Source organism: Eretmochelys imbricata, chromosome 4 (genome assembly GCF_965152235.1).
Source record: "Eretmochelys imbricata isolate rEreImb1 chromosome 4, rEreImb1.hap1, whole genome shotgun sequence".
Classification (NCBI taxonomy): Eukaryota; Metazoa; Chordata; order Testudines; family Cheloniidae; genus Eretmochelys; species Eretmochelys imbricata.
The window spans coordinates 137,000,565-137,144,743 of NC_135575.1; the positions used below are offsets into that span (position 1 = coordinate 137,000,565).

The 144,179-nt window shown below is 46.5% G+C and overlaps 1 protein-coding gene across 1 annotated transcript; it reads left to right on the forward strand.

Moving 5' to 3' along the window:
* The first annotated feature begins 44,097 nt into the window (after positions 1–44,097).
* Positions 44,098–115,793, forward strand: ADRA1D (adrenoceptor alpha 1D). The gene is made up of 2 exons (XM_077814695.1): positions 44,098–45,061; positions 115,225–115,793. The coding sequence occupies exons 1-2, from the start codon at positions 44,098–44,100 to the stop codon at positions 115,791–115,793; spliced, it is 1,533 nt and encodes a 510-aa protein (XP_077670821.1).
* Positions 115,794–144,179: the final 28,386 nt, after the last annotated feature.

A 144,179-nucleotide genomic window follows, 5' to 3' on the forward strand; every position in this document is an offset into this window, starting at 1 on the left:
AGGTGGATTTTCTTCTCCGGGGGGTTGGGTTCTGTAGTTTCCACATCGGAGTGTTGCTCTTTTAAGACTTCTGAAAGAATGCTCCAAAACTCCGCCCTCTAAGATTTTGGAAGGCACATCAGATTCTTAAACTTTGGGTGGAATGCTGTAGCTATCTTTAGAAATCTCACATTGGTACCTTCTTTGGATTTTGTCAAATCTGCAGTGAAGTGTTCTTAAAACGAACATGTGCTGGGTCATCATCCGAGACTGCTACAATATGAAATGTATCGCAGAATGCAGATAAAACAGAGCAGGGGGCATACAATTCTCCCCCAAGGAGTACAGTCACAAATTTAATTAACACATTATTTTTTAACGAGCGTCGTCAGCATTGAAATATGTCTTCTGGAATGGTAGCCGAAGCATGAAGGGGCGTATGAATGTTTTGCATATCTGGCACATAAATACCTTGCAATGCCAGCTACAAAAGTGCCATGCAAATGCCTATTCTCATTTTCAGGTGACATTGTAATCAAGAAACAGGCATAATATAATATCCCATAAATGTAAACAAACTTGTTTCTCTAAGCAATTGCCTGAACAACAAGTAGGACTGAGTGGACTTTGGAGGCTCTAAAGTTTTACATTGTTGTGTTTTTGAGTGCAGTTATGTAACAAAAAAAATCTACATTTTAAGTTGCACTTTCATGATTAAGAGATTGCGCTACAAGTGGATTGAAATGAGGTGAATTGAAAAATACTATTTCTTTTGTTTATAATTTTTACAGTGCAAATTTTTGTAATCAAAAATAATAATATAAAGTGAGCACTGTACACTTTGTATTCTGTCTTGTAATTGAAATCAATATATTTGAAAATGTAGAAAAACTTCCAAAAATATTTAATACATTTCAATTGATATTCTATTTTTAACTGTGTGATTAAAACTGCAATTAATTGCAATTAATTTTTTTAATTGCAATTACATTTTTTGAGTTAATCACATGAATTAAATGTGATTTATCAGCAGCCCTAGTTTATTTATAAAAAGAAAGAAAGGTGAGAGTCAAAATTGGTTAAAGGAATCAAAAACATACAACAATTGCAAAGTTCTTGGTTAAGGCTTGTAGCAGTGATGGAATAAGCTGCTGGCTTAATTCAAGTCTCTGGTTGCTTCCAAATCATTGGAAGGTCCTCAGTCCCTTGCTTAGAATGCTCCCATTAGTACATGTTCATAGTCCAGATGTTTGAGCAGGATAGAGGCAAAATGGAGGGGTTTCCAGGGCCTTTTATGGCTTCTGCCATGTGGAGGGAAACCCACTGTTTCAAACAAAGCCCTCAGCACAGCTAGTGGAAAATCACAGGTGACAAGATAGTGTTTGGAACCACAAGGGCAAATCACATGTCCACGCATGATTCTGCTTAGACACAGTAGAAGCCATTACCTAAACCTCAAACAGCACTTTGACAGGAAAGTCCATTCAGGGTAGATGGGCTTAACTTCCATTCTGAATTAAATGCTCCTTGATGAGCCAATTAATTTGAATAGTCCCTTCAAGATGTGCAGGCTAACTACCTAGTGGGCATTGCCTCAGGAGCAAACATTTGAAATCCAGGTATAGAGCCAATACTCATAGCTTCACATACAAAAATGATACCTGCATACAGATAGCATAATCATAACAAGCAAATCATTCCCTTTCCACAGACACCTTACCTGACAACCTTTGTACAAGATTGGTTGCAAATATATAATAGTGGTTGCAACAATGACCTATATGGACATATTGATTGTGTCAACACTTGGAAACATGACTCTGAACTTTGAAAATCTAATGTATAATGTAGAAAAACAGAATATACAGATTGAAAAGAGCTACCATATTAACTTCTTTAATCCATTCCCCTGCTGCTGCAAAATTGCTCTCAGTAGTCCATTTTCCAGGATCCGTTCCTGTGTCAGCAGAAGAAAAACCTCATCCCTTTAGTCCTCCCAGTGAAGGAAAGAGAGACACTGAGAGAAGAAATTGCATCCTATTTCACAGGCAAAAAGGCTTACTGATTAACACAACCTGAAATATCATTACAAGGACAGCCAGTCCCTGAAGTTGTCTTCTTTTGAACATGCATCTGCAATAAGATACGTATGAAATCCATAACATTTGAGACTGTTTGCATCCATTGCCTCTATTTAGGATTTAGATAGTGCCAGAGGTGTGCACAGCACATAACAAACACATATGGTCCTGGCCCTTATTAGGAGTTTACAGTCTGAGACACCATCCTATTATTAAGATCCCCTGGCACAAACCCCCATTAGTGGATCCCAATGCAGCATATGGGGCCAGGCAACCCATCTTGCAGTGCTTACCCACAAGAGTAATCTTTATCCACAGGTGTAGTCCTGTTGCTTTCAGCCCATGCAAGGGTCTACCAGGGGCTGGCCCTGATGAGTATTCAGGAGTTACAGCTTCAAGCGTCCTTTGATAACAATGAAAATGCCTTTCATGTGAAGCAAACCGACACCCACACATTACACTAGTGTTCTGTGCCCTGCCTGCCCTGCAGTTTGCCGCTGAGTGCCGCACGCAGTGCTAACTGCTCTCTGTGAAGTCCGAGCTTCTAGAAGCCGGACTCAGGAGGGCTGATTCTCCAGCCCCATGGGCTGTCATCTATACCTGTGCAAAGCGAGTGAAGGTGAAATGCTATTAAATTACCCTGGGCCAGGTTCCGATCTCAGTTACTCTGCTGTAAGTCTAGCGTAATTCCATCAAAGTCACTGGTATTACCCTGTCTTTGCGCCAGTGTAAATGAGATCAGAATCTGGCCCACTTTGCCCACGTGCAGGTGACTACACAAGGTGCCAGGCCATGAAAAATCAGCCCCACAGGAAGCAGGATCAGGCACTTACATGGGCATCCACCCTCTTTCCCCAACATATCACCTATTACTTTGGACCACTGCAGCCAAGGGAGTCTGAATTAATGTAACTCTAAAGAGAGGAGCGTAGCAGAGAAAGCAGCTAGCTGATTATTCTAAGGAGATATAAGTCCTTTGCAGTGGTGTAAACAATCATATAAGGTGCAAGGCAATAGAGAATTCAGCCTCATCAGTCTAAGGGAGTCTGTCAGTCGGTCTTACCAATCAAAAACGAGAGCAAGAGGTGACTTTATCGTGGTGTATAAGTATCTTAATGGGGAGTAGATGCCAGGAATAAAGAGGTTCTTCAGCCAAGCAGAGAAAGGTAGAACCAATGGCTGGACATTAAATCCAGCAAATTCAAATTAGAAATAAGGCACAATTTTTAACAGTAAGATTAACCATTGCACGGACTACCAAGAAGTGTTGGATACACCATCTTGTGAAGTCTTGAAATCAAGACTGGTTCCTTTCTGTGTGTGTGTGTGTGTGTGAAAGAGAGAGAGAGAGAAATTAGATTACATTAGATTAGTTGCCAAAATGTTATTCATTTATATAGCTGGAATTCCCATTCCCTCCCCGCTCCCATGCAGAATGCAGGAGAGATTATAAGGTTGTTAGAGTGGCATAAATGTTTTATTGACATGTTTATGGGACTGACTGCTCAGTGTTCATCACAAATAAGTGCCAGTAAGATCTTACTAGCACACTGAACTATCTTGTAGCCTGTCCCATGTTTGACAGAGCAATTGCAGAGTGATTTAAAACGTTTGCTAGTGTTTTCTTGGAGGCAGTGTAGTTTAGTGGATTGCCCTGAGATTTGGGAAAGCTGGGTTCTATTCCTGGCTCTGCCCATGAAGTGCTGGGTGCCCTTAGGGGAAATCACTTCACTGCTTTGTTCCTCAACTTCCCCACTTCTAAAATGAGGATAACCACAAGTGTAGGACTGGCAGGGACATCCAGAGGTCATCTGGTTCATACCCCTGTGCTAAAGCAGAATCAAGTATACCTTGACCATCCCTGACAGGTGTTTGTCTAACATGTTCTTAAAAACCTCCAGTGATGGGGATTCCATTACCTCTGTTGGTAACTTATTCCAGAATTTAGCTACCCTTACAGTTAGTTTCCTAATATCTAACCTAACTCTCTCTTACTGCATATTAAGCCCATTACTACCTGTCCTACCTTCAGTAGATGTGGAGAATAACTCATCACTGTTCTCTTTAAAAAAGTCCTGAACACATTTGAAGTTTATCAGCTCCCCACACCCCGTTGTCTTTTCCCAAGCATAAACATACCCAGTTTTTTAAAAATCTTTCTTCTAGGTCAGGTTTCTAAACCTCTTATCACTTTGTTGCTCTCCTCTGGACTTTCTCCAGTTTGTCCACCTCTTTTCTAAAGTTCAACCCTGAAACTGGACAGAATACTCCAACTGAGGATGTGACACTGGCAAACCGGTTCATGCTAGAGTGTATTCAGGTCAATTCACTTGTATGTTAATATAGATCAAAGTGATTGTGGAATGTAGAAGTATGTATTTGGTGTTTAAACTTCATGAACACTAATGGGACGTTACTTGCATTGTTTTCACTTGTATTTATCCTGTTATAATGTAATAGCTGTTACGAATTACACCTTGTAGGACACGCACACAAGTGCTACGAATTACACCTTGTAGGACACGCACACAAGTGCTACGAATTACACCTGGTAGGACACGCACACAAGTGCTGCGAATTACACCTGATAGGACACGCACACAAGTGCTACGAATTACACCTGGTAGGACACGCACACCAGTGCTGCGAATTACACCTGATAGGACACGCACAGTTCAAATCTAGGCTGAGGCACAGAAACAAAGTCCACTACTGCAGAGTTCCCAAAAGACACTAAGTTTATTACGCTCGAGCGTGGTGCCCCCCTGCTAGCCAGGAGGGGACCCTGAATGCAGATTATACAAAGGTTATATACCTTTTAGCAAAGCATGTTGCCCTCGTGCATCGGAAACCTTAGCCAATAAACAAACCCTTGTCTTATCTACCACCTATCCCTGCTTGGTGCATTCCTCCTGCTATACCAGTATGTTAATTACACAGCATGGTCCTAAAGCCATGCATCAGTAACTTTTATTATCAGGATGGGAGGCCTCACATCAAGGCCAAGAGACAGGGAGTTAGAGACTGACAAAAACCAGATACTGGGAGTCAAGGCAGGCTGGAGACAAGGAGGAGGATTTTCACAGGGATTCAATGTCTAAGGATTACTCCTCCTGGTGTATGATGTGCTGGCATTTAAACAATGGTGGGCCCCAAACCAACATGGAGTCACATGTGCTAACTTTTCCTTAACAGTCCTCCCTTTTTTTTTTTTGTATGTCAGTAAGCTATATCGGGGCTGAGTAACCGCGCTGCAGGGTTAGCAACTGCCGACAGCACATACTGCAGCATTGTAGGCATACAAAAAATAACGCAAAAACAATAACAGTCAAAAAAAGTAAATACAAAATACGCCGTCCCCAAGTCCCCACATCCGGTAGCCATGAGGTGAGCCAGTCCCAGACCTCCTGGAATCCGGCGCTGGTAGTGTCGAGGCTGATGTGGTGGAATAGGGCTGCCTGTTGCTTGAGGATGTGGATGTCAGTTTCCACCCTATGATGCTGATTTACAAATACGCAACAGCTTGAGTTGACCAGAGCACAAACCCCGCCCTGATTTGCAAGGAGATAATCCAGGGCTAGGCGGTTTTGCAATGTAGTTTGGGATAGCTGGGTGACTTCAATTTGAAGGGCAGATAGAGCATCTGCAGTAGCATTTGCCATTAGTTCCAAAGCAGCTGAAATGTTAACTATAGCTTTTTCCAGCTCGCTTACTCCCAACCATGGCAGAAACCAACGCACAAAGGAGTGAAAGCCTTTGGGCCGATAAGAAAGGGGGTTTAAAGGAATACTTCGTCGGTCCCTCCATACTAGATTGCGGATCTCTCCCCGGGTCAGGTTCTGGTGTACTGTCACGGCGGGTACTATAGCCCCTAAGGTACATGTACCACACCATCCTGCTGGGAGAACCTTATAGGCTGTGTGATTGCATAGCCAATACCAGCCAGACCCCTCGGGGACTGGCCACGGGGTTCTGGAGTAGGTAGAGGGGCCTCCCGCACCAGAGCTGATTTGGGTGGTGTCCTTGCACCCTACAAAATTCCCTACAAAAACTGTATTTTCTATGCCCTTACGTCGTGACACACATAAAGCATAATTACCCTGGGCCACCATATCAATAGACCATATTTGGATTGTAACATTCACGTTAAATGTAGTGTTTGCCCATAGCTTGGTTTGGAGCGTTCGATTAAGGGGGATAGGTACCCCTACCAACGGGACGCCCTGACCTAAATATGTGGGGGTATGAATACAAATCCAACACTGCGTTCGATTTACACCCTGTTTGATAGCACGGGTTAAATTTAAAAAGCTATTGCCCTCCCATCCTTGTACTGGACTTGGGAATAGGGAGAGGATCCCCCAGGCAAACCATACCAATGTCGACATCCTCCCCTGTACCATACAAAAAACACTACCCCCAATGTAAGTCCAATAAACAGGAACACAAAAAGTCCTGGTGGGCTGTGAAGGTCCCAGTAGCTGGAAAGCTTAGTCCATGGGTTGGTCGTGGTGTTCATTTGTGAAGTGGCTCATCCAATGGCTTGTCAGGGTCAGGTGGGGGTCCCAGCGCCAACTTAACGTAGCTATGATGGATCCAGGAACCTTTACCTGCAAAGGAGTGGTGGCAAATGGTGGGAGTAATGTTCGTGGCTGTAAGGCGTTTTTGGTATTCATACTTGCCTACAAGCACAGTTCCAGCCTCTGGAATAAACCCACCCCACCACTTTACCTCACATTCCCAAGAATACATTCCGCAACTTTCTCCCTGCCAATGTACAATGCTCCGTCTTTGCCATCAAGGCCAATTCTCAGTGTCTTTTGCAGTCAGGAATTTTTGGATTTTGGTGGTTTTAGCAGAGCAGGCGTTCCTTCTCTCTGGGAACAGTCATGGTTTTGCATTATACAGGGGAGAGGTTACTAGCACGTCACCCTGTAGTGCTTTAGTTTCTTTAGCAAATACTGAATGCAGGTTAGCTTTGTCAGTGGACAAGGGAGAGGTTACTAGCACTTCACCTTGTTGTTTTTTTTTGTTTGTTTTTTTTTTTTTTGCTGTTCAAAAGGAGGAAAGAAAAAAAAAAAAACCCAGAAGGAGGGACAGGCTGATCAGTAGTCGAAGTGAAGTCACCTCGAGGTGGAGGGGTCTTTTTGCAGTAAGAAGCATGGGTCTAGGCAGTCAGTCCTTGGCACTTCACAGCGGTGTTGGTAGTTAGCAGGACTTAATAAGGGCCTTTTCAGCATGGGGCCAGAGTAGTATTTTGTCGAGGGACCTTTATGTAGACCCAGTCACCTGGTTTTAACAAATGGCAGGTTTGCTCAGGATTCTTGAAGCAGGACTTCTTTTACCTGTAAATACAGAGACCTAACACATTTCATTAATGTCTGGCAGTGTGTTGCAGATCTCACAGCTGTTTGGGCACATTTAAGCCCCCCTCTTTCTTGGCTGTTAGCCAAATCCTAGCTGTGAGTAGTGTCCTTGGGCAGGCCAGTGTCTTATCTTTGGACCGAGCCTGCCAAGCCTGCCAGCTACAGCGTTGAATTAGCTCATCCTCTGTTTTATTTTTTTTTTTTCCCTTCTTGGCTTTTATTAACCTGCAAAGGAAACTTTCACTTTTTACTTATACATTTTTGCTTAAAAAGGAACACATGTACATTGCCCATTATACAGCACTTTAGTCTTATTGTATAATGTATGCCACATATACCCTTCTAGGAAAATGACTTTATTACAGAGCTTTGGAGCAACAAGCCAGGACAAGCACACCCACTTTTGAGGAGTCCACTTGGTACAACTTCTGGTGCCCAATAGCTTTTTTTCCCTCCCCAGCCCTCTGGCTAGAAATGTGAGGTAGCCAGAAGGATCTCATGTATAATATGGGGAGTGGGTTAACCTTTGATGTCCTTGCTTCCAAAGACTGTTGGTGTGCAAATTTTAACAATTTTTTAATTAAAAGATCTGGCCAATGAATTTTTTTTTTTTTTTTACTTAAGCAAATGTATTAAACTTTAGTATATCACATTTTTTTGATATTATCCAAACACTTTGTATTGCAAGTTGAATAAAATAAGTATCTGCATTTTGATTTAACCCTTCTATTTAGTTTTAAACTAAACTGTCCTATGAAAAATTAAACACAGCAATTCTGGCCACAAGACACACACCACAAGACAGGACATAGAACACAGAACAGAATTTCTATTGTGCCAGTAAATTCATGAGATGTTGAATTGCTTTTTAGCTGGCATCAGTTTTCTCTGATTTTCTGAAAGACAAAAATAAAACACAGATCTACCCCTTTTGGGCAGTCAGTCATTGCTTAAAATATTTCCTTTTTATACAAATACCCTTGTTAATTGCAGGCAAAACAGAGGAACTACCCATATTTTCTTGTATTTGTTTTATAGGCAGCCCAGGTTTCAGTGGCCTCTACCTTATTAGTTAGGTAATTTACATTAAAATAAATGCTTTCCGGCTTGCTTTTGGATCCACAGGTTAAAGATTCTTACTTTAAAAAGGGCACAATAAACTTTACCAGACTTTTGATTGCCTTTTACTTTTAACTCCTGCTGTCAAACACACAGCGACCTGAAAAGGAAGACACCACCTATTGTAGCCTCTTGGAACCTAATACGATATTAATTAAGTAGCACTGTATAATTGCATTTCTTTGGAAAAGGGCCCATTTTTTTTCCAAAATGGCTGCAAAGAAACCAAGCATTTTTTTTTCTTTCCAGTATTTTACAAAGTTTAACTGTTTAATTCTTTCCAGCAACTAAAGAGTTAACTTTTTACTTTTTTTTTTTTTTTTTTAATTACTTGCTTATTTTTCAAAACGACACCCAATTACTTAGATTTTACCATTTTAAGTATTATTCCGGGATTTACGTTTTTCATTCCTGTAATTATTTACTCTTCTTTTTCACTATGACCTTTAAGTTTTCAACCTGTTTTCCAATCTCTATCTGTTGCCTGCCCGCTTGGGCCCGATCCTGTTTTTTTTCTCTGAACTGTCCCTTCCATGAGCACCAGCTTTGTTTCACTACCAAATTAACAAGGAGGGTGGGCTTCTTAACTAGCCCCCAGCCCTCCTGGTCTCTTTTTTAAAATATTTTTACTTACAAGGGCTACCCGAGTCCTCCCCACATGAGGCTTGTCACCTGGACAGAAAGCACGGCTAATTGGCAAGCAAGGAGGTGACGGGCATAAGTCAGAAAGCCGAGGGTAAGCCAGAGGAGGGGCAGAAGCAGGCATAGCACAGAGCGGGGCTGGAGACCTCTGAGATGAATAAGAAAAGGAGGAGGAAAGAGGATGTCCTTTTGCATGCGCATAAGCCCAGTTGTCCCATACATACCAATAATCCATCTGGGCTGGAGCTTTGTCCTCCAGCCTCCTTTTAAGCACTGTTAATGTATCCCCAGCAAAGGACCCATCCGGTGGCCATTCAACAGATGTTTGAGTTGTTAGCGCTGGCCACTCAACCTTACATAAAATAACAGCTTTCTTCCTGCCTAACCCATGGGTGCCAGAAATATTCCCCCAATTCTTGAGAATTTCAGCCAAAGGGGTCCCCTTACTTACACTCTGCCCAGAACCCATAATGGGCTACCAAAAGAACACAAAATGTGCCACCTTATCGCCTAAGCGACGGCTCACACCCCCCCCCTCCTCGGAGTTCTCAAAGGTGAACTCACCCTGTGCCGGCTGGAGCTGTCCGAGAGGAGGAGTGTAGTCTCGCTTGTTGGGGCGAGCCTAGAGTCCCTTCGTGGTCGCCAAAACTGTTACGAATTACACCTTGTAGGACACGCACACAAGTGCTACGAATTACACCTTGTAGGACACGCACACAAGTGCTACGAATTACACCTGGTAGGACACGCACACCAGTGCTGCGAATTACACCTGATAGGACACGCACAGTTCGAATCTAGGCTGAGGCACAGAAACAAAGTCCACTACTGCAGAGTTCCCAAAAGACACTAAGTTTATTACGCTCGAGCGTGGTGCCCCCCTGCTAGCCAGGAGGGGACCCTGAATGCAGATTATACAAAGGTTATATACCTTTTAGCAAAGCATGTTGCCCTCGTGCATCGGAAACCTTAGCCAATAAACAAACCCTTGTCTTACCTACCACCTATCCCTGCTTGGTGCATTCCTCGTGCTATACCAGTATGTTAATTACACAGCATGGTCCTAAAGCCATGCATCAGTAACTTTTATTATCAGGATGGGAGGCCTCACATCAAGGCCAAGAGACAGGGAGTTAGAGACTGACAAAAACCAGATACTGGGAGTCAAGGCAGGCTGGAGACAAGGAGGAGGATTTTCACAGGGATTCAATATCTAAGGATTACTCCTCCTGGTGTATGATGTGCTGGCATTTAAACAATGGTGGGCCCCAAACCAACATGGAGTCACATGTGCTAACTTTTCCTTAACATAGCAAACATTTTACTTTGGGTTATACCCTGTAATTAACCTATCAAAGCAGCCTTGTGAAATGCTAATTTCAAAGCAAGTGGCCATTAATGGTGACCATCGGAGGTCAATGACTCAAAGAGCCTTCCTCACTCCCCACCATCTTTGAAAGAAAAACCCACCTGGGTAGAGATACTGTCAGCTTGTTTTCTGTCAGAAGCTATAAAGATCCTTTATTTCTGCACTGTTTGGTCACTTACAAGGAAGGGCATAGGGACTGACTCTGTGGCTGCTCCAGAGCTGGAGTACCAATGGTGGGGAAAAAACAGTGGGCGCTCTGCACCCACTGGAATCCCCATAGGTCAGCACCTCCCCCTCCTTACCAGCACCTCCCACCCACCATGGATCAGCTGTTCCTCAGTATGCAGGGGCCACTGGGAGGGTGAGAGCGGGGCAGGAAGAGGCGGGGCTAGGGCTTGGAGGAAGGGATGGAGCACGGGGCAGAATGGGGAGTCGAGCACCCCTGGCAATTTGGTAAGTCGGCACCTATGGGGAAGGATACCAGATGCAAAGCTGAGACCCCCAGAGACAATCTGGGTACCCTGAAAAGCTTTTGGAAAAGTGGCAGTTTATTACATCACTGCCACTGTGACGGGTTCAGCCACAGCGACCCCCTTGGGACTGTCACCTGATGTGCTGAAACTACCTCTGAGCCCGTTTTCTCTGCCAGTTTGGGATTCCAGAACCCTGCCTTGTCGAGCCAGACATGCTAACCATGTCTGCCCTCTATAACACTGATAGAGAGAGATGCACAGCTGTTTGCTCCCCCAGGTATTAACCTCTTACTCTGGGTTAATTAATAAACAAAAGTGATTTTATTAAGTATAAAAAGGAGGATTTAAGTGGTTTCAAGTAATAACAGACAGAACAAAGAAAGTTACCAGGCAAAATAAAACAAAACACGCAAGTCTAAGCCTAATACATTAATAAACTGAATACAGGTAAATCTCACCCTCAGAGATGTTCCAAAAAGCTTCTTTCACAGACTAGACTCCTTCCTAGTCAGGGCCAAATCCTTTCCCCTGGTACAGTCCTTGTTAGTTCCAGCTCAGGTGGTAACTAGGGGATTTCTCATGAGTGGCAGCCCCCTTTTGTTCTGTTCCACCCCCTTTTATAGCTTTGGCACAAGGCAGGAATTTTTTGTCTCTCTGGGTCCCCACCCCTCCTTCTAAATGGAAAAGCACCAGGTTTAAGATGGATTCCAGTACCAGGTAACATGGTCACATGTCCTGTGAGACCCCAAGCCTCCATTCTTCCCAGCCTGACTCACAGGAATGCAGGAAGGCTTGCAAGTAAGCAGAGCCATTTACAACCAATTGTCCTAGTTAATGGGAGCCATCAAGATTCTAAACCACCATTAATGGCCCACACTTTGCATAATTACAACAGGACTTCGGAGTTATACTTCATATTTCTAGTTTTAGATACAAGAATGATACATACTTACGAATAGGTTGAACACACACAGTAGATTATAAGCTTTGTAATGATACCTTACAAGAGACCTTTTGAATGAAGCATATTCCAGTTACATTATATTCATACTCATTAGCATATTTCCATAAAACATATGGAGTGCAACGTCACAGCCGCCATTTGGACTTACAAACCGTGACTCACCTGGTAATGTATTTTACCTGCTTTAACCTCTCAATAACTCATCTCCTTTTCTTAGCTACTAAACCTATAGTTAGTTTTCTATAGAATTGTCTTCCAGTGTTGTCTTTGGTGTGAGATCTGATCTGGGATAAGTGACTGGTCTCTTGGGATTGGGAGCAACCTGATGTGGTGTGATTTTTTGGGGGGTTTGAATAACCTTTTATTACAGTTCAGTTTGTCTGGGTGGTAAAACAGACTGGAGACGGCGAGTATAAGAAGACTGTCTGTGATTCTGTGGTAAGACTGGTATAGTGATCCAGGAGTTCACATTTGTTACTGGCTTGGTGAAATCTAATTATAGAACACCCCACCAGCTGGGGTGACTGCCCTGCTTTTCTAACAGTCAGCCCTGAGGTAGGCACTCACAGTTGTGAGCCACTCCAGACAGCTTGACACAGGGCACACCAGAGCCACGTAGAGTCAGATAACTACCACCTTACATACAATACTCTCTTGTTAATACACCACAGAATATTAGCCTTTTTCACAACTGCATCCCACTGTTGGCTTGTGTTTGATTTGTGATCCACTATCAGCCTCCGCTCCTTTTCGGTGGTACTACCATCAATCCAGTTATGGCCCATTTTGTAGTTGTGCATTTGGTTTCTTCCATCCTAAGTGTAGTATTGTGCACTTGTCTTCACTGAATGTCATTTTCTTGCTTTCAGACCAGTTCTCCAATGCATCAAAGTTGTTTTGAATTCTAATCCTGTCTTCCAAAGTGATTGCAACCCCTCCCAGTTTGGTATCATCCTAAACCTTTATAAGCATATTCTTGACTCCATTATCCAGTCACTAATGAAAATATTGAATAGAACTGGACCCAGAACAGACCCCTGCACGTCACCACTAGACACACCCTCCTAGATTGACAGTGAACCATTGATAACTACTCTCTGAGTACAGTTTTTTAACCAGTTGTGGACCCAGCTTATAGAAATTTCAACAAGACCACATTTCTCTAGTTTGCTTAAGGGAATTTCATGTGTGACTCTGTCAAAAGCCTTGCTAAAAATCAAGATATCATGTCTACTGCTTCACCCTATCCACTAAGCAAGTAAGTCTGTCAGAGAATGAAATTAGGTTATTTTGGCATGATTTCTTCTTGACAAATCCATTCTGGCTATTACTTATCACTCTATTATCATCTAGGTGCTTTCAAATTGATTGTTTAATAATTTGTTCTAGTTCATTCCAGGAATTGAAGTTAGGCTTATTGGTCTATAATTCCACAGGGCCAATTTGTTTTCCTTTTTAAAGATAGTAAGTTTGCCACTCTCCAGGACCTCACTTGTCCTCCATGAGTTCTCAGAGATAATCGCTAATGGTTCCAAGACTGGGTCAGCTACTTCCTTAAGTACCCTGTGGTAAATTTCATTAGGCCTTGCCAACTTGAATACATCTAATTTATCTAAAAATCTTTAACCTGTTCTATCCTTAATCTGGCTTGTGTTCTTTCCCACCGCCTTCCCCCTCCTTGTTAATATTAATTGTGTTAAGTATCTGGTCAAAATTAACTTTTTTTTTTTACACTGAAGCAAAATAGGAACTAAACACTTCACCCTTCTTGGTGTCATCCTTTATTAGCCCTCCTTCCCCACCAAGTAATGGGCCTACACTTCCCTTCATTTTCTCTTGCTCCTAATGTATTTAAATAACCTCTCATTGCTTTTTATGTCCCTTCATATGCCTTAGCCTGATTTTGTCCCTTCATGCTTGCACTATTTTTTTAATTCATCCTTGGCAATATGTCCATGTTTATATGGATAGCAATGACTCTTTCTCTTCCAATCTAGGCTGAAATAAACCCAGAGTCCTTGATGTCACAGACTTGTGAAGGTGGTATGCAGTCTCAGGATCCTTCCAGACTCCATTTTGCCCCTGGATACCCTAAAGATATCAGCAGCTAGCTGGCTAGGAAGATGTGCCACTTCTTTTCAGATGAGGACTTGGCCACAGTGGTCCAGGTGCTCATCACTTCCATGCTCAACTACTGCAACACACTGCACCCAAGGTGGGAAGTAGTCATGGAAAAAGCTACAGTTGCATCAAAAATGGCAGCCCATCTACAGTGTAAAACAGGGTGCTAAGAACACACCAGTCCAAGGCTTTGCACAGTAGATTGGATCCCTATCCACAACAAGATTCAATTTGTCTCTGATCCAGATCTTCAAGGGACTAGGCCCTAGCTACTCAGACCATCTCCATGACTCTGACCTAAGATGATCACTCTCATTGGCTGGCCCACAGTTGTGGAGCTTCCTCCCACTAGGCATAAAAGGACCATGGATCCCACAATGTGCTGGCTAACATGTACAGCTCCTCTCTCTTTGCACAAGATTTCTCTCAACAAGCCAGCAAAAGTCCTTTCTTCCAAGGAGAATTCGAAGGAGCAACTACTCTCTCCCAGGTAAGTAGCACCACATTGGCTCTGAGAGACTTATAACCTGAAAGTACAAGGGGGTAACTGGAGACAGGAGCCCTGAGGATCAAAGGCTTTTTGACTCATTTATGTTATGTTTATGGACTTTTCCTTTTCTGTTGATCTGATCTGAGCCACTGCTGCCAGGATCCAGGACTGACCTAGGGCACTTGAATTGGGACTTTGCACAAGGCAGTCTGTGTCACTGCTGACAGGTTCTGATGACATGTTTTGGTTGTACAAAAACTTATTAAATTTTCTGTGTGTGGTGTTTTTGCAAAAATGCAGGGTTTTTTTAAATGAATATTTTTTGTTTTCCACTGTGTAGCTTTTGACTGGGTACGGGTGTTGTTGTGATTTCCTGACTCTTTGATGGGATGAGTGTACATAAATACTTGATACACCCACTCCAGTTCAGTCCCACATCGGGGTCCCTGTTTTTAAAAGAGGACACTTACCTCTTGAGTGCATCCTTGCAGCTGGGTGTGGTATTGTGGATCTTTTTCCACTCCTGGCACCTCTGTAGGTTGCCAGCCAACCTTTGTAGATCTTCAGTGGTTTGGCCCTCCAGCCAAGTCACAAAGTCTGAATGTACCCCTTTCAAGATATTAGAGACCATAAAATAAACAGTCTTTGCCCTCATTAGGGTCTTCCTTGCTCTGGGCCCTTTAAATTCAGCCCTTTGTTCAGGCTCTCAAATAAACCCAGGCCCCTTCTTGGGATTTATACCACTTTACCTGTGGTGTGGGGGGCACCAAGCCTACCCACTGCTCTGGATTCCAGCCCAGGGATCCTATACACAGTAGCCACATAGTGCTCAGCTTCAATCCTTTGCTGCTATTTCCCTGGTCCTCTTACTACAGGGTCCTTTTACATCCACCCCGTCTCAGAGTCAGTGTCATCAGGTTCTTCTTTCTCTGCAATCCTAGCTATGTAAGTTCAGTCAGCCATAAATTCTGTCTGATTGTTGAGCTCCTTTGGCCAGAGAGAAGATCTTTCTTCACTCCTCTGGTCCCAGTCAGAAGCTGAACAGTTAAGGTCAGCCAGCTCTTTTTATCTTGGCCAACAGGGCCCAGCTAGCCCCCTTGGAGGATCAGGTCTCTTACAAAATGGCTGCTCTGGAGAGTTCTCTCTACACAATCTTGGAGGACCTACCTTTGTTGCTATTTCCCCCCTAGCTGGTTGTTTTCTGAGGTGGAGTGTAATAGGACCCAGGGGCCTCCTGTAGGGAGCCACCTGGTCATACTGTGGTTTGGAAAATTTTAGGTAACCATGGAAAAAATGTAAAATAAAAATATATACATTTCAAAAACTTCAGAATAGAAACATTTTTGAAATTTTTCACAAATGAAAAGGAAAAATGTCAGCCAACTCTAGTTGTACCTCTCTCCATAAGTCTAGATTATTTATTTAACTGTATGCAGTTTTCTCTTCAGGCTCCACATCAATACATATGATGTGTGTATATAAAGTAAGCTGGTTTAATTGAGAATTTAAGAGGGCAAGAAAATTGCATTTCTCTGTAATTTGCCTTGCCAAAAAATCATTCTTTAAATGCCTCCAAATGGGAAATCATGTGTATCCTTTTTGGGACTTGCCATTATTAACCATAGGCTCTGAAAATAACAGCTTTTGCTATAGATATCTGCTCATGTGACATCTATAATTTATAGTACTTGTAAATATAAACAAACCTAATGCCAGGTTTAGGTTGCCAAAGGGCCTGGGAATGGAATATGCTTTAAAAATTATCATTGACCAAGAATCACAGACTAATCTGTTTAAAGGATAAGCCTGCTGCTTGAGCCTGCAAACACTTACCCACATGAGTAGCTGTGTTGGACTCGGTGAGTTTACATGCACAAGTAAGCGTTGGCAGAATCACACCCTTGGTTCCTTCCATTTTTTTTTTTGGTTGTTTAATTTTGCACAGAGCTGTCTAGATGCATGTGAGAAGCTGTAACTGATTCTGATTTTCTTATTTTGTTCATGCCAGTCAAAATAATACAGGACTTGGGACATTAGCACGTCTGTTCTCTTATTTTCCAAACATACTGTAATCGTTACAGAATAGAAAAGAGATCAGATGTCCCAAAATTAACCTTTTTCTGTGCTGGGTTCTTTGCTGATGCTAAAATCTTTGGCGCTCTTATTTAACTCTGCAACTCACTGTGGCCTGTTGGCATTTCATGAGTGTATCTTACATTACCATGATAGTAGTAAGACTGAAACTGCTCTCTGTCATTCCACCTGCTTTAAGATGGTCCTGCTAAATTACGCTGGTTTAAGTGAGAGAAGGGAGTCCTAATAGCTTGCTCAGTTTTTACTCATTTATATAGTGCCATAAGTTTTACGGGCATAGAGCAAGCTATAGTCCTTACCTGAAATAGCTTTCAGTTTAAGATACATAAATGTGACATTGGGTTTAGGACCTGTTGCACCCATACAGGATAGTTTTGCAGGAAATAAGAGTGCCCCAACAACAAACAAGACAAGACCGGAAATCTCCAGGAAGGGTGGCAGCCTAATTTAATATAGGAACGTAGTACTGGAAGAGAACTCCTGGGTCATCCAGTCTAGTCTCCAGCTATCTGCAGGCAATCTCATGGTATCATCCTCTTCATAAACTTATCAAGCTAAACTAATTAGGTTGTTTGTCCCCAACTATTCTTATTGGAAGGCTGTTCCAGAACCTCACTCCTCTGATGGTTAGAAACCTTCTACTTTCCAGCCTAAATAGATTCACAGACAGTTTATATCCATTTGTTCTTGTGCCAACATTGCCCATTAGCTTAAATAGATCTTATCTCTCCATTGTGTTTACCCCCAATATATTTCTAGAGGGCAATCATATCTCCTCTCAGACTTCATTTTTCTAGGCTAAACAAGCCAAGCTCTTCCAGTCTCCTAAACAAAAACTACTAGTGTATCGGTTATTGGCTGAATAATGTAAAAGCCTCTTCTCTAACAGTGAGCAGAATTAAAGACCAACTTTCTCTTGAGCAGTTTTGTGCCCCTTCATTATTCACTATTCATCTACATTCCTAATACTGAAGTGATGTTTTTACAAATGATCATGGCCAGTATGCTTTGGAACAGAAGTATTACCATGTAGCTCAGATAATCAGTTGCGAAGGTCAGCTAGTGAATTTTAGATATCAAGCAAACAACTAACTGATCAGGGAAAACATTTTGCAAACAATAGCTGGAATATATGTTGAACAATTTTTAAATAATTTGCAGACTAATCACCATCAGGAAAAGGGGCCAAATTAATTGAATAAATTGTTTCCAACAAACAGTTCAACTAGCTCTTCATCAGTAACTGGAGCTTTTGCTGATGGTCTCAGAGAAAAGGCCAAGGACTTAATAGGCATGCCAGCTGAACCTTTCACCCTGAATACTAGAAAATGGTAGAGGCACATAACCAAGCAGGAAGCAGTTGGGAAGGAGGGAACTGTTGCTACTCAAATAAAACCACCTGGTGCAAAGGGCAAAAATGGCAAAGTAACAAATTTCTGGTCTGTCACTGGAGAGTTTGGTGGGATAGTTCACATCCTAGCCTAGTGGAAAAACAGAGCTTGTTTCACTTCAGCTCCTCAGCTGTGATACATCAACCTAAAAGTTCTGAAGGAGAGACATCTGTATAACTACACAGTGATCAAGGAGTATGAAAAGCAGCTTTTCCCCCACTTTATTGGCTGGGTTGTTTATAGTTTTCATGGTGTTTGTTTTAACTTTGCCTAGTTGGTGCCTGAGTCACTCTGCATAATATTTCCTCTAGCTGCTGATTATGGGTGTTTTTAATATCCTCTGGGCAACTTGTTCAATAGATAAAGAAACCCATAAAGTTATATTCCTGTTATTGTTTAATATGTGAACATTATTTCTTGCATTTGGCTTCTTTTTTCTATTCTATCCTATATAGGTTCCTACAGTGCTGTTATAACCATAGCCTAAATTCCTCCTTACCTGTAAGGGGTTAAGAAGCTCAAGTAACCTGGTTGGCACCTGACCAAAGGAACCAATGGGGACAAAAGATACTTTCAAATCTGGTGGGGGGGAGAGGTTTTGTTTTGGGTTCTTTGTTTCCTGTGGCCGTTTGCTCTTGGGACTAAGAGGGACCGGAAGTCAATCCATGTTCTCCAAATATTTCTGAACAAGTCTCTCTTATTTCAGACTTGTAAGTAACAGCCAGGCAAGGCGTATTAGTTTATCTTTGTTTTCTCAACTTGTGAATTTTTTTGCTTTGCTAGAGGGAGGTTTAATCCCTGTTTTGTTGTAACTTTGGAACTAAGGCTAGAGGGGGTTTCTCTGTGCTCTTTGAATTTTCTGCTACCCTGTAAGGTTAACTACCAGCCTAAGTACAGAGGTGATTCTTTTACCTTTTTCTCTTTAAATAAAATCCTTCTTTTTAAGAACCTGACTGATTTTTCCATTGTTCTAAGACCCAGGGGTTTGGGTCTGTAGTCCCTTTGTAACCAATTGGTGAGGATATATGCTCAAGTCTTCCCAAGGAAAGGGGGTGTAGGTTTGGGGGAATAGGACCCCAAGTGGTCCTTTCCCTGATTGTTTGTTAAATCACTTGGTGGTGGCAGCAATCCCAAGGCAAGAAAGGATCCTGTGGGAAGTTTTAACCTAAACTGGTAAAAATAAGCTTAGTGGGTCTTTCATGTGGGTCCCCACATCTGTACCCCAAAGTTCTCATCAAGTGCTCATCACAGTAGTATCTGAGAGCCTGCCACCAGCTCATTAAGCAACATAACAAACATCTCTGTGTAGTTCTCTTGTTACCTGCCAAGGGAGAGAAGCATGTGCAGTAGAACACTAATAATATTTATTATAATAATTATTAAATATACCTGTTGCTCTGTGTTTCTTAGAGAAGGCAAGATTACAGGAATTCACCTTGCACTTGGAGCAGAAGGTGGTAAGGTCTGTGATGGTCCTAAGTTCCTGGAGGAGTTCAATCAACAGGCTTAAACGGGCCCCCAAGAAAGTTCTATGCCCCCGACAGACAAGCTTTATCCTTACTGTAGAGCATTCCATTATGCCAGAGGAGTGGGGTCTGTCAACCATGATGTTAATCATAGAATCATAGAAGCTTAGGGTTGGAAGAGACCTCAGGAGGTCATCTAGTCCAACCCCCTGCTCAAAGCAGGACCAACCCCAACTAAATCATCCCAGCCAGGGCTTTGTCAAGCCAGGCCTTAAAAACCTCTAAAGATGGAGATTCCAGCACCACTCTTGGTAACCCATTCCAGTGCTTCACCACCCTCCTGGTGAAATAGTTTTTTCCTAATATCCAACCTAGAACTCCCCCACTGCAACTTCAGACCATTTCTCCTTGTTCTGTCATCTGCCACCACTGAGAACAGCCTAGCTCCATCCTCTTTGGAACCCCGCTTCAGGTAGTTGAAGGCTGCTATCAAATGCCCCCTCACTCTTCTCTTCTGCAGACTAAATAAGACCAATTCCCTCAGCCTCCCCTCATAATTCATATGCCCCAACCCCCTAATCATTTACTTTTCCCTCCGCTGGACTCTCTCCAATTTGTCCACATCCTTTCTGTAGTGGGGGGCCCAAAACTGGACACACTACTTCAGATGTGGCCTCACCAGTGCCAAATAGAGGGGAATAATCACTTCCCTCAATCTGCTGGTAATGCTCCTACTAATGCAGCCCAATATGCCATTAGCCTTCTTGGCAACAAGGGACTCATATCCAGCTTCTCATCCACTGTAATCCCTAGGTCCTTTTCTGCAGAATTGCCATTTAGCCAGTTGGTCCCCAGCCTGTAACCATGCACAAGATTTTTCCATCCTAAATGCAGAACTCTTTACTTGTCCTTGTTGAACCTCAGCAAATATTTTTTGGCCCAATCCTCCAATTTGTCTCGGTCTCTTTGGAACCTATCCCTACCCTCCAGCGTATCTACCTCTCCCCCCAGCTTAGTGTCATCCGCGAACCTGCCTGAAAGGTGCATTCCATCCCATCTTCCAGATTAATGAAGATGTTAAACAAAACCGGCCCCAGAAGCAACCCCTAGGGCTGCCCACTAGACACTGAGCCGTTGATCACTACCCGTTGAGCCCAGCGATCTAGCTAGCTTTCTATCCACCTTATAGTCCATTCATCCAATCCATACTTCTTTAACGTGCTGGCAAGAATACTGTGGGAGACCATATCAAAAGCTTTGCCATAAAGTCAAGGTATGTCACATCCACCACTTTCCCCATATCCACAGAGCCAGTTATCTCATGATAGAAGGCAATCAGGTTGGTCAGGCATTACTTGCCCTCGATGAATCCATGTTGACTGTTCCTGATTACTGTCCTCTCCTCCAAGTGCTTCAAAATGAATTCCCAAAACCTGCTCCATGATTTTTCCGGGGACTGAAGTGAGGCTGACCAGTCTATAGTTCCCAGGATTCTCCTTCTTTCATTTTTTAAAGATGGGCACTGTTTGCCTTTTTTTCCAGTTGTCTGGGACCTCCCCTGAACGCCATGAGTTTTCAAAGATAATGGCCAATGGCGCTGCAGTCACATCAGCCAATTCCCTCAGCACCCTTGTATGCATTGCATCCAGCCCCATGGACTTGTGCATGTCCATCTTTTCTAAATAGTCCTTAACCTGTTCTTTCACCACTCAGGGCTGCTCACCTCCTCTCCATACTGTGCTGCCCAGTGCAGCACTCTGGGAGCTGACCTTGTCTGTGAAGACTGAGGCAAAAAAAGCATTGAGTACTTCAGCTTTTTCCACATCATCTGTCACTACGTTGCCTCCCCCATTCAATAAGGGTCCCACACTTTCCCTGACCATCTTCTTGTTGCTAACATACCTGTAGAAACCCTTCTTGTTACTCTTAACATCCCTTGCTAGCTGCAACTCCAATTGTGCTTTGGCCTTCCAGATTACACCCCTGCATGCTCAAGCAATATTTTTATACTCCTCCCTAGTCATCTGTCCAAGTTTCCACTTCTTCTAAGATTCCTTTTTCTGTTCAAGCTCACCGAAGATTTCTCTGTTAAGCCAAGCTGGTCACCTGCCATATTTGCTATTCTTTCTGCACATCAGGATGGTTTGTTCCTGCACCCTCAATAAGGCTTCTTTAAAATACAGCCAGCTCTCCTGGACTCCTTTCCCCCTCATATTAGCCTCCCAGGGGATCCTGCCCATCAGTTCCCTGAGGGAGTCAAAGTCTGCTTTTCTCAAGCCCAGATCTGTATTCTGCTGCTCTCCTTTCTTCCTTTTGTCATGATCCTGAACCCGACTATCTCATGGTCACTGCTGCCCAGGTTGCTACCCACTGCTACTTCCCCTACCAATTCTTCCCTGTTTGTGAGCAGCAGGTCAAGCAGAGTATGGCCCCTAGTTGGTTCCTCCAGCACTTGCACAAGGAAGTTGTGCACAACACTCTCCAAAAACTTCCTGGACTGTCTGTACACTACTGTATTACTCTCCCAGCAGATGTCAGAGTTATTGAAGTCCCCCATGAGAACCAGGGCCTGTGATCTGGAAACTTCTGTTAGTTGTCCAAAGAAAGCCTCGTCTACCTCATCCTCCTGGTCTGGTGGTCTATAGCAGATGCCCACCACAACATCACCCTTGTTGCTCTTGCCTCTAAAATGAACCCAAATACTCTCAACAGGCTTTTCTCCAGTTTCATACTGGAGCTCTGAACAATCATACCGCTCTCGTACATACAGTGCAACTCCTCCACCTTTTCTCCCCAGCCTGTCCTTCCTGAACAGTTTATACCCATCCATGACAGTGCTTCAGTCATGTGAGTTACCCCACCTAGTCTCTGCTAATCCAATCACATCATAGTTCCTTGACTGTGCCAGGACTTCCAATTCTTCCTGCTTGTTTCCCAGGCTTCTTGTGTTCATGTAAAGGCACCTAAGTGCTCTTTCAGAAGTGCTGCCCCAGCTACTGGATCTGGATCTCTCCCCTTACGCCTCCTCTTGAGCCAATTTTCCCTCTTCAGCTTGCATATGAACATCTCTTTCATTTAGACCGGACTGTCTCTGAGACGCATGTTGTAACTCAGGCTAGAGGAAGGAAGAACATTATAACATATATATATATATAACTCGACAACAGTAAGGCAGCTGAGACCACAGCCCATTAAGCTGGCTCATATTGTCTCATTGTTTACCCCGATCTGTCTTCGGGACAAGCACGGACTTTTTTGTTTTGTGTTTGTTCACCACCTAGAGCAGTGGGGTCTTGATCAATGAGCAGGACTCCTGCTTGCTACCACAAGATGCATACCATAACCTAATACAAATCAATATAGACATCAAAGATGAGCAAGCCAGGAAGGACTGGCAGATACAGGATCGTCTGGATAAACATCTCAGTATTTGTCACACTTGGTGAAGCACCCTCAGCACCAGCCAAATGTGCCCCAGGAAGCAAAACTTTGGCTCATGCTGTCCTGACCAAGCAGCCAGCAATGCCATTCGCTATCATTAGGTTTCACTGGTTCCTGGGGAGATGTTCCCACTGAGTGAATTTCCCAACTGAGTGTATTCTAGTTAACCAAAGCCTGCTGTATTGACAACATAACTTGGAAGGACATGAGCCTTGTTTAGTAAATGGTTCAGCAAGGGGAATCCTCCCTCCGAGCCTGTGTGATTCATTAAACTTTTGGTAAAATGAGTGAATCATGCGAGCACTAAATCACTCCTTGTCCAACCTTCCCTCTTGGCCAGCTGCCTGTAGATCAGTATCTCTTAGTATTTTATTTCCTGAGAATTTTACTAACATCAGAGCTGATTTTAAACCCCTTCACACTTGTTTCTACTGGTGAATTCACTCTGTCTTATCACTCCAGCTAGGATACTGTGACAAAGTTCCTGCTCTACCTTGGTGGGTCTTGTGCTTATTCGCAGATTTGCTTGCCTTGGAGCTTCACGGCAGCCTTCAGCTTGGCCTTTTTTTCTGAACCCACAGTCCAGGTTGACTCCTCCTGTGTCTGACCAGGAGTTGGGAGGATTTGGGGGGGAACCCGGGCCCGCCCTCTACTCCGGGTTCCAGCCCAGGGCCCTGTGGAATGCAGCTGTCTAGAGTGCCTCCTGGAACAGCTGTGTGACAGCTACAACTCCCTGGGCTACTTCCCCATGGCCTCCTCCCAACGCCTTCTTTATCCTCCCTCCTGGTGTCTGATAATGCTTGTACACCTGAGTCCTCCAACAGGACGCATTCTCACTCTCAGCTCCTAGTGCCTCTTGCTCCCAGCTCCTCACACGCACACCACAAACTGAAGTGAGCTCCTTTTTAAAACCCAGGTGCCCTGATTAGTCTGTCTTAATTGATTCTAGCAGCTTCTTGATTGGGTTCTAATCAGCCTGTCTTAATTGTCTCCAGAAGGTTCCTGATTGTTCTGGAACCTTCCCTGTTACCTTACCAAGGGAAAAGGGACCTACTTAGCCTGCTCTCCTGCTGCTGCCCTCCGGCCTGGGCTTTCCTTGCTTTTTGCCCCTGCTTTTTGCTTCCCGCTCCCCCCCCCCCCGAACGGGCCAGACGCTCTCCCCCCTTTCTTTTCTTTTTGTTGTTTTTTTTCTTTCTCTGCTGTTGCTAGAGTGCTGGCTGGCTGCCGGCCAGCTGTTAGCCCCCCCCTCCCCGTCCTCAGACGCTGCTGCCGCTCCAGCTGAACCGCCCCCCAAGAGAGGGGAGGCCTGCCTGCCCACTTCCCCAGAGGGGGGGAGTGGAAGGACCCAGCCCCCAGACCCAGCCGCTTGCTGTTTGTCTGCGGACCCGTCCCCAGTCGAGAGGACTCTTATCACTTGCTCCAGCATTTCTGGAATGCAAAAAAGAGAGCCCAGAACAGACAGAGAAAAAGCAGTCCACCGGAGGAACACCGCCCGGGGAATCTACAAATCTCCATGGAGGGGGCCTAAAACTGAGTAACTTTCGAACTGTGCTCTCGTGTGGGGGGAGGCCTTGACTGTATCTCAACTGTGTTTGTAGGGACCCAGGGGGTATGGCACGGAACTGCCCCCCGATCCATCTGTGTCGTCCCAACCCCCACACTACGATCTTCACCCCCCCCCCCACTCTACCATCTTTGCTGGCTATCTAACATCTGCCTCTGGACTCAGCTGCTCGCCCTGATTCCACCGCGTGGGCCAGAAGCACCAGCCAACCAAACAGGACTCTCTGGACAAGCGTACGGTGGTTCATGTGCCCCTCCCCCCCAAATTGTCCACCCCACAGCTTGTCCCTTTCTACCTGACCCCAACTCCTGTTAATCACCTGCCACCGCCCCCGCAGGGGCATCGGCAATGGAGGGCACTGGGGTGACCTCCGCCGCTGCCATGCCCATTGCCTCCCCAGACTCTAGGGAAGCCCCACCCCAGCCAGCGGGAAAGGCCAGGGCAAGAAGAAGGGGAAGGGCCCCGTTAAAACCACCGGGCCCTCCATGGCAGGGGCCACTCCCACTGCTGCAGCCCCACCACTGACCACGGCGTCCTCCCCCACTGTCCTCTCCACCAGCTCTACAGATGTCCCTCCCTCAGCCCCCAGGATATATGCCCGGGTGGCGGCAGCCCCCTTGCCTGCCGCCTCATCATCTCTCCCTCCCACCGCCTCCACCACCGTCAATAGCGGCCGGGGCCCCTTTCCCACCGCGACAAGGAAGCATGGTGTCCAATGCCTCCTGGTGCCCACCTCGCCCCACATGAAGACCTACGTGCGGGCGTTGGCGAGGGTGGTGGGGCCCTCGGCCATTGTGACAGCCTCCAAAATGTACGGGAAGGTCGTTTTCTTCTTAGCATCGGAGGCTGCTGCCCAGGAAGCAGTGGAGAGGGGCCTGGCGGTGGGGGGGGTGTTTTTCCCCCTAGAGCTGCTAGAGGACCTGGGCATCCACCTGGTCCTGACCTCTGTCCCTCCTTTTCTCCCCAATGCTGCCCTGCTACCTGCCCGTTCCACCCTGGGGAAACCTGTTTCTGTTATCAGCCCTCTCCCATTGGGTTGCAAGGACCCCACCCTCCGTCACATTTTTTCCTTCCACTAGCAAGTGCAACTTTTACTGCCGTCAGCGGCGCGTGACGGAGTGGTGCTCAAAGGGTCCTTCCTAGTCCCCCACCAGGGGGCCCATTACCGGGTGTACTTTTCCACGGGGGAAGCCCGGTGCTACCTCTGCCGGGCGTCGGGGCATGTCCGGAGGGACTGCCCCTTAGCCCGGCAAGGAGGGGCACCTGGGATCCCCGAGACCCGGCAGGACATCGGCCCCGTCATTTCCGATGCCCCTGGCCGCCCGGTACCTGAACCCACTCCCCCCTCTTCGGACCACCAGCTCTCCTGCTCAGGCCCAAGGGGCACCTCCCCTACAACGCCCAGACGAGCTGGAGAGCCCCACCCTCGCTGCTGACAATCTAGCGGGGCCTATGGAGGAGAGTGTGGCAGAAATACTCACTCTGGCCGAGTTCTTGGAAGCCCTCCATCGTGTGTCCACTAATAAGTCTCCAGGCATGGATGGGCTGACCGTGGAGTTCTACCGCGTGTTTTGGGACGTCCTCGGCCCAGACCTAGTCACCGTCTGGGCCGAGTCTCTTCAGAGCGGGGTCCTCCCTCTTTCGTGCAGGTGAGCTGTGCTCACCTTACTGCCGAAGAAGGGGGACCTCTGCGATTTACGAAATTGGTGTCCCGTCTCACTCCTCAGCACGGACTACAAAATCGTAGCGAAAGCAATCTTGCTGCAGCTAGGGTCTGTGCTGGCGGATGTGATCCACCCAGACCAGACCTACACCATCCTGGACCGCAGTATCTTTGATAACCTATTTCTGGTTCGGGACCTTTTGGAACTCGGGCGTAGAGACAGTCTGTCGTTCGCCCTCCTGTCCCTAGATCAGGAGAAGGCGTTCGATAGGGTGGACTATCATAGAATCATAGAATATCAGGGTTGGAAGGGACCTCAGGGGGTCATCTAGTACAACCCCCTGCTCAAAGCAGGACCAATCCCCAATTAAATCAACCCAGCCAGGGCTTTGTCAAGCCTGACCTTAAAAACTTCTAAGGAAGGAGATTCTACCACCTCCCTAGGTAACACATTCCAGTGTTTCACCACCCTCTTAGTGAAAAGGTTTTTCCTAATATCCAACCTAAACCTCCCCCACTGCAACTTGAGACCATTACTCCTTGTCCTGTCCTCTTCTACTACTGAGAATAGTCTAGAACCATCCTCTCTGGAACCACCTCTGAGGTAGTTGAAAGCAGCTATCAAATCCCCCCTCATTCTTCTCTTCTGCAGACTAAACAATCCCAGTTCCCTCAGCCTCTCCTCATAAGTCATGTGTTCCAGACCCCTAATCATTTTTGTTGCCCTTCGCTGGACTCTCTCCAATTTATCCACATCCTTCTTGTAGTGTGGGGCCCAAAATTGGACACAGTACTCCAGATGAGGCCTCACCAATGTCGAATAGAGGGGAACGATCACGTCCCTCGATCTGCTCGCTATGCCCCTACTTATACATCCCAAAATGCCATTGGCCTTCTTGGCAACAAGGGCATACTGCTGACTCATATCCAGCTTCTCGTCCATTGTCACCCCTAGGTCCTTTTCCGCAGAACTGCTGCCTAGCCATTCGGTCCCTAGTCTGTAGCTGTGCATTGGGTTCTTCCATCCTAAGTGCAGGACCCTGCACTTATCCTTATTGAACCTCATCAGATTTCTTTTGTCCCAATCCTCCAATTTGTCGAGGTCCCTCTGTATCCTATCCCTGCCCTCCAGTGTATCTACCACTCCTCCTAGTTAGTATCATCCGCAAATTTGCTGAGAGTGCAATCCACACCATCCTCCAGATCATTTATGAAGATATTGAACAAAACCGGCCCCAGGACCGACCCCTGGGGCACTCCACTTGACACCGGCTGCCAACTAGACATGGAGCCATTGATCACTACCCGCTGAGCCTGACAATCTAGCCAACTTTCTACCCACCTTATAGTGCATTCATCCAGCCCATACTTCTTTAATTTGCTGACAAGAATACTTTTGTTTGACTATGGGTACCTCCTGAACACTCTGCAAGTGTTTGGCTTCGGACCCCAGTTTGTGGGTTTTCTCCGGGTGCTGTACGCCTCCGCAGAGTGTCTGGTTAAACTCAACTGGACCCTAACCGAACTGCTCAGCTTCGGGCGAGGAGTACGGCAGGGGTGCCCCCTCTCGGGCCAGCTGTACACTCTGGCGATTGAGGCCTTCCTCTGCCTCCTCCGCAGGAGGTTGACAGGGTTGGTGCTGCGGGAGCCGGAGCTGCGGCTGGTCTTGTCGGCGTACGCTCATGAAGTGCTTCACGTGGTCCAGGACTCAGGTGACTTCGCGCGGGTGGAGGCTTGCTAGGCCATCTATTCGGCAGCCTCCTCTGCCCGGGTCAACTGGGTCAAGAGCTCTAGCTTGGCGGTAGGAGACTGGCGACAGATGAGCTCCCTCCCACCCACGCTTCAGACCATCCGGTGGAGCGTGGGTCCGCTGCTCTACCTCGGCGTTTACCATTTTTGGTCAGGAATGCACTGGGCCCCTGTAGGGGTTCTTCATCTACCCCTGAAGGAAGGAGGACAGGGCCTGAACTGCTCGAGGGCATGCCCTGCCCACCCTCTACCCTAGGCCCGCCGGACCTTTTAATTGGACCCCTGCCCCGTAGACCCAATCGACCCCCTTACCCCTTTACGGCGAGCCGGCTGCATGAACTGCAGCCGGTATGCTTCCAAACCGCGCCAAGGAAACATCTATACACGCTCGTGCTCCACACCCTTCACGCCCTCACCGTAGTGTCCCACGCCGACATAAAGTGGCGAGACCTTCTGCCACATTTGGAGGGTGAGCAGCCCCGGTGGCCAGCCTATATTCCACCTTCGTTCCGAGGCCCGTCGGGGACATCAGTTGGCGGCTCCTTCACGGAGCTGTGAGCACGGGCATGTACTTGGCGCAGTTCAACCCCATCCCAGATACTTGTCCCTTTTGCAGTGTGAGGGAAACCCTGGTGCACGTATATTTGGAGTGCGCCAGGCTGCAGCCCCTGTTCCGGCTCCTCACAAATCTTTTATTACATTTTGGTTGCATTTTTCCCCTCACCTTTTTATTTATGCGCTCCCCATCTGTGGCCTCACAAAGTCGCGGGATCTCCTAGTTAACCTCCTCCTGGCCCTGGCTAAAAGGCCATCTATAAAACCAGAGAGAGGAGGTTGGCCAATGGAGTTTCCTATGACTGTGGGGCCGTTTTCCGATCCTCGGTCCGTTCATGTATCCGGGCGGAGTTCCTCTGGGCGGCATCCACCAACTCCCTTGATGCTTTTGAGGAGCGGTGGGTGCTGTCCGAGGCTCTCTGCTCGGTGTCCCCGTCCGGCTCCCTTTGTTTTGACCCTTTGATTGGGGGAGAGAGTAAGGGACCCCAGCCCCAGCCATTGCTGCTGCTGACACCACCACCTTAGAGGGGTCCTTTCACACGTGGGTGCACGTGCCCCCCACGGGTTGTCCACCCCACAGGCTGCCCCTTTTGTTGGATGCTTTCAGAGGAGGGAATTGTTGGTGACATTCGGGCGTGGCACCAGGTAACTCGAGAGGGTGGCAAACCTTGAGAGTCGATGAAGCCCACTCGCTCTGGACCACCAGGTAACTTGGAAGGGTGGAAGACTGTGAGAGTCGAGGAAGTCCCCCGCTCTGGGCCCAGGCAAGCTTGAACACTTCCCTCCCCTGAAGCTAATGAGAAAACAATTGTGATTGGTTGCTGTGTTACACATTGCATATGCTGCTGTTTTTACTTTGTAAGTGTGTTATGCAAATTAAAACATCTTTTGCTTCAAAAAAAAAATTACTCTCCTATAGCCATCTGGCCCGACCCTGTCACAATACTTAAAGTAGGATTTGAGCAAGGTATACCATGACATTCAAACCACATCAGCCTCACTTTTCCAGACAAGGATAAAGATAAGGTATAAAGACAGATATATGGCTTAATCCAATTCCCACTGAAGTCTTTCAGCTGATGTTAATGGCAGTTCGTTTGGCCCTCTAAAGCAGTGGTTCTCAACCGGGGTACACATATCCCTGGGGGTACACAGAGGTCTTCCAGGGGGTACATCAACTCACCTAGATATTAGCCTAGTTTTACAACAGGCTACATAAAATGCACAAGTGAAGTCAGTATAAACTAAAATTTCATAGAGACAGTGACTTATTTATACTGCTCTATATACTGTACACTGAAATGTACGTACCATGCTTATATTCCAATTGATTTATTTTATAATTGTATGGTAAAAATGAGAAAGTCAGCAATTTTTCAATACTAGCGTGCTGTGACACTTTTGTGTTTTTATGTCTGTTGTTGTAAGGAAGAAATTTTTAAGTGAGGTGAAACTTGAGGGGTACGCAAGACAAATCAGACCCCTGAAAGGGATACAGTAGTCTAGAAAGGGTGAGAACCACTGTTCTAAAGAAAGAGTCAATACACACACAGTAACACAACCACGAAGATGTGACCCAGGAATTTCATTGAGGGTTGATTTATTGTAACCTTTGTCCATCCCACCCCCCCCTTTTTTTGTTTATTACTGTAACTTGTAAACGAGGTGAGGTGATGTAGTAGAGTAGGCATTTGATTGGGGGTCCGGAGACCTGAGTGTTAATCCTAGTTCTGTCACTGACCTGCCGTGGGACCTTGGGCAAGTCACTTTACCTCTGTTTCCCTTCACACCATTTGTCTTGTCTGTTTAGATTGTTAGCTCTTTGAGGACTCTATCTCACTATGATGCAATGCCTACCTCAACGGGGTCTTAATTTCTGTTGCAGCTTCTCTTTGCACTCTAATAATAATGTAAGCCCGATGGTCCAAAGCCCTGGAAAGAAGACTCACTATTGACATCTATTGGTGAATAAGGAGAAGAGTAGCCCAGAGCTACTTGAGAACTCCAGATCGACCAGGGATCAGTCGGAGAGGGAGCTTTCTGTTGGCACCTGGTGGTGAGCAAAAAGAAATGACTGAATGGACCTGGCCTCATTTGCATTTCAGTTATGTGACAGTCTGGGACGCAGGTTAAAATACAGTTAAATTTTGAGTTTGGGGGCAATAACATTTTATTGTCTCTGTTGAGAAAATGAAAGGGTTAAAAACTGCACCGGATATGTTTGGAGTGAAGGGGTCACCCTGTCTGAAACTGCAGTCAGGCACAATTGGGTAGGGGAGCCTGGACAAGGCTAGAGAAAAGGAGGAAGAGGTTCTTATCTTTTGGGGGGAGGAAACATTGCCTTAAGTCATCCTACATGCTACCAATTTCTCCAGACACTTGGTACAGAGGCAGCATCAAGGCAGCAGACTGAGCTGAGATAGCTTGTGCTGAAGCCACAGAGAGTGAGAACCAACCTGAGGGACTCTGGTGTGGGCTTCCTTATGCAGCAATCAAAGCTGAAATCACTTCGGCTGAGTTAAGTGGTAGAGCCCACACACCAATTCCCTTAGTGGCTGCAGACTGATCTGCCTGAATCTTGGACTCCACCAGCCCCTGAACAACAAAGTGTGGGTGGAGAGCTGGGGAGGACTATAACAAGGTTCAAAAAAGAACTAGATACATTCAGGGAGGATAGGTCCATTAATGGCTATTAGCAAGGATGGGCAGGGATGGTGTCCTAGCCTCTGTTTGCCAGAAGCTGGGAGAGGGTGACGGGATGGATCACTTGATGATTACCTGTTCTGTTCATTCCCTCTGAAGCACCTGGCATTGGCCACTGTCAGCAAACAGTGGGCTAGATGGACCTTTGATCTGACCCAGTAGGGCCATTCTTATGAGGAGGGAAGTGGGTAGTAGGCATCAGCCACTCACAACTCTAAGATGATGTCTGAGGTTAGGACTATTTTTGAGACACCTATGGGGGCGATAGCCTTACCTAATAAATATTAATTTATTGTTAGCCCATCAAAGCTGCCCAGGATGCTACGTACAGTTTCCCAGGCTTCTAGGTGGGAGCTCCGCCAGTGTTTAAGTTTTCAGAAGGAACCCCCTCAAAAATTGAACCCAGCCCTTTTTGCTGCCAACAATACCTGGCTGAGAGGTTACAAAAATAAGTAAGCTGTCAGGGCAGGGACTTTGTTCTACAGAGCGGCAAGCACCTTGCATGCTTGGTGTTGTAAATAAAAATAAATAATAAAGTCCTTAGCTTGCAGTCTGAATAGGCACACACTCATCTCCAGAGGCCTCAATACTTTTAGCTGTACTTACAGGGGGTTCATAGGACTTTTGGAAGAGGAGGAAACAATTGAAAGAAGAGAGCATTGAGGCCTGGTGGACTAGATCAGGGAGGAGTTCCAGGCCCAGGGGATTCCCTGTCTGCCCTCTGTTTTCCTATATTTCCTTACAATTTCTGGTCATTATTTATTAAACTAGCAAAGTTTTGTGCCAAAATTGACTTTTATAAACAAACACTCCATGGTCAACCTCCTCTTTGTTTGAGCTGTCGACAATTTGATCTCTGAACTTGAGCCATTTGTTCTCTCCTCTCTGTTCAAGAAGGGCCTGATCCAAAGCCCACTGAAGTCAATGGGATCAGGTCCTAAACCATCTTCTTAAGAATATAAGAATTGCTGCACTTGGGCAGACTAGTGATCCATTTAGCCCGGTATCCTTTTTTCCAACAGTGGCTGTTACCAGATGCTTCAGAAGGTATGAACAGAACAGGGCAATTATCAAGTAATCCATCCCCGGTCATCCAATCACAGCTTCTGGCTATCAGAGGCTTAGGGACACCCAAAAGATGGGGTTGCATCCCTGATCATCTTGGCTCACAGCCATTGAGAGACCTATCCTCCATGAATTTCTCTAATTCTTTTTGGAACCCAGTTATACTTTTGGCCTTCACAATACCCCTGGCAATGAGTTCCACAGGTTGACCTTGCGATGTGTGAAGAAATATTTCATTTTGTTTGTTGTAAACCTACTGCCTATTAACTGCATAGGATGACCGTTAGTTCTTGTGATATATGAAAGGGTACATAACACTTCCCTATTCATTTTCTCCACACCGCTCATGATTTTATAAACCTTTATCCTATCCCCTCTTAGGATATGTCTACACTGCGAAGTTGTCGACAAAACTTTTGTCTTTCATGGGTACTTAAAAAAGCCCCCGGCACGAAAGACAGAAGTTTTGCCGACGCAGTGTGAACATGGCTTTGTCAGCCGCAGCGCTCTCCTGCCAACAAAGCTAACGCTGTGTTGACACAGCCTTGTCGCTAAAAGCTGCGTGGTGTAGACAAGCCCTTAGTCATCTCATTTCTAACCTGAACAGTCCCAGTCTTTTTAATTTCTCCTTATATGGAAGGTGACCCATAGCCCTTGACTAATAGTTCTGCAAGTATTTACTATCATACATCCCAGCTTTGTTAGCGTTCATCCCACTCTCCTGCCTTTCTTTCTTGTGCTTAGGTTCTCCCATTGAGCTTTCTCAGCCAGTTGAATTGTCTGGATTTACAAGGCTAACTGTGCCCTGGATTGAGAACCTAGATTTATTTATCTTGTGCCTCTATGGAGACAACAACTACCATACAAAGTTGTGTCAGTGCCTAGGTGCTCTTTGGGGTTCCTTGTTTCCCCACCACTTTGATAATTATATGCTGAGAAATGAGTGTATTCCCAATAAGACAAAACAGCATTTATTTCTCTCATCTTTCTCCGCCATTCCCATCCAATCAAAAGAATCTTTGAACTTTAACTGATTTTTTAAATTACATTATTGATGTTTGTGAAATCCACGTTTTCATTCCGCAGCAAAGCAGCAGTAGAAAGTACTAATCTCTAACCACAATAATTTCCAGGACACTGAAAAGCTGTTGTCAAAATGTGGGATTCACTGGCTGCTAAAACACCTGTCCTGGATTATGGTAATTCTTGGATTGCTACGCCAATACAAACTGTGATCAACACAACACTAAACTAGGAGTTGGGTAGTATGCAGATGCCAACTTCAGAAGATCCCATAGCTTCTCAGTCTAGAAGGCCTCCTACAAACTTCCTATCCAGAACTCAAGATTTTATTAATGCATCCTCTTCCAAACCCTGCACAACATAGAGTAAATCCAAGTTCTTCCTGGGGATAAGGACTATCTAGTCACCCCACCACTGGCCTAGGACTTGGGAAGTCAGATCAGTTCTTACCTCTGTCATAAACTCTGTCATCTTCGGCAAATCCTCACTTTCTAATCCTCTTCAGGCTGTAGCTCTTTCTCCCGCTGTCTGTTTACACTGTAAGCTCTTCTGGGCAGGGCATGCATATCTTAACTATGTGTGCGTGTGTGGGAGTGTGTACGGTGCCTATCACATTAGGGCTTCTTGATGCCACTAAACATAATAGTCATAAATAACTGAGCTCTACTTGGTCCAAACCAGCTGTTTTTCCTGCCAATGCAGGGATGATATTAATTGTCTTCTCAGAAATGGTTTCCATGAGTCATTTGGAAGGAGAGCTTGTGTCTGATTGACTCATTAGCTTTTGAGAGCCTCATTAGCCAAAATGAGAAAGATAGAGTCAGATAATGCCTTTCAGGGCATGTCAGCTCTGATTTTCTCTGGACAGATAGTCGTGCACAGGGACCCTCTAGAGTTCAGCCCAGCTGCCTCCATTCTCAGAGCAGGTGTGCTGATGCTCTTATTGCTACAATTGGTACCTGTTTGGCATTTTGACAAGCAGCCCCATTTTCGCCAATTTTTAGTGCCGCTGTTGTACAGACCGTCTGATCCCAAACGTCTTTAAAGGAAAAGGTGTATTAGAAAAGGGACAGAATATCCATCTGATGAGGTGAGAGCCCCAGAAAAACCAGCTTATTAAAAAGTTAGCCATTTACACAGTGAAATTGTTAGACTTTTAACAGGATATAGGTAAACACCGACTTATACACTTAGTACCTATTCTCTTATTCTTATCAATACGAAGTGAATGAGTTGGGGATTGCCAGCCTAATTAACATGTCTTTGATACCCATGCATAAGTGGATTGTCTTGATTACAATTGTAATGCCTCTTGTTAAGTTGTTATGGGTCATACACAGGTTGGCTGATCTGCCAGTGTCACAAGTATCTCCATGGAGAACAAATATTTGATAATGGGCTCTTCTATCAAGCTGAGAAAAGCAGATTCAATGGATGGAAGTTGAAGCCAGGGAAATTCAGATTGGAAGTAAGGTGTAAAATTTTAACAGTGAGGGTAATTAACCATTGGAAATGTCATCTTTCTGCCGTGTGGAGTCGGCAGCAACAACGGCCAAGTTCAATATCTGGGGGCTCCTCTTAACACTACAAAACAGAACCAGCTCGAGCCCCCATCCAGTAATCTGGGAAAATTAAACACAACCATTGGGTGCCTCTAAGAGGCAACACATCTCTTCTCAAAAACACTGCCTGTGAATAAGGGAAAAGGGAAAAGGAACAAAAAGGGAAAAGGAACCTGGTATTAATTTGGGAAAACACCACAACCCCAATTCAAAAGCATATCACCACGAGCAAAAACCCAGCGTACATTTAGCAGTGACTTTGCAGTGTGAAAGTCTGACCACCAGATGTTCCTTTAACACGCCACTCCCCCCTCCCTCCACTGCACCCCACTCACAGTTGCTGTCCTTGGCCAGTGAAGACCGGGAGTTCACAAGTGCGTTCACATGAGATCACCTCCCACCCTGGGGGCAGAGGGGTGGTGGGGGCAGAAGACATCAAGCAATGCCTCCATGCTGTGGCCACTGCTGCACTGGCTCACAGTTGCTGCCTTTCATTCTGCGTCGCTGCCGGCTGACACTGCCCCCACTCTCTGCTACGGCTCTCTCGGCTGCGACGTCACGCTCTGAGGTCCCACCACTAACCCAGCTCTCGGGGATTTCAGCAGACAGTGGGGAACCTCGCTGCTAGTGCAGGCTGTGCAGTCTCTTTCGCCGCAAGACTGTCCCACAGCGGGTATAAGGGTCAGCACCTGGTTATCAGTGATTTCAGCCCTAGCGATCACTGAACAAAACTAGGACTCTCAAATGAGTCTTATCAGCCCAGTCTCTAAATAATGGATAGGGAAGGGTCAAATGATGTCTAGGGATTCTTAGGCAGAGGCCACACCACCGTGCAGGAACACCCATCCCCCACCCCTTTTTCCCTTCCCTGGGATTTGGCAGGCCTACTCGCTGCTTAGCAAATGAGGTACAGTGTAGGGTGACCCCCTCAACCAGGGTAGGCTACATACAGTTCTGCTGCCCTTTACTTATTCAGTAAGGATAACAACATTTCATTAACTCTGCACTCAATACTAAACTATTTGTAACTCAGCACCAGCTAAAATTCATTACTTTGGCAAAGGAGTTCCATCATGCTGCGTGCCTAGGCTGAGTAGGTGTGTTTACGCAAATATGGTCTGTTCCTGAAATCTTTTTCCCCCGCCCAGTGCATTCCTAGATGTCAAGGGAGAGCTCACTCAGACCCTGCTTACAGAACAATTTACTGAGGGTTCTGGGGAATTCTCCATCACTGGCAATTTTTAAATGAGGATAGGATGTTTTTCTAAAAGCTCTGCTCTAGGGATTATCTTGGGGAAGCTCTCTGGCCTGTGTTATACAGGAGGTCAGACTAGATGATCACAATGGTCCCTCTGGCCTTGGAATCTGTGAATCTATAACACGGTCTGCTAAATTAATTACCGGTGTAACTTCAGTAGGATTACCCCAGGGATATCTGGCCCCGTATGTTTGTATATGACTCAGTTCTTCTTTTTATAACTGCTTTTTTACGCTTTTTTTTTTTTTTTGGCTTTAGAAAAGTGAGGATAATTAGTTAACCTGCAGTCACACTGAAAGGCAAAAGCTCATCGAGATTTTAGTGGAAACACCAGGAGCAGTGTTGGGAGACGTACGTGCTAACATCAGCCACTGGACACATCACTCTGTTAACCACAGGGAGAACTGACAGGTTAAATTAAGCGAGCAGAGGACTCCTAGAGAGGAAAATAGAAACACATTGTCTATTTGAAAGGGAAAAAAAGTTCCTGTCTTGGCTAAGACATTGAAGAGGGAATGAAGAGATGTGAGTATAATTCTCACTTCTACCAAATGTCTTCTGCGGCCTCAATATCACCATTCAGTGCCTCAGTGTTCCCATCAGTAAAAATGGACAATAATGGGTACCACTCATGCCTCCCAACACACTTGTGAGGGAGGTTTTTCATTAATATCTGAAAAGCCCTTTGAGATTTTGAACCAGAAGGCCTGACGTGCCCAAGCCTGTATTCACTGACTTCAATAGAGCAAGAGCCACAGAAATGCAAAACATTGCCATTGTTCTGAAATATCCGTAGCATGGATTAGAAGCAGCTTGGTGAACCAGGAATGAAGACTGGCTTGTGTTTATGGGTTGTCATTAGTGGTAAGAATAACTGATAAACTTAGGGCTCTTTTAGATTTGTAAAAGACAAACGCTGTTAGTGCAGCAACCTGCATGGAACTTGGAGAGTGGAGCACAGGTTGCAGGAGGGAAGAATTTCTAGGAGGTGCTGGGAAGTCAGCCTGTGGGCACATGGCTAGAATGCTACTTACAGTTGCAGCATCTCTGTAAACAGTTCTCTTAATAAAGAGCCAGTTTAATTTTACAAGCACGGAATCCTTTATATCACTTCCCAGCATGTGGTACAAGAAACAGATCCTAAGCAGGTCTAAATTAACATAGCTCCACTGATTTCAATAGGAGTAAGGGTAGCTAAATCTGATCCCAAGAGAGGCCAGTAGAAACCGTCTGAAGGATTCAAGTGGAGGCTACTGGGATTTTCATTGAGGATAGCCACTTATTGTTGGTATTATTAGCAGCAAGAGTAATATAGGATGCTTTATCATGGCATTGCTTTTCAGACACCACTAGAGATCCAGGTAACTCCACTGTAACTTGCACCAGGGCAATATTTGACCCACATCATTTTTAATGGGTATGACGTTAAATGGAAATGACAGAGATGAAGTGGGAAGATAGTAACAAAAGTGGTGAATAGTGCTATTAATGCAAGACAGTTCTCACTTTGGGTCAGATCCCTATTCACAGGGCATACTGCCTTACTCCATGAGTGTCCCATTGAAATCAGTGCAGCTACTTTCCAAAAAAGAGTGAGAGGGACACCATCTGGCCCTTTGTGACCAAAGAAAGCAGGCTTTGCCCCTAGTCAGCATGGCTGTGGCCAAGGCAATGGGTTCACTTCAGGCAGGGGCGTTAATGCTGCTCGGGGGGGCTGTTTTGGGGAGGAGGTTGTGGTTAACAACACAACAGGGGCTGTCTTTTCTGATCACATCAGGTGCCACTTTCAAATGACACTATAGCTCAATGAATTCACGATCTGGCTCACAATAGGGAAGATCAGCTCATAGGACAGATTAAATGATCAAAGCACTTTTCTTTGCAGCTTGAGGAATGTACAGACGTTGCTAATACGGCAATTCTGATGGTGTATGTGCGCTTTGAACATGAGGCTGATTTGAAGGAAGAGTTTTTGTTTTCTGCTTCACTACCAACAAAAACAACTAGTTCTAAAGTGCTCAAGACTGTGAGCGACTACACCGCTAACAAAGGGGGGTTGGATTTCACGTTTTGCGTAGGCGTATGCTCTCATGGTGCTGCCGCAATGACAGGACGGCATTCTGGAGTGGTTACCCAGATTAAGGCGCTTGCACCCAAATGCACGTCGACGCACCGCATCCTTCACCGAGAAAGTCTTGCAACAGAAAAAATGTCAACGGAACTAAACAGCGTGCTCAGCGAGGTCGTAAAAATTGTAAACCATGTAAAGGCGAATGCTTTAAATTCGAGACTATTCACTGCCTTATGTGATGATATGGGAGCTGATCATAAACAGCTCCTATTGCATACCAATGTACGTCAGTTATCGAGGGAAAAGTCCTGTCAAGAGTATTTGAGCTCCGAAACAAGCTTGCTGAGTTTCTTCAGGACAAAAAATCAAATTGGTCACAATTGTTCTGAGATGTGGATTGGATAGCCAAGCTGGCTTATTTGGCTGATATCTTTGCCATCTTTAATGATCTCAACACCTCCATGCAGGGAAGGATAGCTTCGTGTCTTACAATGGCAGACAAGATCGACGGACAGAAACAAAAGCTAAAAGCATGGAAGAGTCGAGTGTCAAGAGATTGTGATGACATGTTTCACAACTTAGCGACTATCATCGCCGATGCAGGTGAAGACCTTGATGTTACACCTCTACAAAATGTCATCAGTGAACATTTGACAAATTTGGCAGAACATTTTGAGTTTTACTTTCCAGTAGAAGGAGATCCACAAAAAGGGACTGGATGGATCCGGAATCCATTTATTCCATTGAAAGATGACTTAACTGTCACTATGGAGGCTAAACTGTTGAAGCTGGCTGCTGACGAAAGATTGAAGATGAGTTTTGAAACTACAACATCACTTGCTTCCTTTTGGATAAAAGTGAAAGCAGAATATCCTGAGCTTACTGAAATTGCTCTGAAAACTCTTCTCCCATTTCCTTCAACATACCTCTGCAAGTCTGGCTTCTTAACCATGAGTGTCATTAAGACAAAGGTCAGGAATAGTATGGCTAGTCATTCTCCATTACGTGTGGCACTGTCCTCAATCGAACCACGACTGGATAAACTGACAAAGAAGAAACAGGCTCACCTTTCACATTAGTAAAGGTTAAGGTTTTAACATGCCTATTATTGTGTTAATAAATTCTTTTATAATATCTTTGTTAGGAGACTTTGCTGGTTTGATTTTTTAATATTTTTTTTATTTTTATTGTAATATTGTATGATTTGTTTACAAAATAAACATAAAATAAAAAATGTCTGCCAACTTTTATTTTATTCATTATATTGTTTCTGATATAAATTAATATTACTACAAATGTTCAAATAATATTTTCTTAGATCGTAAACGAATAATAGTCATTTCATGCTATCCACACAGATGCACAGCCTTTCAGTCAGTCTTCGATGTATTTAAATGGGAACATCTCTGCATGTACGACACACTCCCATTCCAATTAATACAGTGAAGAGTGTTAGTTTTTCTGATCTGATATGCTATGTGCCTATGTGAAAACAATAATATGGCACACATATGGTACCAGTCCCTGGCAAATATGGTCCTGGTCCCTGGCAGATATGGTCCCAGTCCCTGGCACATTGGGGAAAAAAATTGCCAGTCCGCCACATCAGATAGTTTGAGAAGCACTGATCTAGACCATTCCTGACAGGTGTCTGGTAATTGATTGGCTCTCAAAAATCTCCAGTCATGGAGAGTCCACAACCTCCCTAGGCAATTTGTTCCAGTGCTTAACCACCCTGACAGTTAGGAAGTTTTTCCTAATGTCCAACCTAAACTGCCCTTGCTGCAATTTAAGCCCATTGCTTCTTGTCCTATCCTCAGAGATTAAGAAAAACAATTTTTCTCCTTCCTCCTTATAACAACCTTCTATGTACTTGAAAACTGTTATTATGTCCCCTCTCAGTCTTCTCTTCTCTGGACTAAACAAACCCAATTTTTTTCAATCTTCCCTCATAGATCATGTTTTCTAAACCTTTAATCATTTTTGTTGCTCTTCTCTTGACTTTCTCCAATTTGTCCACATCTTTCCTGAAATGTGGTGCCCAGAACTGGATACAATACAATACATGTTCAGCCCTGGTATTGTACATAGAAAAAATTGTATTCCCTTTTTAAAATATGTGTCTGCTTTGTTCCCTCTTGTGGTGTAACTACAATACTAATGTTAATAGCAAATAATACCAATCACTTGGTGGTTTTAAATTTCTTAATTTTAAAAGTGACCCTGTGCTCAAGAGTGCATTTAGCACTATATCTGCATAAAATTCCAAATGTTATCAACAAAGTCAATAGAAAGCTAGAGGAGGCTGAGGAAATGTGAGACAACAGCCTTAAATGTCAAAGGGGGAAGCATTTGTCATTAGAACTGGTCAAAACTCAGAATTTCTGTTTCACCGGCTATTCTAACATTTCAGAATTTGTTTTCATTAATTTCATCCATCTGCAATCAAAATGAAAACATAGTTTGTGTTATAACGAAACAATTTGACACTTCCAGGAAGCACTCAATGTATTAATTAGCTAAGCTGCTGTTTTCAAGGTCCTTGTGTTAGCCTGGAATCATTTTTTTTTCCTAAGCTAATAAAAACAGCTGCTCCTCTAGAATGTAACACATATATTACTTACATTTCAAAATATTTTGGTGCGGGACATTTTATCATATCTGTATGATGATGCAGAAAAAAATCATTTTCATTGATACAGCATTTCCTGACAGACAACTGTTTCAACAAAAAGTTTCCAACCAGCTGTAGTTGCAACTCCTTTGAATTCTTAAACTGAGCAGATTGACTTGCAATCTTATCTACACACAAAGTGGCACCTCTTTGGCTAAACCAATTGAGTTTAACCAGTGCAAAACCCAGTGTGGACACTCTTTTCCCTGTCAAAGAGTGGTTTATTTGCTTTCAGCTCAAACCTGTTTGCTAATCAATTTAAATGTAACCAAATAATCCTGGTTGAAATTGAAATAAGTGGCCACACAGCCATTTGCCCCAGTTTAACTAAATTAGTTTTAAACCAAGCATTCAGTTCAACCATTGCAACTCTGTATGACAACAAGGCCTAGAGCCACAAAGGTATTTAGGTTCCTAACATCCATACCTTTGTAGATCAGGGCCCCAAAATCCAGAAAATTAAATACTTTTAGGCTAAAGATTTAGTGTAATTTTGATTGTGAGTAACATTCTATTCTGTTCTATGTAGGTTTTTATACCACATCCACTACCATAATAACAGAGTGCTGTCCAGTAGTGCATTAAGCAATCTGTCTACACATTAAAAAGGAAATGTAAATACTGCTTTACATAAAAAGTCAACTCATCCTTAACTCTGGGGAAATGTAGGTTTCCCTCTCTCTGTGTGCACATAGATTAGATGAGATATACTTATCTAGAGCAATAGACAGTGAGATCTATCTAAAGCTGTACGGATATAGCTACAAAATTTGCTGGGCTAAGAGGATGGCAAGATGAACTTGGCTTCCCAGGAAGAAACAAAAATAAACAGGGCAGGTTGAAATGTTTTCATCAAAGCATTTTCTTTTAATGAAAATGGCTTTTTGACGAGAAGAGAAAATTGTCATTTTGATTTCAATGTTTTGTTCTTGCCAAATAAATAAATAAAGATCCGTTTGGGCATGTTTGAGGGTTTGTGTGTGTGTGTTTGCCCTTGCCCCCTTCTTTTCCATTGGGGGAAAAAAGCTGGAATGTAGAGGAAGGAGGATGAAAATCTCCATTTCAAACATAAAACTTACACGCACAAGCAAAATTCAAATGGAAGGGATTTTTTTTTCATTTCCTTCAGAGAAACACACAATTTTTTTGAGCAGTTGCTGCTCAAAACATGAATCAGCAGCCACTGCTCAGGCTGCAGTTAATTCACTTTGCTGCAAATGTTTGGGGTGGGGGGGAGAATAGTTGTTAAAATGCAAGATAAACATAATGGAAAGCAAATATTTCCTGTGTACAGTAGGAACTAGCTTCGGAACCATTCCAGGTCACTGCCCTACCATAACGTATGGAGGCAGGAGGGGAAGGCTCATTAGAAACAAATCACTCATTAGAAACAAATTAGGGGGGATAGCTCTGTGGTTTGAGCATTGGCCTGCTAAACCCAGGATTGTGAGTTCAATCCTTGAGGGGGCCATTTGGGATCTGGGGCAAAAATTGGGGATGGGTCCTGCTTTGAGCAAGGGGTTGGACTAGATGACCTCTTGAGGTCCCTTCCAACCCTGGTATTCTATGACTGGAAACGAGACTTGGGTTTATCAGTGGGGGAAGAGACTGTATAAACAAGCCCCCAAGCGATGCGGCGACATTTTAACCACAAACTGCTGTTTCTAAGTCTTGCAAAAAAGCTTATAGCACAGGGGGTGATTTCCTAGTCCCGCAGTAGCCCTGCCCAAGTGCCTTTCTCCTGCCTTATACTTTTGGGGGGCTGGATCTTGGAAGGCAGTGCTGCCTACCTAGGCTTGAGCTCCAGCACCTGGCTGCAGAGGGAGGGGGGGGGCTGGCTAAAAAGGAAGGCAGGACGATAACTGGGGGTACAGGGAGAAGGGGAGGGGTGGATGGGAGGCAGCGGGGCTGGGAGCTCCCGGCAGAACGGGGAGGAGCTGAGAGAAGCAGGGGGCTGTTTGGGGAGGTGGCCATGCTGGCAGTGCCAGGTAGGGGGGTTAGGGAGGAAAGGGGGCTGCCGGGCGCAGGGGGCTAAGGGGGGGGAGGGAGGGGGCTCCTGGGTGCAGGCTAATGGGCAGGGGCCGCTAGTGGGAGCCTGGCAAGCCCAGGGTCCGTCTCCCAGCCTGTCATCAGCCCCCTTCTCCCCCCTCCCCCGGGGGGGGGGCTGTTCCCCCAGAGGGGCTCGGGACCGCTCTGCCTAAGGAGGCTGGGTCAGGCCCCGGGGGGCAACCCGCGGCAGGAGCCTGGCGCTGGGCTCGATCCTGCGACTCCCTCCCCTGGAGTCTGAGCCCGGTGGCTCTGGCGGGAGAGGATTCTAGCCATTTGCTGCCCCCTAGCGTCGGGCAGGGGTCTGTGTGCCGCCTCGCGGAGCGCCGGCTCGGAGCGGCTGCCGCAGGGGGTAGCGGGCTATATCTAGCGGTGCGGTTGCCTCTTTCTTTAAAAGTGCCCCGGCGTGGCTCCTTGCCCCAGCGCTTGCCCGGCAGAGAAGGCGCTGTTTGCATCCTCCTGGCGTGGCGCTGGAACGGATCCTCTTGATGCCAAGCTCCGGGATCCTTTTTCTTTCCAAAGTAACAACTCCCTCCTCTTCCTCCTGCTCCTTCAGCATCCCGCCCCCGCCCCGATCAGCAAGGGGACGCAACAGGAGCGTCAGGAGGGGTTTGGAGAACTGAGCTGCTTCTTGCCACCACCCCCGGGAAGCGAGGCGCAGTCCCCGCTCCCTCGCTCTCGCTCTCTCTCTCGCTCAGCCCTGCCACCCTTTGAATGCAAAGTTTGAGCATCCGAGGAGCTGGTACTTTCCGCCCCTCCCTCCCGCTTAGATCTGGATTTTCCTTCCTGCCTCCTGGACTGGGAAGGGAGGGGAGGATGGGCGTGAAATTTACAAGCGGGCTCTTGTTGCATCCGTCCGGCCAACTCCTGCATCCTCAAGCGATGCATCTTCTTGGATGAAGGCGAGCACAGGGGTCCCCCACGCTCTTCGTTTCCTTTTGCTCCCCCCACCCCACACACACACACACCCATCGCTTGCCCGTGTGGGGTGGGCTGGAAAGGGGGTGGCTGAGCTCCAGCCTCCTGGCTGGGGACTTGACTGGGGGTGCGGGGCAGTGAGTGGGGGAGGAAGAAACTCTTTGCGGTGCAAGGGAGGGCGGAGCGGGGAGCATGCCCGGCGTCCCTTTCACGGCGGAGCCATCCTCCATGGAGACCGGACCCTTCTAAAATGACTTTCCCTGATCTGATCAATGCCAGCTTGAATGGGAACCGGACGGGACAGGGCAGCGCGAACCGGTCCTGGAGGGAGTGGGGGCTGCCGGGGGAGGAAGCGGAGACCAATGGCACCTCCCTGCCTTTGGCCCTGGATCTCCAGGCAGTGGGCGTAGGGGTCTTCCTGGCCCTCTTCATCCTTTCGGCCATCGTGGGCAACATCCTGGTGATCCTCTCGGTGGCCTGCAACCGGCACCTGCAGACGGTCACCAACTACTTCATCGTCAACCTGGCCATCGCGGACCTGCTGCTCAGCACCACCGTCCTGCCCTTCTCGGCCACCCTGGAGGTGCTGGGCTCCTGGGCTTTCGGGCGCATCTTCTGCGACATCTGGGCGGCGGTGGATGTCTTGTGCTGCTCCGCCTCCATCATGAGCCTGTGCATCATCTCGGTGGACAGGTACATCGGGGTCAAGTACTCCCTCAAGTACCCCGCCATCATGACCGAGAAGAAGGCGCTGGTGATCCTCGGGGTGGTCTGGCTCTCCTCCATGATCATCTCCATCGGGCCCCTGCTGGGATGGAAGGAGCCGCCTCCCCCGGACGAGAGCATCTGCAGCATCACCGAGGAGCCGGGCTATGCCCTCTTCTCCTCCCTCTTCTCCTTCTACCTGCCTCTCATGGTCATCCTGGTGATGTACTTCAGGGTCTACGTGGTGGCCCGGCGGACCACCAAGAGCCTGGAGGCGGGGGTCAAGAAGGAGAGGGGCAAGTCCATGGAAGTGGTGCTGAGGATCCACTGCCGCAGCGTGGCGGAGGACTCGCTCTCCAGCTCCCGGGGCAAAGGGCACACCTTCAGGAGCTCGCTTTCCGTGCGCCTCCTGAAGTTCTCCCGGGAGAAGAAAGCGGCCAAGACCCTGGCCATCGTCGTGGGGGTTTTCATTCTCTGCTGGTTCCCTTTCTTCTTCGTCCTGCCTTTCGGTAAGTGAACCACCCCCTGCGCTGTCCTGTCCTCCCCAGCTAGGTGAAGGAGCGCGACCCCTCTCGCTCTCGGCTGTTGCTCTCCGCCATGGGGGAACTTCCAGGCTTCATTTCAAGCGCTGGTTGCAATTAAAGGGGGGCGGGGTCCTTCTCAAGGGCGGAATAATAATGATACTCTCCAAAGAACTTCGCAAGATCTGCGCGCCCTGGTCCGCACCGCGGTGGGATGTCCATCAGCAGCCGGTGCGAGCCTGGGTCAGAAATTGACTTAAGGTTGTGGGGCGGGGGGGGGGAATACCACGCGTTTTATGCTGTGACCGCTCTGAAACTGCCCAAACTGGCCTCAGAGCTCGGGATCATTCTGGCAAAGAGACACTGGGGAAAAAATCAAGTTCTTTAACACGATGGGTCAGGAGCCTCAGCGGTTACTTTGGTCTATTTCTCCCAGGTTCTGTGCTCTTGGATTGGGTTGTCCTGGTGTAACGCCTACAGACCCGTTGGCAGGCGGGATCAAACCTGGGACCTCTGAAGCTAAAGGCATGAGCCGCTACTGCGTGCGCTAAAAGCCACATGGCCCTGAGCTAGGGCTGGAGAGCAGACGCGTTTAACTCTAAGTGGTCTGGGTGCCAGGAGCTGGGACAGAACCCCATACCCAGGAGGTGTGTGGGTTATACTGGTCCTTTCTCAGTTCCCCATGAGTCAGGCTCCTGATTGGCAGCCTTGACCCTCATCACAATAAGTTGCCAAAGACTAGAGGCCCTGAACCAGTGTCTGCACTGGTCAATGGGAAGCTTCTCCTGGACTTTGCTGGGCTTTGGATTGGGCACCACATTTGCAAATGAAGAGGGCAGATGTGGGCAGAACAGAAAGCATCCTCTTGTCTGTGGCTGCAAAAATTTTGGGCTAAACCCGTGTCTGGTGTAACTCCATTGCCTTCAATGGAATGTGATGCCAGGGATGTATTTTGGACCATGAGCCAAAGTCTTCTCTAGAATGGTAACACCTTTCTGGGTGATTTCCTGTGGCTGCTACCAGTCTCTTTGCTAATTGCTGAGAGATGAAAATCTTGTTTTCTCTGCATTTCGCTGAGACCTTGTGATGTGCCATACTATTTATCAGGGGCTATTGATTTCCTCATTCTCTAGCCTAGTGGTAGGAACTAGATTCTATTCCTGAGTCTGATTCTGGCTGGTTCTGGTGCATTTGGCAAACAATTTCACCTTTCTGTGCCTCCGTTTGCCCATCTGTAAAATGAATACAGTATAGACCCACCTACCTTACATGGAAGATGTGAGGCTTAGTTCTCAGTTCCTGGGGAGCACTTTGCGATCCTCCAATGAAAGGTGCTATAAATGCAAAGCACTGTTAAGATTATCTTTCCCGTGCCATTAGAACACTCTCCCGCTGAGTGCATTTCCCCAGCCAATATTCTAAGGGTTAAAATCGTTGAGCCAATATTGCTCTGGCATGAGGGCAGCCTCTGTAGTTTTGGGAAGAAGAGCTGGCAACCCCCATTTCCAAAGCCAGGTTTCATTCCCTTGGTTAGAAACACAAGTACTAGTTCACAGGGTAGGACAGAGTCGTCTAGGCCCATACCAGCAGATCTTCCCCTTGAAGTAGCATAGCTAGTTCATAAGGAAAAAGGAGTTTAAATACCCCTCATTCCCTTTCAGACCCCCCCAAATATAGTTAGTGGGACAGATCCTCAGCTGATAGAAATCAAATAGCTCCTAGAAGTCAGTGTAGACCATCTACAACAGCTGAGATCTGATGCCGCATCGTCAACCATCCCTCTCCAGTCACAGACAACTCAATAAATAAACAGCTTTCGGGAAGTTCTATGGTCCAGGAAATCTTAGAGCCATTCTGCATGGGATTTTCTCATGCCCTTAGTTATTGTTGAGGGGGTGCTAGAGAGGTCAGAATGCATCTTCTTGACACTAGCCAGGCATTTTTCCCATCCTGTTGTCATCTGAGCCTACAGGGAGGTGTCACGTGATCAAAGGCCATGTATCTTAGATTCAGATTACATGAAACACCTTATTGCTTTTTGTAGGCAGCATAATAGTCAGATTTGTTTAGTCCGCTGGAAAAATCAATTACAAAAAGCATGCAGGGTCTCAGGAACACAGCTGCTCTGTCTGAACACTTTTAAAATATATTTGTTGTGGTGGGTTTGTCCCCTTTAAAAATCATTTCTGGACTTACCGTTACAAACACTTTAAAAAACTAAGGTTTCAGAGTAACAGCCGTGTTAGTCTGTATTCACAAAAAGAAAAGGAGTACTTGTGGCACCTTAGAGACTAACCAATTTATTTGAGCATAAGCTTTTGTGAGCTACAGCTCACTTCATCGGATGCATACTGTGGAAAGTGTAGAAGATCTTTTTATATACACACAAAGCATGAAAAAATACCTCCTCTCACCCCACTCTCCTGCTGGTAATAGCTTATCTAAAGTGATCACTCTCCTTACAATGTGTATGATAATCAAGTTGGGCCATTTCCAGCACAAATCCAGGTTTTCTCACCCCCCACACACACATACAAATCCACTCTCCTGCTGGTAATAGCTTATCTAAAGTGACCACTCTCCTTACAATATGTATGATAATCAAGGTGGGCTGAGAAAATCATGGTTTAAGGTCATAGCAGGGAGCCAAGAACTTGTGTGTTCTAATCCTGCCTCTGACCATATGGCCTTGGCCAAGTCACTTGTCTGCTTTGCCTCAGTTTCTCTTTCATGATGATGATGATGATATTTTCTCTACCTAATCAGGATGTTGTAAGGATTAATTAGCTGTATTTAAGAGCCAGTTCTCACCCTGAGTAAAAGAGGAAGAATATGAGAACAGCCATATTGAGTCAGATCAATCAATGGTCCATCTAGCCCAGTATCCTGTCTTCCAACAGTGGCCAGTGTCAGATGCTTCAGAGGGAATAAACAGAAAAGGGCAATTTGAGAGATCCATCCCCTATCGTCTAGTCCCAGGTTCTGACAATCAAAGATTTAGCATGGGGTTGTGTCCCTGACCACCTTGGCTAATAGTTACGTTCATGGAGGATAGCTCTGTCAATGGCTAATTCTTTTTTGAACCCAGTTATACTTTTGTCCTTCACAACATCCCCTGGCAAGGAGTTCCACAGGTTGACTGTGCATTGTGTGAAGAAATACTTCCTTTGGTTTGTTTTAAACCTGCTGCCTATTGATTTCATTGGGTGGCCACCAGTTCTTGTGTTATGTGAAGGGGCAAATAGCTCTTCCCGATTCACTTTCTCTGCATAGTTCATGATTTGACAGATTTCTATCATATGTCCCCTTAGTCACATATTGCATGTTGCTCAGAGCATGGGACTGGAAGCCAGGATTCTCATTCACTGTGTGACTTTAAATCAGCCACTTAACCCTCTCTGTGACTCAGTTTTCTATTGCGCTAAATGGAAATAATGTTACTGACCTACCTCCTGGGAAGTATTGTGAGGCTTAATAGTTTGTAAAGAGATTTGAGATCATTGTACTTGGTGTGACCATATGTCAAATACAAAGCTGACAAAAGAGATTTGAATTTATACCACTCGTGTTTCTATAATCAAACTTTTCTTTTCCATAGCACACTCTTATGCACGCCCCTTAAAAGGACACGGGTGGTCAAAACTCCAGCGTTAAATCCTACCCCAACTCTTTTGCATGCTGTTAATGAGCCTGGGAGTTTGGAATCTCTACTACAGAGTTATTTCAAATAGGAAACAGAGGGGAAAGATTGTCCAACAATATCTCTTTTTCATAAACATGGTTTTCTTTTTCCAGTTGGAAAGTTGGACTTGATCCTCAGCTGGTGTAAATCATTGTCGTTCCATTGAAATCAATAGAGTGATGCCAATTGACACCCCCTGAGATTCTGGCCCTTCTCCGTGGAGTGTATTTCCTAAGTACATTTTCCTTTCTCCGTTTGTGTAAAAACGTTTCAGTGTAAAAACGGCTTCGGTGTCAGCTTCCCGGTGGCTTTTAGATATGTTTTTCTAAATTGTACAGGTTCCTGTATGTGGTTGACTTTCAAAAAAACCAACCCACGGGGCCTCTGACTTCTTTTCATTGCGTTGCACCCTTTCAAATGTGTGAATGCCTAAACAGTGCTTAGCAGGAGAGCTTTTGCAAATATACGGTGTGACTTTACAGACATAAATACAGCTCCTCCGTGGATATAAATTAATAGACCTCCATTGCAATCAGCGCAACTACACCATTTCCCACCAGCTGAGGATCTGTCCTCTGTGGAAAAGAGCATCCTTAGTGATTAGCAGGAACCGAGCAATTAGGATTCTGGAGTTCTATTCTTAACTTCCTGCTTGACCCTCGACATACTACTTGACCCCGCTGCTTACCCACCAGTGAAACAGGGATAATAGTTACCAAATTTCTTGGGGTTGGGGAGCTTAACTAATTAATATTTTAAAAGCACTGTGAGATCTTTGATAAGTCTGCATATAAGTGCAGTGGTGTTATTCATTTTTCGGTCCTAGAACGATCTGCAAAAATATTGCATGAAATCTAAATGTATTCCCTAGTACTCCCGTGGATTTTTATCAGCTGAGTAAACCACACCCTTCCTGGTATTGTGATACATATCCCCAAGCATACGATGCAATCATCAGGAGTATTGGTGCAATTAATAAGAATATGTTTGTCTGGCTAATAAGGCACTTTAGGAAGCTGTTTGCTTAGCAAGGGACGAAACCCTAATCACACCTGGAGTGTATGCTTCCCTTTCTGGGCATGTGCAGCTCCTGTTGATAGTAATAGGAGTTCTACGTTCCAGTGGAGAAGAGAATGCATGGACTCTGTGAAGCAGACAACTGGAGTTAAATTACTCCCTGCTGCCTATGCCATAGCATCTTTCCCATTTTCAGGGATCCAGCTGAATGCCTTTTGAGGCTAGGGACTGGATTTCTAACAGTGTTTAGACATCTAAAGATTCAGAGAGGCCCCTAAATACCTTTAAACTCCAGCCCATAATCCGTATCTGATCTCAGGCCACCTGTGTAGTGCTGTATAGTTGTGATGCTCACCGGGGGTTGGTTGGGGGGTGGCACCTCGCAACCACCTACCCTGAGCATGAGGAAACCTAAGAGGTGTCTGGCAGAGGTCAGTTCCCTGACAGAACAAGAAGCAATGGTCTCAATGACAGAACAAGAAGCAATGGTCTCAAGTCTGACTTCAGTGAATACATCATTTGTAAATTACGTGGCAGGGAAAGGGTATTTGTTTTGCAGCTAATCTGAGAAGGAGCTGCAGTCAATTCGGTCATGAAGGGGGAATGTAAATCCATATTGGATACATGGAGGATTGTTTTAAATGGGGTTTAGGAAGGTGGTGTGAAAGATGTATTGTAAGTATCATTAAGTATTACTCCAGTTTTATTCCCTTTTAGATAAGGTGGTCATCAGTCCGAGAGATGTCAGAACTGGAATGGAAAACACAATGCACTAAGCTGAACCCTGGTGTAAATCAACTGAGCCAAATACATCAGTGGTGTAACTCCACTGGCTGAATTGGGTTGATACCTGGGAAGAATTTGGACTGATCATTTGTCTAAATTAGAATCAAACCATTTTATGGGCACTATTGTAACTTACAGTCAAGTCTGCTATATGACCTTTTCCATGCCTGATCCATGGAGGACATAACTCTGCTAGAGTTACCAGCTGAGGGACTTAGGGTACATCTATACTGCAAAAAAAGACCCCCAGCAACGAGTCTCAGTCAAGTGATTCAGGCTCACATGATGGGGCTAAAAATAATGGTATAGATGTTCCCACTCAGGCAAGATGGGGCTGGTCTCAGAGCCCAGGCTCCAGCCCAAGTGGGAATGACTACACTGCTATTTTTAGCCCCGAAGTGTGAGTCCCCAAAAGCACATCAGTTGACCCAGCCGCTGGGACTCTCTGCTGCAGGATTTTGGTTTTTGCAAAGTAGATGTACCCTCAGTCCTTTAGCTCACACTGTTGAAGTTCATACTTTAGCCCGGGGTTGAGTCCCTGGTGAGGATCGAGATGATGTTTGTTTCAGCAAATCACTTGGACTTTTATTTATGTATTTTGTTCCTGAAGGGGCGTTCCAGAGAGGATGGAGCTCGGCTGATCTCAGTGGTGGTCTCAATGACAGAACAAGGAGCAATGGTCTCAAGTTGCAGCAGGGGCGGTTTAGGTTGGATATTAGAAAAAACTATTTCACGAGGAGGGTGGCGAAGCACTGGAATGGGTTACCGAGGGAGGTGGTGGAATCTCCATCCTTAGAGGTTTTTAAGGCCCAGCTTGACAAAGCCCTGGCTGGGATGATTTAGTTGGGGTTGGTCCTGCTTTGAGCAGGGGATTGGACTAGAACTTCCTGAGGTCCCTTCCAATCCTGATATTCTGTGATCATGAGAACAGCCATTGAGTCTCAGGGTATTTCTGCCTGGGAGAGTAAGAGGAGATGCTGAGAAGCCCATTAGAAATCCCCTTCTCTTGAGTTTTCCTGCTCCATTTTTCAGAAGCAGGAGGCTCAGATAGTACGGCTCAAGTCTAGACCTTTGGAGTCTGATTTGAACCAGCCCCTTCAAGACCTTGCAGACTTCTTGGAGGTTCATCCCACAATAAGGGCCTACTGGTATAAGGTGTTGAACCTCCTTGGTTCCCATTGACTTCCCATTGACTTCCCATTGATTGTTCAGTTCACTGGCCATTCAGAAAAATTGAAAAACAGTCTTTTTTGGGTCACCATGACAATGATTTTTTTTTCAAATTTCTGGAAAATGAAAAAGTTTTAAAAAATAGTTTTGGGTCAAATGAAATGTTTCAGTTGACCCAACACAAAACATTCTGTTTTGATTTGAGCAGGGTTTTTTTTAACGTTTTTTTGGGGGGGTTACGTAAAATTGAGGGAAATTTCTAAACATAAAGTCATTTTAAACAACATGTTTTATTTAAAAATGTCAAAATGAAACTATTTTTTCAGAACGTTTTAAAAGTTTGTTTTTTTCCAACCAAAACAAATTGGCAAAATCAACACAAAGTCACAAAAAGTTTAAGCAAACCTGGAATAGTCAGTTAGTGGCATTTTTGGCAAGGAAAAAAGTATAGGTCGAAAAATTTTACGTAGCTCTAATTGGGGGTGCTCAACACTTTATGGGATCAGTTCCTAAAAGAGATACACTTAAACCCTAAAAGCCTGGATCTGAACATACCAACCCAGTGCTTGAAACCTAAACTGAATGATGCAAATAGACCTATTAATTCCATACCCAAACTCTGAAAAACTTTAGGGTATTTGAAATCTGGATCAGAATCCCCCTCTTTCCTTCAGTTTCACTGAGTTCTCCTAGGCTGAAGCTGAGGATTGGCCCTGCATGTATGTCTTAGACTTCACTTTTGAAATGGCAAATTGCCCTTTGTCCTTTTACTAACTCATTTGTGCCTTCCCAAATAAAGAACCATCCCACTGAAAATCACCAGGCTTATTTCACATCTCCTGGCTGAAGGTTGGGAAAGAAAGAGCACCAGATGTTCTTGCTGGGGTTAGAACAGTCTGGAATACATTTCCCATGTGAAAACTCCCTGGTAGTATTAAAAAAACAAAAGGGTTGTCATATATTTAATTATAGGAGTTTTGATAGTGAGGCATTGGTAAATGGGATTTTTTTTATTTCCTTTTAGAGGGGAGGTGTATATAGCGCATAAGAATTGAGTATCATCTCTTTAAATAGCTTGGGGTCCATCCAGTGGTCCTCCGTTGTCTTCTGTCACCTAAGCCACCAGAATCTAACAGAGTGGTAGTGTAAACGTATGTAGTTAGGTTTTGTATGTTTGTGTATGGTTAGTGAAAATTGTATATTGTACACCAGCTATATCCGTGTACTTTCCTCTGAAACATAATGTTGTGTAGAGCAATAGTTCTCAACCTTTCTTTCATTTGCGGACCCCCCCCACCCCCCACCCCAGCTACAAAATTTCGAATGGAGCTGTGGGCCCTTTTGGAAATCTATTTTCTGAATAGATAGCTGAATTCTGTTCAGTCAGTTTTCAGTGTAAGTCTTTCGCGGACCCCTTTGACATAGGGTCTGTGGACCACAGGTTGAGAGCTACCTGTGTAGAGAGCAAAGCTACAGCAAGGGTCCTGTTGTGTTTTATGGTCTCTGATTCTGCATAAAGGACTTGGCATTTAGATGCATACAATGGACATTTATAATTTTGCCCAGCTCTAGTTGGAACCGGGCTGGGGACCCTGATAACAAGACTCCAGTGACTATGAACTATTTATAGTCCCTGTGCCCTGTCTAGTCCCTGGAACCATAGGGTGGTAGCCATTTTGCCTGGGGACATGGCTTTGATCTAACTGAAAACAGTGGGAGATAGCAGCCAACTTTATTAAGGGCAGCTTCACTTCGACATGCAGAGAGACTGTAGGGAAATGGCAGCCATCTTGCTGGCTTGAGCCCCATTGACAGTAATAGGAGATGGCGGCCATCCTGAATTTGGGAAAATTCATGAATTGGCACCTTTCATCATATTTTCATGAGGTAGATAAATAAACACCACAAAATTGCTAGAGTTGTAAGGAAATCACAAGAGTTGGAATCATAAACTCCGTCAGATGGCATGAACTGGGGTCCCATCCTCCACTGCAGGCCACGGCTGGAAGAGCAGCAGTAGAAGGGCTGGGAAAATGGTTGTCTCGCTCTCCCAAATATCCAGTTTAGGCATCCAAGATTGAACACTGGGTCTGCTTTGTCTTGCTCTAAGTGAGGTGCTGAGGCAGGGACAGAGCTGGACACAGAACCCCCCGAGTTACTCTGCCACCAGACCACATCAGCCAATTGCCAGACTGTCCCAAAGAGAGACAGTGAAAGCCAAATGGCTGTTTTAGGTTGTCGCTGACTCTGAATACAGTATCTATAATGGGAAATGTCATACAAACAGGAAAAAATATAGAACCTGAAAGATTTAAAATGATTGTGATTCAGTGAGCAAAATCCTATAAACCTCTAGACAAACTCTATGAAACCATGGAAAAATGTACTGTGTTAAATAAACGATCTGAAGCCTGTGTTATGCGGCACTCTGGACTCAACAAGTGGCAATAGAGAGGTTTTGTAGTATACAGGGTTATATGGGCATGTATCGATTTAATTCATTTCTGCACTGGAATCCATGATGTCAGGCAACACACAGTTTCAATAGGTAGTATATTTGTTTCAGCAGAGTGTATTGATTAACAGTATCATATGTCATAGTACCAAGGGCAAGGACTAACTTGTAAATAATATGAAGTAAGAGCAAGACATGGGGCTGAAGCCTTAGCTGTGTATATTAAAGGCCCATCTGAGATAGGAGATAGGAGAGTCTGGTCCCTTCATAATCTAGAGCAGCCTCAAGCCTGTATCAGGCTGTTCTAAATTTTGTCCAGCTGCCTTATGGCCTGCTGCCATATGGACAGCCTGTCAATGTTGCCTTTCTCCTGGGAAATCCCCATGTACAGGAGTCTGGAAGAGGGTGGCATACAGCCAGAAGGGGGCTGCTCAGGGACTCACTGAACCTGGCTTTCTGGCTGCTTTTTGCTGGCAGAGTGTTGCAGGGGAGCTGAAGTAGACCTGAGAATCAGACCCACAGCTGAGTGAACTGTACACAAGATTGGAAGTGACAAATTCTCATTCTGCCTCGGACACCTCAGCTAACCTCCCAGGAGTGTTTTGTGGATATTTTTATTAATGCCTGTGATGTGCTTTGAAAATAAGGGCTGCTATTATTGGGCCAGACTCTCTGTTGACGTACAGATAGTGACGCTGAGACAGTTTACAGCAATAGAGACTTTTGCCCAGGGTAGCTAGTTTGACATTTTGCAGGGGAATTGCATTGACACTTAACATTTCTTTGTTCCTGATCTTTCACCCGCAATATTTTGGATTTCTTATAAGAGGGAAAAACTGATGAATTAAAACCGAACTCGACTGCATAATAAACAGATTTTTTTTAAAATCGGCCCCATGGCCTTGTTGCATTCAAATGCATAGAATTTTGCCCCAGAGTTCAGAGTGACCAGGCCGCCTGGTGTGCTGGGCAGTACAGCCTCAGCACCCCCAGCCCCTAGGCAGCACGGCCGCAGCGCCCCCAGCCCCAGTGCTCCAGGTGGTGTGGCTGCAGCACCCCCAGCCCCAGAACTCTGGGTGGCCAGTCCCGGGGCTCTGGGTGGCCAGCTCCAGAGTGCCGGGTGGGCAGCGCGGTCCCAGAACCAGCCACCTTGAGTCCCTGTGGGAGGCAGGCCAGCCAGCCCCAGCCCACCTGGCCCAGCCAGGGCAGAGCGTTGGGAAAGAAGGAGCGGGCCTGACCTGGGGGCAGAGCATGAGCGGGGCCACAATAGGCTCTTTGGGGAGGCACAGCCTCCTCCTGCCTACGATTCCTGCTGCCCATGCCAGAGTTCTAGAACGGAGCATTTAATGACCTGTTCCTTTTCCATTACCCCAAATTTGGGCAAATATTTGCTGATCACATCTTGTAATGTGGTTAATGAGACATGATATAAGCTTGATGCAAAGTTAAACATGGGTGCAGATGCAGTTTTGAATGATATTACAGTGAAGCTACTTAATCATCTTTTATCAGCTTGTTTTGAATTGATTCTGCCAGAACAAATAGGATTATCTACAGCTACTAACAATTTTGTGGTGATAACAAGCCATGTTATAAAGGCATCAAGCGATCCTGCCTATAGGGCTGTAATTTTGGAAAATTTCAGCTAGCATGGCTCAGCTATTTTTGAGAATGAGGCTAGGAAAAAATTACATTGTTTTGCCCATGTTAAATTCTGGTGACTTTTTATTAAAAAAAAACCCTCCAGTGTCACCATGCTTTGGCTCAAGGACTCGAAATTTTGCAGTGGGGCGGCTGTTATGTCAGGGAGGTACCTTTTGCCATCCACATGAAAATCCACTTACAATTGTAGCCAGATTACAAGCCTTTGAAAAATTGCACTGTGCACTTGTTCAGTAAAGGCTTCTTAGTGCACATGGAATCTCCAGAGATTTTCGCTCTGAGCATACTCCCACGGGTGAGTAGGACTTTCCCAGCAATTCCTCATCTGGAATGTTTTGGGTTGTGCTGGCTCTGGGTCCAGGCACCAGAACTGAAGGCAGAGAGTCTTTCTCTCCTTTGCTTTCAATGACTCCCTTGCTGGGCCCCGGCAGCGTGGAGGACGAAGCTGCCTGATTTGACTGCAGAGTGGACAAGAGACAGCCTTATGGGGCAGATGAAATAGATTGAGCCAAGGAACTGAGGGAAGTGGGGAGAACACTGAGGCTGAACAAGGAAGCCAGGGAGGCAGACTGGGACTGGGAACCAGTGGGACTGAGGAGTATGGACAGGGCACAATTGGGGGTCAGGGGAAAGCAGAGAGACAGATGAGATGAGGAGCTGAGAGATGGGAACCTGGGACTAGACTGGGACTGGCTGCGTGAAGGGGGAAGTCTGGGATAGCAGGGTGGGAATTGAACCTTGGACAACTTGTCCAGAGAGGGAAACTAGGACTGGCTTGCCAAGGAGACTGGGACTGGGTTAAGAAACTTGAGGAGTGCGGAATAGGACTGGCTAGGTGAAGAGAATGGGAGTCGGATGAGGAGCAATGGGTGGGGAAGACACGAGACTCTCATAGGCAGGTTGGAGGGTACACAACAAAAGGGGACAAGTTTGGGGGAAGGAGCAGAAGAGGTTGTGCCTAGTAGAGAATATTCCCCTCTGGAGCCTAGAATGGAATCCAAGATTCCAGAGTCTCATCATTCCTCTCCGGTCAGCAATTATCTGTGAAACCTACTGGAAGTGTGTGTCCCATCCCCCTCTAGTGCTGGTCCACGTAGAGCATAACAACTTACTACTTCTGTCAGCTACTCCCTAAGCTCAAGTGGCAGGTGTCTGTGAGGTAGATCTAAAGGTTTCAACCTTGCTGTTGACCCACGTGGGCATGGGTTTGCTTTTTTAAACACCTAGGAAATTACACACACAAAAAGCTACACCAAGAGAACTTTATTAAGGTTGCAAAGTCAAGCACTCAAAAGTTAGGACATGTCAGAATTAATGTTTCCCAAGTAACCTTGGAAAGGGGAAGTGGTGCATCATGGAAGTCTCTGGCTGTGGTGCATGATGGGAGGTGTAGTCCAATTGGACAGCCCATTCTATTGAGGAGAATGAGGCGCATGAGGCACTCAAACTACAACCCTCATGAGGCACCATGGCAGAATTTCCAAACTGAAACATTGAGGCTATTTGGGAAAATATCGACATTTTCACAGAAAGTGGACACTTTTCAGACAAAATTTCACTTTTGACGGAAACCCAACTTTCTGTGAAATACAAGTTTCAATGTGAAGTTTTTGACCAGCCCTAGTAAGCATGTCCCAGCGTTCCCCTCTCCACCCCTCTCGCGCAAAGTTCAGTCACCTACTACCTCACTGAGCTGCAGCAATTGAAAAGGCCCCAATTCAGCGAAGGCACGTAACCTTGTCTTCACTTCAGTGGGGCTACTGGCATGCTGAAAGTTGGGCAAGTACTTAATTACTTTGCTGAATCAGGGCCCAGATGGAGTGAGTTGTGATTAATATGATTTCTACTGCTGAGAAAATAAGCAGGCTTGATTTCCCCTTGCCTGGCATCTTGTGTCGCCACATGCCAATAAAATGCTCCCATCACTGTAAACGAGTGGAGAATTCTCACTGCTAGCACAGCAGGTGCCAACTAATGCCAAGGCCCATCCGCACTGACCGCTGACAAATGCATAGCTGGAAACCAATCTGGCTCACCTGTTGGTTCGGATGGTTAAAATGGATATTAGTGCTACAAGGACGCGTTTAGTTGTTAGACTTTATGGAATGCTTGTAGGAAGCTGCATATAGGAATCTCACTTATGGTATCACAGGGTATAAAGTTATGTTGAGCGTTTGCATTGTAAACCTCTGTGACTGTGTAACTCACCAAACAGGAAAAGAAGCACTGATTAAGGTAAAGTGCTCGTCCTGCACACAAGATGGCCTGTGATGGGATGTTAGATGGGGTGGGATCTGAGTTACCCAGGAAAGAATTTTCTGTAGTATCTGGCTGATGAATCTTGCCCATATACTCAGGGTTTAGCTGATTGCCATATTTGGGGTCGGGAAGGAATTTTCCTCCAGGGCAGATTGGAAGAGGCCCTGGAGGTTTTTCACCTTCCTCTGTAGCATGGGGCATGGGTCACTTGCTGGAGGATTCTCTGCTCCTTGAAGTCTTTAAACCACGATTTGAGGACTTCAATAGCACAGACATGGGTGAGAGGTTTTTTGCAGGAGTGAGTGGGTGAAATTCTGTGGCCTGCATTGTGCAGGAGGTCAGACTAGATGATCATAGTGGTCCCTTCTGACCTAAATATCTATGAAAAAAAAAAGATGACCCATTGAAGGCAAATGAGGCATTATGTAGCATCAAAGGACAGAGACTTTGTTGATTGCATTCCGAACTCCCTCCAGGAAGGGGAGACCTGCTCATGAACTCATCCCATCATCTTGGATTTTGCGGTGAAGGGGATTTAAAATCCCTGACAAGGAGAAACTGAGATCTTTATGCTGTCTGGACTCTGAGGGGTAAAGATTCCTGAACGTAAGCAAGAGATCCCCCTGCTGCTTGGCATGGGTCAGCCCTAAAGGACATATAGAGCTGCTAATTATAGGAGCTTATATTACGTTTTTAAATCTAACACTGTAACTCATTTGTGTGTGTATGTAAATAACTCTCATTTCTTTTCTTAGTTAATAAATCTTTCATTAGTTTATTGCAGGATTGGCTACAAGTGTTGTCTTTGGTTTGAGATCTGAGTACAAAGTGCCTGGTACTTTGGGACTGGGAGTAACCTGACTATTGTTGTGATTTTTGGTGTAAAGTGACCATTTATCCCATAATCCAGCTTGCCCTGGTGGCAAGATAGACTGGAATGCCCAAGGGAACTGTCTGTGATTCCAAGGCTGTTATAGCGCTTTAGGAGGTCACGCTTGTCACTGGGTTGGTGAAATCTAATGGTAGAACATACAGCCAGTTGGGGGTTTCTGCCCTGTTTTTTGACAGTCTACCCTCAGGTTGGCCATCACAGTCATAAGCCACTTCCGACAGCATGACAGGGCTGGTGTTTTGTGAGTGGAGAATTCTCACTGGGTGGTGTTTTGTGTTGACTCTGAGTAGATGTAGATGATCACATGAGGTACAAAGGCAGTGGAGAATCAGGTACATTCTGTCTCCAGGTCCACATCTGTAAAACAGGGAGGAGGACACCAAAACACCTCTCTAGCAGGGTGGGAGATGCTGGGCGGAGGGAAGGAGTTGATCAGGGGGCTGCCGGTGGGTGCTCAGCACCCACCCTTTTTTCCCTATGGGTGCTCCAGCCCCAGAGCACCCACAGAGTCAGTGCCTATGTCTCCAAGCCCTTACCAGATATTAATCAATTATTAAGCTTCTCAGACATCCCTAGAAACTTCACTATCGTCACTTCGCAACTTGAAGTCTTTAGATGATTATGGATTTGTTGCAACATTTAACTGCCTTGCAGGGATGTTGTTGTAGCAGGGATGTTGGTCCCAGGGTATTAGAGAGACAAGGTGGGTGAGATCATATCTTTTATTGGACCAATTTCTGTTGGTGAAAGAGACATGCTTCTGAGCTTGCACAGAGCTCTTCAAAAGCATGTCTCTTTCACCAACAGAAGTTGGTCCAATAAAAAAATATTACCTCACCCACCTTCTCTCTCTTCCAGGGAGGTTGCCAGGCTGTTCTGAACTTCAGGGTGATAGAATTCAAATCTTCCTGCTCACAAAGAATGGGGCTTTATGGTTTGCATTGAAGAAGAACTTCTGCTAGTGGGATCGGTTCTATGATTAAAAGCATGCAGCACAAGGAAGAGATACACATGCGAACCAACCAGGTCATTACAGCTTTTACTATACGTAGTTTGCAGTGGGGGAAACTGAGGCACAGCAAGATTATTAGGTCACTGACAAAGTCAGCAACAGATCTGGGGCTAGCCCACAGCTCAGCAACCTCACATTCCCATATAAAAGTTGTCTTGTTGACGCAGAATGCTGTATTTTATCATGTCCAATATTCATTGGCATGGTTAGTGCAAGAATGGAATTATAGGAGCGGCTGGAGAATATGGCTCTTTAGCTAATCCTAACGGATAGCTTTTTGTTGATAGAGTCCTTTGCTAATGCATTTGGTATGAAGCCAGAAAGCCGTAGGCTCCCATAGCAAAAATTTCCCTGCCAGCTCACAGAAAAGAGGTCATTTCTGATGCTTGTGATGTCCGAAATGGGCTGCCTGTCACAGATGAGGCATTAGAGGCTTGAACTGATCCTTTTCGCACTGTGAGAAAAATCCCAGCTGCTTTTAGAGCCTTTTAGGGGAAGATTTACAAAAGCACAATGAGCAGGTAGGCACCCAATTCCCGCTGCCTTTGAAAATCTACCCCTCAACAATGGCAGGATACAAGACTGGGCATCAGGAAGCAAGGGTTCTAGTCCCGGCTCTTCCATTCACATGATGATGAGCAAGTCATTTTGCCACCTTGTGCCTCAGTTTCCCCCTATATAAAGTGCAGGTAATGATACTTGCCTTTGTAAAGCGCTGTAAGGTCTATGGATTCAGCTAGTGAACAGGAGCAGTGAATAAGGGAGTTTGGCGAGGCAGTTCTCTGGAGGAAGGAGAAGCGACCATGTGACCCTTGTGGTGAGTTTGTTGTCTGTTGTTGTGTGCTTCTTTGCATGCCCTATGCCTGCTTGATTGAAGTATATAATGTTGTCTGCTAGGGGCATAGACACTGGCTTCCTCCAGGCCCAGGGGGTGGTCAACCCCCTGCTTTGCCCCAGGCTCCACCCCCACCTGACCCCTTCTCCCAAGCCCCCGCCCCGCCTCTTCCCTGCCTCTTCCCACTCAGTTCCGCCCCATCCCATGAGCATGCCCCGTCCCCGCTCCTCCCCCTTCCTCCCAGAGCCTCCTGCATGCTGTGGAACAGCTGATCGCAGAAGGTGCTGGGAGGGAGTGGGAGGAGTTGATCAGTGGGGCCGCCGGCAGGCAGGAGGCGATGGAGGGGATGGGGGAGTGCTGGCTGCTGGTGGGTGCTAAGCACCACTGGTTTTTTTCCGTCGCTGCTCCAGCCCTGGAGCACCCACGGAGTCAGCGCCTATGGCTAGGGGGACTGTGTGCTGAGCCTAGCAGCTGGCGAGGCAAGACTGAGAGCTTCCTAACGGGCCTCTAGTCTGCCAACCTTTGATCCCTGATCCGTTTGGGATCCCTTGACAAGGGCACAGGACTAACTCAGGGAGAACAAAAAGAAAAGGAGTACTTGTGGCACCTTAGAGAACAGGAGTTTACAAAGCCAATTCCTAAGAGACCAGAGGAGCTAGCAAACAGGAGCAGCAAACCGGGGCGTGTTGCAAGGGAACATGAGAGCCAGCTACGCCTAATGAACATTCTCTACACTTAGGCCAAAACTACCCACACACACAAAAGCCCACACGCACAAAGAAGAAAGAAACACACACACACACACACACAATCCTGCAAGAGTAAAACGAATGCAGACAGAAGTCCAGCAGCAGAGTGGGAGCCGTGCCATTTATTGCACTGATGGCAGCGTGTACGATTATCTGCCTTGTGGGCAGGTGGCATGTGTGTGCATTTGACGTCAGGAGCTCATGGCCCTCAGAGACCAGAGTGGCTGAATTGGAGGAGCTAAGGGAGACAGAGAAGTATGTAGATGAGACTTTCCAGGACACAGCAGAGTGGTCCCATTGGTTAAATTGGTTAGTCTCTTAGGTGCCACAAGTCCTCCTTTTCTTTGTGCTGTTAAGGAGGATGGAAGTCTCAAGGAAGGAGAACATCAAGCTGGAGTGGAGGGAAACGATCACATAGTTGAGACCCTCCTTCCAGAAGAAGTCATGGTATCCTCTCACATTGAGGATACCCCTCTGCGGAGGGGATTCCTGTTATCAGGAAGAGACAGTAATAGTAACGAGAGATTACATTTTGGTAAACATAGATAGCTGGGTTTGTGATGACCTAGGAGAACCACATGGTCAGATACCTGCTGGGTGTGAAGACTGAGGATCAATCAAGACAGCTAGACAGGCTTATGTGCAGTTCTGTGGAGGAACCTGTGGTCATGGTACATGTAGGTACCCATGATACAGGGAAAGGTAGGAGGGAGGCCAAATTTAGACTGCTAGGTGAGAGATTAAAGTCCAAGACGTCCATAATAGCCTTCTCTGAAATGCTTCCAGTTCTATGTGCAGGGCCAGTTAGACAGGTAGATCTTCAGGGTTTCAATGGGTGGATGAGATAATGGTGTTCAGAGAATGGTTTATTAGGAACTGGGGAACCTTTTTGGTCCTCTTGCTATTTATTTGATTTGTGGTATGTATATAGTTTGAGCCTCTATTATGTTGTTTTTAATTAGTTTCCATGAAGCTTGCAGGCATTTTACTCTTGTGACTGTTCCTTTTAATTTCTGGTTTCAGAGTAGCAGCTCTTACATTCAGTATTGCTATTGTTAAAGGGTGACTGGTTGAGCTACCTCAAATGTCACAAGCCTGCCACCTATTATAGATTCACAGAGTATACAGCCAGAAGGGACCACTGTGATCATCCAGTCTGACCCGCTGTATAAAGGCCATAGGACTTCCCTGAATTAATTACTGCTTGACCCAGAGCAGATCTTTTAGAAAAAACATTCAACCTTGATTTAAAAATGTCCAGTGATGGGTAATCAACCCTGACCCTTGGTAAGTAGTTCCAAATACTTGACTAGTCGACAGATTAGAAGAATAAATATCTAATAATCCACTTGTGCTGTCTTTCCATTTTTCCTTATGGGCTGCATACAACATATTACAAAAAATTACAAAGCCAGAGTGATGTTTTTCATCTGATTTTAATATACAAAAAATGTTTTTTCCCTCATATATTGTTTAAATGTATAAAGTATGAATGCGACTATGGCACAGGACATGCAGTGAGCTCTGTAAAGGAATTTAGCTAAAATCTTAGAATCAAAATGTAGAGCTGGAAGGGACCTCGGGAGGTCCAGTCCAGCCCCCTGCACTCAGGCAGGATCAAGTAAACCTAGATCATTCCTGACAGGTGTTTGTCCAACCTGTTCTTAAAAACCTCTAAAGATTCCACAACCTGCCTTGGAAGCCTATTCCAGAGTTTAACTACCCTTTTAGTTAGAAAATCTTTCCTAATATCTAACCTATAGATTCCTGGCTGCAGATTAAGCCCATTACTTCTTGTCCTACCTTCAGTGAACATAGAGAACATCTGATCACAGTTCTCTTTCTAACAGCCCTTAACATATTTGAAGAATGTTAAAATCTTCTTTTCAAGGCTAAATAGGCCCAGGTTTTTCAGGTTTCCTCATAGGTCAGGTTCTCTCAAATTTTTATCCTTTTAGTTGCTCTCCTCTGGACACTCTCCAATATGTTCACATCTTTATGAAAGCGGGCCTCCCCAAACTGTACACAATACTCCAGTGGCCTCAGTTGTCCTGACTAGAGTGGAACAATTACCTCTCATGTCTTATATACAATTTTCCCATTAATACATCTTTAGCCTTTTTTGCAACTGTGTCACATGATTGACTCATATTCAATTTGTGATCTACAATAACCTCCTGATCCTTTTCACCAGTTGTCATAAATATAAAGGGAAGGGTAAACACCTTTAAAATCCCTCCTGGCCAGAGGAAAAACCCTTTCATCTGTAAAGGGTTAAGAAGCTAGGATAACCTCGCTGGCACCTGACCAAAATGACCAATGAGGAGACAAGATACTTTCAAAGCTGGAGGGGGGACAAACAAAGTCTCGCTCTCTCTGTCTGTGTGATGCTTTTGCCGGGAACAGAAAGGAATGGAGTCTTAGAACTTAGTAAGTAATCTAGTTGGATGTGCATTAGATTCTGTTTTGTTTAAATGGCTGAGAAAATAAGCTGTGCTGAATGGAATGTAGATTCCTGTTTTTGTGTGTTTTTGTAACTTAAGGTTTTGCCTAGAGGGATTCTCTATGTTTTGAATCTGATTACCCTGTAAGGTATTTACCATCCTGATTTTACAGAGGTGATTCTTTTACTTTTTTTCTTCAATTAAAATTCTTCTTTTAAGAATCTGAATGCTTTTTCATTGTTCTTAAGATCCAAGGGTTTGGGTCTGTGTTCACCGATGCAAATTGGTGAGGATTTTTATCAAGCCTTCCCCAGGAAAGGGGGTGTAGGGTTTGGGGAGGATTTTGGGGGGAAAGATGTTTCCAAGCGGGCTCTTTCCCAGTAATATATCTGTGAGACGCTTGGTGGTGGCAGCAATAAAGTCCAAGGGCAAAAGGTAAAATAGTTTGTACCTTGGGGAAGTTTTAACCTAAGCTGGTAAAAATAAGCTTAGGGGATTTTCATGCAGGTCCCCACATGTGTACCCTAGAGTTCAGAGTGGGGAAGGAACTTTGACACCAGTACAACCACCTGGCCAGTTAATCCCCATTTTGTAGCTGTGCCTTTGATTTTTCCTTCCTAAGTGTAGTACTTTGCACTTGTCTTTGGAGAATTGGTCTGAAATATACAAGATGAAATTCAATAATTTTTCAAGGTTGTTTTGAAATCTTATCCTGTCCTGAAAATTACTAGCAACCCTCTCAGACTGGTGTGAGCCACACATTTTATAAGCATTCTCTCCACTCCATGATCTAAGTCATTAACAAAAATATTCAATTGTGTCTTCTTTTATTATTATTCTATGTACTGTAATAGTGCCTAGGAGCCTCAATCATGGACCAGGTCCCCATTGGGCTCGATCCCGTACGAACACAGAACAAAAAATGGTCCCTGCCCCCAAAGAGCTTACAATGTAAATATACGGCAAGAGGCCACATGTGGAGACAGACAGATTGACAGGGGAGTACCCGGAAATGATGAGATCATTCTAACTTTCCCCTCTGGCAATTTGCTCCTGGTTGATGCAATCTCAGTCTTTGTTACGAGTGAACAGTCTGTTGCTAACAAACTCCTTTGCTAGGCCTGTATCCCTTGCTTTCCTGCCATGTTGTCACTGAAGGGGTTACTTGAGAAACCAGAGTTCCCCCAGGCAGATGGACTCTGGGGAAGTGTGTATGAGTGACAGGGGGCTTAGGAGGACTGTGGCACTGGTTTTGGGATCTAGACAGCTGGACTGTGGGATCTCGCTGCCCAAGGAGGGTGTCAGATACAGGATCTGCACCTGAGAATACATCTCAGAGACCCAAAAGCTAGGAACAGTGACCAGTCACTGCTCAGACCCAGGGGGCTTAGAAGCATGTGAGATCCAGTCCACTCACAACAGATGGGTGTCTGTCCAGACAGGGGCGGCAGGCCAGGGGCTATAACATGATTTTGGCAATTAATTGATCTTTAACTGTTCATGGTAAATAGGCCCAATGGCCTGTGATGGGATGTTAGATGGGGTGGGATCTGAGTTACTACAGAGAATTCTTTCCTGGGTATCTGGATGGTGAATCGTGCCCACATGCTCAGGGTTCCGCTGATCGCCATATTTGAGGTCGGAAAGGAATTTTCCTCCAGGGCAGGCCCTGGGGGTTTTTCGCCTTCCTCTGCAGCATGGGGCACAGGTCACTTACTGGAGGATTCTCTGCACCTTGAAGTCTTTAAACCATGATTTGAGGACTTCAATAGCTCAGACATAGGTGAGAGGTTTATTGCAGGAGTGGGTGGGTGAGATTCTGTGGCCTGAATTGTGCAGGAGGTCAGACTAGATGATCATAATGGTCCCTTCTGACCTTAATATCTATCTATGAGTCTATATAAGTACCTTAGATAGATGGATAGTTATAGACACTTGGACATACTTCCTGTGTGATCTTGGCTCTCCTATTGGTGCGGGTTGATTAGAAACAAAAAGCTGCAGCATGGTTCTGTGGCATGAGATTCTGTGTCAGCGGGACTTCCAGTATTTGCAGGCAACATCAGCTTTCCTGTAAAGGAAAAGAGACCCTGCTATGGCAGATCCATGCAACTTCCGCAGGCTTGCATCTGAAATCAGTTGACGCTCCGTTCTGAGTGACAGTCCTTTGTACATGTGTGATGTCTTCCCTCTGCGTCTGTTAATAGGCTCTAGCCCCTTCAGACACACCCAGATGGAGTCTCATAACACCCCTGTGAGGCAGGTGCATTGCTATCCCTATTTTAAAGATGGGGAAACTGAGACACCAGGCGCTTTCCTCCATGCTCTCTGAGGCAGCGTCCCGGGGCAGTACGACTGTTGGAAGGGAGAGTGCAATGGCACAGGGCACCGGCCGCCCCCACTCTACTAGCGGGTCGAGAAGCAGCCAGTGCAGCCCAAAAAGTGGGCGGGGCTGGCTGGAGAAGGCTTGTGACCAGTGCACCGGACATAGGCACTGATTCATCCCTGGCTGCCTTCATCAGTAGCTTTTCAGAGTCAAGAGAGATCTGTTCATTGACTTCAGTGGGTCCTCCACTCTAAAGCCCCAGCTATATATCCAGGGTTCTGGGTCCTGATCCTAAACCCACTGAAGTCAATGAACAGACGTTCATCAGCTTTCAGTCCCCACTCTCTCATAGCTACCCCAAGGGGACGACTCAGGCTGAGACAGATTAAGTGACTTGTCCAAATCACACAATAATTCGGCAGCGGAGCTGGGATTTGAATCGAGGACACCTGACCCCTAAATCCCTGGTTTCACTAGGCCTCCGTGCCTCACTTATGCTTAGAGAAACATAGCAGGGTGCTATGGAATGCTCAAGGCACCAAAAAAGAAAAAAAAGACACGTCAGAAACAAAGAAGATGGTCAGCTGCTTGGTTTTGAGGCCCTATCTGAGCATAGCTGTGGAGGTCCTGGGTTCAAACCCCATCAGGCAGCTGCTAAGGAATCTATGTTTTTAAAGTGAAATTAATTAGGAGACACATTTACAAAATGCACCAGGAAAGTTCTCTGAACTCCTGCTATTTCTGTACCTGGGTCCTTTCTGTAAGAATTATCTTGAAGGCTGCGAGGCTGTGTTGTGAAGTCGGGCTGGCACACAGCCACGGGCTTGCCTGCCTTCTTCGCTAACAAGATCAGACGGTGGATTTGGGAAACGAAATCCGTTAAGATACAGGGTTTGCCTTCAATGTGCTTGTCGCTGAGACTAGAATATGCCAAGGCTCTGGGACGGAGTTCATCATGAGTCATGTCAAAATCTGCTTTGTTGCTGGCTTCTCTCTGCCACCGCTCTGTACTGCAAAAGCCAGAATGTTCGAAAGTCAGTCAGACACAGGGCCTCATTTCAAGATATACTGGGGTACTTTAGCCCCAGATCTTACACACCCGTACGTGAGTAGCCTTGCCTGCCTCGGAGTCTGATCTATCTGTCTCAGGTACTTATAGGACTCCCATGACCTAAGTCCCTGTTCGCCACACACTTTTGAGTGTTTGTATCCTCACAATGCCTCTGTGAGGCAGGGCAGTGCTATTCTCCCCAGTGTAAAACGGGCTACAGAGTGATTTACCCATGGTCACTTAGGAGATCTGTGACAGATCAGGGCCTTGAATCCAGCTCCCCTTTGTCCATGCCAACCATTGAACCATCTTTGATCCCCTCAGCAGCGCTAGCTCCCATTGAGATTAATAGGAGTACAAATTTGTGGGGTAAGTTATTTATGATAGTTATTATTGCTAATGCTTTGTATTACAATAGCACCTAAAGGATGCAACCAAACGTGGGGCCCCATTGCTCTAGGCCCTGTACGTACACACAGTAAGAGACGGCCCTGCCCCCCAAAGAATTTAGGTGATAATCTATCTAGCACATGAGCAGCAGAAGTGTGTGAAATATTTGCAACAAGATGGAACGTATTTTAAAATAATATTGAGATTTCTTTATGAATGCAAAATTGCCCCATTGTTTTGAAAATGTTCACAATTTGCGGGCTTTCATTTTCAGAGTGGAGCAAAGAGTTCTTGCTACCTACTGACATGGTTACCCCACAGTATCTGAGCACTTCAAAGTTTCATCCTCACACTCTCCCGCGAGGTAGAGAAGTATTATTGTTAGCCCCATTTTACAGATACACAGAGAGATTAGGTGACTTGCCCAAGGTCCTACAGGAAGCCTGTACCAGAGCCAGCCATGTGGACCCAAATCTTTTGAGAGCCCCTCCTGTGCCTTTCCTCTCTGGGTTCTTCCACATCCCAACTTCCACTCATGATGCAAGGTTCCCAAGGGATCTAATGAAACAGGTCAATGGAAACAGAAGGCTTGAGCCTTATCTCACTGGCACTCCTATAAATCAGGAGTAAATCCACGAGATAATTACACGTGAGACCAGACACCCTGCAAGAGGCATTTATGGGATAGCTTTCCCACAGAAAAAGCTTCTTTCAAATCTTCCATTAGTTACATGTTGTTTGTGCCCTAAAGCATGAGATCTTGGTACCTGAATAATATCCTGTGACAATGAGTCCCACGGGTTAATTTTGGAGATGAGTCATGAACATGGCAGCCTGAAGGCATTACAGCTGCTTTCCTGCCAGACTGGCGCTGCTTAAATCATTACACGGGTACTGCTGTGAAAGGAAAAAGAACTAGGACTAACGTCTTGATGTACTTAGCAGCATGACCGCCAATGCAATGCCAGTATGCTTTAATCTGTGCTTGAAGATACAGGTGTGTGTCGAGGGGGTGGGGGGGGATAAGAAAGGAAGAGAAAACCATGCATGATAATTTCCCTGGAGCTTGAATTCTGTCGGTCAGATCCTCAGCTGGTGGCGTTCTAGTGGGGCTGGGTTGAGTCACATCAGCTGCGGTTCTGTGTTTCGCAATATTGTTTCCTTTGCTGAGAAATGATCCCGGAGCACAACACTAGCAAGTGCGCGTCCTCTGAAACGAGACTGTATTCCGCGGAGCCCGACTAACTCACCCCATTTACAGCTTCGCTGCGCTCTGCACCTGGAAGCACTGAGATGTGGAAACTGGGCCAGGAACCAGAGGCAGCAAAATGGGGCACGAGGGTGGCTTTTCTGCTTCCTTTAGTGTCACTGCATTCCCGACACACAAGGCAAATCACTCGGATTGCACACTGCTTGGTTACTTTGTGTCTCTCTACGTAGAGATGGGATCAGGGAGGTCCTATTCTGAACATCCCCAAAGCTCAGGGGTGTTGGAATTCAGGGGTTTTGTTCAGCCCATTGTAGTCATAGGAGAGAAAGACAAAGTTTGTGTTCAGATCAGAGCTTCCCCAAAGTTTGCTGCTGTTTGGACTGGGGCAGGGGAGGGGAGTTAATTCAACTCTCTCTCTACTATATTTAATATGCTATTCACTACTTAAAGAATTATCCTGCATTTTCAACTGGAAAAGGTCTGCTCCCTCCTGTTCTCTCCTGCACTGTTGGTTGGTATTGCTGTTGTAATGCATGTGAGGCCACATATTTAAAGACATTGTGATCACCAGCTACACCACCCACCTGGAGCATGGGTGATAAAACCATCCAGCTCCAAAACCACAGACATCTGCCTCTTGATCTAAAGGAGAAGCTCTTTAAATGGGAATAGTATTACGGTAGCCTCTTGCAGCCGACATAACCACAAACACTTGGTCAGGTCTGATATTCCACCAAGTAGAGAACAGCAAGTGGAGACATGTAGACACTAGCAATATATTACACTGGGCACTGGTAAAAAACAGCCTCCTTCCACCCCAGAGGTGGCTGCATTCCAGTGCTGCATGACGTGATTCCTTTATAACTCGTTGGTAGAGTGAGTGCTTTGGGATCATTGCGAATGAAAGGCCCAAAGAACATGCAAGATCTCCTCCTTCTAGTGAGCAAAGTGGATAGAGACATCACCAGCTGTGTTTTTGACTCTGACACCATGGTTGTCACTCATTTTCATTCTGCACACCACTTCCTACGAGCCAGCCTCTCATGGTCCTCGCCTCTTAACCCACCAGCCCCTCACTGATCCTTGCTTCTCCAAATAGTAATCGGCAGATCATTGCTGCTCTGGCATACAGATACCACTGGAAATCTTTCATTTGAGACTTGGTGCCTTTGTAAAAGGAATGCTGTCGGTCAACCACATATTCTGGGGGCTCACTTGTGTAGGAAGGGCGGCCAGTTCATGCGGTGGGGTTGTAAGGCTTGCATTCTGTTGGAGGTCAGAGTAGATGTCCTTAATGGTCCCTTCCAGCCTTACATTCTACGAATCTGTTCAGCCAAAGTATTTTGATGACCTCTGAAACCTGGGCCTACATGGGAGAACAATCCGTTATGCTCTTGTTGTTATGATTAGAGAACGGATTACACTTGCCCTCCTGAAGAGGACAGTGAATTATGGCATTGAGCCAGCTGTGGGGAATGGACAATTCCCCACAATTCAATATAAGGGGCACTCTGATATTTCAAGCTTGATATTTGGCCAACACCAGCTTCTGGCTCCTGAGAGTGTCATCAGCACACCCACAAAGCCACTTACAAATCCCAGGATAGAGTCCATCCACAAAAACATGCCACCACCTACCCCCAAAATACATGCGTGGAGGGCTTGCAGATTGTTTATTTCATATGATTGCCTCTCCGTCCTGGAGTCTATCTGCTTAGTGGAGCGGAGGGTTGTCTGGTCAGCAGCATTCTACCTCCCTCCAAAGCTATATTTAAAATAGCTCTGCAAATCACACAAACGAAAACACGTCGGGGGCTTTTTAAAGCCTTCCAACTCCACAGCAGCCAACTGTGACGTGCAGTTCATGAGGGGGAGGTGGATGCGGGGGGGGCGGGAATACTTCTCTGTGACTGCCTCCTGATGCCGCATCAGAAAGCTGCCAGATGGGCGTCATCTTGTCTCCAAATCTCATGGGTACAATCACCATGGCGACTGGGTCAAATGGGTTGGAAATCTGAGCTGGGAAAGTCAATTTTCTTTTCTCCTGATTTGTTTATTTATTGTCACTTTCACGTCTCTTTTTCTTTCTCTTCCTCTTGGGAGCGCCCCGTCCCACCAAGGATTGAGGTGCGTTTAATCCATTTGGAAATGCACTCGCTGATTAGCTGCTCTCTGCTGCTCACGTTCTCAACACCTGTTGCCTTCCAGAGAGCATCATAAGCAATTTGCTTCTTAAGGACAGAGTGGCAGAGGAATTGAGAGTGCAGGAGAGATCATCTCCCCCAGATTCTGTCCTTCTTTGCCCTCAGAGGTCTGACGCACTTGTGATACATTTGCCAGGTTGCAGATAGGATGTGCCTCACTAGGTTGATCCACCTAGTCTCCTATCCTGCCTCTCCCTCTGTCCAAGCTCCGAAGTATCAAGGAAAAGCAGACGCGCTCACAGAATGTACCAAGACAATTTGTCCAATGGTGTGCATGGAGAAGACAGCAGCCTGCAGCTTTAGGACTGATACCCTGAAGATTGATGGGCATCCTGCCATTGTTGATGGCACCTTAATAAAAAAGGACCCCTCTTTTTCAGCTTCAAAACAGTGATGAGCCAAAAGCAGGGTGGAAGGGATGCTCTTGTGGCTAAGGCACTGGCTTGGCATTCAGGAGGGACAGGGACAATTCTCCACTCTGCCACAGATTTCCTGTATGAGCTTGATTAAGTCACTCAATCTCTCTGTGTGTAGAGGTTCCCAATATGTAAAATGGGGATGTGAATACTCCCATCCCTCACAGGAATGAGATGAGGCAAAATCCATGAACGTCTGTGAGGCACTTATGTGACAGCCGCCATCTTGGCTGACGCAATGCAGATTAGACTGGGGATGTGGAGAGCGAAAAGCATGAGCCGTTAAAGCACCAAGGTTCAGTAGATGGGACTGTAACAAAGTCATATCCCCTGCAGATCAGGCACCTCTAACCACCAGTGGTTTCCATTTACATACTTCAGTCAGGAGGCTCTTAGGAAAACCCATACATAAAAAACAAAACCACCTGTAAAACGAAGAAAGGGCAGTCTTGGCTTGTTAAACTAAGCTCCTCGAGGCAGGGCCTGTCTCTTCCTATAGGGGTGCAATGTCTAGCTCAGTGGGGCCTGATCTCAGTTAGAGACTGTCCTCTAGGTACAGTAACATGATATATAACCCTGCATGTGTAATGCCATTTGATAGGGTTTGTTGGCTTGATTTCAGATCCCTGCATTTGAACCTGCCGGTGTGATTTTGTTCACTGGTCGAGGTGAATTCTGAAGGCATCTGGGCCCATCTCTAGCTTAAAGTGATACCGTATTTATAGCACTGGCATTTCTTTTTCATTCATTTAAACATAATGGTAAATGTTGGACTCCTAATCACAGAAACAGTGACGGAAAAAACCGATTAGGCCACCGCATCCGGCCGCCACAAGGTTGTTCTTAACCGTACATTCTCCTTCCAGTTTTAAACATCCCAAGCAATGAGGCTTACAGTACTTCACTCAGGAGACTATTCTGCGGTTTAGAAAATTTCACAGTTAGGAAGTTTTTCCCTTATTTTCTTCCTAATTATTCAATTTCATCTCTTTAACTTAATTTCTAGTGAGGAACAAGTTGCTGTCCCTTTGCAGCTTTTGCACAGACCTTAGAATTTGGATTCGGCACATTTTACCAGATTCTGCTATCAGTGTAAATCTGGAGAACCTCCATTAACATTACTCCGTTTAGCACTGATGTCACTGAGAGCACAATTTGTCCTAGCCAACTTTTGAGCTAAGCACTAGAATGGTGGCAAAACCAAGGTAAAAAAGGTCTAAGCAGGTGAAAGAAGGAAAAGGAATTTAGCAATGATCATCCATTATTAAAACACCGAGACGGTGAAAATGCTGATCATTTGAGAGTATTATTATTCTTGTTATTATTTACTTGTAGTGTGGTAGTAGTTCCCAGGAGTCCCAGTCATTGACCAGCCCCCTTGACGTGCAAGGGGCTGTACAAACAGAACAGAAAGATAGTTCCTGCCTAAAAGAGTTCACAGTCTGAGGCCTGGTCTACACTAAAAAGTTAAATTGACCCAACTATATCACTCAGGGGTGTGAAAAATCCACACGCCTGAGTGAGATAGATAGAGAACCCAGCAGTTCTCAGTCAGGGGTCCGGGGCCCCCCAGAAGGCCACGAGGAAGCTTCAGGGGGTCCTCCAACCAAGGATGACATTAGACTCACTGGGGCCCAGCGCAGAAAGACGAAGCCCCGCCACACAGGGCTGAAGCCCTGAGCCCCGAGCTCTGCCACCCTGGACTGAAGACGAAGCCTGAGCAATTTAGCTTCGTGGGGCCCCCTGTGGCAGAGTTTTTATAGCATTTTGGGGGGAAGGGCTCGGAAAGGAAAAGGTTGAGAACCCCTGAGGTAAGCCAACCTAACCCCCAGCGTAGACAGCACTTGGGCGACGGAAGAATTCTTCCCTAGACATAGCTACCACCTCTCGGCGAGATGGAGTAACTACACTGACAGAAGAGCCCTTCCCGTCACTGCCGTGAGTGGCTACACTGAAGCACTGCAGCGATTTAAGTGTAGACGCAGTGTAGGTAATCCGGAGTAGTCTCTGTCCCTGCCAAGCTGTGTGAAGAGATGATCTCGCTGTACACACCAGTCTGTAAAGCTCTCGGTATTCCCTTCTGAGTAAAAGGTGCGATGCAAATACCTGTTATTCTTAGTAACAACCAGCCTGTGATGCAGTATTGTTGCGAAATTTTAAAAGTTCCCTCCTGTTGGCCAGTCTGGGGAGCAGCCTGGGGCTCATAATCTCTCAGGGCTAGAGGACAAGTTGATGAGATCTCCAGACTCTGAAATCACGGGGGGAACGGGCGGTTTGAGCCTATCCCATGCTGATTGGCCGTGGCATTTCATGATGGAGGGGGTTCCTTATCTGTATTTGCCTCCTGACGCCACATCAGAAAGCTGCCAGACAGGCATCATCTCGCATTTGCATGCTCTGCTGCAAATCCAAGCCTAGGAGCTGAAGGAGGGTTGTAGGCAATCATGAGAGGGTCTCTTGGCTTTTAAAGTGAAATCCGTGCGCCATCCTGTCTGGAGGGGGTCAATGGGACATTCTTGGCCTGTGATGTATCCGCCGTCTTGGCTGTAAGAGCCAAGAGAAATGCCAAGAAAAGCAGCAGCAGCAAGCTCTGTAGCAGGAACAGCAAAGGCGCGGGGCGAGCTGCATTCTGTGGCCTCACAGGATTCCAAACAATCTGCCTCAGCCTCACATGTGCTGGACGGAGAGAGATGGGGCTAGATCCTCAGTTTGGGGTACATGGCTGAAATCAATGGAGGTACATACATTTACGCAGCCCTAGGACTGTCTTAGCTGGCCACTGGCAATTCCCCCTTCATAGTGCCACTAAAGCTGCTCCTTTGCCATTCCCCCTTCAGCCATTGGTATAGGGGGGCTGAGTTAAGGGGAAAGAAGGGAAAGGGTCATAGCTGGGGTGTCTGGACACCCTGCCAATCCCCAGCTGCTGGAATACCCTGGGGAATCCTCTAGCAGCAGCTGACATAAATTAGAGCAGCTCTCAGGCTGCTCTAGTTTATGCCAATGACCAGCCAGCTCAGGATCAGGGAGGTGGAAAGGGACAGTTGTGTCGTCGTCCCCCCTACACACACAGCTGTAACAAGCACTTCCAAGCCACAGCTGGGGGGTCAGGATATTCGTGTTGTCCATAGTGTGTCTAATTCCTTTTTGAATCCTGCTTAGCCCTCGGTCTCAATGATATATTGGGGAAAGGCTTTCAGAAAAGGAGCATGGCGGGTGTGGTGTTCCGGGAGGCTAGCCCTGTGTGGTGCAAGACAATTCAAGGCCTTGCACAGGACTGGCCTCGAAAGGGGTGAGACCAACTCTCATCTTCTTCTTGAAGCCATGGATGGATGGATTATACAGAGAGCTTTGACACACACACACCCCACCTCCACATCACTTTATCTCAATTGAGTTGTTCCTTGTACAGAAGAGCCTTGTTTTCCTCAATCAGACACAACAATTTCTTCTTTTAGAGCCTTTCTTTTCATTTTCCATTCAAGGTAACACAAACTAAGGTTGTGCATTAGGCATGATCTCGGATTCATACTGTAAAAAGAAAGGTTTGGGGGTGTTCTTTTCATTCGATTTTCCATTTTCAGAGAAGGTCTGTTTTCTTTCCAGGAATAGGAGGAAGTGATTCAGTTTGAATCTATAATAATGTGAGATGTGTAAGTCTGGGCCCATATGTTACGTTGACAGTTTGGAGTGGGAGGGGAGGTGGCGTTTTTATTTTTGTAATGAAAAGGGCCTATTGAATGTTGTGCCTTATAAACTCATTTTAGTTGTGGGCACTCAAACATAAGCGGTCATTATGGTATGCCAGCCAAGGGATTGTTGCTTCACCAGTTTAATGGTTGTACCATTACTTCTCCACATTATAAATCATGATACTACTTATCCCCTGTGGAGGAGAGTGTGTGGTCCAGGACAGCGGTTTATGTTAGACGAATGCTCTGAGATGCTCAATGCCCGTTAAATTCAGGTGGGCATTGAGAATGCTCATCCCCTTGCAAAATCAGTCCCTCGGGGTTTTACACAATCTGATCCACCTGTCACCACTTGCATCCTCAGTCAGCTGATGGCATGGGGCAAAGAGAGATAGCCTGCAAGCTCTTTGGGGCAGGGAATGGCTTTCCATGTGTGAGGACAGTGGCCAGCACATTGCAGGGCACGAAAGATAATGGTAACGGACTGAGCAAAGAGAGGTCCCATGCTCAGTTCAATGGTATTTTTCTTGGGAAGGCTGGATGGAGGAGGAGGGGGTGGGGCGAGGGGCTTGGGTCGGGGGGATGGATGGAGTATGGGAAAAGCTGGGGGGAGCTGGTCAGAGGGGGTGAGGGACCTTGCTGGTGGGGACAGGGAAGCTGACTGGTGGGAGGGGCTGCTTGGAGTGGGGTTTGAAGGGCTGTTCTGCTGAGCCCTTGGTGGAGCTGGATTGATCGCTGGTTAGCTCATTATCACGCATGTTAAGTTCTTTTATTGTTTTCTATGTAGTGCTTTTACCTTAGAATAAAAGTGCTTGCTTAGAAAGAGCCGTGTGGTAACTTAAAAGTGACAACTACGCTGTTTAGCTATTAAGTGGGGTCCAATCAACAAGCCATTTTGTGCAACTTGGCACACTCTAAAGACAAAATATACATATTGCGCAGAAAGATTTATATTACTATTATATTATATGCTAGCATCATCTGGGTATATCTCACTAAATCAGTTACCGGTCATTGCAGGGGTCGTGGGCATTCATAGAATCATAGAATATCAGGGTTGGAAGGGACCTCAGGAGGTCATCTAGTCCAACGCCCTGCTCAAAACAGGACCAATCCCCATCCCAGCCAGGGCTTTGTCAAGCCTGACCTTAAAAACCTCAAAGGAAGGAGATTCCACCACCTCCCTAGGTAATGCATTCCAGTGCTTCACCGCCCTCCTAGTGAAAAAGTTTTTCCTAATATCCAACCTAAACCTCCCCCACTGCAACTTGAGACCATTGCTCCTCGTTCTGTCATCTGCTACCACTGAGAACAGTCTAGAGCCATCCTCTTTGGAACCCCCTTTCAGGTAGTTGAAAGCAGCTATCAAATCCCCCCTCACTCTTCTCTTCCGCAGACTAAACAATCCCAGTTCCCTCAGCCTCTCCTCATAAGTCATGTGTTCCAGTCCCCTAATCATTTTTGTTGCCCTCCGCTGGACATTTCCCAATTTTTCCACATCCTTCTTGTCGTGTGGGGTCCAAAACTGGACACAGTACTCCAGATGAGGCCTCACCAATGCTGAATAGAGGAGAATGATCATGTCCCTCGATCTGCTGGCAATGCCCCTACTTATACATCCCAAAATGCCATTGGCCTTCTTGGCAACAAGGGCACACTGTTGACTCATATCCAGCTTCTCGTCCACTGTAACCCCTAGGTCCTTTTCTGCAGAACTGCTGCCTAGCCATTCGGTCCCTAGTCTGTAGCGGATGGACCTTGATGGACCTTTCCTCTACCTGTGGTAGTGTAATTTCCTGAGGGCTGTAATACTTTGATCTAATTCTGGTTGTTGGGCTAGGTCTGGGGGTGGCTGGATGGTGTTGGTCGCTTGTGATCTCAGGAGCTCAAACTAGATAATCTGGTGGTCCTTCTGGCCTTCAACTCCATGACTCTACATCTAAACTGGGCTAATTTGTATTGGCCCTCCTCCTTATGGACTCCTTCCATCTGGAAATTATCTGGTTTGGTAACACATTGCCCTGTTGACATGACCTCACAAGGTGCAGAGCAATGAATATGGTCTCTTGTTTGGAAACCCTTTGGACCGTTCAAGACTGAGCAGTATTCTGGTGCTCATGGAAGCATGTATCATGTAGCCAGGATATGCCTTTTGTATTACCCAATGCAATGTCCTGGGAATGTCACCAGATTCCTGAGCAGGACTTTGGAACAATCCAAGGCATGACAAGTGCCCAAGCAATCCTTCTAGAGACGTACATTTGGCCCAGTGAACAGGGAGCTAGTACTGGGTGGATACTCATTCAACACAGACACATTCAGTCAAGCAGAGAGTCTCTTACTTCACCATTGAGCTGCAGTTCAAGAATCTCAGTTACTTAGGAACCTGAACCCATCTCTCTCTCTCTCTCTCTCTCTCTCTCTTCCCCTCCCCATCCCTCCCCCCGCCCCCCATTTCTGCTTGAAACAATTTTACTCAGACTCTTGATGAGGATTTCCAAAATTTAGGACTGTGTAAATCCTTTTCCTAACCTTGCTGCATTTTGACCTGAGTTTATTCCACCAGCAACACAGTTGATCAACTCCCATGCATGTGCCTGTTGAATACTGTCTAGCTATCAGGTTTTGAGTCCCTGCTCTTTGAGTACCTGAAAGACTTCTCTCTCTTGGGCCGATGCAGTCGCAGTTGCAATCTGTTGAAGTGCTAGCCCCTTGCTCAATTGGCAGGACATTCTCAGGGAAAGACACTCAACTCTGAACTCACACCTCCACCCCCTACCACCACCACCTCTTTGGCCAGACAGAGCCTAGATCATTTGACCTTCAGAGCATGCTGAAGGGCCTGGCTGTTATCTCAGGCTTTCCCTGAGAAGGTGGAACAAAGCGATATATGTGGGGCCTCAGGGGAGGATCTGCCTCTTGGTGGGTCAGGGAGAGCTTATTTTGCAGCTATAGATGCAGCTGATGCTTGTATAAAATGAGTGTCTAGTGTTCTAGATGGGCAATTAATACATTTAGAACACGAGCCGGGAAAGCAGTGGGATTATGAGCAGTGGGTGGTGATGGTTTGGCATCCAAAAATCATCTCCCTGTAGCCTCTTCTGTACAGCTCGTAGTTTTGCTTTTCAACAGGAAGGCTTAGAGCTGTTCATGCAGATTTGTCCCTGATTAGCAAAACCTGAATTAAGCAGCCATCCCAGGGGCCAGCAAAGGTCGCCTGACACCCCCACACACACACACAACCTGCAGCATAGTGGCGTACAAGGAATGTGAGGGGGGAGGGGGAAGAGGGAGGGGACTTGCCCGAAATACAGTGTGTTCTGGCCCTTCGGGGCTGCTGTGGTGGCCCACAAACCCCCCCCCCCCCAACAGAACAGGGTTTGGATCAACGGTTCTGGTCTCACCATCATGCTGGAGTAAAAGCAAGTAGGTTGTGAACAGAGTTGCTCAGACTTTCCCAGAGACCATGTGAACAATATCGCTAGTTCACAAGCCCTTTGCGAGCAGGCCCCTCTAACCTTGGTGAGCACACCTACTGAAGTCACCTGCACTAGGAGCTGCTCAACAGTGTCACTAAGGGGTCGCAGTCTGGCCCTTCATTTCTAGCTGGACAGCCTCCTTTAGACACTTTGGGCCCATGTCTCTCCTCACACCGATGTGTTGTCCTTGTAACCCCATGGATGTCAGAGCAGCCACCCCTGTGAGAGGAGAGAATCAGACCCCTTTTTTCCCACCCTCAGACAAAGGATCAGTTAGCTTGCCCTTCCTCCTGGTTGTGGGGAGTGATGCCAGTAGCACGGTTACCTGGGGGCTTGTTCATGAAGCACATGTGGCCACACTTCAGCATTTCAAATACTGTTGGTTGTGTCTGTAATTAAAAGTCATTAGCAAAAGGCTGGACCACGACCGCCTTCTCGATTTGTGACAGTAATAGCACTTACTGAAGCTGATGTGGATAGACACTGCAGCGGTGCCTCCATCCGGACTTGGAATTTCTAGTCCTGAGCCTCTTAAGTTACGTCCTCCCAGAAGCATCAGCGAGTCTCAGAACGCATAGGCGTTCAGGCCAGAAGGGACCACTGTGATCCTCTAGTCTAACCTGTACATCACAGGCAACAGTACCTCACCCACCCACTCCTGTAACAGACCCATAACCTCTGGCTGAGTTACTGAAGTCCTCAAATCATGATTTAAAGACTTCAAGTTACAGAGAATCCACCATTCACTCTAGTTCAAACCAGCAAGTGACCGGTGCTGCAGAGGAAGGCAAACAAACCCAGGGTCTCTGCCCGTCTGACTGCAGGGAAAATTCCTTCCAGCCTCCAAATATGGTGATTGGTTAGACCCTAAGCATGTGGGCAAGACCCACCAGCCCGTCACCTGGGAAAGAATTCTCTGTAGTAACTCAGAGGCCGCCCCATCTAGTGTCCCCTTTCTGGCCATTGGGGATTTTTGCTACTAGCAGTCACAGATGGGCCACATGCCTTTGTAGGCAACCCCGTCATACCATTCCCCTCCACAAACTTATCAAGCTCAGTCGTGAAACCAGTTAGGTTTTTTTGCCCCCACTGCTCCCTTTGGAAAGCTGTTGTACAGACTCTGGCTTGAGGGGCTGACACTCCGGTGATGAAAACAGCTGGGTAGACATTCAGGCTCAGGCTTGAGCTTAGGCTCTGAAGTCTAGGGTGGGGTGGAGGGGGAAGGGTGGGCTTCAGTACCTGAGCTGAAATGTCAACACAGCTAGTTTTAGTGCCATAGAGTGAGCCTGAGTCTTTGAGGCAGCAAGTCTGAGAGCCTGAGACTCTGTCTGCTGCTTGCTGTAAGCCTGGTGAGCTGTGGGTGATAGAGGGACATGTGGACACAAACACAGGCTATTGGTGAGATATAGCGCTGCTTGAAAAATTTTCCAGAGAGCAGTTTCCCATCGGAAGATGCAGTTTTGTCAAAATCAAAATATTTCATGGAATCATGTCGATTCTGATTACATTTTCAACGGGAAAGTGACTAAACCAATTGTTTTGACTTGCTCATTTCAGTAATGTCAAAACATTTTGTTTCAACTTTATCATTTCAATTCATTTAGATTTGAATTTTATATTGTATTAAATTATTGATCTTAATAATATATTACATTTATCTATTTAATATTTTATATATATATATAGTATTTAATGTTTCACGTCAACACTATATTATAAAACAAGCAAAACACTTTTACCTGATCAAAACAAAATGATGGATATTTCCAAATCAAACATTTTGGAATTTCTGTTCTGTGAAAAGTGTTGCCTTTTCATTCTGGTTCAGAGCTAAACCAAATTTTTAAAAGTTAGAATTTCCCGCAGAATAAAAATTCCATTTTCTGACCAGTTCTACTTATATGTGCAGTAGGAACATTATAATTAAGGTCATTGAATTCATTTTGCCTTCCAATATAGGGCCATATTCTATCCTCACATTTTATTATTATTATTATTATATGTGTTATTGTGGCACCAAGAGAATCCAAATGGGATCAGGGACCCATTTTGTAGATGGTTTATCTGAAGAGCTAACAGTCAAAATAGACAAGATAGACAAAGGGCAGGTCTACCCTATGGGGTTAAGTCAACCTAAGTTACACAACTCCAGCTACATGAATAATGTAGCTGGAGTCGACGTAGCTTAGGTCTACTTATTGCGGTGTCTACACTGTGCTGGGTCAACGGGAGAAACTCTCCCATTGACTTACCTTATGCTTCTCGTTCTGGTGGACTAACGGAGTTGATGGGAGAGTGACCTGCGGTCGATTTAGTGGGTCTTCACTAGACCCACTAAATCGCCTCAACGTCAATCCATGGTAAGTGTAGACCTACCCTAAAGAGTGAGAGGGGCAGAGCTCTTCTTGACCTGCTGCTCACAAACCAGGAAGAATTAGTAGGGGAAGCAAAAGTGGATGGGAACCTGGGAGGCAGTGACCATGAGATGGTCGAGTTCAGGATCCTAACACAGGGAAGAAAGGAGAGCAGCAGAATACGGACCCTGGACTTCAGGAAAGCAGACTTTGACAACCTCAGGGAACTGAAGGGCAGGATCCCCTGGGAGAATAACATGAGGGGGAAAGGAGTCCAGGAGAGCTGGCTGTATTTTAAAGAATCCTTAGTGAGGTTACAGGGACAAACCATCCCAATGTGTAGAAAGAATAGTAAATATGGCAGGCGACCAGCTTGGCTTCACAGTGAAATCCTTGCTGATCTTAAACACAAAAAAGAAGCTTACAAGAAGTGGAAGATTGGACGAATGACCAAGGAAGAATATAAAAATATTGCTTGGGCATGCACGAGTGAAATCAGGAAGGCCAAATCACACCTGGAGTTGCAGCTAGCAAGAGATGTTAAGAGTAACAAGAAGGGTTTCTTCAGGTATGTTACCAACAAGAAGAAAGTCAAGGGAAGTGTGGGCCCCTTACTGAATGAGGGAAGCAACCTAGTGACAGAGGATGTAGAAAAAGCTAATGTACTCAATGCTTTTTTTGCTTCTGTCTTCACGAACAAGGTCAGCTCCCAGACTACTGCACAGGGCAGAACAGCATGGGGAGGAGGTGACCAGCCCTCTGTGGAGAAAGAAGTGGTTCGGGACTATTTAGAAAAGCTGGATGAGCACAAGTCCATGGGGCCGGATGCACTGCATCCGAGAGTGCTAAAGGAGTTGGCGGATGTGATTGCAGAGCCATTGGCCATTATCTTTGAAAACTCATGGCGATCGGGGGAGATCCCGGACGACTGGAAAAAGGCTAATGTAGTGCCCATCTTTTAAAAAGGGAAGAAGGAGGATCCTGGGAACTACAGGCCAGTCAGCCTCACCTCAGTCCCTGGAAAAATCATGGAGCAGGTCCTCAAGGAATCAATTCTGAAGCACTTAGAGGAGAGGAAAGTGACCAGGAACAGTCAGCATGGATTCACCAAGGGCAAGTCATGCCTGACTAATCTAATTGCCTTCTATGATGAGATAACTGGCTCTGTGGATGAGGGGAAAGCAGTGGACGTGTTGTTCCTTGACTTTAGCAAAGCTTTTGACACTGTCTCCCACAGTATTCTTGCCAGCAAGTTAAAGAAGTATGGGCTGGATGAATGGACTATAAGGTGGATAGAAAGCTGGCTAGATTGTCAGGCTCAACGGGTAGTGATCAATGGCTCCATGTCTAGTTGGCAGCCAGTATTAAGTGGAGTGCCCCAAGGGTCGGTCCTGGGGCCGGTTTTGTTCAGTATCTTCATTAATGATCTGGAGGATGGTGTGGATTGCACCCTCAGCAAGTTTGCAGATGACACTAAACTGGGAGGAGTGGTAGATACACTGGAGGGTAGGGATAGGATACAGAGGGCCCTAGACAAATTAGAGGATTGGGCCAAAAGAAATCTGATGAGGTTCAACAAGGATAAGTGCAGAGTTCTGCACTTAGGACAGAAGAATCCCATGCACCGCTACAGACTAGGGACCGAATGGCTAGGCAGCAGTTCTGCAGAAAAGGACCTAGGGGTTACAGTGGACGAGAAGCTGGATATGAGTCAACAGTGTGCCCTTGTTGCCAAGAAGGCCAATGGCATTTTGGGATGTATAAGTAGGGGCATTGCCAGCTGATCAAGGGATGTGATCGTTCCCCTCTGTTCAACATTGGTGAGCCTCATCTGGAGTACTGTGTCCAATTTTGGGCCCCACACGACAAGAAGGACGTGGAAAAATTGGAAAACGTCCAGCGGAGGGCAACAAAAATGATTAGGGGACTGGAACACATGACTTATGAGGAGAGGCTGAGGGAACTGGGATTGTTTAGTCTGCGGAAGAGAAGAATGAGGGGGGATTTCATAGCTGCTTTCAACTACCTGAAAGGGGGTTCCAAAGAGGATGGATCTAGACTGTTCTCAGTGGTAGCAGATGACAGAACAAGGAGTAATGGTCTCAAATTGCAGTGGGGGAGGTTTAGGTTGGATATTAGGAAAAACTTTTTCACTAGGAGGGTGGTGAAACACTGGAATGCATTAACCTAGGGAGGTGGTGGAATCTCCTTCCTTAGAAGTTTTTAAGGTCAGGCTTGACAAAGCCCTGGCTGGGATGATTTAGTTGGGGATTGGTCTTGCTTTGAGCGGGGGGTTGGACTAGATGACCTCCTGAGCTCCCTTCCACCCCTGATATTCTATGATTCTATGAGAGGAAGGAAGGCTATTTCCCAAAGAGATCATCTCCCATCTGGGCACCCAAATATGTGGTCAAAATGTCAAAGGAGCCCAGCACGTCAAAGTAGACAGGATGCAATAAGAAGCCCCAAGGATGACTGTCATAAACATACAGCTAAGGGAAGCATAAAATCCCTCCTTTACCTGTAAGGGGTTAAGAAGCTCAAATAACCTGGTTGGCACCTGAGCAAAAGGACCAATAAGGGAAGAAGATCCTTTCAAATCTGTGAGGGAAGGTTTTGGTTTTGTGCTCTCTTTGTTGTTCTCTCTCGGACAGAGAGAGATCAGGGCAGGAAAAATACATCTCCTAAAACCCTACCTGAAATAAGCATCTAAGATTACAAATTGTAAGTAATAGCAAGGAAATGCACTAGAATATCTTTTGTTTTAGCTTGTGAATTTTCCCTATGCTAAGAGGGAGGTTTAGTCCTGTTTTTTGTAACTTTGAAGTTTTGCCTAGAGGGGAATCCTCTGTGTTTTAAATCTTATTACCCTGTAAAATTACCTTCCATCCTGATTTTACAGAGGTGCTTCTTTAACTTTTTTTTCTTTATAATAAAGTTCTGCTTTTAAGAACCTGATTGGTTTTTTTAGTGTCCTAAAAACCCAAGGGTCTGGTCTGTGCTCACCTTGTTTACCTATTTGGTTGGTATATTATTCTCAAGCCTCCCCAGGAAAGGGGATGAAGAGGCTTGGGGGGATATTTTGGGAAAATAAGCACTCCAAGTGGTCCTTTTCCTGAATCTTTGTCTAACTCACTTGGTGGTGGCAGCAGTACCGTCCAAGGACAAGGAAGGATTTGTGCCTTGGGGAAGTTTTTAACCTAAACTGGTAGAAATATGCTTAGGGGGTCTTTCATGCGGGTCCCCACATCTGTACCCCAGAGTTCAGAGTGGGGAAGGAACCCTGACAATGATACTGGATGATTTGGGGTTTCCATAAGGGATGATCAAACAAGTGTAGAGGTCTTTCTAGGCGGTAGATGTGGTCTAGTGATATGTGCTTATGGATGGGAACAACAAGCCCCTGTATTTTTATTCTAATTCTTAACATTGACTACCTCAATCAACTTGAGTGGGTTCCTTAATGTCTCTGCATCCATCCTTAGTTTCCCTATCTGTAGAGAACCTCATGGGGTGGTGGTATTTAAATCATGCCAACAAGTAAGAAGAAATTGAGAGAATGAGCCTGAAATAACCCTTCAGAGCTGAACACACCCAGACTTTGGGAATTTCACATCTGGGTCGGGGCCTTATGCCTGGCCTCTCGCATTCTAAGGGATAGGATCCAGAGTGACCTAGACAAATTGGAATATTGAGCCAAAAGAAATCTGATGAGGTTCAACAAGGACAAGTGCACAGTCCTGCACTTAGGATGGAAGAATCCCATGCCCTGCTACAGGCTGGGAACCAACTGGCTGAGCGTCAGTTCTGCAGAAAAGGACCTGGGGATTACAGTGGACAAGAAGCTGGGTATGAGTCAACAGTGTGCTCTTGTTGCCAAGAAGACTAACAGCATATTGGGCTCCATTAGTAGGAGCATTGCCAGCAGATTGAGGAAAGTGATTATTCCCCTCTATTCGGCACTGGTGAGGCCACATCTGGAGTACTGAGTCCAGTTTTGGGCCCCCCACTACAGAAAGGATGTGGACCAATTGGAGAGAGTCCAGCGGAGGGCAACAAAAATGATTAAGAGGTTGGGGCACATGAATTATGAGGGGAGGCTGAGAGAACTGGGGTTATTTAGTCTGCAGAAGAGAAGAGTGAGCAGGCATTTGATAGCAGCCTTCAACTACCTGAAACGGGGTTCCAAGAGAATACAGCTAGGCTGTTCTCAGTGGTGGCAGATGACAGAACAAGAAGCAATGGTCTCAAGTTGCAGAGGGGGAGATCTAGGTTGGATGTTAGGAAAAACTTTTTCACTAGGAAGGTAGTGAAGCACTGGAATGGGTTACCTAGGGAGGTGGTAGAATCTCCATCCTTAGAGGTTTTTGAGGCCCAGCTTGACAAAGCCCTGGCTGGGATAATTTAGTTGGTGTTGGTCCTGCTTTGAGCAGGGGTTTGGACTAGATGACCTCCTGATGTCTCTTCAACCCTAATCTTCTATGATTCTATGATTCTAAGAGGCTGAAACAAATATCCTCTAGCACTTCTAAGAGGCTGAAACAAATATCCTCTAGCACTTTAGGAAAATCCAGATTTGCCTGTGCCCTCTGTGGCTTGGGCCAATCAATGTTTTTCTGAAGCCCCTCAGACCTTTGGGTTATTTTATAAGGTCATTCTTCAGTTAGAAAAACAATTTTTTCAAAGTCAGAAGAACCATCTGACTGCAGCTTGTAATTACTGCACTGTGTCTACTGCCTCGGGTCATGCCCTCTATCATTCAGACACAAATAGGGAAAGGATCAAGCTACCTGATTGTCTTCCAGTGATGCACAAATGATGCTGCAAGAGATACCACACCTGACTGACTGTGTTTGGAGAGCGGGAAATGTCTCTCTTCTTCCGGATGCAAATGCCAGCAGGTCACTTTGTGTGACATCACTGTATAGCTCAACAGTACAGAAAGCACCGAGCCCAGGATGCCTGGAAAAGAATGCATTTATTAAAGCATTCATCAGCCATAGCTATTTCGCGGGCTGAGTGACCTACAGGGCCAAAGGCACCCCTGGCATAACTCCAGAAAGCTGTCTAGATCATCGGGCTCGATGAGTAGTGATCAACTGCTTGATGTCTAGTTGGCAGCCAATATCAAGAGGAGTGCCCTTTGTCCCACCTGCTTGGGACAAGTCTAGCACCTCAGCAGTGATGCTAGGACCTCCTTCTCCACCAAGGGCTGTGCCCTATCTCGACAACGCTCCCCTGTCCCAAGGTATTTATGGCAGCACACAGTCTTACTCCATCCCCTTTTTTGTTAATATCAGAGGTGGATTAGGGTATTGTGGGGCTCAGGGCCAGAGCAAGTGGGGCCTCCTCCCCACCCCTACCACCTGTGGTCCCCCTGTACAGGTGCTCTTGCTGGGGAGCGGAGTCAGGGCACGGGGGCTTGTCCTACTCACTGGCAGGAGCGCCGGGCAAGTGAGCGGGGCAAGCCCTCCTGCCCCATCTCTGCTCCCTGGCAGGAACTCTGGGCGGACGGGGGGAGTGGGTTTGGGGCACGGGGTGCCCATTTTTCCAGGGCCCCCCAATTGGCCGGGGACCCTGGAAACAGGCCCAGTTGGCCCAGTGGCTAATCCGCCATTGGTTAATATGATTCCTAGGCTGGCTTTCAGCACAAGTGACTGTTCTCTGCGACCCTTACATAGCCTCAGCAACTGACAGCCTTCCTTAGCTGCTGGAGTCAAGAAGGAAGGAGCACATGGCCCAGTACACCCTCCACCACACACACACTTCTGGCTGGAGGCCTGAAGTAGGAGGCCATGTTTGGTAAGGAGGACCAGATGGGAAGACTTTAAAGGACCTGCTCTGGAAGTGGGAATGGAGGAGGAGGCCACTCACGGTCCTATTCCCCCACCTCCAGCAGAAGAATCGCAAGGCGGGGCGTGGGAAAAGCCCTGCAAATCCTAAAGCCAATCCTGTTCAGGATTCTGGCTCTGCTGACCACAGGGCAGCGTTTTCCAACTACTTGCATCAGCAGTGCCATCCTGGGATTGAGTTCCCTCATTGTGCCATGGCCAGGAGCTAGCGTGTGTCCTTTGCCACATGTCCCTAGTGTGGGCGAGCAGCACTAGCAGTGAGGAATGAACCGACAGCAAAGGCTCGATGGGTGTCTGAAGAGGCAGCCTGAGAAGGACACATGAAGAGAGCTCGCTGTCTCCTGCTAGGGCAGGGAACAGACTGTTCCCCTCAGGATCCAAGCACAGATTCCACAGCCCTGAGCAAGCTCAGCCCCTCTGAGGCAGAGTCCAGAAAATGTTGTGAAAGCCCCAAAGGAGAGAGGAAAATATTTATGAGCTGTTTATTCTTGTTGCCATTATTGTTTGTAAGGGCGGGCAGGGAGACCTCACGTCTGAACAGATGAGGGAGGAGATGGGAGCATTTGGGCTGGAGGGACATAACTCATGACGGCCCTGTTCGGTAATCCTAACTCAGGCAAATCTCCCACTGATTTCATTAGCCTAGGCCCTGGCTGCAGTGCCCAGAGATGCAGGGCAGGCCTAAGGCACAAGTAAAATAAGTGACTGGTTGGGAGACCATTTTTATGGAGGCACTGCAACCCATTCAGCTCACACGCTCGCCCTCTCCTTCTACCTCCAACGCAGGAGTGTGCAGAGAGGAAACAAGCCGGGCTCCCATAATCCCCTGCGGCAATAGTACAGGAGTGAGGAAGCAACTCAAGGCCTGGTTTCCCCCATTCCAGCAGCATGAGCCTTACTCTTGACTGGGGCCCATCAAGTTGTAACCCAGCCTTGACACTAGTATTGTCTGCACCCTACCATGCCCAGCGCTCACGTTCCCAGGACCTTCCCTACTTATTGCATTGAGCCTGGTCCTGCATTCCTTATTCAGACACAACTCCCTTCGATTTTGATGGTGAATTTTACCTGAACATGGATTCAGCAACAGGTCTATAGTGCCAGGGGGAGGTGGTCAGGAAGGTCAGTGTCCCATTGCTGGTACTTAAAAGACCACAGACAAACATCCCCGGTGATCATTATTAGAGTGCAATGGCAAGGTACTAATCCATTTGATCTAGGGCACATGGGCATTCACAGGAGTGAATAAGTAAGATGTGGGGGGGACATACAGTAGTTGGCTTTGTGGGGAAGAACATGAGCATTTTTCCACGGAATGTGGTTTGTTTACTGCTGGTATTTACTCAGTGGTGGATTTAGAGTTAGTACTCTAGAGTTAGGGTTTAGAGTTAGGAAGCAGTACTCAGCTTCATTTTTGGGGGCCCTCCTTGGGACCCAGCCAAGAAAAAGAACATTCTCTCTTATATCCCCTGCACCCCTGTTTTTCATTGTTTTTTTCTTCATCCTCTCCTATAAGTAATAGGAAGTACATGAAAATAAAGTGAGGTACCTTGATTGTTTTTGTAGTCTAACTTATTTTTCCATGGACCACTTGAAAATCGCTGAGGGTCTCGGCGGACCACTTAATGATCTTTCCAAGTATTGTTTGTACCGTTAGCTAACTAGGGTAAAGCGCTTTGGATAAGAGCACTTTATAAAAAAAATGTAAAAAACATTTGCATGCGGGGTCTGGCCAGGATTTATGGTGCTGGTTGGGGTGTGGAGAGCTTACCTGGGGCAGCTCCTGTTTGGTACAAGGGGTGCAGGTGGGGATGTGGGGTGTGTGTGCAGGAGTCAGGGAGGGCAGGGGGCTGGCAGGGGACGGGGGCGTGGGGGGTTGCAGGAGTCAGGGAGGGCAGGGTGTGTATGAGAGGGGTGCAGGAGTCAGGGCTCAGAGTGTGTGAGGGGGGTGCAGGAGTCAGGGAGGGCAGGTGGCTGAAGGTGTGTGAGGGGTGTGCAGGAGTCAGGGCTGGGGGTTGGGGCGCAGGGGCTGGCCAGGAGTTAGGATGCAGGAGGGGGCTCAGGGTTGGGGCAGAAAATTGGGGTGTGGAGCGCTTACCTGGGGCAGCTCCCATTTGGTGGTCAGGGTTGGGGTGCAGATTTGGGGGGGTGCAGGAGTCAGGGAGGGCAGGGGGCTGGGAGTGTGTGAGGGGGCTGCAGGAGTCAGGACAGGGAGATGGAGGTGTGGGCTGGGGTCATGGAGGTGCTCTCAGCCCCCTGCCCCACCTCACCCCTGCTTCTGCTCTGCCTCCTCCTCCTAGCGTGCTGAGGCCCCGCTTCCCCCCGTTCCCTCCTGGAGTGACCTGAGCGCCAGCAAACAGCTGTTCAGCGGCGGGGGAAGCGCCTGGGGGGGAAGGGGGAACGCGGCATGCTCGGGGGAGGAGGCGGAGAAGAGGCGGAGGAGGGGGAGCTTGGCTACTAGTGGGGTCAGAGCCTGCAGCAGGAGCCCCAGGAGCCGGCAGGACCAAGCTTCTGCCCCCGCAGCTCCCTGGCCCTGGGCCCCTGTCACTGGGGGGCCCTGTGCCAGGGCACCCTGTGTTTCACTGTAAATTTGCCTCTGTATTTACTAGCAAACCAAAGGATATTTGCTCTCGACATGAGAGTGCAGAGTGAGTTCATGATTTCAAAAGCCAACATTGAATCTCATTCTAATTAACTAAGGCCCGGTCTACGCTGGGGGGGGGGGGGATCGATCTAAGTTACGCAACTTCAGCCACATGAAAATGTTGCTGAAGTCGACGTACTTAGATCCACTTACCATGGTGTCTTCACTGTGGTAAGTCGACTCCTGCCCCTCCCCCGTTGACTCTGCCTGTGCCTCTCGGCCTGGTGAAGTACCGAAGTTGAAGGGAGAGGCTCGGAGGTTGATTTATCGCGTCTAGATTAGACAATCGCTGCCCGCCAATCTGGCTGGTAGTATAGACATGCCCTAAGTTTTCACATGATTCCCCAATGAACAAAGCATTCATTCTATGCAACTAAACCTCTTGACAGGGACACTTGATTCACTGTAACTTCTTGCTCACACAGAATACACCCTAGTGTGGGCACTGTGAAGAGAACACAGGGAAGGACCTTGTGGTGGATGATAAGGCTCCGTTGCTATATATAATTAGAGCAGTTTCAGTAATTCATCAGTTGTGGTGATCTAGAGTGATTGGTACCACAACGCCGTTTGCCGCAACTACCTTCTACAGCTCTTTGAACTTTGAAGTCCTATCTGTACTAGTTCTGTTAATTCTGACCACTAGAAGGAGTGCTCTCGCCAAAGCCAGATTCATAGATTCAAGTATTTTAAGACCAGAAGGGACCATTATGATAATCTAGAACATAACATAAGAACATAAGAGCAGCCACACTGGGTCAGACCAAAGGTCCATCTCGCCCAGTATCCTGTCTTCTGACAGTGGCCAATGCCAGGTGCCCCAGAGGGAATGAACAGAACAGGTAATCGTCAAGTGATCCATCCCCTGTCTCCCATTCCCAGCTTCTGGCAAGCAGAGGCTTGAGACACCATCCCTGCTCATCCTGGCTAATAGCCATTGTTGGACCTGTCCTCCATGAACTTATCTAGTTCTTTTTTGAACCCTGTTATAGTCTTGGCCTTCACAACATCCTCTGGCAAACAGTTCCACAGGTTGATTGTGCGTTGTGTGAAAAAATATTTCACTTTGTTTGTTTTAAACCTGCTGCCTATTAATGTAATTTGGTGGCCCTTAGTTCTTGTGTTATGAGAAGGAGTAAATAACACTTCCTTTTTTACTTTCTCCACACCAATCATGATTTTATAGACCTCTATCATATCCTCCCTTAGTTGCCTCTTTTCCAAGCTGAAAAGTCCCAGTCTTATTAATCTCTCCTCACACGGAAGCTGTTCCATACCCCTAATCATTTTTGTTTCCCTTTTCTGAGACTTTTCCAATTCCAGTATATCTTTTTTGAGATGGGGTGACCACATCTCCATGAAGTATTCAAGATGTGGGCATACCATGGATTTTTATAGAGGTAATATGATATTTTGTGTTTTATTATCTATCCCTTTCTTAATGATTCCCAATCTAGTCTGACCTTCTGCATAACACTGGCCAAAGAGCTTCACACAATAATTTCTGTACCAAGCCCATAACTTCTGTGTGAGCTGTTTCATATCCTTTAGGAAAACATCCACCCAGGCTTGACTTAAAGACTTCAAGTGATCGTGAATCCACCACATCTCTTAATAAGTTGCTCCAGTGGTTAATTACTCTCACTGTTAAAAATATGTGCTTTATTTCCAGTCTGAATTTGTCTAGCTTTAGCTTCCAGCCTCTGGATCTCAATATACCATTATCTGCTATGTTCAAGAGCCATCTACTATCAGAAATCCCTTGTCCGTATAGGTACTCGCACCCTGTGATCAAGTTACCTCTTAATCTTCTCTTGGATAAACTAAATAGATCAAGCTTCTTTAGTCTGCCACTATAAGGCAGGTTTTCCAAACTATGACTTAATCTTAAGGGCTCTTTTCTGAATCGATTCCAGTTGTTTAACCTCCTTTTTGAAGTGTGGGCTCTGAAATTGGACACCTATTCCAGATGTGGGGTTTCCATTTTGTCCTCTTCATTGGTCTTGTTCATCTGTTCCCATTCTTCACTTGTTACATATTATTCTGTGCTTTGGTTGTTGTTATTTGCCTTATATCTGTACTGTCTTTTATATGTGGATGTCAAAGAGCTTTTATACACAGTAGTTAGTTAAACATCACCACAAGAGCTGGGCAAGAGAGGGCTTTTCCCGTACCATAAGAGTTTTTGAAATTTCACATTTTTTCCCATCCCCAACTGGGGCAAATGTCAAAAAGTTTTGTGAACCAATTAGCTGGGAAAAAATCAGATAGGGTCAATCAAAACATTTCGAAACATTTTTTTTTGGACCTTTTATATTTTTATCATTTTTTAAAAGTATAAATTAACTAACATTTCAAAACAAAATGTTTCAAAGCAAAAAAAAATGAAACCCTTCATTTTGAAAATGTCAGAACATCACATTACAGCAATTTGGAACTCTTTTTGCTTCCCAAATTGTTTTTGACTTGGGAGATTTATCAGAATCCCTTTCCCACAAACAGGTCTGGTTTTGACAAATCAGCATTTTCCAACAAAAAAATGTTTTGTCAGAAAATTCCAAATCTGATCTAGTGTCTATCCTTCCCTGAGGTAGTTAACAATAGTCATAGCATCAGTCAGTCAACAGAACCAGCACTAAAAGACATTCCCCTGAAGTGCCATTTTGCCCGGTGTTGCAGTTGAGAGAAGCTGCAGCAGATAGCAGAGAGTTTGTTCATTTCTTTCTTCTGTATAACTGGAGACAATTCCTGGGGACAGACGAGCTTTCTGGGAACCAGGTACTGATATGTGGGCTGGGATTTCTCAAAGAGGGTGTTTCCTGCATGCCATTTGTGACTGCCTCTGTTCCGAGTCTGATGTATGTGTGTAAATAAAGCATATCTCCATGTCATGGATCTTCCCCCAACCTGTAAGGCCCCAGAATTTGCTGCCACTCAGCAGGGTGGCAAGCTTGGTATAAGAAGCAGGCGACTAATTTCAGAAGAAAGGGCAATAGTAGTTATCTGAGATTGTGTTTAATTTGTTACCTGCAATATGAGAATTGTCACAGTCGTCTGGCTTTTAATATTGATGATTCAAGAGGCTGGGGACTGTTCCTTTTGAGTGTTCAAACAGTAATTAACAATTGAGGACACATAGTGACATGAAAGTGTAACATGGATGCCTTAGCTAACCCTTAGGCTAGTGAATTAAAGAACAGAGCAGGCAAGAAGTCTTGGTTATTCAGCTGGAAAGGCAACGGTGAGGAAGGCAGCTACCACACAGGATGCACGTAAATTGGAGATGGGCCCATGCCAAGAAATATTAATGGAGCTTTGACCCTGTTCTCCTCAAGAGCGCAGAGTAAAAAAGGAGTGGGCCATGGACTGAGAATTAATGTGCCAGTGAAGGAAAAGGCTCAAGCCTGACCTCATCGTGATAACAAGGCACTTAGCTACACCATTAACCTGGCAGCCACAGAGCACCACTCTCCTTGTCACAGCATCCTGTTGCCCTGTACGCCATGGAGCCATTTACACCAGAGCTCCAGCCTACCTCATTATCCTCCTTCAAATCTGTACAAAAAACTTGGCAACAGTGAGGCTGCTGGGGCACTGAGACCACTGATCATGCTGTGCCATATTGTCTCATTGTTTCCTTGTTCTCTCGTCTCTGTATCAATCTGTTGTCTCTTGTCTGATACTCTGTAAGCCCGTTGGGGCAGGGACCATCTCTTTGTTCTGTGTTTGTGATGCACCTACCACAATGGCATCCTGGTCCATGACTGTGGCTCCTAGAACAGTTGCCAACTTTCACACGGTAAATAAACACCCCGACTTTCACAATAAGACAGAAACCAAGCTAATCCCATTTCAAAACAAGGCCAAAGCAAGCCAATTCCTAAGAACCCCAACACTCTGTGTGACTAGATCCCTCCGGCGCACAGTCTGGGACTGTGGTGAGCCCACTGTGCACCCCTGACTCTCTCCCCGCCTTCCCCCTACTTGCCGGGAGCCGATCAAAAAAAAAAGAAACAACAAGCTACAAGCCAAAAACTAGCCAGAAAGCAACTCACAAGCCAATTAAGCCAAAAACAAGCTCACTTTCTGCGTTTTTTCTGCAGGTTTGGCATGTCTGGCTCCTAGGTGCTATGGTAATACAAATAATCAATAATAACATAACTGGATGTAAACAGGCCTGGCCTTAGGGAAAATGGCACTCTGGGCGAACTTGTATTTTGATGCTCCTGGCCCCTGCTGCCCCCCCACACACACACACACCACCACCACCATTGATCTGAGCTCCCTTCTGTGGCCTCACACCGCAGGCCCACCTCGCGCCTTACCTCTTGACCATGACACCCCCCTGACCTAGACAGTTACCCACATCACCCACCCGTAAGGCCTTTCCTGGGGGTAAAGCACTGCCCCATCAGAACGGTAACATACCGCCACTCGTGTAAATGTCTGCACAAGGTGCAATGGCAAAGCTGGGCCTGAACAGCTTGTTCCTATTGAAATCCATGGGAGCCTTTCCACTGACTTCAGTAAGAATTGGATCAGTCCCTAAATAATAATTATTGTTATTATTATTATTTATTTGTATTACAATAGTATTTAGGAGTCCTAGTTCTGGACCAGGGCGCCATTGTGCTAGGTGCTGTACAAATCGTGTTCCATACCTTCAAGAGGATGATATAAACCAAAGCAGGAAGTTATTCAGGGCCTCAGGAAGTGGTCGGAGATTCTTCTTCTTCATTTTAATTGCTTTCACCTAGGAGCCCTGATTCTGCTGTTGCTGTGGTTGTTTTATTTGTGCATGGTAGAGAATGTCAAAGAGAACAGCTTCATTTATAGTGACCTGTGTTTTGCCTGCTCCTCATTTTCTGGAAACGTCTCTTTTGGGGCTATGCAGCCATGTTGGTCAAGCTGTTGGACAAGCTTTGGAGCCACACAGGGGTCTTCTTCAGGTCTGGGAAAGGAACTCCCAGCATCATCGCAAAAGGCAAGGTGGAGCAGATTTTTTTAGCATAAGTAATACTGTAAGGGACTGTTCAAGGTAGAGTGGCCCGGTAACACCTCAGCAGTCACAGGACAAAAAGAGGGGGTTAATGGGTTACAGGGTGTTGTAAAAAGCCGTAAATCCATCAATCTCTCTCACCAACAGAAGTTCATCCAATAAAAGAGATTATCTCCCCCGCGTTGCCTCTCTTTGGGGTATATTTTTCAGGTCTTGGTCTCAGCCAAAAGGTTAATATCTTTTGGCAGTTTGAGACATAGTCGTCCCATCTTGGCGGGGGGCCATTGGGGTGGACGGAGGGGATGAAACCACCAACACTTTTCCCACTGCAAAAAATGATGGGAAACGATCTACGTTTTTTCACACAGACTAACTGAGGAAGGGGTGAACTTTTAATCTTGGCTTGTTTGGAGAATACCTAGGGCCATGAGGAATTGCTTGGCTGGTTCTAAATAACCACTCTTGGGCACGCTCAGTAGAGATCCGCTAAGGGGTTTAGCAAAGCCTCAAAGATCCTGCTCCCCCCTTCCTTTGTGACATCACAATGCCCATTCCCTCTGCCCATAACCAGGGCTTGCTTCTTTCAAGCCACCTGGGTGAGAATTTTTGTGCTCTTTGTGGCATTTACAGTCAGAGCCACGGTGAAGGTGCAGGAGTTGAACTGCACCGGGAGCAGCAGCTGGTGACGTTCTGGCTGTTGAATTCTGAGGAAGGCAGAAAACCACAGTCATCGTTTTCAGGTGTACAGTTCTCTGGCCTCAGTAGTTCCACCTATACTTGGACTCTGGAAACATTCACCCTAGAGCAGAGAGCATGCTTGAGGCCATCTTAAGGGCTGAAGTGAGTCATGGGGTCATATACACTGAGTGAATTTCATCCAGGAGAGGTATTCCGGCAGGGGACGGGGTGGAACTCACCCTTTTCTTGTGAAGCTAGGATCTGGCCCCAGAGCATATAAACATGCATGTGTTCCCAGTGGGATTCAGATACTCCAAAGCTGATCCTGCAGCCAAGTCTAAACTGCATATTTATGAGTGTTTAAACAGGAGTGGGGAGTGCAGGGGGAGGGGACGTTCCTCCAAGTTCACATTCTTAGAAAACCAAGAGAGGAGACAAGAACTTCTGAGTTAGAAAAACAAAGAGTCATCTTGGGATGGGCCCAGCAAACACAGAGGTTTTTCCAAGCATCTTGCAACTTGCTTGAGAATCTTTTATTTCCTTTTCCCCAGGATTTCCCAAGCTCTCTCTTTAAAAAAAAAATGTTCTCCCTATTTCTAGCAGCAGCTGAGGAGAGAGCTTGATTGCAAGTTACCTTTTATCATGGAGGTATGTTGAAACCAGACTTCTTCTGGTCTTCTCCTCAGAAAAAGAAACAGTTAAATGGGGAGGGAGGTTGAAGAGTGTGTTAGGACCTGCACAAAGGAAGCCATTTGCAGGGCACTGCACAAAGTTTTATTGGTCCTACAAAACCCAAGAGCTCTGGGCCAGAGTCTTGAATGTCACCTACTGGCACCTTATCCATGTATATGTAGGCACAGAGCACTCTTATAACACGGTCTGGCCATGGTCTTCTCTCCAAAAACCTTTGATAGCTTTCTAATTTCCCCTTCGTTACAATATAGGATTTCTGGTAACAGGCTCATAGCCGAAATCTCCTAGCTCTGTCTACTTACCTATGGGCTTTCTGTTGCAACTGTTGTCAATAGTGTGTAAGTGTTTCTCAAGTAATTTACATGGCATTGTGTGCCTCTAGTGGACTTCATGGAGTCTTCTGTTCTGTTCTCTTCCTAGGTTAAGGAAGGTTCTGCTCGGTTAAATATATATTCAGCCTAGTTCCCCTATACACCAGCCTATACACACACTTTCTTCCATCCTGGTCTTTATTTATTGTTGGTTGTTCAATTATTTTTAAAAATTTGAATAGTTCCTGTTGTGATGGGAACGTTTTCTCAGAGAGGAGGATCTGGCAAAACGCCCTAATGCTGGTTAGGCTCTGGATTAGTCTGCCTTCCTCTGGGAGTTTCCTCCACAGCCAAACCCCTTCAGCTGAGAACACTCCATCTCTGCCTTCCACACGCGTCACGCTGGGCTTTGCGGACGGCCTTTTCCCGAGGAATGTGGCTGCCTGAGGGGGTGTCACGGATGAAGATGAGGCAGTCACGGATGTTGCTGAGCTGACGACCTTGAAGATCAGGTCCAAGGTCTTGCACTGGTGCAGGAAGCAAGTTGGCAGCCCACAAGAGGGACTGTAAGCAGGGGTTACGGGCCTTCTCCCCTGTACAGTTGTAGGGGATCTCTGCAGAGAGATCACTGGCAGCAAGACCTTGATGTGTAGGAGGACTTGATGCTGGTAAACCACTACTCTCCCAAGCATGTAACAGCTGGAAGAGGCCAGTGTTGCTGACTGTGACTACTCGGGTAGTAAGGATTTGGGGGATTAAATTGCTGGCCCTGGCTCAGCGCTGCTTAGCTTGAGAAATAGGAGGGGATCACAACAGAAGGCGGGAGAGCTGCCAGTGCACTGCACAATTGTGTGTCCGATTTGGCTGAACTGGGTCTGGTGCAGTCTGGAAGGTCAGCTGCTGTGAGCTGATAGAAACATCAGGATCTCCCAGCGCAGGGGTAGGATACAGGTAGCCAGAAAAGGCTATTTTTGCAGACGCTGCTCTAGCCGGCAGACAATTTAACCCCTCCTGTCTCCCCCACACCCATCCTGAGAGCAACATATGGAATGGAAGTTGCTTTATATGGAATGGCAGCAAACAATCCAGTTGTCAAGGGGTAAAGTTATTCAGTGTTCTGACATTTCATAGCGGGGAAATACACCCCTATGCAGAGAGCCAGAACAGGGCCTAGGCACCACCTGCATCACATGTGAGCTTAAATGGGACTTGAGTGGTTCATAAGCCTTCTGCCAGCCCTTTGCATATGAGTGAATTCCCCCCACGGTGCATTTCATATCCCACCCACTGCACTCTGTCACTGCTGCCAATCAGCTTTGAACTATATGCTCCCTGTCCCACTAGAGCTGGCTACAGCATCCCAGGATGTGGTTGCAAAGACTCAGGCAGTCTTGTGTGTACAGATTCTGCGATCACATGCTGCGAGTTCTTTAAGCACCGATGCTTAAAAAACTCCAGAGCTCACATCATGGAAATCTGCAGGCATTGTAATGGAATGCTAAGCTGTATCATACTGTTCAGCCACAACTGGGTGTAAAATACCTTATTTAAACGAACCTCGGCCCTACCGGGTGGAGCATTAAAAGATCTTATGATGAACACATCTGGTGTGTATAAGCAAGCTCTGTGACCAGTCTATACACATGATATGGTGTCAGGAGTAAACTAAGAACAGCAACAAAGGGTACAGACAGAAGGAACAAAGCAACAAAAGTTGCATGATCTCATCGACATGCCAATGCCCCCAGAGAACTTCAGCTTCGACAAACTTTCAGAATGGACAAGCTGGAAGCAGTGTTTTGCAAGATTTCACCTTGCAAACAAATGCCACAAAGAAACTGGAGATATGTGGGTATCTAATTTATGCTATGGGGAAGCAAGCAGAGTATAGCTTTAAATACTTTAACTTTACTGAAGACAGTCACAAAGATGACTACGAAAGGGTTCTGGCTATATTTGACCCATACTTTATACCCTGGAGAAATGTGGGTTGATGAAACAGCATGTTTTCACCAGGGAATTCAAAAACTGGGGGAAAGTGTTGACTAGCTTATAAGAGCTCTGCATACATTGGCTGAAAATTATGATTTGGGGAATGCAAAACATGAAAATATCAGAGACAGGCTGGCTACCGGGTTACCAAATAAAAATCTTTCACAGCAGCTACAGTTGAAGAGAAATTTAACCTTAGCCACATCTATACAGATAGAAAGCATTCAGAATTAGTCAAACAGCAGAATAAAAGACAGGAGCAACATGAAAAACCTGAAGCTAGTTTAGAAGCTATGAACAGATACTTGAGTATTAGAAGTCATAATTGTAAAACTCGTAAGAAAGGAAAGAGAACTCCCAGGCAAGAGGGACAAAGTCCAGCCTATATGCACAAGGTGTGGACAAAGTCATATTCCAAGAGACAATGCATGTCCAGCTAGAGGCACACAGTGTAATAAATGCATGAACTATGGGCATTTTGCAGCTGTTTGCCCTGCCAAAGGGAATTAACTCATATTACAGAAAAACAAGAGCCCTTGTTTCTGGGATCTATTACCTGTGACAGCATAGATCCTGCACAAATCATTTATTCTGAATCATCCTTAAGGGCTCTTGGGAATGTCATGCATCACTTGTGTTCATTCAGTGCCCGCTGCAGATGGAATTTTTCTGAAGACCATTGAGTGCTTGAAGCTCAAGGCTCTTTGGCGTCACCCAGTGTCATTTGAGCAGATGAAATACAAACCATCCAAACAAGGATCTTATAATAATCTCTCTAGTGCATATTTACCTTGTATTAGTTCCATCCAATGACTTCCATTCTTCTAGCCATGTGACCTCTAGCAAGATGTAAACAGTAGAAGATCCTGAGCATTCCCTGTTCTCAAGAGCCAAATTATGTCTTTTGTTTGGAGTCCCCAGTTTTTTTACACAAATAACAGTCACCCTGCGGCCTTTCCACAGATTTCCAGGGTGGCCAATTCTCACAAGTCTAGTGACCCAAGGGTTTTTCTGGCCCATGACTCAGGCTGTTTCCTGAGAGTCTCAGCTTTCAGTTAAAAAGAAAGTTTCTAATCCTCCTGGTTGTGAGGAGAAGTTTGAAAATATGACCCTTAAAATGCTCCAAAATCAGAACTCAAATAAAAGAACCTATTTAAAAAAAAAACTCATGCTTTTTCAGTCAATCTCATCATTTTGCGGGGAAGGGGCTGATATGATTTTTGGTACTTGGGGATCGGCGATACTGGAGTTGGCCTTGGCCATTACTACTGCTGGGCAACTAAACACGCAGTTGTGACTGTTCCATAAAGTTATTGTTATTGTATGTTATTTGTCTTCTGATACGGACCACAATGTGCTAGGGGCTGCCCGTGCACACAGCAAGACACGGTCTCTTCCCTGAAGGGCATACAATCTGCGATTCTGTGGGCCTGATTCTCTGCTGCCTGTTGTCATTTCCACCTGTGTAAGGTGCATGGCAAATTAGTATAAAAGCCTACCCCTGGTGTGAGTGAGTGGCATTGTGAATCACCGAATTCAGGTATGGCTTCCTAGCAATAAAATAAAAAAAAAGAAAAAAACCCCACAGTAGCAAATTGGAGCCCAGGGTAATTGAGTCAAGCTTGCGGGACGTGCACTGCAAGGCTAAAAATAGCAATGTAGACATTCAAGCTTGGAGCCTGAGGTCTGAAACCGAGCAGGGGCGGGGGGAAGGGAGCGTCTCAGAGCCTGGACTCCAGCCTGAGTCCGAACGTCTGAGCTGCTATTTTTAGCCCTGCAGCCCGAGCCCTGTGAGCCTCAGTCAGTTGACCTGGACTCTGAGACTCACGGCCACAAGGTTTGGTTTTGTTTTTTGTTGGTTTTCAGTTTGGGGGTTTTTTTTTGGCTGTGTAGCTATATTGCATGTACAAATCAGAACAAGGACCAGGAATCACACAATTGCTTTTAGAACAGGAGGACCTGTGGCACCTTAGAGACTAACAAATTTATTTGAGCGTAAGCTTTCGTAAGCTACAGCTCACTTCGTCAATTGCTTTTGACAGCTAGCGTTTCATTTTAAGTGTTCCTGACAGTTCTTCATGCTGGCCCCGTAAATCACTGTTTCAAAAGTAACCAATTCTTTTTAATGTGCGCCCTCCTCACCGCACTCTGCTAGCCCATCGTAAGATGTGGAGAAAGACTGTCATGTCTCTGCTTGTGAATGGTGAAGCTTGCAGCTGAATGGCATGTGTAATAGGAAAAGGGATGGTTTTGTGGTCACACCACAGGGCTGGAAATGAAGAAACTTTGGTTCTGTTCCTGGCTTTTATACAGACCTAGGGCCATATCCATCACTGAAGTAACTCCCATGGAGTCAATGACATTACAGCAGCGGGTCAAGTTGGCCCTTCCTGTGTTGCCTTGCCTGAGGCATTCATCTTCTCTGTGGATTAGGCTTTCCATTGCTAAAATCAGGGCAATGATACATCCCCATGGCACAGGGGTGTAACAAAGCTTAATGTGTTATGCCAGCATTGTGCTTTGAGATCCTCAGCTGGCACGTGCTGTGGAAGTGCCTGGTATTAGTGCAGTAACTTTCTGGGCCCCTTCAACTGCTGCTTTCAGATCTTTGTCCCCGAATAAGAGCTCTGATGCTCATTGTTCTCATGGGCCAGTTTCTTTGGCTTGCAGCGTCTATTGCCCTGGGAATTGATGTATCACTAGGTGGCGCTATTCCATCCCAATGGCCTTGTCTGCCAAAAGGAATTTGGCACGTTGAACCCTGTTTGGCCCCCCTAGTACCTCTGTAATATATCACACACACACACAAATGCTCCCAGTAGTGCACAGGCCATCACAACACTGGGTTCAGAGCAAGGCTAACCACTGAGTTGTCCTCCACGCAGCCAACCCCCACCAGCACAGTGCCAATGTGGTTGGAGACCTTGGTGGAACAGCCCCGACAGAGAGAATGGTTCTCCCACTACCATTCATAGTGCATCGATCACAGCTTAGAGGCCTGTATGGTCTACTTACTGCAGTCCATTGCATAGGGGTCCCGTTTGCTGGAGCTCCTGAGCTTTACGGATAGCCCATACAGTGAGCAAGGACTCTAGAGATCTGTGGCTACTGTTCTGGGTTGATGCCACATTAAAGAACAGGATCTCCCATGAGCTGGGTGAAGTGTAAGGAAATGGAAGACGGGGAACAGTCCTGCTCTGCTGGAGGAGTGACTAGTGCCCCATAGCACATGGACGCCTGTAATGCTGTCCCGCTGAGGAGCTCCGCAGGCTTTATAAGCATTCATCAGTTTAGCCTCAGCTCCCGCCTGTGAGGCAGGTATGTCTTATTAGACCCATTTTTGGATGAGGACACTGAGGTGCAGAGCAACTGGAGGCCCAGTCCTGCAAGATACTGAGTGCCTCCTGGGGGGACGTTGTGCCCCTTCCATTCCCATTGAAATCAGGAGACGGACAATTATCCGGTGATTTTCTGCTGTGAACAGGCAGCAGCAGGGAACTAAACAAAACTGCTCTGCCCCTGTTATCTGTGCCTTGCAGCAGATTTGAACCCAGCTCTTTGGCTGTCAGAAGCTGCAGTGGAGAAGGATCTTCTACTAGCAGTGTGGGCAGCCAGTGGAAGACAGACAGAGCAAGGGAATATTGTGGCTGAGGACCTGGGGACAAACCCCTACTTGTACCATGCAGTGAGTCAGGACTTTTAATGTTCACGCAGAGCAGACGTGGCCTCTTTTCTTTAAGGTGTCATCTGGAAACAACACACCTGCTAAGCTGCCTGGAAATCATATGGCAACGAAGGGCTTTCCAGTGACCCAACTGCAATCTGAGCCCCTAGGTCCAAGGCATATTCTAAATCTGCAGATCCCAAAGCATCACCTTCAGGGGTAAGGTGGGTTAGTGATTAGGGACAAGGTCAGGGAATCAGGAGACTGGAGTTCTGTTCTGGCCCCTACCACTGGCTTGCTGTGTGACTGTAAGCAATTTGTTTGACCTCTCTGTGCCATCTGTGAAAAGGGGCTAGAGACACCTCCATACCTTGCCGGAGTGCTTTGAGATCCCCAGATCAAAACTGATGAGCACCGCTGCTGATGGTAATTTACAAGCAGCCACCCGTGGCTCTGGACTTAGAGTCACTGGGGAAGATTTCCATGATCCATGCTTTCGCTCCTCACCACGGCCCTGAATTCAGGGAACATAGCTCTTAAAAACCTCTAGAAAATGCCGTGGTGTTTGGTGGCATGAGGGAAGCCGTTTGTTATTGTTGGATTGTTTATGGGGCTGAGCCTGCATCTGGGACATTTACAGTCTTTGAGGAGTTCCAGTGCTGGGCCACTTGAGATCCTAGCTCCGTGACCTCCAGCAAGCCGCGGCTCTCATCACTGGAAAAATGCTGTCCGCTGCAGCTTCGCGTGTGCCTCTCTGCCCTGGACGAGGCATCTCCCTACTGCCATCCTGACAGTGGAGTGACCATCACAACCGCCCCCGTCTACGCTGCCATGCCTGTGGGCAGCGAAACATTGGCCCCTACCAATCCTGCCACTCTCACAGAGGCTGGGAGGAAGTGGTTTTTAGGGGTTGGAGCGGCAGGTCAGTCAGGGTCTCCTAGCAGGTAGGAGGCAGAGTGTCGGGAATCTTGACCCACCCACGCCTCCAGAAACCCTCACTGATTCCCAGCCCTTGCGCCCAATTCTTGACGTGAATGTCAAGGCGGTGGGATGCAGGTCGGTCTGGAGCTCACATCCGGTAGGGACCAGCAGGACGGGAGGGCAGGTGGATAGAGAGTGAGAGGCAAAGCCAGGGCTCCTTGGGTTTGGGGGATTAGTAGAGCTAAGGAAGTGAGAGCAGGGGCGTAGCCCTGCGGGGGGGGGGCACAGGGAGGGCGGATCTGGGCAGGGCTAGCACTGGGGTTGGAGACGGGGTCAACAGCACCCGGTGCTGGCAGGAGGGGGACACATCCGAGCTCACAGACACTGAGCTGGGGTTGGGAGAGGTGGGTGGAGCTCCAGCCCCTGTAGGGCCCCCATCTGCCCCATGGGCGCGCCCCACAGCCTGTGTGCTCCAGGTGCCTACTGAGCAGTAAGGGGAAGTGAGGGGAGGTGGGCCCCTCCATCACTTCTGCTCCCCTCCCCAGGGTCTCCTATCCCTTCTGCCTCCACCCCCGTGTCCCCCATCAGTGCCCACCCACCCGAAAGCCGGGGCCCACCCAGTTTTCCTGTCCTAGCTATGCCACTGAGTAAGAACCCCCTTGTTCTGTTGTGAGGAGGGCGTGGGGGAGATCAGAAGGTAAGGGAGTCCCTTTAAGGTCCCTCCAGGCCATTATCTCACCTTTCTGCTGTCAGGGTCACATAGACTGGTACTGGGTCAGTGTACAGAGTGCTGTCCACCTGGGACAAAGCACCTGTGCAGTGGCAAAATGTCAGTATCCCCACTAGGGAAACTGAGGTATGGAGCGAGAGGTCCGGTCCTCAACCCTGCCTGTCTAGATTCTGTGCCCATGGTTGTGTTATCTGAGCATCTTGATACCATGGTGAAGGGGGTGGGCTGGATGGATAGACAGAGCTGATTTGCCCAAGGTCACACAGTGACTTAGCCCCAAACCCAGGGATGCTAAAGACTTCAGAAAGGGAACCCCAGCCTCTTGACACTAACACCCACTTCTGAATACCAGTTGTCACCTGCCTGCGCCTGGAGTCACTGTGGCATTTCTCTTCCGCAGTTATTCAGGGCGTGCTGTAACAGGTGTCCTTGTGAAAGGACCAGCCCCCAGCACCAACTGCATCAGGAAGGAAGCTGCTCAGAGATTCTGGCTGCATCCAGGGAGCTGAGGCCAGAATTCAATTGGAGTCAGTCCAGTTTCATTTGTGCATTTGTCATTTTCACGACTGGCAACTCCCAAAACAATCCGATGGTAGCACCTTAAACTGAGTTGCAGCCTGGGGGATGAGCAAAGGCCACAGGATGGAGGCAGCATAGGAGAGGTCAGTGTGTGGATGGGAGACCTCCATGCGTGTCTACATGGTGAGTCAGTGGGTGATGCTCTGCCCATACAGGGTTTGGAAACTGTGGTTGATAACTAACTGAGCTTCCCACGAGACATCCTGTGAGACAGCCAGGGGGTGCCCCAGCTGGGAATGACCGAATGAGGTGTCCTCAAAACCCCATGATAAGCAGAAGGTGAGGGTGTTCACCCATGAGCCAGGAGGAAAGCTGCTGGTGAAAAGGAAAATTAACTGGCTTCCTGGATGCTCTGTGAACATAATTCAGCCAAGCCTCTGTGATGTAGGAAAACATCGGTATCCTGACAGAGAACTGAGGGGGAAAGTGACTTACCCGAGGTCACAAACTGGCAGCCAGGACTGGAGCCCCTGGTTCATATTTCCACCTTTAGCCCATGAGACTGCAGCATCTCCCATCAAGTGACTTCATTTCTCTAGAGCAGGGGTGGCTCCGGAGCCACATGCGGCTCTTCAGACGTTAATATGCAGCTCCTTGTCTAGGCACCGACTCCAGGGCTGGAGCTACAAGTGCCGACTTTCCAATGTGCCAGGGGGTGCTCACTGCTCAACCCCTGGCTCTGCCACAGGTCCTGCCCCCACTCCAACCCTTCCAGCCCCCTGCTCTGAGCCTGCCATGCCCTCACTCCTCCCCCTCCCCCCTGTGCCTCCTGCATGCCACGAGACAGCTAATTGGGAGGTGCAGGGAGAGAGGGGGAGGCGCTGATCGGCGGGGCTTCCGATGGGCGGGAGGCGCTGGAAGCAGGGGCGGGAGCTAATGGAGGGCTGCTGATGTATTACTGGCAAAGAGTTGGAGCATTGGCTTTCATGGGTGAATATCCACTTCGTCAGATGCAAGTGAATACCCATTTCATCAGATGCATCTGATGAAGTGGGTATTCACCCACGAAAGCTTATGCTCCAATACGTCTGTTAGTCTATAAGGTGCCACAGGACTCTTTGCCGCTTTTACAGATCCAGACTAACACAGCTAACCCTCTGAGATGTATTACTGTGGCTCTTTGGCAATGTACATTGGTCAATCCTGGCTCCTTCTCAGGCTCAGGTTGGCCACCCCTGCTCTAGAGCACATTTGTCCCATTGCAGTCCTATGTACCACGCAGCCCCAATGCCCGAGGCCTCAAACCTGGGAGACAGGGAAGAGCTGGGGTCAGCTGTCACTTTTGAGAGAAAGGTTGCTGCTGAGGTAGGTTTTAAAGCCATTGCACATTTAAATAAGTTCCTTTCTCTGGGCATCTCACCATGCAGCTGACCCACACACGGGCACCACATCCATTGTGTAAGATCAGCCCTTATAACTGAATGCTGCCTATGCACCGCAGTGTATTTTCAAACATGCGCTACTTTCAGATTCTGCACCCACATATTCTCAGACTGCCCAGAGCACATACTCAGGACGGGCCACGCACACACAGAGAAATGTGCTTTTTCGCCCTCTCCTGACCCCAAAACACTTACACGGCTATTGCTCCAAAGTCACCTGCCGGCCGAATCCAAACATAGCCCAAAGGTGAATGGTTTGGACAGTCAGGAGCACATGAAAACAAGAGGGTTTAATGGAAACTGTACCGTGGTTTTATTTATGGCAGGTCCTACTGGAGAATGGGATAATGATGCATCACTACAATGGGATTTCCCCATCCTGCTGGTCTTAGTCATGCAAAACTCCAGTGAAGGACTGTATAAGGATTGCAAGATTTGGGGCAAGAATTTCAAAAATGCCTAAATGCCATAGGCCATTGATTTCAGTGACAGTTAGTTGTTCTTTAGCTGCTTAGGAGCCTAAATCTCACTGAAAATTGCTGGGATTTTGGCTTTTACGCGCTTCAATCCGTTTTGAAAAGGGGACTATGGCTCCTAACTCACTTAAGTGCTTTTGAAAATTTGATCCTGGGTCCTTAGTGTGTTCAATATGCAGTGTTCTCACACCATGCCTGGATAGCATCTGCAGTGTAACTATTACATAACGTAGACCCAATCCTGAAAGCCCTCCATGTGGCTATGTGGGTGAGAGAGAGAGAGAGAGCTCGTTCTTTCTTACTAATGATTTTTCTGGCTTATTGAAGGCTCAGCATTATTCCTGCCTACCAGACTGATGAATGCTTAAATGTATATAATGTTACTAGCCAAGGACCTAAAATATGAGCTGTATAATCACACTGCAAGTGGTGGGATGAATTATGTATGCACTTAATATGTGTCTCTTTAAGGGGCATGCATATTTGCATACTAATAGTGATGCTAATGAGCCCCTAGGTTTTGGTATGTACACAAAATTCTGCTGGGAGAAAAACAACCAGTGTTAAACTTCAGTGAACTCTCCTACTGCGTTTCAAATACACAGCTTTTCCGACACTACAGAAACAAGGGATCAGCTACAGCAGTCACATTACACCAACAGGTGATAAGTGTGTGGGTATGTATTTTTTTCCCTAAAATGTGCTATTGTAAGCACGAATTGATCTCTTAGCTGGCATGACTCAAGACATAGGTTCAGGATTCATTTTTAAAGAGCCGCTCCTTTTCTCTTTATTGTTGTAGCTTTGTGTTCTTTTCCTCTCTTTTTTTCCTTTTAAATAAGAACACTTTGGACTTCTACCGCTCCTTTCATCTACAGAACTCACTGCACTCAACAAACAGTCCTGAATTAAGCCTCACTACACTGCTGGGAAGTAGAAAAAGGTTGTTATCCTCATTTTGCCTGCAGGGAAACTGAGGCACGGAGCTATTGCGTGAGCTGCCCACGGTCAGACAAAAGTCAATGTCACAGTCAGGAGTAGACCCCCACAAGATCCAGGCCTGAGCTCCAACCACTGGACTGTCCTCCTACTCTTTGTATTTAAGAGACAGACACACACACACCTAGAGAACCACATTCAAATTAGAACTGGATCTAAGCTGGAAAATATGGGTGTGGCTCGAGAATTTGAACCTTCCAGAGGTTAGGGGCACCCAGATCTGGGGTTTGTTTCAGTGCACAATAATGATGAGAAGCAGTTGTGAAATTCAGATCAGGATCTGGGTTTGGAGTCCAGTCTCCAGCACCAGCACCGATGTATTTAAAATAAACTGGCTAAGTGCAGGTGAACCTGCCTATTTCTAGTAGCTGACCTCAGCCATCTCACACCGCCAGTCCCAGCTGCCTTTTTGCCATCTTCGACGCATTCCTCAAACCCTCCCCTCCTGCCTCCGCTGCTCTCTCAGCACAGGATATCACTGATGTCTTTCAAGAGAAAATTAACAACAGGTGACATGACCTTCCCCGTCCCCAAAGCTTGTCTTCCCTTCCCCTCCTGCAACTGTCTCCTCCCCAGTCACAGACGCAGAAGGTTCTCGTCTGCTTTCCTCTTTTAACCCCTTCCCGTCTCCTGATGTCCCTCATGCCCACTCACATCCCCTCCTGGCTCCTTGACTCTCTTCTCTTTAACCATGCACTTTCCTCTGGCTCTGTCCCCTCACAACAGAGGCATAACATAAGTTTCTCCCATCTTGGGAAAAATCACCCTTGACCCACTTCCCTCAAACTACCCCCCATCTCCATTCTGCCTTACCATCTCTAAGCTCATTGAATGTGCTGTCTAAAATCGGTCTGGAGTTCTTCTCCTCCAATCCCACCCTAGACCCTCTCCAGTCCAGCTTCCACTCCCTGCACTCCACTGAAACTGCTCTCACCAATGACCTCTTCCTAGCCTAAGCTCAGAACCAATACTCCACCCTCCTCCTCCTTCACCTGCCAGCCCCCTTCTCCACCATAGAACATGCTCTTCTTCTTGAGACCTTGTCTTCCCTGGGCTTCGGTGACTCTGTGCTCTCCTCCTACCTCTAATCGCGCTCTCCGTGAGCCCTTCAAAGGATCCTCCTCATTCCCCCTCCAGCTTCCTGTGAGGGCTCCCTGGGGCTCCATCCTTGATCCCCTTCTCTTCTCCCTCGACACCACCTCTATGGGTAATCTCATCCACAAGAACAAATACAGCTACCATGACTGATCGATCTACCTCACTACTCCAGACCTCTCTCCTTCTGTCCAAACTACAATCTTGGCCTGTCTTTCTGACATCTCAGAGCCACCAGCTCAAGCTCAACATGGCTAAAACAGAGCTCTTAATCTTCTTAATCTTCTCCCTAAACCCTTACTACTACCTCTTTTCTCAGTCAATGTGGAGAACACCACAGTCCTCCCTCTTACTCAGGACTCTAACCTGGGCATGATCTTCAACTCGGGCCTCTCTCTAGGACCTCACATCCAAGCATCTTGCAGAGTCTGTCTGTGTAACATGTCTAACAGGGCTGCTGAGCCCCAGTTAAAGTGTGGGGGAGGAAACACAATTTCTCCTCTTGCCTCCTGACCCCCTCTTCCCCTCTCAGGTGCCCCACCACCACTACCAGCCTGTCCCCCGGTCCATGAGCCCCTATACCCACCCCCTCCAAATCTGAGTGAGTATCATTGCAACCCAGCATGCCACATAGCAATGCCACTCAGACTTAGTGGGTGGGTGCAGGGACTCATGGGTCAGGAAGTTTGTGATGGAGGGGCAGGTGGCTGGGCCAGATCAGAGTGAGTTGCTGCTTGGCCAAATTTGAGTGAGTGGTGTTGCAACTGGGCACATAGGGTCATAGAATCATAGAATATCAGGGTTGGAAGGGACCTCAGGAGGTCATCTAGTCCAACCCCCTGCTCAAAGCAGGACCAATCCCCAACTAAATCATCCCAGCCAGGGCTTTGTCAAGCCTGACCTTAAAAACCTCAAAGGAAGGAGATTCCACCACCTCCCTAGGTAACGCATTCCAGTGCTTCACCACCCTCCTAGTGAAAAAGTATTTCCTAATATCCAACCTAAACCTCTCCCACTGCAACTTGAGACCATTACTCCTCGTTCTGTCATCTGCTACCACTGAGAACAGTCTAGATCCATCCTCTTTGGAACCCCCTTTCAGGTAGTTGAAAGCAGCTATCAAATCCCCCCTCATTCTTCTCTTCTGCAGACTAAACAATCGCAGTTCCCTCAGCCTCTCCTCATAAGTCATGTGTTCCAGTCCCCTAATCATTTTTTTTGCCCTCCACTGGACATTTTCCCATTTTTCCACATCCTTCTTGTAGTGTGGGGCCCAAAACTGGACACAGTACTCCAGATGAGGCCTCACCAATGTCGAATAGAGGGGAACGATCGATCTGCTGGCAATGCCCCTACTTATACATCCCAAAATGCCATTGGCCTTCTTGGTAACAAGAGTATACTGTTGACTCATATCCAGCCACTCAGTTTTGGCACGGCCAAAAGGTAGTAGTTGGACCATGGTCCAGGTGGTGTCCCCGGCTCTGCAGCCTATGTCTATGACATGGCTTTTCCTATCCATCTGCACAGCGAAAACTTTGTTCCAGGCTCTCATCATCTCATGTCTCGATCGCTGCAACGTCCTTCTCTCTGGCCTTGACAAATGCAGTCTTGCCCCGCTCTCATCCCTTCAGAAAACAGCTGCAAAGATCCTTTTCCCAGCTTGTCACTTTCACCAGGGCACCTCTCTCTTTGCATGCCTCCACTGGCTCCCCCTTCTGGTCATACCCAACATAAGCTGTTTTTCTTCACTTTCAAGGCCCGTCACAATCCGCTCACATTCACTACTGAGATGTCGACTTCCCGCTCCGATTGGCCCGTGATGCCAGCCTACAGCACCCACTTGTCACATTTTCAAACCAGCGCCTTCTTGCTTTCTCCGAGGCTGCCCCTCATCCTTGGGGGGCATGCCCCAGAAACACCCACAAAGCCGCTTCATTGTGCCCCTTTCCATTCCTCCGTAAAACGCTCCTTTGCCAGGATACCTACAAAAACACTTGACAACAATTAGTCGGTGGCTTTGGCACACCAGCGGCCTGGCATGCTGACCAGCATTGTGTCTGTTTCCTTGTACTCCCCCATCAGTCTGTATCCAGCTGATGCCTCTTGTCTGATATTTACATTGTACGCCCTTTTTTGTTTGGTGTTTGTACAGCACTTCGAACAGTGGGGTGCTGGGCTTGACTAAGGCTCCTATGTGCCACAGTATCACTAATCATTGTACCCGGGTAAAACCCAGCCACTTAATCACAGCTCAAGTGGTTTTGGTGTTGCACATCTCTATTGACAATAGCGTTGGCTGTTTCAAAGATCAACAAAAGCCTAAACGTTCAGAGTTAGCTGCTGTAAATCTCCACTTAGCCCTGATTCAGCACGGGGTTTTGGTCCCAGTTGAAAGCCTCACTATTCAGGCTATTGCTTAAGCATATAATTAACTTTAAGCACATGCTTAAGTCCCACTGAGGGCAATGGAACTTAAAAACATACTTAAATTTAAACACATGACTTGAGTGCTTTCCTGAATAGGGGTCTTATGCACATACTTAACTTTAAGAACATGCTTAAGTCCAGCCTTCCTTATGACATCACTTAAACATGTGCCTAACTCCCCTGGGCTTCAATAGGACCTGAGCACATGCTTATAGTTTCAGCATGCACTTAAGGTCTGTGCAGAACAGGGATGGATTTAAGCACATGCTTAAAGTTAGGCATGTGCTCAAGTACTTTGCTGAATTAGGGCCCTGAGTTTTATAGAGTATATTTTCATCTATCAGCTGATTTTGGAAGCTCCTCACTGGACCATGGAAGGTTTTCTCCTTAACGCTGAATTTCTGGATCATTGTGACTTCATGCCAGACTCTCAACACCCTTTCGACTGTTTTGACACCAGGGTTATGTGTGCAGATAAAATAATAATGATACCCAGCTAATGATATTTACTAAAATACAAATTAACCCTCAGTCACACAGTGTCGTGATTTGTCACCCAGAGCTAAAATTAAAAGCAGTTAAGGCTGAGTCAGAAAGTTATTTCAGGCTTTTCTGTGTAATAATAAGCAGCAGACTCTGCAGGTGCAACAGTGACACCTGCTGGCTATGATGGGAGGTCCTGTTCTTTTGTGTCAAGAAAAACAGAGGTGGAAAGCACAAAGCAATGATCTGTTTGCATTCCTTTGCAGTGACAGTGGAATAACGTTTAATTTAATCATGCTAAATTAATTATTATGGTATGTTAAATTCATTCATTTTAAATTCCTGGTTGATTTAATAACATTAATTCAGAGAGGGGTTGTCACAAGTGCCTACCTGAATTGGGATTGAAAGTCACTGGGACTCATGTACCTAAATCCCTTTGGCACTTGTGACAATCCCATCCTTAAGCCTCTTGCTCACTGCATTGTATTTTTGCTTGTGTATTTCTTCTAAAGTTAATAAAGCAAAGAGCAAGCAAAAATATAACTGGGAAGATTTGAGAGGTTATATTTTGTTTGAAATTTTTTTTAAAGGCTCAAGAGTGAGTAACAGTCAGCGCTTAAGTTGCAATTTTATAGCTGCAAATCTCCAAACACTCTGCAAAGAAAGATCCGTACCATTTTGCCCCTTCGACAGATGGGGAAACAGAGGCACAGAAAGGTGAACTGAGTTGCACAAGGACAGTGCCAGAGCTAAGAATAGAAGCCAGGACCAGTGCCTTATCAATTAGAACACTCTGCTTCCAGGTCCAAAAAGCGCTCCAATAAGTTTAATTAATATCCCGTTCAAAAGACAATAGTGGTGCTATGAAGATGGAAGCCTAGAATCACAGCAGCTGTTGCAGGGAATTACACCTCTCTGAATTATGCTGGCCCTTAGACTGCACCCCTGGTCTGTAATCCCACCACTCACCCTCTCTCAGAGTTTGTGCTGTGCAAGGCTGCTGCTGCCATGTGCTGAATCGGCATATCTTCTTGTCTTGCCCACTCCTGAGCCAGCGCCTAAGGCTTTTCAGGCTGGGCTGGACTCCCTCATTTGGTCCCTGCGGTGGGAGGGACGTTGTGGCTGTTCTGTGCCATTGCATTCTTCTCTTGGTGGACTCTCCACTCAAGGGCCACCATACAGGCTGTACATGGGTAGAAGCCAGTGTATATCCCTGTCAAGAGCAGGCCCACGATATCTACAAAAGCAGCCATTTGTTAAAATGGGCAAAGTAAAGAAGACATAATTAGAGGGTAACTTTGTGCCCCAGTTCCTTTTCCTATCCCAGAAGGGGACACACACATCCAAGGTATAAATTAGCAGTAAAACAGTGTTCCCAGGGCTCATGCTATTCACTTTTTTCTTTAAGTCCCATCTTCTGGAGTCACGTGATTGTGTGAGAATCTCAGCTTTCGTTTAAAATAAAAAGTATATTTCTAGCCCTCGAGGTTGGGGAGACAAGTTTGAAAAAGGGAACCCTACAGGCTCCAGGGCCAGATTGTAAATGAAAAGAACCCCACATTTATTTATTTTTTAAATCTCATGATTTTGTGGACCTGAGTCATGATTTTTGAAATTTTGGGCTTGGTAATCATGGGAATGACTTAATCACACAGCCAACTCCATGCAAAAGCAGTGATGTCGCAGTGTGGTGCATGCTGGGATGCCACAATAGAATGGGGAGCCAGCAGCCTGTGATGGGGGGCAGAGACAGAAGGTAACTTTTGGTTCTGCAGGATGCAATGCCGCTCATAGCCTGGTTAATGGTCGCATTTGGCACCTCCCTATTACAGAAAAGTTCTATAGAATTGAACAGAGCGACAACTTACCTCTCTGTGGACTTTTGAAACCAGACACTTCAGGTTCTTCCCTATTCAGCTCTACAGGGTGGTTTCAAAGTTCTATAGAAAAGATTTCATTCTCTAAAATGTATATGACCTTGAATATCAGACCCTGATAAACGTCCAAGCTGGTAGGGGCTGCCTCTTCTTTTTCAGTCCATTCTTTGGTTTACAGAACCGATACACATTTTGAAGGCAAATCTAATTTAGTTATGTATCCCTGGCTCCTTGAGTTATGGGTAGGGTTCTGCTGCTCCCCACAGAAGGACAAAATTATTATCCCAATACACCATCTATTGTAAATCTCTCCTGGGAATTAAAAAGGGTCTTGGCGTACGTGCATGCTTTGACTATGTACAGTTGAACGAGACACTTAGTTACGTCTTTCTTTAGGTTTCTTAAGTAGTAATAAATACTGTGCACTAGTAAAGCACTATTCAGCTCAGGATCCCAAAGCACTTTAGACACACTATTGAACTAAGCCTCATCAAACCCCTGTGAGGTAGGTTTACATCACTAGCCAGATGGTTCATCTGGTGCCCAAATGGCCTCATGAGTCAGTAGCAGATCTACGGCTATAATAACCCAGGAGTCCCCCGCTCCCCACCACACCTCCCCCACTTCCTTGCCATATATACACATTTATAGTTCACTACACTGTTTTTTCCATTCTCCCTAGCTAGAATCCAAGCTGCAAGGACCTTGAGGATTGTATAAACTGGCCACATGCCTCCGCTCTCCAAACAGGAGAGGAGCGGCAGCTCGGGACAGAGCTCTCCATAAAAGTCAGCGAGATCCTGTACATGCACCCTGGGTACAGATTACTGTCTTCCCTCAGAATTTATTAGTGTTTCATCTGCCTTGAAACAGGAACTGCCTTCATGTTGATAACTGACAGCACTCGTTTCTCTGTGGCTTCCACAAGCACCTCAGTCTCGCTTGTTCAATTGCTCTCTTCTATAGTTTGCAAGCACACTGCAGTGTTTGTCAGTGACTGACATCAGCGGTCCCTTGGGGACTAGTTCTTTGTCTGGCGCTAGCATTGGGGAACCCATCAATGTCACACACAGCTGTGCTGTCTGTCTGTCTGGGTTCATATACCACACTCACCGCCGCAGCAGGCTGGTGCTGCAAGACTCATTCTGAGCCCTGCATCCTTTTTCTCATTGATCACAAGAGCTCAGCAGTTAACGTGGTTTACCTGCACCTCAGGATTCAGGGCCAAATGAGTGATATCCTCTAAGACATGCAGATAAAGACTCTGCAATGAGGAACTGGATGGCTCAGGGGATTGGTAGATCAGCCCCAGGAGACCTGTGCCAGCCTGTGCCGGCGTTGAGAAAAAGCAGCTGTCCAGTGGCCTGCTTGGGCTGGGATGAAGGTGTCAGCTTGCTGCCAAGTAAACATGTGTCTATCATAGAAACCTTCATCACAACCCACCTACCCTACTGTCTGGGAGCCTCCAGCTGGGCCGGGTTTTGGAGGCTCTTTCCTGTGAGAGCATCAAGGATGTGGGTGGTCTGATGTGCTGCCATATCTGTTGCGTTTAGAAGACTTGGATTCCAGGCCTGTCAACCAGGTACTTTCCTGAAACACCTAGTTCACTCAAAGACGGTATCACAGGGGCCAGATCCTTCCCTGGTACAAATGGGCATGGCTGCATTGACTTCACTTGCACTGTACTGATTTGCACCAGATGAGAAGCTGGCTTTATACCTTTACAGGTAAGAAAGGAAACGTTGCCTTGTGGTCTGGCTTGTGGCTTCTAAGCCTGTCTCTCTGTGAATCGTGGGAAATGGTTTAGGCCCCAGGGCTGTCCCCAGAGCCCAGCCCAAGCAGACAGGATGGGTGCTGGGCAGGCATTGGGGGGGATGGTAAGAGAAATATTTCCCCTATGCTGAGTGCCTTCATCAGCACTGCTCTGGTGAAGCTGTTTCATCCCTGAGGCTGTCCCACTGGGCCGGGGGTACTGCAGTTCCCATCTCCTGCACAGTCTGACTGCACTGTTACGAGCACCTAGAGGCCAGGCCTGCCAGCCTTGCTTCTGCTGAGCAGTACCTCGCTGAGCAAAATGGCCCCGCTCAACCTGGGGCATTGAAACAGAGAGTGAGACCCTCAAATCTTGGTCTATGGTGCATGTTGATTTTATGCAGGGTTACAATCAGTTTCGCCCTTCCTTGCAGAGTTGTATATTCTGAGCTGCCGTTCAAGGTCCCCGTGGCCTCCCTCTAACCGTGTTTGTCCCAATTTCCTCCAAGGTTCCTTCTTTCCTTCCCTGAAGCCCTCCGACATGGTCTTCAAGATCATCTTCTGGCTGGGGTACTTCAACAGCTGCGTGAACCCCATCATCTACCCCTGCTCCAGCAAAGAGTTCAGGAGAGCTTTCATCCGGCTGCTCAAGTGTCAGGGCCACCGGCACCGGCGGCCCATCTGGCGGGTGTATGACAACCACTGGCATGCAACCTCCATGAGCAGCTCGGAGCGGGATTCTGACAGGGACATGGGGCCCAGAATCACCGCCCTCAACAGCTCTTTCATATTGAACTCCATCCCCCAGGAGAGAACCCCTAAGAGGCGAACGCTAAGCTTCAAAGGGTGGAAAATGGTCACCGCTTTCCAAAAACCATCCTCCACCCAGCTGAAAGAAAAGATGAACAGCCTCTCCAACAAAATAAGGGGTGGCTCCTGCAAAGGGGGCATGACCGCAGCTTACAAAATGGAGGTGGAGTCCGTTTCTATAGGGATCCCTAATGACTTCACGGAGGCTATTGACTACCAAGTGTACGATTTACCAGACTGCTGTGGGCTCAGAGAAACGGATATTTAAAGCCCCGGGACAACTATTTGTTTGTTTTAAAATGTGCATTATATGTGGTTAGAGGGGACGAAAATGGGATGCAATCGATATGTTTGTCAGGCAGACTGGAAAAAGCGATCAGGTGTCAAATGAGCCACCGGAAGGTTCTGTGATCACCGCCCACTAAGGTTACAGGGTGCTAAGGGCTTAGTATAAGGGAAATACTAATGCTCTAATGCAATGCCAGAGTCTTAGCCGCTGTATTGCCAAGTGAAGGAAGCAGTGGGACTGTGGGGAAATGATCTGGTTCTTCTGGTCGGGTGATGGTGTTTCATAGCTGCTGTGCAATTCAGGGGAAACTAGAATGCATCCTTCAAGATTCCAAAAAAAATAGAAAGGTCAACACCATGAAGGCACCAAAGCTGGGTGTAATTCTCCTGTCATAGTGCACGTGACCACAGCTCCTTCCAGAGGCTGTTCCCAGCAAGGGTTCAGCTGCTGCTTAGTGACAGAGCTGTTCCATTAGCTTAAGGGTAAGGGCTTCTGGTGAATGTCCCAGGGTTTGATTCCTGCTGTCGCCTGTGGGGGTCTCTGATCATAGAATCATAGAATATCAGGGTTGGAAGGGACCTCAGGAGGTCACCTAGTCCAACCCCCTGCTCAAAGCAGGGCCAATCCCCAATTTTCACCCCAGAGCCCTAAATGGCCCCCTCAAGGATTGAACTCACAACCCTGGGCTTAGCAGGCCAATGCTCAAACCACTGAGCTATCCTTCCCCTGCCACAGGTATATCTGGCCACAGGTTACTACATATGCGTAAGACGGGTTTATGGCTGAACAGTCATCCTCCCTTACACGCTGAAGCAAAGGGAAGCGGGTCTTGTTTCAAATCCAAATCTGAGATACACTTCTCATTTTACTTTGAGTTTGAAAAGCGCCCTGAGCCTTGCACAGCACCCACTGCCAGCACCAGCGCCAGTGCATGTTGCTCTGTGTCAGCAGCGAGGAAACACTGCCAGGAATGCTTTTGGATATTGGACGTGTCTGGCTCTTCAGCCCCCACCTCTTCCTCTCTCTCTCTCGCTCTCCCTCTCAAACAACAAGAGAGAAACGGTGGGCAGCAAAGTTCAGCTCAAGACTCAAACTTCCCCATAGTTTGGGATGGATGTTTCCATGTAGGCCCATCTCTGAGGTTAGTGTGTCAGAGCTAAAGTCAAACATCTCTCCATAGAGGTTGGAGTTCCCCCTTGTAATGCGCCAGGTTCTTGAGCTGAGTCAGTCCACGATGATAGTCATCGCTCTTGTGCCGTTCTGACACAATTCCTTGCCGAGACGGCGGAGCTACCCAAGCTGAACCGTTCAGTGGCCCTCAGTAATTGTCGGTTTTGTTTGCTCTTGCTAGGGCCAAAAAGGGTAGCGATCATTTTTTTCCCCACCATGCACAGATCCAGAGTGAGCCCTCATCCGAGAGGATGTAGTGGTCTCCAGTGCCCTAGACTATGTGGAGAAAGAAGATGTGTGCCCCCCCTCCAAAAAAAGGGCACCATCGATAGCACCAACCTAGTATGACCAGGCACAGTGTGGTGTGTTATGCTTTGTTGTATATTTGCACTCAGCCAATTAGTTGGTCGCACTCCACCGAGCTGCGTATTTCATGTGTCTATTTTGTTGCATTTTTGGGCCACTGATGAGCCCAGGAGGCTCCACAAAGAACCTACGTTAAGTTTAGAAATAGGCTCAGCCCACAATCCCTGAATTCAAATGCCCTGGGGACTTGGGCAGAGCGCGGGTCTGAGTCTAAAAGTCTTATCGCAGGTCCATTCTCTGGTGCAAATATGCTCCATGGTGGAGACATGCTGTCAAATTCATCCCAGGTGTAATCCCACCCAGGTCAGTGCAGTCCCACCTGGGGCAAATTTGGCCCATTAAGACTAACATGGCTTTCATTACTGGGGCCTGGTGTATGTTTATCCAGCCTCTCTGACTAAGCTTTTGCAAGAAGAGAAACCCAGCTGCCAGGCTCACAGTGTTAGAAAAACTGGGTGTTATGTTTTGTCCTCCTTGCTCTTTGTTTTTAAATAGAAACTCAATACAGAAAGTGTAGAAAGAAAGAAAGCAAGAAAGAAAGACTAATATATTGGATACCTAGATGCAGTGTATGGAGTGGGTCGTAGCTGAACTCTGCAATACCCTTGTCAAGCTGACACTGAACAAAATGAATTATTGCACAAGCAAGTCTGGTGTGTGTCAAACTATTCCCTGCAGGAAGCCAACAATATCAAGCAGCACTGGCCAATGGTGCACTCGCTGTGAACCATGTCTGGTTCATTACAGTGTGTGTTCAGAGATTGCTAAGAGGCTTGCCAAATAGCTCTCAGAAATCCCAGTCGGCCCAATCCTGCCAAAAGTCCCAAGGGGAACCCAACTGGGCCTTCTCAGTGGGAAAAGCGTATTTGTTTTTGGGTTTGTAGGAGCCCTGCAGTGACCGTAAATAAAGGGTGAGCTGAGAATAACCAAATAGCCCTTTAGCGGTATAAGAACAGTGCCTGCAAATGGTTAACATACAAAGCATGACACAGGGCCCAACCCTGCCCCCTCCAAATTCCCACTGCAGTTGATGGGCGCTGTTCAATTTGCAGTTATTGTTTATTTACTGCTAATTGTTTGGAGCCCAATCCTGCGGCCATTAAAGTTAGTGGAAAGACTTCCGATGAGTAGGAGCAGGCCCTTCTAAGCATTGTGTAGCCATGCCTGGGACAGTACAGCCATGCAAAGGTGGGAGCCCCCAAGCCGAGGAGCTTGCAGCTTAAAGGCACTGTTGGGCCCATAGCACTATGAGACAGCGCCAGGTAGGCAAAGCCAGAGCGGTGTGTGGTCATTGGTGCTGGAATCTAGCCCAGAGCAGGTGGCTTGTCAGGAGTTCTGGAAGGAGAAGAGTCCATTCACCCTGCCCTCGTCCCCCTACTCCAGACACATGGGCATGTATTCCATTGATATTAAGGGGAGATCTGCACTGACAATAGAACTAATCCATTGGACAGGTAAGGTGCTGTATGGAAACAGGTAGCTATTCCAGATCTGCTGACTGCAGGGGAAAGAAAGCACATTGGGGGCAAAAGGTGCTTATAATCATGGGCCCACGTTTGTAGCTGTGGTAATTTGCGGACATTTAACCATCTAAATACCTGACCTCCAGGTGCAATCAGGCTGTGAGTTGTACAAGTGATGTTAACTGCACCCACCAAAATGGAGGCCTAGTTAAGGGCAGGATGGAAATTTGATCTTAAATGGGAATTTCATATAATATTAATGGATTTATGCGGGTAACTTCCCATTCAGTGAGATGAGAATACATCCATCCATGTGTATATGTGTGTGTAGATTTATATGCTGTATACAGATACACACACACATATATATATATACCAACATACTGTCATTTCCCAAATCACAGATATTTTCTCATAAACTGAAGATTTTCCAGGGCTGTCTAGCTGTTCCATTTTATCAAATTTATCAAATGTCTAGCTGAACATTTTATCAAATATTCCTCCCAAGTTGCTGAGGCTGTTGCTAACACTTCTGCCTGACCTTTTAAATTAGCTTCTTCTGTTTCATTTTTATCATTTCATATACCTGAATGTATAACCTCTGATCACTTGAAAGCATTCAGCAAAGCAATGCCTAATTGCTGGGTGTTTCACCGATTCTCCCTCCGGGTTCTATTCAGGGCTGCAGGGGAAAGAGGAGATAAAACTAGGCTTAAACAAGCAAACAAACCCCACACATCTCCTTTGTTGTGTTAATTGCAGCTGTCCCAGTGTTTGAATTAAGACATCTGGAGACACATAGAGCATAAAGTAGAATTATGTGGGGCGCATTCGCTATAATGCTGTTTAATAATACCTGCTACTTGCTGTAGCCTAGTGCATTTAGGCAGCATTTTTGTTCTTCGTTTAAACCAGGGATACAAGATCCCCCTACCAGGGATGGCTTAGTTTTGTGCAGAGAGGCTGAATCCATCCGAGGAAAGGATTCCAACACTGGCTGCTGTGCAATACTTTTACGGGGTCTTGCAAAATTCTGCCCTTCTGTCAACTGATTCTGGTTGCATTCGAGATCAGCGTGGGTATTAACTAAGCACATATGGAAGCTACAACACCCTTCAAGATAGGCTGGGACATCATAACTTATAGCTGCCCATGTTCAGGTGATTCAGTTCTATCTTCCTGGTCAGTCTGGAGCCCAAACCTTAGCATTGGTTAAATACTGATGACAGAAAAATGTAACTTATTTGAGGGATTTTGTCCGACAATTTGAGATAAATAGAAAATAAGCATTTCTAAAAAAAGGAAAGCCGGATCCTCTGCTGGTACGAATCAACATCGCTTCATTGAAGCTGAGTCCATTGGCGCTGTGTTGATTTACACCTGCTGGGAGTCTGATTTAGATCTTGATTACACTGGTGTAAATCTAGAGTCACTCCAGTGAATTCAGTGGAATTACATCAGAGGGATACCAGAACAGAATCAGGGTCATAAGCTAGCCTTCGTCTCTTCACACAAAGCTCCCGTTGCTATTGACAGGCATGAGATCAGTGGGTCAGAATATGGGCTGGAGTGTTTCCTATAAATAGTTAGAGTCTAAAATGGCTTTAGAGACCATCCCAGTCTATCAAGGGAACCAATATCTTGGCTCATATAAATAATTATTATAAGGAGTGAAAAAACACTCATGTGGGAAGTTGGAAAGATGCAGTTTTTTTACCTGATTGGATAATGACTTTGATAAACACTTTATAAATGACATTTTCCTGTGACTGATATAATTGCAATGTGGAATGACATATATTTTGGTACAAGCACTCATTTTGAAAATGCATATTTATTTACATAATTGATCATAATGGCTCCTGAGGAAGGGTTATCACGAATCCAGTAAAAGAAAAATAAAACCCAGCACAGAAAGTACACATCAGAAAGTAGATATTTTACCCAATAAACTATAGAAGTCCATATGATATAATCTGTAAATCCTATATTTACAAGTTAATGAACCAATATGTAATTGAATTATTGCAGAGGTCACATGTATCAAATTCACATTCAGTAAAAAACCCATGGAATATTTTAATTAGCATAAGATGCCATTTGCCATGGTTCATGCAGTCTGGTCTCCATGTCGTGGCCAATAGCTGATGTTGAAAAGGAAGGAGAAAATAACCCTTAATGCATGTACCCAACTGTGCAACAATGTCCATCAGAAAAAAAGTTCCTTCCTGACCCCTGCAGGGACTTATGCCCTGAAGCATGAGAGCTGATCATCATTATCCAAACTAGAGCTGGACCTGAGCTGCAACATTTAGCTGTGGATGCAGTTTGAAAATCTTAAACTGAGCCTGAATCAAAAACCTCTGTATCCTAACATGGGAGGTGTTCAAATTTGGAGGAAGTGTTGTTGTTTTTTAAACAGCACTGTAAAAATCAGTTGGTAAATCCCAAGGACACCCGCTCCCAACCCCTTGCACTAAGATCAGAGGCAAGTATTGTTAGGCTCTTGGATTAAAAGGAGCATATGGCTTTGGCCTAACCTTCTCCTGCACAAAATATCCCTCCACAAAAAACCCTCTGCCCTGGTTCCTTTTCATGCTGTGCATAACAGGGGCCCCATTCTCCCTCCTCTAGGGGAACAATGACTCCACCAGCTGAAATTCACATGGGTTTTCTCTCTTTCTGTCAAGGAGACAGAATTTGTTTCTGCTCCCCTCCCCCCACACCCAAGTAAAGAGCCAAACACAAGGTGCAGCTGGCTCAGCTCCTGCCCCTCCCCGCCCTCCAAAGCACTCAGATCCTAACTGTAGTGATGGGGGCCATATAAATACCTAGATAGCTAGAACCCTGCAGATCTTGTGATCTTCCAGAGGCAAAGTGGACCCTTGCTTTGCTTTACTACCTGCCCTCTCTCTCCATCTTCCTGCAACCCCTGGAGCTCCATTGGAGTGTCCTCAACCCCTCACCCCCCAACCACCAACAACAACAACAACCACAATCCACCAGCACAGGGTTCCTTCCTTTCGTGGTGATCTGAAATCCTGAACTGTGTCCTATCAGACAATGATTGGCCATTACCAAGCATCCACCAGAAGAACTTTTTTCAGATTAGGCCTGCGTTCCCCCCACTAATGTACCCAGTTTGCTGGGAGAGGGGGACATCTAGCTAGAACACTTGTGATCTGGGTGTCTATAGCCAGTGCATTGCCCTGTGATCCCGTCACCAAAGGAAATCGGCAGGGGCCCTCCGAAGAGCAGAACTTTTGGAGGAGACCTTTCCTCATTCAGTTTTCCTTTACCAGGGTGAGGAAATGGGTCAGATACTTAGCTGATGCCCATGTCATAGCTCCATTGACTTCAGTGGAACCAGGCTGACGTACCCTAGGTGAAGATCTGTCCCAACATCTCCAAACCATCCAAGTGATTAATCATTGGGCCATTTCATAAAGCACATGCATCACTGGTGTCCAAGGGCTCTCACTTCGTTATACTGGCTTTCTGGGGTCACTTTTAGCATTGTTATACTTTGTTGCTTCAATGAACTAATGCCAAGACTGGCTGGCTGCAGCACCTATGTCAACAGAACCTCCCAGCTTCCATTCCTAGAGGGCAGAAGGTTTTATCCACCATTAAGCTGGACTGAAGTTTGGTTACATTTCTATTGTTTACAGTGTGTATATAAGTGTACATTTCCTTTAGCAACATCTGGATTTTTTTTTTTATGTATAGATTTTTATTTTTCATCCTCAATGTATTTATTAGTCAAAGTATTTCTGTGCTGTGATTCGAGGTACGTTGGATTGATGTAAAGTCTACAAAACTGAATGCACATATTTTGGTTTGTACCAAATACACGCACAATGCTGTATAAAAGGTGCAGTATTATTATTAAGGGGCAGTATCGTTGCTTGATATGATTTTTGAAATATGGGAGGGACGGTTGTGATAAAGCACACCTTTTAAATTCATGTCTTTTCACCCACATATAAATGGTCTAAAAAGATTATAAAAGTTTGACCAGCTGGTACATACAATGGGAGTTTGAAAAGAAGCTATTTCTTCCTGAAATGATCTAAACCCAGGAAGTCTCAGGCTGAGGATCACAGACAGTGTCAGGGGTCATGACAACCTTGCTCTTCCCACATTGCTGAATGGGGAAGGCCATGTTCTAGAGGGAGTGTGTGCCCTGGGATGGGATGGGGGTTCTGGTGTGGTAAAGGGGACCCTAGTATCATAAATGTTAAGATTTAGGTCTGGTTGAAAATTTTTTCCATTGAAACTGCTGTTTGATGGAAAATTGTGCGGGGGGGGGGGGCTAATGATTTTTTTCTGAAAAATATCTGCTTTCCTTGAAAATTTTCAATTTTTAGTTGAAAAATGTACGAAACCTGAAATATTTCCATTGTGAAGTGCTTCACAGGACTTGTCGCTTAGGTGTCTCATGCTCCCGTTCTCCTTTATGCATCCGGCTCCCTGGCTGGACTACATCTCCCATGAAGCATCACGATCTCCCTTCGTGGTAAAGAGAGGCAGTGCCTATGGGCCGTCATATGGTAGTCGTGCATTATGGGAGGTGAAGTTCAGCATGGGGAGAATGGAATCATGGGAGCAACCAGACTGTAACTCTTGTGGGACACCACAGCAGCACTTTACAATTGAAATATTTTGGATTTGGGGCAAAGTATTTTGCCAAAAAGTTGAATTCTTCTGCGTGTGGAGGGAGTGGGGGACCAAATGTTCCAACCAGCCTCTGAGAGCCTCTGTCCCAGGGAGATGGAAATAGGTCCTTACAACACGAATGATAAACCACAGTCTGAGTGGATCTCATGTTGCTTTAGCTGTACAAAAATCACAGACATTAGGGATGAAAAAGACTAAGAGGTTCGACCTTTTTAAAGGGGCTTCTTCTAACTTTCTGCCTACAATTTAGTATCCACTAGTTGGGGTGACATTTTAGATGCAACAGGAGCAGGGGAACACCCTTTTATTCCCTTTGTAATGTTGCAGAGCCCTGGGGAAAAAAATAAAGGAAGTTGTCATTGTCACGTGTACTTAATGATCTTTCTGTACCATAGAATTTGCCTGGGTAAAATGTCCCATCTCAGCTTTCACACACGCCCTTCACCTTGCCTTGTCTTAGAGTTTGTGCAACACTTCCTCTGCCTGATGCATGTGGAAGGTTACATACCATTACCTGAGAAGTCAGAGGCTCAAAGGCAGGTGGCTCGTGGCTGTCCTTTGAACATAGCACGTCTGTCTGGCACCTGGATGTGTTGTATGGCTCGCCTGAGGCACATGGTAAAAACAAGACAAAACTCACTCAATTCCCAAGAGCCTGCTGAAGTCAGTGCCACCCCGGAGCCACTCGAGGTAAGTGGGCTGGGCTGGAGCACACACCCTGAACCCCTTCTTCACCCTACACCCCAAGCCCCTTCCCTGAGCCCCCTCCTGCACCCCAGCCCTCAACCCCCTGCCCTGAGCCCCTGCCATACCCCTCACCCCTCCTGCACCACTCCCTCCTGCACCCCAACCCCCTGCCCTGAGCCCCCAACCTCCTGCCCTGAGACCCTGCCCTACCCCACACCCCCCCTGCACCACCCCCTCCTGCACCCCAACCCCCTGCCCTGAGCCCCCAACCTCCTGCCCTGAGCCCCTGCCGTACCCCGCACCCCCCCTGCACCACCCCCTCCTGCACCCCAACCCCCTGCCCCAGCCCTACATTCATGACCCTGCATGCAATTTCCCCACCCAGATGTGGCCCTCGGGCCCAAAATTTTGCCCACCCCTGCTTTAGCACACTGCTATTCATGTGGGATGTTTACATGTTTCTATTGAGTTAGTCTCATCACAGACTACTGTTTAAAAAGGCTACTTCTTAGTATTTGGGAAGAGATTTCTGATAGATAGCTCTTGAGCCGAAAAACACGTATGATCCAGCAGCTGGAAAGTGAAACGAGACAAATTCAAACTAGATATAAGACACATTTTTAACAATGAGGGTTATTAACCAACTGAAACAAATTGCCTATGGAGCAGGTGGATCCTCCATCACTTGAAGTCTCACTCAGGACAGAAGATCTTTTTAATTATATATGCTCTAGCTCAAATATAGAGCTTAAAGGCTTGACGCAGGAATCACTGGATGAGGTTCTCTGGTCCATGCTATGCAGGAGGTCAGATGAGATGGTCATAATGGTCCCTTCTGGCCTGAACAATCTATAAATCTATACCTGGCCTAGGGGATGGACAGTGCATCTTACTGAACACAGGAAGCACTGCCCAGAAGAGCACGCCAGCTTTGTTCAACAGAGCAGACTTACCTAGCCAGGGGAGTTATCTGCTGCCATTCTGAAGCTCCAGGGACAGCTACACTTTCGCTTGCTTTTGACAGAGTGTTAGTCGTTTATTTATTTATGTTTAGATTCTCGGTTTTGTGGTTTATAGTCTATCCCTCAAGGGCCATTGCAGCTATTTTCGCTCCTGAGAATTGGCCGTGGGGTTAGAAAAAGCTGTTTTGATTCATTTTTATTTATGTATGTAATTTGCAGCGTGAGTTATTGCCAGGGAAAGGTGCCATGAGGACAGCCCTGGGGGCCTCTCTCCCGCCCCCAAACCATACTGTTAAAAAACAGATTCTGCATGTACCGTCATGACGGAGGCCACCCTGTACGGCCCCACCTACCGCTATGCCACTTAGCTGCATCCTAGAGCAGATCACCTCTCAGACCAATGAGCGCCAGCTGTCCTGGTGCGATTTGAGATGGAGGCCGTTGTTCACTCAGGGTGGGGTTATTCAAAAGGGCCTAAGGGGGGAAGGGGCGTAATAGGCCCCCACTGCCATTAAAAGCCAATGGGAGACGGACACCTCATTTCCTTAGGCAATCCCAACTTTAAGGCCAAATCCAACTCCCCTTGAGGTCAATTGAAGATGCCCATTGACTTCAAGGGGAGCTGGAAAAGGCCCTAAGCACTAGGCTGAGACCAACACGCTCAGTTCACATAGGCCACCAAGACAGCTGACAAGGATTTCTACTCTCCTGAGCTTTCCTGGATTCAAGCCATTGGCCTAGAGATAATGGAGGCCTAGCTTAAGAACATAAGAACGGCCATACTGGGTCAGACCAAAGGTCCATCTAGCCCAGTATTCTGTCTTCTGACAGTGGCCAATGCCAGATGCCCCAGAGGGAATGAACAGAACAAGTGATCATCAAGTGACCCATCCCCTGTTGCCCATTCCCAGCTTGCTACCTGTCCTCTGAAGCAGCTGCCTGTGAGCCATGGGTGCTTAACCTCTACCTCATGGGCCACAAAACGAAATGAGGATCAAGCAGAAGGGTTAATGGCGGGTTTGGCCGGGAGGGTCTTTCCCTTTGTGGGTAGGTACTGACTTTACTTTGGCATCTTGCTCACCACAGAGCTTATTGCTGGCACCAAAGACATAATGAGGAACAAATATTCTCAATGCAGTGGCCTGCAGACTGAAAAAAACCCGCATCCCTATGGATCCACCACAGCCATTCAGTGCCTAGGTCAAGAGGGTGTCCGAAAATAGAATTAACGAAGCTTGTGATATGGACCCTGCCAAAAATGCAGGGAAACTGACCAGTCTTCCTCTTATTACCAAAGGGTGTACAATGTTGGAAGAGGGCCAATGTTTAGGACAAAGTGTCTTTAAAAAATGCTCTGGGTCAACTATGCGGTCAGTTGCGAGGAACTTTTACGGCTGTGCTGCACTTTGAGATGTCAGACACCATCTCCTCGGTCAACAGAGAGCTGCAGCAAGACGCCGCTGTCACCATTCAGATGGTATTTTTAGATGACAAGCACTGAAGTAAACACGCAGGATGATTTTGCAGCCTCATTTGACAGATCGCTGTATGAACAGAGGCACAAGGCCCCAGGAAAACATCTTTCAAGAGCAAGAGCAGTTTCATTTTGCCCCAGAGGGCAATGTACACACAGGTTGGCATGTGCCATGTTACTACTGCCCCCGTGGACAGACTCAGCCCTGCTCCGGAGTTATTAGTGCCCTATCCAGTGGATGGGCTAGAAAGAGGGGTGACCAGACATGTAGCCCTTGGAGTCCTGAAGCCCACAGCTGCTGTAATCTTTAATATGAGGATAGGGCCTGGGGAGACTACGAGTCCCATCATGTATTGCTCCATCTATAATCTTCTCCATTTCATGTAATTTATGTAATGACCTTTGGGCTCCTGACAAGCTGTTGGTTGGGCAGAATGTGGACAACTCAATATAAGCCCCAATACCACTGACTGCTGAGGAGGATCCTCACAAAGATTTCCTTTCCTAGAGCCTCCTCCAATGGGTTTTTCCATGAGAAGGGATGATTTCGGCCTCTATTATTCATTTTCTAAAGAGTGTTGACACAGTGTGTGAAAGTTGGTGGAAGAATTAAATTATCATTATAATATTAATATGAGAAAATGTTAGAAACGGTGCTCAGATGCTATGCTGATGGATGGACGGTTGGATGGATAAATAGAGGAAGAGGCTGCCCCTGTTAAATGGTCACCATTAGAATTCTCATTAGATGAATTTCCAAGAAACACCATTCTGCTGAGGCCCACATACTAAGCAGCCTGTTTAAAAACAAATATCTGGTCTTGTCTACATGCGAATAGCCTGGAAAATTAATTTGAATTAACTAAAGGTGTGAATTTGAAGTAGATTAGTTAAACGGCTTTAAATCCCTGTGTGGATGCTGTTTCAGAATGAAGGTGGCCTTAATTTGATTTAGTTTAAGTGAATTAAACTAAACCAAATTAACGCTATTTTCATTTTGAATAGGGCTTTAAGGTTGAGAGGTTGTTTGAAGGCCAGAAGAGGGGATTCAGGAAAGATTTCTTCCAGGATGTCACCCCCATTGAGTATGGGTTGTAACTGTTTAATGATACCTATATGGGTTCCAGTGTGGAGTGGTAGGTAGCAATTGGGGTGTGCTGTCAGAGGGGGTTTTGTCCTGTATTGAAGCACGTTCTTACAGGGTATTTGGGTGGCCCATTCCATGATACAATCTACTTTTCTGGTGGAGTGTCCTTGTTTGGTGAAGGTGGTTTTAAGCATGGGAATGTGTCTATCCCAGACTTTCTCCTCGGAGCACATTCTGAGATATCTAAGTGCCTGGCTTTAGAGAAAAGCTTTCTTGCTGTGTTTGGGATTGTTACTAGATCTGTGAAGGTAAGCATGGAGATCGGTGGATTTCTGGCATTTAGTCATATATATGGTGTCACCAAATCTTTCCCCAAATAACTCCAAGAGAAACTTCACAAATTCATCCCCCAGGAACCCATCCCAGGGAGCTTCTACATGCTTCCCAAGATACACAAACAAGGCAGACCCATTGTATCTGGCCATAGCACTTTTATTGAACAACAATATCAGGACTCAGGGCCATCCCTAGCTATTCCGGGGCCCCCTGCAGCCCCCACGTGGGGCGGGGGATGTGGGTCCCCAGGCCTCTGCAGGGTGGTGGGGCTGGTTTGGGAGGCAGGGGGGAAGTGCCCCCGCACTCACCGGAGGTGCGGCTGGGGCCAGGTTGCTGCACTTCCCGCTGCTGGTGAGTGCAGGACCAGCCCTGCTTCAGTCCTCAGGGGAGTGGGGGAGGGGCTTGGGCAGAGTAGGGGCGGGAAGAGGTGGGGCTGTGGCGGGAAGGGGTGGGGTGGGGTGGGGACGGAGGCTTTGGGGAAAGGGTGGAGTGGGGGCAGAGCAGGGGCGGGAAGAAGCAGGGCTGGAGCGGAGCAGGGGCAGGGGCCATGGGAAAGAGGCAGGGCAGGGGCTGGAGCAGCACACTTTGGGTGTGGTAAGGGACAGCCCTGTTGGGACTCACACCACACACCACACAGTTTCCTCCAGGACACAACCAGTTTCCTTGAGAAACTCTGCAACACTAATAGCTTCCCTCAGAACACCATCCTGGACACCAGGGATGTCACCTCCCTATTCACCAACAACTCGCACAATGGCGAAATCACTGCTCGCCTCAAAGATCTACAAGACACTCACATCTCCACCCCAAACACATCACCAAACTGATCCATTTCATCCTCACACATAACACTTGACATATGAACAAACGAACACTTTCTCCAAACCATGGAAACAGCCACAGGTACTAGGATGGCTCCCCACAGAGCAGGACACACCAACTCAAGTGACACCAGATCCTGTCATAACAACAGATACAAAACCTGCAGACATATTTCCACTGCTATGATGATCAATATCCCCCACAACACACCTTTCAAGATCCATGGGTCCTACACATGCCTATCACACGTACCTCATCCAGTGCACACAGTAGCAACTATGTCTGGTTTCACCCACAGTCACTATGCTCTTGAATGAACTCACACAGAAAAAGAATGCAAGCACCCTATCACCCAAGAGAGAACACTTTTCACAAAATGATCACTCACTATCTGACGTCTTAGTCATAGAATCATAGAATATCAGGGTTGGAAGGGACCTCAGGAGGTCATCTAGTCCAACCCCCTGCTCAAAGCAGGACCAATCCCCAACTAAATCATCCCAGACAGGGCTTTGTAAGCCTGACCTTAAAAACCTCAAAGGAAGGAGATTCCACCATCTCCCTAGGTAACGCATTCCAGTGCTTCATCACCCTCCTAGTGAAAAAGTTTTTCCTAATATCCAACCTAAACCTCCCCCACTGCAACTTGAGACCATTACTCCTTGTTCTGTCAAATCCTTAAAGGAAACCTGCACAACCCCGTCAAAAGAGGAGCCTGGGAGCTCATATTCATAACTCTACTTGTCACCAAAAATCCTGGACTGAAAAGAGACACTGGGTTTATGGTCCATCATTACAACAATCCGTAACCCATTAACTTTCTTTTGTCCTAGGACTGCCGAGCTTAATTGCCCACTTCACCTTGAATAGTCTCTTGCAACATGTGTTAACTCCTTGTCTGTTCTACCTTCTATTTAGCTGTGACAATCTGAGTGCCCTTCCCAGGCCTGAAGAAGAGCTCTGGGTAAGCTTAAAAGCTTGTCTCTTTCCCCAACAAACGATATGACCTTGCCCACCTTGTCTCCCACAAAATTAACATGGCACATATTAAACGGATTAAAAACTGGCTGATAGGTCTCAGCAGGTCATTATAAATGGGGAATCATCACTGAGCAGACATGTTTCTAATGGAATCCCTCAGGGATCAGTCCTTAGTCCTACAGTATTTAACATTGTTATCAGTGACCATGTTTCTAATGGAATCCCTCAGGGATCAGTCCTTAGTCCTACAGTATTTAACATTGTTATCAGTGACCTGGAGGAAAACATAGACTCATCACTGCTAAAACTTGCAAGTGACGCAAAGACTTAGGGCAGGCAGGTCTATACTACAAACTTGCACCGATGCAGCTGCGCCCATGTAGCGTGTCTGGTGAAGACGTTCTAAGGTGACAGGAGAGAGCTCCCCTGTCAGCTTAATAATGCCACCTCCCCAAGAGACAGTAGTTATGTCAGCAGGAAAAGCTCTCCCATCAGCATAGCGCTGTCTGTACAGGGGGTTATGATCAGGTTAACTACATCGCTCTGGGGTGTGGATTTTTCACACCCCTGAGTGACCCACTTATACTGAAGTAAGTGTGTAGTGTAGACCTGGCCTGAGGGAGTGGTGAATAAAGAAGAGGACAAGTCACTGACACAGAGTGATCTGGATTGTTTGGTAAGCTAGGCACAAGCAGACAATTGGCCATATTAATATGCACAGTGTAAAGTTATACATCTAGGGTGAAAGAATATGGATCATACTTATAGGATGGCAGACTCTGAAAGAGATGTGGGAGTCACAGGGGATTATCAGCTGAATACTAGTTCCCAGCATGATTCTGTGACTGAAAGAGCTAATGTGATCCTTGGATTTATAGACAGGAATATCGAATAGGAGTCAGGAGACTTTATCTCCTCTGTATTTGGCCCTGGTACAACTGCTACTGGAATCCTGCATCCACTTCCAGTGTCCACAATTCAAGAAGGATGTTGATAAATTGAAGGGGGTTCAGAGAAGAGCCACAAGAACTATTAAAGGATTAGAAAGACTGCCTTACAGTGATAGACTGGGGGACATGGATCAGCATTCACGTCGCATTCCCCATCCGTACCCAGCCCGGGGCGGGAAAGCTAATGATCCAACCAGTGGATTAAATTCGGTGATAAATCCTGGTCGTGTGCCATCTGAGGCACGTTGCGCATACACTAAGAAGACAGTGATGGACGTCTACACTTAAAACGCTGCATTGGAGCACCTGCACGGTTGTCGCGTTTTAATGAAGACGCTCTAAGCCAACAGGAGAGGGGTCTCCCATAGGCGTAGTTAATCCACTTCCCCAAGAGGTGATAGCTATGTCATCAGGAGAAGCTGTCCTGCTGACATAGCGCTGTCCACACGGGTGGTTAGGTCAGTATAACTAGGTCAGTGTAACGAGGTCACTCAGGGATTTTTCACACCCCTGAGCGATGTAGTTATACTGATATAGGTCTGTAGTGTGGACCAGACCTTAAGGAGCTCAATCTATTTAGCTTAACAGACAGAAGGCAAAAGGTGACTTGATCACAGTTTATAAATACCTACCCGGGGATCTTCAATCCAGCAGAGAAAGGTAAAACAAGATCTAATGGCTGGACGTTGACGCTAGACAAATTCAGACTGGAAAGAAGGCACAAGTTGTTGTAGTTGTTTTTTTAATTGAGGGTAATTGCCCGGGATTGATAGCAGTACAATACCTCTCCATAGGATGACCAGATGTCCCAATTTTATAGGGACAGTCCCGATTTTGGGGTCTTTTTCTTATATAGGCTTCTATTACCCCCCACCCCCGTCCCGATTTTTCACATTTGCTGTCTGGTCACCCTACCTCTCCAGTCTGCACAATAAGATCACCCTTTTTTAGCAATGCCATGACAATACCACCTTTCCAGACTTGTGACATTTATTCTTTCACTCACATTTCATTGCAGAGTTTATCAGACAGAATTTCACCTTCATTCCCTCCGCTTGAATTCTGTCAACCCCAAGAGCTTTCCCCTGTTTGAGGCCTCTGATGGTGGCTTTAATTTCATTGGGTGTTATTGGTCCCTCTTCTGTTTCCAACTTGGTACTGCATTCTTCTTGAACCTGCATGTGACAGTTGGCTCTGGACAGTTTAATCTGGAATGGAAGTGGTTTTTCCCCATCATCTGGCTTGTTCTTCGTGTGTTTCCAACAATGCCCCATGAAAGTCCCTGATGGGCAACACCTGTGATAGTCTGGTTCTTCCGGAAATGTCTTTCACTCGGCTACAGATCTATTTGGAGTCTCCCTTTTGTGCTGCTTCTTCTGCCTCTGCAACCTTCTCCCAGACCCATCTCCATCTTGCCTCCACCCACAAGGATGAGAGGATTTCCCAGGTGGTGCACCAGCTGGATCTAAACACCCAGTTTAGCTACAATGCATGCTCCTCCGCAGACCGGAGGTAAGTGGGACTGCAGTCTTCCCTGCCTGATGTTGTTTTGTACAAACGCTTGACTGCCAGGAAGGGACAAGGTAGCTCTTTGTTTAGCAAAGTGTGGTCTCACCTGCTCTTGTATTTGGAAACATTTGTTCCTACTGTAACTGGAGTGTCTGCACTGAAGTTTTTCCAAAAGATCTGCTCTAGGAATTACCTTGGGGAAGTTCTCTGGCCTGTGTTACACAGGAGGTCAGACTAGACGGCCCCTTCCGGCTTTGGAATCTATGAATCTAAGAAGTAGATACAAATCAATTTGGTTACTCTAGTCTACAGCTAGAGGGCTAGAAAATAGGGCTTAGAAGTCAAAGGCTACACTCAGCTTTCACTCTGGAGTCATGAGGCGTTCCAATGAAAAATGAGTCGAGTGGCTGCATCTAGATCCTCGTTAATATCCCCCTGGCCATGCTACTGGCTACAGTTATAATCTCATTGATGGGCTCTGTGTACAAGAGGCCTGAAACTGGAAATAAATATCAGGAGCAGGAGGTGTTAGTGTTAGCAGAAGGGAGGTTCTCCTAAGCCAACCGGACTCGGTCCCTATGCACAATAAGCTTTGAAGGCCTAGCCTTCAGAGCTCATGCAGGCGGTAGTTGTAATAGGTTATCAAGCCTTCCTTGTCTGAACACGAATTCCAGGGAAAGAGTTCACATCTGGGTGTAAAATATACATGAGATTAGTGAGCTCCCCTCTCACAAAAATTGTGAACAAACATGTTATGAACAGAGGAGCCGCCTAATACTCAGTGGTTTGAGCACTGGCCTGCTAAACCCAGGGTTGTGAGTTCAATCCTTGAGGGGCCCATTTAGGGATCTGGGGCAAAAATTGGGGATTGGTCCTGCTTTGAGCAGGGGGTTGGACTAGATGACCTCCTGAGGTCCCTTCCAACCCTGATATTCTATGATCTATGATCTAATACGGAGGATAAAATGTGTCTCAAGGGATGCACCAAGGAGGAAGACAACTAGCTAGATCCAAGGGACACTGAGCCAAAATTATTTCAGTTGTTAAGCGTTTTTACCCATTTTTCCAAAGGCAAAGCAAAAATGTACATTCCCAATGAGCCAGCTCATGCTGCCGTATTTCTTTAATACTGGAGTAAGGATGTGAAAGAGAAGATGAGGAGTGGCTTTGTGGATCAGTCCAGGAACGTGCGATCCCCATATAAAGGGCAGAGTGGAAGAAAACACCAAGAAAGCTGCGGGAGACATATACTAATGGGGAAGGCTATGTTTTAGTCACAAGTATTATTAGTAAAAGTCATGGACAGGTCATGGGCAGTAAACAAAAACTGATGGCCCATGAACTGTCCATGACTTTTACTAAAAATACCCATGACTAAAACTTGGTAGGGGGGGCTGCCCGGGGGCACCACAGGTGCTGCGGGAGGGCAGCCCGACTGCTGGGAGCGGGGGCGGGTGGCAGCGTGCAGCCCAGGACTCCCGCTGGTGCTGGGGATGGGGGTTGGTGGTGCCAGCAGGCTCCCTACCTTGCTCCATGCTTTCCCTCCCCTCCATCCCCCCAGCAGCAGCAGCAGCAGAGTTTGGGAGTGGGAGGGAGCAGGAGGTTGGGGCACAGGACAGGCTGAGGCAGGCCCTGGGCAGCGCTTACCTGGGGGGCTCCCCAGAAGCGGCAACATCCCCCTTGCTCAGCTGCTAGGCAGCATGGCCAGGCAGCTCTGCGTGCTGCCTCTGCCCAGAGTGACGGCTTCGGAGCTCCCATCACAGCCTCACTAATGGGCAATCAAAGCTGGCCAAGCAGAAGGGCCAAGGAGGCAATGTGATAAGAGACAGATGAGTGAAATAGGGTGGCTTGCAGGATCGGAGCCCAAGAAGAGATCTGCTTGTGTCCGTGCATTGCTTGGCATCCTTATTGTGCCCACCACTGTGGTATCTAAGAACCTTAGCGAGACAGATTAAAAACAAGGTAAAGTCTTCAAGATTGGGGCCAGTGTGTGTGCCTTTTTTCATAAACTTCTTTTTTTCGTTGAAAAGCCAGCACACAATATGTGCTTGACCTGAATTTCTTTCCTCTGGTTCTCTTTGCCATAAAAGTCTTTGAAAATTGCTTTCTATTTTTAAAAGCCTTTTTGCCCAGAAATAGCATAAACTTCCTAGGTTTCAACAATAGGTTTCAAAGATTTTTTTCCCTCCAGCCACACTCCTGTTCTGAATGTATTAATCCCTTAGTGAATTCTTCTGTTAAGGGCATGCCTGTGTTTATCACTCTTTCTTTGCTTGGCTCACTTGAGAAATCGCCACTCTAGAAGAGACCAATCTTGCAGCTAATCTGGGGCCATGTCTCCAACAGTGAGCCATACAACACATTTTAGAGAACCAGAGAAGGATCATCCCAATGGAAGAATGGTGCTGCGTCATTCCATTAGGCACAGAGCTTTATGGATTGAAATCTCTCCAGGAAATACTTGTTGCTTTGTAGAGGAGTAGCACTTAAATATTTCTTCTGTTTCAGAAAGTTGCTGTCACAACCTGGGCTTGGACAGTCAGGCCTAATGGTCAGAGTATTGGCAATCAGCCTAATAGTTGGAGCAGTGGCAGTCAGAGGCCAGAAACAGCACCAAAGGTCAAAGCCAGGATCCAGGAGTCAGAGCCAAGGTCAGGAGTCCGAGCGGAGAGGCAGGTCCATCTCTATGTGGGATGGGAGGGGAGTCCACCTTCTTGCCTGGACACTTCTTGGAATGTCTCCTGAGTTTAAATAGGGTGCCTGGACCAATCAGGGGCCATGCAGGAAGTTGTTACTCTAGCCTTCCAAGGCAGTACTTCCTGGGAAGTTTATCTCCCCAGGGTCTATGTGATAACGCATACGACTATCACTGCTGTCAGGTAGTGATGAAGAGGTGCTGGCTGTCCCCCGGACCCAGAAGCTCGTCCCAGCAGAACCTCACAGTCATACCCAGTTAGAGAGAGAGCATGGGGAATACCACAGGGAATGGAAGGAAAGCTTGGAATGCATCCACCATTGCCTTGCACCCAGAGCGGCGCCCGGAGACAGTCGCTGCCCTCAGGGGAAGGATGTTCTCTTCACCTTTATAACATACACAGAGAAGATTTCTTAAAAGCATCATGCAGCAATCAGTCAACTCCAGAATGGGATGACTTCAGTAGACACTACTCTCTCCACTCTGTGCCTTCCACCCGTTGCAGGCCATTTACATACCCCTGCGATGTATGGGAACAGAGTGTGGGGAGAGGACGTGTAGGTGCCGCCGTATTGATGCCCTACTAGACCATCCACACAATGGCGAGCTGGCTGTATCGCGCTTTCTCTTAGAGAGATCAGAAGCTGATGAGGTCTCTTATTTTCCACAAGTGGACTGATGCAAGAGGGTCCTCTGCCCTGGCAGAAGTAGAAGTGAGCCCTGACTGCAAACTGGAGGAAGGGCTAGTCAGGCCACAGCAGAAGCCTGCTCCTCGACTCACCTCAATTTCCAAGCCCAGTCCAGAGCGTGATCACCTCTGTGCATTGAGTCTGAACGCCTCTTGGGTAAGCCTACAGCTGTCATGATTTACAAGAGATCCCCAGTCTACCCCAAAGAGCTATCGTCTGCATGAGCTCCGAAGTCACCCAGGACCATAACCCCAATGGAATCCAACATGAACCCAGGTAAGGACTCATAGATTCATAGAATATCAGGGTTGGAAGGGACCTCAGGAGGTCATCTAGTCCAACCCCCTGCTCAAAGCAGGACCAATCCCCAATTTTTGCCCCAGATCCATAAATGGCCCCCTCAAGGATTGAACTCACAACCCTGGGTTTAGCAGGCCAATGCTCAAACCACTGAGCTATCCCTCCCCCCCCACAGTTGGTTCACCAGGGGAAACCAAGGTGGCCAATATGACACAGCTGTTCCTAAGTGCTGTGCTGTGACTTATCCATGAGCACAAACAAATCCACCTCTGGGAGGCAGCTGCTGTATTTGTCCTAGGACTTTTTCATCTTATCTCTAATGTACAGAATTGAGTCATAGAATTAGCAACGGAGAAAACCTGCTAAGTCCCCCACTGCTCCCCCATGGCAGTAAGGATAGGCGCTGACTTTTGCTTTTGCTGGTGGGTGTTTTTGAAGAGGGGGGTGTGTGTGTTTGGAGGGGGGGCGGCTCTGCCAGTTTTGGGGGGAGGCTATTTTCAGCATATTTATACACTTCTTTCATATTCTAGTTATTGAACGTGGTATCTTTGCAATGATTTTAATATATTGTAATTCATGTGGGGGGGGTGGACTAGATGACCTTCTGAGGTCTCTTCCAACCCTAATCTTCTATGATTCTATGTAACTTAATTATATACTTCATAACAATTTAATCATTATTAAAATAGCAATTACCTACAAGCTAACGTCACTAACGTCCCAGTTTAAAGACCTTATGTCTCACTGTAGCTTTCTGGATGAAACTGTCAGCAATCCTATTTACATCTAGTTCCCTGGTGTGGATGTTAAGGACATCTATATTATTCGGTTGTGTCTGTCCCATTGATGACTGGAAATCATTTTAAATTCTTCTGAAGCTGAAGAATGAGCATAGATTCATAGATACTAAGGTCAGAAGGGACCATTATGATCATCTAGTCCGGCCTCCTGCACAACGCAGGCCACAGAATCTCATCCACCCACTCCTGTGAAAAACCTCTCACCTATGTCTGAGCTATTGAAGTCCTCAAATCGTGGTTTAAAGACTTCAAGGAGCAGAGAATCCTCCAGCAAGTGACCCGTGCCCCATGCTACAGAGGAAGGCGAAAAACCTCCAGGGCCTCTTCCAATCTGCCCTGAAGGAAAATTCCCTCCCGACCCCAAATATGGCGATCAGCTAAACCCTGAGCATATGGGCAAGATTCACCAGCCAGATACTACAGAAAATGGGGTGGGAGGAGGTATTGTTTCATGGTCTCTGTGTATATAATGTCTTCTGCAGTTTCCACAGTATGCATCTGATGAAGTGAGCTGTAGCTCACAAAAGCTTATGTTCAAATAAATTGGTTAGTCTCTAAGGTGCCACAAGTACTCCTTTTCTTTTTGCGAATACAGACTGTTACTCTGAAACCTGTCATTATGCAAGGCACTGCATTTAGCCGTATGGAGTGGAAATCTATCAACTGCATGAAAACACTTGTACAGATACAGACAGACATCATCTTCCTTTCCAAATGCAAACAGATGGACATCGTACCAAAAAGACTGAAGGTAAAAAATCCATTACAATCTACATACCACACAGACTGTGCTGACAGCTTGTGCCACACGCTCTCAAAGAAACTGCGGAATCACTTGATCAACATCCTCTACAGCAAACAGGGAAAGATTAAGAATGAGCTCTCAGAACTGGATACTCTCATAAAAAACCAACCTTCCACACAAACTTCCTCGTGGCTGGAATTTACTAAAACTAGACAAGCCATTTACAACTCACACTTTGCTTCTCTACAAAAGAAAAAGGACACTAAACTTTCTAAACTACTACATGCTACAAGGGGCCACAGCAATGGTTCCCTCAACCCACCCAGCAATATTGTTAACCTATCCAACTAAACTCTCAGCCCAGCAGAAGCAGCTGTCCTATGTCGGGGCCTCTCCTTCTGCCCCTCCACCCCACGAACATGATACAGTTCTGTGGTGACCTAGAATCCTATTTTCGACGTCTCCGACTCAAGGAATATTTCCAAAATACCTCTGAACAACATACTAATCCACAGAGGCCTCCCTACCAACATTACAAAAAGAAAGATTCTAGGTGGACTCCTCCTGAAGATCGAAACAGCAGACTGGACTTCTACATAGAGTGCTTCCGCTGACGTGCATGGGCTGAAATTGTGGAAAAGCAGCATCACTTGCCCCATAACCTCAGCCGTGCTGAACACAATGCCATCCACAGCCTCAGAAACAAGTCTGACATCATAATCAAAAAGGCTGACAAAGGAGGTGCTGTTGTCATCATGAGTAGGTTGGAATATGAACAAGAGGCTGCTCGGCAGCTCTCCAACACCACTTTCTACAAGCCATTACCCTATGATCCCACTGAGAGTTACCAAAAGCAACTACAGCATTTGCTCAAGAAACTTCCTGAAAAAGCACAAGATCAAATCCGCACAGACACACCCCTGGAACCCCGACCTGGGATATTCTATCTACTACCTAAGATCCATAAACCTGGAAATCCTGGGCGCCCCATCATCTCAGGCATTGGCACCCTGACAGCAGGATTGTCTGGTTATGTAGACTCCCTCCTCAGGCCCTACGCTACCAGCACTCCCAGCTATCTTTGAGACACCACTGACTTCCTGAGGAAACTACAATCCATCGGTGATCTTCCTGATAACACCATCCTGGCCACTATGGATGTAGAAGCCCTCTACACCAACATTCCACACAAAGATGGACTACAAGCCATCAAGAACACTATCCCCGATAATATCACGGCTAACCTGGTGGCTGAACTTTGTGACTTTGTCCTTACCCATGACTATTTTACATTTGGGGACAATGTATACCTTCAGATCAGCGGCACTGCTATGGGTACCCGCATGGCCCCACAGTATGCCAACATTTTTATGGCTGATTTAGAACAACGCTTCCTCAGCTCTCGTCCCCTAATGCCCCTACTCTACTTGAGCTATATTGATGACATCTTCATCATCTGGACCCATGGAAAAGAAGCCCTTGAGGAATTCCACCATGATTTCAACAATGTCCATCCCACCATCAACCTCAGCCTGGTCCAGTCCACACAAGAGATCCACTTCCTGGACACTACAGTGCTAATAAACAATGGTCACATAAACACCACCCTATACCGGAAACCTACTGACCGCTATTCCTACCTACATGCCTCCAGCTTTCACCCTGACCACACCACACGATCCATCGTCTACAGCCAAGCTCTGCGATTCAACCGCATTTGCTCCAACCCCTCAGACAGAGACAAACACCTACAAGATCTCTATCAAGCATTCTTACAACTACAATACCCACCTGCGGAAGTGAAGAAACAGATTGATAGAGCCACAAGAGTTCCCAGAAGTCACCTACTACAGGACAGGCCTAACAAAGAAAATAACAGAACGCCACTAGCCGTCACCTTCAGCCCCCAACTAAAACCCCTCCAATGCATTATTAAGGATCTACAACCTATCCTGAAGGATGACCCAACACTCTCACAAATCTTGGGAGACAGGCCAGTCCTTGCCTACAGACAGCCCCCCAACCTGAAGCAAATACTCACCAACAACCACATACCACACAACAGAACCACTAACCCAGGAACCTATTCTTGCAACAAAGCCCGTTGCCAACTGTGTCCACATATCTATTCAGGGGACACCATCACAGGGCCTAATAACATCAGCCACACTATCAGAGGCTCGTTCACCTGCACATCCACCAATGTGATATATGCCATCATGTGCAAGCAATGCCCCTCTGCCATGTACATTGGGCAAACTGGACAGTCTCTACGTAAAAGAATAAATGGACACAAATCAGATGTCAAGAATTATAACATTCATAAACCAGTCGGAGAACACTTCAATCTCTCTGGTCACACAATCACAGACATGTAGGTCGCTATCTTAAAACAAAAAAACTTCAAATCCAGACTCCAGCGAGAAACTGCTGAATTGGAATTCATTTGCAAATTGGATACTATTAATTTAGGCTTAAATAGAGACTGGGAGTGGCTAAGTCATTATGCAAGGTAACCTATTTCCCCTTGTTTTTTCCTAACCCTCCCCCTCCCCCCCCCCCCCCAGACGTTCTGGTTAAACTTGGATTTATGCTGGAAATGGCCCACCTTGATTATCATACACATTGTAAGGAGAGTGGTCAGTTTGGATGAGCTATTACCAGCAGGAAAGTGAGTTTGTGTGGCGGGGGGGGGGGGGGTGAGAAAACCTGGATTTGTGCTGGAAATGGCCCACCTTGATTATCATGCACATTGTAGGGAGAGTGGTCACTTTGGATGAACTATTACCAGCAGGAGAGTGAGTTTGTGTGTGTATGGGGGTGGGGGGTGAGAAAACCTGGATTTGTGCTGGAAATGGCCCACCTTGATTATCATACACATTGTAAAGAGAGTGGTCACTTTAGATAAGCTATTACCAGCAGAGAGTGAGGTGGGAGGAGGTATTGTTTCATGGTCTCTGTGTATATAATGTCTTCTACAGTTTCCACAGTATGCATCTGATGAAGTGAGCTGTAGCTCACGAAAGCTCATGCTCAAATAAATTAGTTAGTCTCTAAGGTGCCACAAGTACTCCTTTTCTTTTTGCGAATACAGACTAACACGGCTGTTACTCTGAAATCAGATCCCACCCCATCTAACATCCCATCACAGGCCATTAGGCCTATTTACCATGAATATTTAAAGATCATTCCGCAGTTCAGGACGATAGAGGCACAGTGAGAAGGATTCTTATAAATTTGCAGTACTCTGGAAGCATAGTGCTTCCAGAGTACTGCAAATGACTCCAAGATCTCATTCTTGATGGGTAACAGCTAATTTAGGCCCCATCGTTTTGTATGTATAGATCGAATTATATTTTGCCATGTGCATTACTTTGCATTTAACATTGAATTTCATCCGCCACTTTGTTGCCCAGTCACCCAGTTTTGTGAGATCCCTTTGTAACTCTTTGCAGTCTGCTTGGGACTTCACTATCTTGAGTAATTTTGTATCGTCTGCAGATGTTGCTACCTCACTGTTTCCCCCTTTTTGCAGATATTTATGAATATGTTGAACAGCCCTGATCCCAGCACAAGCCCCTGGAGGACTCCACTATTTACTTCTCTCCATTCTGAAAATGGACCATTTATTCCTGCCCTTTGTTTCCGATCTTTTAACTGGAGTTCCTGGCAATGCTTTCAGGATCATCTAGCACTCCGTAATTTAATTTAATGACAAGCCTTTTGTTATCTTAATCACCCTGCCTTGCTTTATAAACAAACTCCCTGCCCCAAGGGCAGAAGCTGTTAGCAACCCAGAACTCTTCACATTTCACACTCAAGCTCTGGCCCCGGTTGCTGAGTAACCCCTATCTTTTTCTGTGGGTGCTTGAGTCCCAGAGCGCCCAGGGAGTAGGCGCTTATGCCAGTGTGGGATCAATCCCTGGCTATATAACAAATAACAATACCGTAAAATGACTTAGCACTTACATAGCACCTTCAGGACCAGATCTGCAGCTAAAACAGCATAGCCCCATCGAGCTCAGTAGCATTATGCTGATTTATCCCGGCTGCAGACCGCCTGGCCCTCCATCTCCAGAACACTGTCAAACATTTGATCATTCATTTGGTACATTTTCTCGTGCTTTAGCCACCTAGTTTTTGCAAGTAAGGAGGTTTCCACCACTTCCCTTCTGTCAAGAAGTTTGCCTGGATGTTTATGGTCAAGTCCTCAACCGGCATGACTCAGCAAAGCTCCGTTGAAGACAAGCAAACCATGCCGATTTACACCAGCTGAGGATGTGGCCCTTATTCTACATCCTCCTTATTTTAATTCCGTCCCATCACTACTGGCTCCCCCTTGCACTGCAACCAAGACTTCCTCTCGTTTCCTGCTGTAACGCCCTCCAAGTACGCAAATGTTGTAGGTCCCCTCGTCTCATCCCTTAGCTACTGCTCAGTCAAGCTGTAAATATTTTGCTCCTTTTTTTTAATCTTGCACCATAAATCAATCCTTCATCATGTTTGTTGGGTTTGCCTGTGCATGAGGTAATGCTGCTAATTGCAATTTGTCAGCCAACTGGCCGGGCTACCATTACACCAGAGAACTTGTTTCCAGTTGTTTTGCCTGGGTGCATAATAGTTTTCTGACCATTTTATCTCTGTTTTATGTTGTTTTATCTCAGTCGTTTCATTTATTTTCCAGATACCAAAAGCAAGCAAGGCATTGCTGAAGTGCCCAGGCTGAGCCCAGACAGGAAGCCTCTTTAAAGTCATTAGGAAACGTGGATTTAGGGATGGATTTTGCATTGCTTTGAGTAAATGGGAGACTGTGTAGAGAAAGGCAATGGATTGCGGCTCCCGGAGAGGGAAATCCTCTGTTTAGCCACATCTCACCTACGCTGGCCTGCCATGGTTCTCTTATCTGGATTTGGAGGGCACCATATCTAGGGATAAGAGGGAAGATCAGTCTTCATGTTCCACTGAGACCCTCCCAGCAAGGCTACCTGTGATGTGAATGCTTGTCCGGCAGGTACTGTACAGAGATCTCCAGGTGTCCACACAGGCCACCGAGCCGCTCATAGATGGGAACGACATTGGTGACAGATCCCATGAGGTGCTGCTGTATTAATTTAGATGGAATAAAGGGGTCCAATATGAACCAGCCTTCAACAAGGTTTGGGATTTGGTATACAGAGCCCTCAGCCTGCCTCATGCCATGGCAAACACACCATTAAAAATCCTTTTATTAAAGATAGTGAAAAGAAGGAGAAACAGTTAATGAATTTGAAATGTAAGGTTTTAAGTAAGGCTTTCATCTGAACAACAACCCTTGTTCCCTTTCCCTTTAACTGGAGAAAGTTCTTGGCAGGAACCACCCTTCCCAGTCATTTTGACAGTCTCCTAGATGGTAGTAAAGTAAATAACTCGCCTTTCAGGGAAAAGAGAAGACGTTGATAGAGAGGGCCTGGAGCTGTAGTTGTTGCTGTTGTTGTTAGGGTCTAATCCCGTTCCTAGAAGACAAAACAAGACAAACAGCCACAAAAGTGGAGAGAAAAGAACAGCAAAGACTGAAAATGCAGCTTCTGTCTCTGGTGTTGACTCTCATTTGCAACCTTGCTGCTGGAGAAACACAAGCACAGTACAGCCACTCTGAGACCTGGCAAACTTATACCAGCTGTTTAGGGCACTGCTTTTGGCAGACTGTTTCTGGTCACAGGATCACCGCAGTGTTGCAAAATACACAATCTTGGCCAGCTAAGCCAGGATCTTAGTAGACACAAGACAAAAGGAGAGAGATGGGAAAGAGAAGAAATAAGTGGGGAAGGAAAAGGACACACTGGTGAGGTGAGGTGACAAAGTCTCACATCCCAGGTGGTATTTGAGATTCAGCCAGAGCCGGTGGAGGTGGCGGTGTCATCTGGGTCCCTCTCGCTGGCCTGGTCTGGTCAGGACATCTCTCAGGATTAGGCTGAAGAAGGCCTGGGGTCCCAGGAGATGGAAAGGTGGCAGCCATGAGGGTGAGGCTCCTTCCTTCCCCTTCTCTCATTTTTCAATCAGCCAAAGTTACCATAGCTTCCTCCCCAAAGTCCCTTTTTGAGGATCCCAAAAGTGAGTGATGGCTGGAATAGCCCACCCCCTCATTATTTTGTCCACCAATTAGGCCTAGTTTCCAACACACCATTTTTGGTTCATTGATATCTGCTCCCACACTTCTCTTGGTTACCACAGATGATCTTAACACAGTCCTTGAGTTATAGCAGGAGGCCTTTTTGTTTGGACCAGTTCAGTCTCTCTGTGTCCCTTTTGCACCTTTTCTCATCAACATTGGTTGTTACAGGTCATTGTACCACTCAATGAACTTTCACTCACTTTTCATCATTGAGCTCAACGTGAGGGTCAATTTGTAGACTCAGTTATTGCAGCAGGCCCAAACACCCATCTCTCCCAGCAAGTTGAATGGGAGAAGCTTGGCCTCTTTCAGGATGAGGTGGTTGGTGCCTCATGAGCTGTCCCTGTTTTATTATCATTAATTATTTGTAGGACGTAGTCTTGGAGGCCCCAATAAACACGACGGTCCCATTGTGCTGGGTGCTGTCCAGTATTTAAAGTTGGGACCAGATTTGTGTTCACAGTGTCCCTTTATGTATGAAGTGGGTTGCTTTGCTTC

Excerpts from the sequence above, each read along its gene's own strand:
- ADRA1D (XM_077814695.1), top strand. The coding sequence starts at position 44,098 with ATGACTTTCCCTGATCTGATCAATGCCAGCTTGAATGGGAACCGGACG. Across the intron at positions 45,062-115,224 it reads CTTCTTCGTCCTGCCTTTCG|GTTCCTTCTTTCCTTCCCTG; the intron begins GTAAGTGAACCA and ends ATTTCCTCCAAG.